At 36.3% G+C, this 118,232-nt stretch overlaps 2 protein-coding genes across 8 annotated transcripts; one reads left to right on the forward strand and one right to left on the reverse strand.

The window, feature by feature from the left end:
* The first annotated feature begins 6,632 nt into the window (after positions 1-6,632).
* LOC128995043 (uncharacterized) lies at positions 6,633-70,021 on the forward strand. Its single transcript, XM_054419916.1, has 5 exons — positions 6,633-6,751; positions 53,790-54,023; positions 65,051-65,153; positions 67,787-67,809; positions 68,571-70,021. Exons 2-5 carry the CDS (start codon positions 53,798-53,800, stop codon positions 68,981-68,983), a joined length of 765 nt encoding a protein of 254 aa, XP_054275891.1. The 5' UTR covers positions 6,633-6,751; positions 53,790-53,797; the 3' UTR covers positions 68,984-70,021.
* A 521-nt stretch (positions 70,022-70,542) lies between these two features.
* On the reverse strand, positions 70,543-115,439 carry LOC128993779 (ubiquitin carboxyl-terminal hydrolase 47). 7 transcript variants are annotated; one of them, XM_054417763.1, is made up of 26 exons: positions 110,537-110,749; positions 107,813-107,875; positions 101,454-101,666; positions 100,561-100,813; positions 99,824-100,002; positions 98,698-98,872; positions 97,358-97,479; positions 95,963-96,156; positions 92,881-93,082; positions 92,143-92,358; positions 90,713-90,877; positions 89,511-89,687; positions 88,872-89,070; positions 85,389-85,633; positions 84,139-84,256; positions 82,808-82,900; positions 81,195-81,369; positions 80,241-80,325; positions 79,656-79,700; positions 77,621-77,714; positions 76,556-76,815; positions 75,367-75,482; positions 74,754-74,862; positions 74,433-74,573; positions 73,776-73,951; positions 70,543-73,255 (listed from the first exon to the last, which is right to left on the reverse strand). In XM_054417763.1, exons 2-26 carry the CDS (start codon positions 107,822-107,824, stop codon positions 73,072-73,074), a joined length of 3,948 nt encoding a protein of 1,315 aa, XP_054273738.1. In that variant the 5' UTR covers positions 107,825-107,875; positions 110,537-110,749; the 3' UTR covers positions 70,543-73,071. The 7 variants fall into 7 exon arrangements, with proteins under 7 accessions (XP_054273738.1, XP_054273737.1, XP_054273740.1 ...); XM_054417762.1 differs by having other exon boundaries at positions 77,621-77,717; positions 110,537-110,748; XM_054417765.1 differs by lacking the exons at positions 107,813-107,875; positions 110,537-110,749 and adding an exon at positions 115,351-115,439 and having other exon boundaries at positions 77,621-77,717.
* Between the last annotated feature and the right edge of the window lie 2,793 nt (positions 115,440-118,232).

Consider the following 118,232-nt stretch of genomic DNA (forward strand, 5'->3'; position numbering starts at 1 on the left):
GCTTCAATGGCGGTTGTGTAAAGTGTAAAGTAAAAAATCACAACTGCAGTGGGTGATTGTAACAGAGGAAGTGCTAAACTCGCTTTTCCAATGTGTCACTTTCTGTTTCTACTCACCGTGTGATGCAATCGCTGGACCATACAGCCAATAGGCCCATAGCTGACAAATAACATATGTTTAATATTCATTTGTTTATGTTGTGTTTGTAAGGAGTAATAGAGAAGAAACTTCAACAACCCAGATCTTATTTAGTTTCTATTAAAGACAAGGGTATAAAGAGAAGAAATAATCTAATATATAAAATTCTCGTGTCACAGTGTTTGTCTGCAAACTCCTCCGGAACGACTTCACCGATCGTTATGAAATTTGGTGTGTAAATTCTGTAGGTATGCGAATAGAAAGTAAACTATTTCCCGTTTCGAAATTCTTAAAAGGGCTCCGCCCCAGTGGCTCTGGAGTTTCCCATGTTAACCTTATGAGAAATGGAATTTATGAATCTTAACAGCTGTTTCAATTAAACAAGTTGGTTCTGTTCTATGATGTTCAATAGCATTAAAGTTACAAGGATTACCAACAGGGTGCAGCACTATTATTTCTTTTACATTTATGACAACAGCTAATTTGCAACCAAAAGGTGAGTGAGCGTAGCGAACGAACTTCAACCTGGAGGCGAGTGAGCGTAGCGAACGAGCTAACCTGAAGGCAAGTGAGGGCAGCGAACGAGCTCCAACCTAAAGGTGAGTGAGCGTAGCGAACGAGCTCCAACCCAAAGTTGAGTGAGCGTAGCGAACGAACTTCAACCAGGACGTGATTGAGCGATGCGAACGAGATCATCTTGAAAATTAAACGTAACGGTACTTTCTTTCCATCGGTCTGTCTTAGGGGAAACCTATAACTTAGGCGATACGAAGTTCGCCGGGTCAGCTAGTAGATTTATAAAAAAAAAGATTAGGACTCCAAGCTCAAGGGGAAGATGACAAATAACATATGTTTAATATTAATTTGTTTATGTTGTGTTTGTAAATATTTACTTTTGGTTTTATAAAGATAGTTAATACCAAACTATGACTTTTAATTTATAATCTTGGGTACGTAAGCCTACATTTATTCATAACAACCTTTTTGACGACGATCCTTGATACCGGTACTTTTCCATAGAATACATGGCCTACCTACTTAAGAAATATAATTACAAATGACCAAAATCCCAACATTGTGTGATTTTCGTCACATTTCCTTCTAATGTTAATAGATATACTAATCATTGTTTAGAGAATGCGTAATCTATTAAATAACAAAAAGTTTTTTGGGTAAGGTTGTTTTTTTTTCAAACTGACACCGATAAGTTTACGCTATAACTTTTTACGAGAAAATCCAAAAGCAAGAGATCAATAACCTCGGGACTAGATATTAATGTATTTAATTGGTCGGATGTACTATAGTTCTTAGGTAGGTTCTTACGTAGGTACTGGTTTTTTCCTTAGAACCGTTGGTAGCTGCTAGAATCATTTTTACGTAGGTACCAACACATCACTGTAGTTTACAAATTAGTTATCGTTGGTGTTGCACCTTATTTATTAGAGCCGTCCGTATTCAATTTAAGTGATGTCTTAACTCTGTATAAGTTTTGCTTTTTCTGTCTGGATTCCAAATCTTAGCTTACCCGGTATGCTAAGAAAATGATAACCTATTTGAGTAAAACATTTGTTGGGCAAACCATCATGAATTGTTTACGCCTTTATATTGTTTATGTATCAATAGTTCGTGGCCTTTTTTGGATTGTTGTGTGTATGTCTGTTGGTAACGCATTAATGTCCTTATTTCTCAGTGTTTCACGGAATGGACAAGAGCACCTTTGATACTGAAAATGTCAACCGGAATAAAGTGTTAAATGGTGAGGTTGAGGTAGTACTTTAAATACGTTTAAGTTAACCGATGTGGAAAGTAACTTTCAATTATAGGCCTACTTTAGGGCTACGCTTCGTGGATCTATAAAACATTTTTTTAGTTTAATCATTGGACATATGGACCATAACGATCCGGGTGACATTTAATTTCGAAGCATTTATTTTGGCTTGAACTGTCAGATACTGTATTTGCGAAGGTTTATATATAATAGTATTGCCAGCATATCTGCAAATGTGCAAACTAACTGCTGTTCTTAATTTTAATATAAGAAGGTTTCAACTGACTACTATAAGATCCCCGTGCGTAGAACGGGCACACAGCTAGTATATATATATAGAACTATATATATGACATATGTTTGGGCATTTAAACATGTAATGAAAAGTTTTCGTTTCATTGTCGGTAAAATTTAGTTTTTAGTTTTTACTTTTTAGTACATTTTTTGTATTACAACGTATATCTAGTAAAACTGAGTACATGAACACCACATTATAATGTAAAGCGCTCCACGAAAGTATGGTGCAATTTGTGTATTCCACACTCCAAACGATATGCAAGCAGTGGATACTGGTCATCATAAAATACGATATGCAAGCTGTGCTTACCACCCACATAATATATAAAACTATATGCAATGAGTGCACTTTGCACATCTCGTTATCAAGGCAATGTGGAATTTGTAAATACGCTGTAAGTGCTCTGAACATGCCTTTTCAGCAAGACTATTTGCATTAGGTTTATAAAACAAGGTATGCACAAAACACGAGTTTACGCAAGACAATATGCAAAGTATTCCTAGGTTTTCACAGTTGCTAGCGATGGATGACACTATAAGACTCCTCAGAATAGGTTATTCAAGATTACCCACAAGTCTTTATCAAGCAGTGCACAACTCTTCTACTCTTCATCATGAGAAGTCGCTGATCTATGCTAATTGCATCCAAGCGTCATGCAAGTTTTGCATACCACTGGCGTCCTCAGCAAAACGATATGCAAGCAGGCACAACTCGTTATCAAGACATTAACGTTGTTAACAAGCACCAATAAGTGAGTGGTAGCCACTTTCCTTGTTAACAAAACGCTATGTAATATGTTCATAAGCCCCACTCCTCATAAAGAGGTTGTACACATTTTCAACAAAACGATATTCGTTGTCAAGTTTTCCACAGTTGTATTGAATGGTTTAGGATGACACTACACTAATATTCAAGCAGTATACTTCTTATCAAGGCAAGTCGTTCGAAAGATTTACGTTTATTGTATTCAAACATCATGCAAGCATACGACAGGCTTTCTCAGTCAATCGATATGTAATCAAGTTGTATCATTCAATTCGTATAAAGACAATATTAACATTGTAACAAGTACTAAGCAATGAGTGCTCACCCTACGCCTTTTGGCCAAGACGATTTGCGATTCCGACTCTATACAGCGAGGACACACCATCCACTTCCTCAAAAAGATTTTGTACATTTTTTCCACAAGTGTTATGCAATGCACACCGAGCAATTCTTCAGCCAGATGATATGCAAGTTAATCGCAAGACTTATGCAAATTGCGTGCAAGCATCATGCAAGCAGTGCACCGCACGCCAGGGTGTCCTCGTGCGAATCTGTGGTAATTTACAGCCTTCAGTGATTTACACCTCATTATTTATTGCCTCGCAATCCTTCTAATAGAAATAATTTGGGATTCAATTAAAATTTGGTGTGAACTCCGCGACTCCGTTAGAGCGCCTGATATTTATGTGTCCGTTCTCTAATTAGGCAGTTGTCCAGGATTAGCCACGTCTCTGATGTAATGATTTACAATTAATTGTCCGATTGTTGTTTAATTGGAATCGTTTTGTACTATGTTGCTTTAGTGATGTCTGCAGTGCAATGCGAGATTGGATAAGATTGTTTAACTAATTTTTAAGATTTTGTGGTACGTAGATCTTTCTGGACGTTATTTTTCGATATTACAACACAACAGACAGGTGACCACGAATGAGATTTGGAAGTTTACATCCAAAATTATATTCAACACATACTGACTACTTGATGCAATGATTTGAAATACATTGTCTGATTTTTTTGTTGGAATCTGCTCGGCGTTTAATATTATGTAGTTTAAGTTATATTAATTTCCGGCGCAACTCCCGAGTTTGGATGGCAATTTTTAACTAATATACTATAAAAACAAACAGTTTGAAGATTTGCTGCTATGTGTGTCTTTCTCGTTTTTCTTTTTCGATGTTAAACCACATCAGGAAAGGGATCCACGAATAAGATTTTAGGCTGAAAATAGTTACTTATTTGATAAGTTTATGATATGCAAACTATTTCCTGTCTTAACCTTTGACGTGAGTACAGTACCCCCACAAAGTAGATATCCCTCATAGTTTCATATCTATAATGACGCCGGCGAGTTAGGAATATTAAGAGGACGGCGGCAGAGATCTGAACTGTGGAAATATCCGATTTCATCGCCGCCCCAAAGGTACGTGGCGCCGTTTTAAACAAACAAAAAAGTTAATTGTTCACTAGACGGTGGTTGGATCTCGATTTCAGAATTCACCCTAGAAATAGGAGAAAGCCAGAGTTAAAACCCCTTCGCAGTCAATAAAGTCAGTGTAAAATTATATGGAATAGCCTATCTACGTGCATCACGGTGTAGACACGTATTTTTGACTACCCATACAGTTTCTAGAAAGATAGTAGGATATATTTAAACAAAATTTAAGCTATACTGTTCTATATTCTCGTATTATGTTTTAAAACGTACATCAGTATTCCATGTCAACATACGTTATATCAATATTATCGACAAAGCTTTGTTATTCAATCTCATTCAATTGTTCTCTCAGTTGCATCGGAATACACCTTGGATACTGCAAGTATATTTCTTGTAACATTTGTAACATCTTGTAACATTTCTTCTAACATCCTAAAATCTAAGACCTGGTGTTAATGTGTGTTCCATCTAAATATTTTTTGTACTTTAAGGTATATCTTACCATTTGACCTTTGCTCTTTGGCTATGATATCTAGGAACAAACGACAGTTCATCAATTTACTATGGCATTAGTATTCAAGCTATTTAACATGAAACGAAACTATCAAAAAATAAAAACGCCCTCCATATAATACAGCCAGTACTAACTAATTAATTGTCTTCAGCTGATCCATAAAGATGACAAATCTACAAGAAAGAACAAGTGTGTTTGATACGAAAGCATTGCCTTGTCAGGATCCTTATTGAGTCCTCAACCGCTGTGGCATTGGAATTAGGTTGAGTGAAGTTGGAGCCAATGAAGTGGTGAGTTGGCGTCACGGTGCTCAGTCAGCTGATCAGCTGACTAGGTGTCCAGCCAATGGCCGTCAGGCACTCACTGATAACCTGGCAGCACATACATCAGCTGTTGTGAGGTCTCCAATAGCTTCTGGGAACTGGGGCGTAGGTGACCACAAATGACTTCACACCTCTACACTTCAGTGCGTCCCAGCGTTAAAGTCACTCATTAACGTGAGCCGCTGCGAGTTTATGGCGTATAGGTGTTTTATTTTTTGTTGTTTTTATTGAATTGGATGGAGATTTTCATACTTTTTTGACACAAAACACACTCTTTAGTTACAACCAATCTTAAGCTTACTATTCCGCTAGTTATTGATTCTAGTTGATGGCTTGAAGTTTGTTAGATGTGTTATTAGTGATTATATGTAATATTCAGTTATGCAGATACAATAGAAATGATTCACTGTCAACCAACGATAAAAGTTAACATTTATGGTTATTAATACTAATTGATAAAGAATTTATCAGATTTATTCCTTATCGGATTGTCGTTAATGGTCCATATTCCATTCCACATATCACCTTGAAATCACCTCCATCCATTTAGTAAGTATATTTTCTCATAATACTTTAAATTCCACCTCCTCATTCCATCCGCCAAACGGTTCCCTGTTACTGAGCGTGCAAACTCTAGAAGAGCGTACATAATACCATAGATTAAAAGAAGTAGACATAATACTGTCATAATACTGTCTATACTCTTTTTATCTATGATAATACCTGACACCTGATAATACAACATTTACCGTATAGTTATAGTTTGTAACACCGTCCGTATTCAACTTTGACAACCATATCTTATTCAATCCACCATATCCCCCCTCGTTATGGACATACGTACACACTCCCAGAAAACACCACACAGTACTTTTAATAGTGATATTACAAAACGCTATGAGACAGTAAACTCAGGATACCTTTGGCAAATTCTACCCACCACATCCGCACTTTTTCCGAACATACACTTAATCACAACAGCTCAAATTCCATCCATTTTCAAACTTTGAAACGCCTTCCAACAACCTTCACAAGTATAACTCCCACACCTTTTCTACAATACACTCCAGAACACCTTCCAACAACCACCTTCACAAGTAGAACTCACTCCCACACCTTTTCTACAATACACTCCAGAACACCTTCCAACAACAACCTTCACAAGTAGAACTCACTCCCACACCTTTTCTACAATACACTCCAGAACACCTTCCAAGAACCCAACGTAAAGCTCCCACGTTCATTAATTAGAATCGTGTATGATGCAGATGCAATTTCCACCTCCCCAGTGGAGGGTGTCGGGCCACAATTATCACCTGGAGATCGGCGCTACAAAGAGCGTCCACGGGCCACCTGGGAGCAGTGACGTCACAAGCTGTCGGTGGTCGGTGGTCGGAGAACTGGTTGTCTAGCCTCACTGCCTCAGTCGCTCAGTGTGGCTACGGCGACGACTCGGACCGCGAGTGTGTGCTAGTGTGTGCCATGGACTTTCCATGAGACATCACATTTGGTAAGTGTTACTTTGTGTTATTGTTGTAGATGTTACGTAGAGTAGTTATTCAAAAGTTGGGAAGGTTTGCAACCACGGTAGTGAGACCACACAGGATGCTCTGGAACTTGTTTTGTACAAAGTGACGAGTTCAGTTTTAGACTGTTATCGTAAGATTTGTATTTTTCTAGGATTGCGTAGTGTGTTTTACCTCATAGTACGTTCGAAATACAAAGTATAAGTTTTCATAAGATTAATAGAACTCAAACTTATTTGATTACTGTTTGGACTTGATTAAGACCGTGAACAAGCGAAGATTTTCTTACAATTTTCGAGTTTTGTCTTCAGATTTGTTTTCTAGTATGGTGACCTATGTTTTATCACGTGTTAAACTTGAAATAAATAGTTAAAATTTCAATTGACTCATTAAAAAGGTCAAACGTAGTAGGTTATTGTTTGAACTAATTTAGGAACCTGGAAAGATGCTATATTTGTGTTTTAGTCTGTTTGTATACGACTTTTTATTTCAAGGATTGTATTTTATGCTATTCCATACGTTACACTTTAAATATAAAGTAGTGTTTTCAATGAGCTAATTTAGTTTAACCTTGTTGGGTTATTGTTCAACATGTTTTGGGCACTGAAAAGTGATGAGTTACTTTGGAGTTTCATTTGTTTTTCGAAAATATATATATTTAGAGGACAGTGACGTATCTTTAAGGGAAAGTTACATGGTAAATACATACTATATTTCAGAGAGATAGACGAGAGAACTTACACCTCAGATAGTTTGAACTTATTTGAGTTACCGTTACATACGTTTTTAGATTCTATTACTATATGTATTTTTCTACCCTATACCCTAGAAATATAAGGTTAAGCCATTTGGCCATACATATTAAGAGACGAACTATCATGCCCCGTAGATTTTGCTTTGATGCAGTTTGATTAAAAATATGATCAGAGTTTATAGTCAATGGCTGTCTGGATAGTGTTAGCAGACCATATTGTATTTTGATGTACTAAAACTTGAAACAAACATTCCTGCAGTTTCGATAGTAGAATATTACGAAAACACCTGGTTAAACTTGTTTTGAATATTGTTGGTGGGTCAATTAAATTGAGTTATAGATTGTGTTAGGCTACCTAAATTATTTCTGAAATTTCTAAATGAAAACCTAAGCAGTGTACGAGATGTAAAAATGTGAAGCATCACACTAGTAGAAATGATCATCCTTTTAAGAAATAATAAAATGCTGTGAAATCAGGTACATTATGTTGTACTTTTAAAATGTATGCATACGTCTATGCATACGCCTGTTTAAGATTAAATCTAATGAATAAGGCGAATACACATATAAGACTCCGAGTTTTAAATAAAAATACAGGGTGGTAAAAAAGTCCCAGGATAGTTAAATATTTTAAAAAATAATGCAGATAGAGCTACAATACTTGGTACAATGTTACAGGGCATAAAACTCTATTTTAACACAAATTCAGTGATCCAATAACTCTTCAGGGGGATGGCCTACAAGGAGTCGGAAGAAAATCTTAAATAGAAGCATAGGTCAATATGCACATCAAATTAAAGGTATTTTTTAGTAGAATACAATGCCGGAAACCGCACTTCAAAAGGTTGATCCTGCGCAAAATGGCAGATGTTCAAAAAATTCTTGAATTATTTTTTAAAATATTTAACTGTCCTGGGACTTTTTTACCACCCTGTATAAGTAAATTTGAGTATAACCATTGACTATTGGATACTGAAGTTGTATTGATAGTCAAACGTATAACCGAGTACTTATTATATGGAACTAACAAATACAATATAAATAATAACTAAAGCAATGCATATATTTAGCACTTACGGTACATCCTCTTAGTTGCTCATTTATTATACATATCCTGCTGTGCGGTCTCTCTTGTTCAATAAACACCGAGACAAATTTAAAATTAAACGATACGGAAAAAGAATGTCGAGAATTCAAAACGCCAAAACCTCACACTTTAAAACCTGAAGAGTAAGGACCTCCCAAAAAACTCTTGGCACTAACGAATAATAAACAAAATATGAAAATGACATTCATTCCTAATTTAAATTCAACTGTGGCTGCTACCTGCTTAATGAGGTTATTATAGAGTCCATATTATCAGGTGCAGTGGTGATAAGAAGTAAAAGGTGACATGTTGTGGTGGTGGTCCCCCGCGGTGCGAAGCGGGTCCTGCGTTCTGTGACCTGGACATAGCAAATTAGATTGTTTAAGGACCCTTTGGAAAACATTGGCAATCCTTATACACGGTTTACTTGACACATTTCAGTAAGGGGTTGGCTTGTTATTGTATCGAGGTTTTTACGACTTACAGTAATTAACAATTAAGATTGAAGTGCAATTGAGCGATTTGAAACTATGAGTGTGGAATGGAGTGAGATGCCGCGTGTATCTTTATTTCTCACTGATTAATTGACATATTTTAGCGTCTTGAATGACCCAGCTTACGAACAATCACTGTACCAAATATATCTATTCCTTGTCCGAATTGAGATGTCGAAAAGCAATAAGTTAGTCATTGTGTAGTACAAGATTCAAGGTTTTGTTATATATTGAAATTTCCTTTCTTACACTAATTATTAAATAATAAACTAAATGGGTATCTTACTTTAAGTATAACCATTATACCCCCATAAAATATTACAGTTTGTAATATGAAAAGAGAAAATAGATTATCAATGTAACAGACTTTAACAGTCAATGTTATGTATATTTTGATTATATTGTTGACGGTAGTACACAGTCAATGTGTATATGTTTCTATAAAAAATCAATAGCATAACTAGACTTGGTATGAATTTGATCTAAATCTTGTTTTGGTTTTCTATATTAATTGAAGTGATCGCCTGGTCCGGTTAGACTTGGGAAAAGTAAGAATCTTTTATGAGCTCGAAACTTGACCCAGCTGTTCTTGATTACCAGGATTTTAATTTATGGTCCTTGGTCCTCACTAAGAAGCATCTGATCCTCCCTATCACCCACTCCCTTCTACACTCATCCTGCACAAGTTTTCATCGCCGTATCAAAGAATTGAGTCACAACAAGGCTCTAATATTTTATTTTGGACAATATTTAATCAATCCAGTAGCTAGGCCCAAAACACAAATTGTACCTACCAGAGTAGGTGGGGGGAGTGACTTGAATAATGATTCAAAACAAATTTACCCACTGCCTAATGTATAATCACAGAGTCAGTGTTCAGTTTCGCCGAGTTTGGTAATTATAGGCAAGTGAAAAACTGGAATCAAGCGATTTCGATTACAATCGGCGGCCGTAATAAGCGGGTCTTCACACCCACACTTCATAGTAACTATATCATCGCTCTTATCAGAAGTGAATCACAGTTTAGGCCAATTTAAACATTAACGCGCCTACCACTTAGGCGAAATTAGGACAGTAATTATCTTAAGATAAACTCGGTTCGTTATCTTACGCCGTATTAGCGCCGCCATTAAGCTAAATGCAGTCGATGCAGTGCGTTGCATATGCATCGTTCATGCTTCTACTTAATGACTCAATTCATTTGTTCCCAGTTACCGGAGCTGTTCGCCTTGGATTTAGACAATAAAGTCCCACCCCCGAGTCCGACGTATCCTGGAGGTCCGCGTGGGAATTATTGGGCATTGTTCCACGCGAATTGTTCTTTCTGGTTATAAAAGTTAGCATGTCGATAGGAATTAGTCATAGATTATTACTACACCGTTATAAGCCGCCTACTCGATGGATAATCTACTTGCCTAGGTTGCGATTATGGACAGAATTTGGAAATCTTGGGCGTATTGGTTGGATACCTTGTACCGTGTGTTATGAAATTTAGGTTTAAAAACATAGACAACTGAATATTCACTGATCTAATTCGTGTACACAACATGTATGGCAGACATGCATTTACAAATATTTGAAACAAAACCGTGCTTACATCAGATAGGCAATCCTTACAAACGACAGAATTAATATTTTGAAAGAGTAGTCACAGTTGTGGGGGTCAATAACGTAAATACACCTACCTTACTGATTTTTAAATGCAACTGGCTAATCACAAGCTGCGAATCATCAACGGAAAACATCTACAACAGAAGAGAAGTATAATTCTACTTGCTTTATCCAAAGTCAATGATTAATTAATCTACCTTCCACTCCCTCCAAATTACCACCCCGTTGTATTTCCCTCTAAAAACGTCTCTGGTAAGATTGATGGGCAAAGCGCCAGTTCTCCTTGTTCTTATTGCATAAATTGAATTCAATTACAATAATTATTCAATTCTGTTAATTAACAAGTTGCATAAAACATATTGCGCCACAAAAACACAGTTGTGATCAGGTTAGCGCAATCAGGTCTGTGATTGGCGAATGCATTACTGAGCAGTCGGGTCGGGTTTTGTATAAGATGAAAAATTAACCACCTACCAGCATTCCGGAGTGAAAAATTAGCTGGATTAATTTATGCATAAGCTTGGTACATAATTGATAACTTTATAAACTGTTTATTGCCATAGGTTGAGATAATTGACTTTAAATAGTACAGGTGAACTGCACATCCTACTGCAAATCCTGAATCATATTCAGATTGGTTCAGATGTTCAGATTCAGTGTGTTGGTAACTTTCGAGTACTGGTGGTAACGTCATCCAGTTTCAAGGTAGATTTGTTTACGGGTGTTAATAATAGTGAAGGAAAAACGATTTTTCAAATCATTGCCGTCTTATTTGGTTAAATAGTTTTTAAGCTGGTAAAATAACAAGAAAAAAAGTAAACTATAGATTCTTCGGAACAAAAACCAAAATTATACCTTCAGCTGATTCAAAAGGGTGATACATCAATGAGAAAGTATTGTAGGCACCTTTGACCATACACATGTTTTATCTATGGTTTAACCTAAGATAAATGGCACTTTTTTATCCCACCACTTTATTAAAGCGTTTTATTGACTAAAACTACTGTAATTAACCTAGATTGTTAGTTTTAAGGTTTTTAGATCTGTATGAATAAAGATTTCGAGACGAATTAATTGAAAAAAATAAACAAAGATTGTATTACCTTTGATTATTCTACCGTTACTCTTTAAACGTTGATATACGTAGTCAATGAACCCAACTGGACTGAACACCTCTCATTATTACAGTCTAACTGTTCATTTGATTTCCTACTTTCCTCATAGCTCGTATGTGTCTCGGGAACAAAAAATACCAAATAAAAAAGCTAGAAATAGAACTCGACCCTGATTCAGCGGTGATAAAACACACTATAAAAATAATGAATCAGGTTCCAGGGTGTTAAAGCTGGGCTTAGAAACGACTGGTTAAAGAATGTGAGATTTATAATTTTGATTAACAACTTTCGGAATGTCTCGCACTAGATTAGAGTACGGATTACTATTGGGCAACTGTTGGATTGAAATACTAAAGGATGTAATTCTAGCTAGGAGTTTTTAAAGAGTCCCTTTTACACTTGTCAAATGTACATTTTAGATTTTAATACGAATTATTCAATAAGCTAAGAGTGAGGTTTGTAACAAGGTTTTCTTAAATTTTTCTTTTGGTCTTTCGATTTTCATATCGATGATTCGGTTAACACTAATTGTGAGTAAATTTATGAAAATTTGGGACTGAGAAAATAAAGCCATTCGTGGTCTGACTTGAGACGCTAAGTGGACAAGACAGATATGGACCAGATGAAGCCATGTTCTCTCTTATTTTAAGGGGATTTTGTGATTTGTGCTTTGACCACTCACTATAATACCAGAGAACGAAATTTGTTTGAAATTAGATAGTTTGATTTACAAACTACAGTAGTTTCAAAATAAATAAAATAACAAGAAACAATTAGTAAACAAACCCCCTCTACAATAACCGGACGGTACTAACTTGAGAGTGTCTTCTGTTGAACTATACTTCGATCACAATATTTCCTTTGTTTAAGGGAAATTTCCCTCGCCAGTTTTTTGTATTTGTATATTGCACGTTGCTTAATCAGCTGTTGAGCTATTTTAAAGGTAAGGGGCAAGAGCAGGGAATAGATTTCTTCTCCTAAAACCGTCCAAATATTGTGATCAAATAAATAATTACAATTCAAAATGGATTATTTTTATTCCAAGCTAAAATTTTATGTTATTAAATCCGTCTCTACGGCTTTTATTGTGGATAGATACTTCTATAATAGTCAAACAGCTGATCTGACCTGAACACATGCTTAAGAATTTTCATCTTACTTCAATGTGTACTGTAAAACAGGTGATATCAGCTGACCGCATGCCTGGGCAGTCTCACCTTACCCGGGGTGGCCGCAATTTTCTGATGCTCCCTGATGAGCGACGGGGTGATCGTGATGAGGCGATGATCGGATTATGAGCCTCATAAAAGGATATCTGATCGACGCCTGATCACGTGTCCGAACATTACCCCTTTAAGAGAGCTACTTCTAAATTACAGGTCATTCCGTGTCTTTTATTAGCGTGGAAAGAATGTGGAACATCTTATAAGGTGCTGGAGTCATCGTATAATAGATCCACCCCTGGTTGATATTTCTTATCTTTGAGGATGCCATGTTTGATTGACAAAGGATCAATACTGGACCCGATTCCCAATTGTAATTAGGTTGGTATCTATTTTAACCTGCTTATTAACAAACGCTTAGCATATTCAAGATTGATTAAGATTAATTATATTTAATGATTAGGCATATTTAAATAAATCGAAGATGGTTACTTGCAGATACGCAAACTATGCTGCTCTCTTACAAAACCAATAATTTCACAGGCATTGACAGATACAAACATTTATCCGTTCCTGTAGCCTATTGGTTATACAGTAATGCTACCTTCAAATATAATATGTGATTCGGTGTACGTTTTTCATTCGGCGTAACGTAGCATTTGTATCTAATTATCATCCAAAGTGGAAATATTTTTCCTTTAAAGCATTTAATAATTAAGTTGATCCTTTTTCAACCACCTATACAACCCTTATACGCCAGTATTTTATAACACTCAGATTCGCCAACGTTTTCGACGTTACAAATGATGTCCAAACAGGATTTCCTCCCTGTGGATTTCTATGGGACGCAGAACTGTTGTAATCCTTTTACAGGACGCTAATCAACTGGAATAAGGACACCCTATCCTCCCTGTCGGGACGCCCAGGTCTATTATACCCTGTAATGCTTCTAATTGAGACAAGCTTCCGTCCAAGACCAGGCAGGTGCTGCCATCGCCCCTGGTCGTTTAAGAACGACGAAACGCTTTTTTACCGAGTAATAATTGTCTGGAAATAACTCGATTTATTTTTTATGACGTGCGTACAGCCATGGGAACGGTTTTGATGCTGTGATTGCTTTTTCGGGTGAATTTAATGACTTCATCTGTAAAGTGTGCTTACATCCTTTAGGCCTGCTACTAGATAATATAAGACTGTTATTCAAAAGAAACTCGATTCCTAATACAAAGTAAGTGTGAGGAATTTTTACATTGTGTTTTGCGAACAATCTTGTTAATTTTATTAAGAGAGTAATGTAAAAAATCAATTGATTTTCTAGATTCACGATTTTTTTACGCCTATCCCATTTCTCCTTTACAACAATTGATGGGTAAAAGTTATGCATAAAGAAGCTAGGTTCACAGATGGAACCGTGTACACTCAACGTTCCTCACAAGTTGTTATTATTGAGTTTTTGATAGTTTGGCAATGATAAAAGTTCAAGTTGGCCAATCATGTCATTCTCTACTTAGGTCCACGTTACCAGATTGATTTCCAGATTGATTAATTGATAATTGCCTCAATGATAAATGCAAGTTGAAGTTGGCCAATCCTAACACAACTCTACTTATCACCCACCGTTTCACTTGTGCAAAACCCACAAGACCAGCTAGTTTGATTAATTGATAATTTCCCAATGATAAATGCAAGTAGAAGTTGGCCAATTATGCGATTACGAATGCATCTAGGGCAAGCGGAGCAGTGAGCTGCAAAGGGCAATCACAAGTGCAGTTGTATATCAGCCAGCCCCAATTAACTGTTTAGTTTGCATCATAGGCGCGAAGCCGGAGCTCTACAGGCCAGACTTTACACTGTAGCCGCCAGACGTTTGAAAGGTCGAACACTCAATCTATCGATTGCATCAGACCCTCTTAAAGAACTAGATTCAATAGGTCGGGTTAGTATAGTGGCAATTTGTAATCAACGCTTTTTGTTGCCCGTACAAAGGGACTTCGTTGTATCCGCATAACGTCCTGATACAGTGTTGCTAAGCAGTTATTGTTGTAATCTTGGGCTAGGGACGTCTTTGACTCTGTAGGCGTCAATAATTCAAACATGTTAATTTGTCGAGTAGAAACCGGTGGGGAGAATATTGATTGCTTGAGAGTAGATAAGTTGTATATATACATGGTTAGGTGCAGTAGTGCATGCGCATTTAGGTTGAAAAGTTTTGAAAAAAGATGATGAAATTTTCCATTTATTGAACGCTGTTTGATGTTAGGGGAAACATTAATTTTAATAGATTCAAAATAAAACTGGCTTATATGAATTAAGAATACCTGACAATATCTCGAGTGGTAACAATTTGGTGTTGCATGTTACGAGAGAGGGCAATTTTCAAATAACTCAGTCCAGGAAGTACTTTAAATTAATACGGTTTAGTCTGTTCTTATTTGTGGACGCGGTAATGTTTTCCGTAATACTGTAACTCGTCAGAGGCGTTAAGTTGTTGCTTGACATGTAAGTCCACGCGAGTTACACGAAATGTTTTAACTTCCTGTGGGAATATCATCAGTGCTTAATGTCATGTCACTCATCCCAATACAGATTTGATCAATCACTGCAAGCTGTTCTGCTCATGATGATCAGCTCAAATGAAATACGTATTGATTAATGAGAGTGCAGCCCAATCAAGGTTAAGTCCTTTAATTCAAAAACCATTTTAACACCAAAAATTACAATTCCAAATTCCTCTTATACACCGTGCTACCGTGCTCCAAAAGCCCCATATTCTAGCGCATCCTGACAAGATCATTCTGAAAATCACACACGGCTTCTTTGATCCCCAGAACATCAATTACAATCCCAACTCCGCCCAGATACATAAAGCGGCAGAGGAACGGAAGGTTGAAGAAAGCAGAAGAAATCTTGACCGTAAAGGTGAACGTGTTGTCGCCTTGTAGCCCTAGCCCACCGACGACACGGTGTCAAAAGGCCCCACAATGGACGAATTCCGTCCCATTCAACTGTCGCTTTTGAGGTGACGACTTTGCCACTGCCGCCGCAAATGAATGGTTTTTGGGGGGTCAAACGCCACCGCGGTGTCGGCGCAATTGTAGGCCTTCCAACGTCAGGTGGATTTACAATGGAACATGGGGAGTCAAAGTCTGTCGTGTAATTTGTTACTTGTAACAGTTTTTCGAAAGGGGGAAGGATATGTATGATTAGCAAATGGTTGTCAGTTTTGGATTAAAAGAAAATTATTCTTTTGATGCCTTGTTTTACGTATAATCTGTCTCATACGCTTCTGGTAGCATTTAGTATGAAGAAAAAGACTTCTTGTAATTCATTTTGTTACTTAGTATAGTTAGTTTTTGGCAGCATATTATGCAATTAAAGTCATATTTAACTTGCTGTGGACAATTGGAGGCAAGGGAGTATCTGAATCATAATTTTCATCCGTTATCAGCTTATACCTCGGGGCATTCACTGGGTATAGTTTAACGAGGTAAAGTGCGTTGCAGTTTATTATCATTTGTGCTATTACCATTTTTCACTTTGACAATGGAGCAGTGTATGGGATTTTATAAATAGAGACGTCAGTAATGTAATTTGGGTGTACACTGGTTTTCAATATTACGGAGACTTCAAAATCTTACGAATCTTTTTTCCCGGCACAAATAGCTAACAATAGGCTTAGAGATTGGCAAACAGTGCTGACACAAATTTCTGGTGGACATATTTACAACGCAAATATCCAACGCTAGCCATGAATAGGCATATTGGTCTCCAATCAGTTCATAACTCAGAATATGCCATGAGATCACTTGAGGCAAGGTTCTTTCTTGTTCATTATCTTCTGATATCACCGCTGTACCTTCTGTGTCATGAAGCCGTAACAGCTCCTTCTGGTTGCCTCATCTGTCTGAGAGATCACATGTTAATAATACCAGCTGATCGAGGTGGCTGCAGAACCTAACATTACGTCATCGAAGGCATTTTAAAGGAACTTATGTGTGACTAAAAACTCTCTATTAAACATTTTTCTATCTCTGTTATTTGGCCCTTAAGCTAAATTAGTGAATTTACCTAATGACTGGGACTAGATTATTTCAACTCTCCCAAGCCGATTTTATTTTTCATAATTTCTAATGTTTCAGTAAACTCAATTTTACAGGGATTACGCACTTGTATGTACAGTATGTATATTGTATACGCGATGTTTCTAGGAAAGAATACAAGGAGCTTACACTTTTTTTATAAGAGGATACCTCGAGAACCTTTCATTGATTCTTCTGATTTACTAACTTATAAATACTAATAGTTGCTTTTAATTGTTGCACAAAGAAATCATAAGCTGTGTAAATAGTCCTTCTAAAAGATCTTATTCAATCAATTATAGCGTTGTCTGTTGAAATCGCCATCTCGTATGTGTTTTGTTTGTTGCACTTATTATTTTATTAGTAAAACTAACAAATAGATTATTTTCCAGAATTGGAACAGGCGAGTGCCTAAACCGAAAGGTAAAATGAATATCTTGATGCAATCCATACCTGTTATCCAACTGTTATAAATTTTTCTGGGATTAAATTAAAATGTATTTTTGGTAAATCATCAAATCTCTCAAAATCTGTTTTCCGTATCCACCAAACCTGGGGAATGGGGAGAAAGTTAAATTTTTCGGCGGCAGCGAGGTCTCTGATCACAAGACTACAAGACTACCCAGGACCACAGGACTCAGGAGATGGGAGAGGAGTGTGGCTCTCATTGAAGAGGAGGAGGTTGGGAGAGAGAGTGAGAGAATGAGAGGAGAGTGAGAGAGAGTACGAGGGGGAATTAAGAGATCAGCGAACGGGCCAGCGCCGAAACCGCTCATTATCACAAACCTATCATGGCTGCCCCTACTGGTTCCCTTGATAGTAGAGGAGGGGAGGTGATTCTGGCACGCCACACGGTGTAAATACTGTAGGTCGTTCAGCTATGAAAACATGCTGAACATGCTGAGCTATTAACATGCACATGTAATGTGAATGTGCTTGTTTACACTTGTACATTTGGAGAAGTAGTGTAGCCCTTGTGACTACCTCCATGTGTTTTCTGTTGTTAATCGTTCATAGTGATAAATTGCACAAGGGAAGAGCTATAGTAGAAGAAACTGACTGCCCTCGCAGATAAACTACTAAACTATTAGACATTTTTGAAACCCCCTGTATCATTCTTCTACCTCACATTTTAAATTAAGGTTACCTGTTCGCAATAAGAATCCTGAGACAACTCAGTGGTTTTTTCATCAAAACTTGACCCAGTTGTGTAATTTGCAGAGCTTTTAACCGATAAAGAGTCCCGGCAAAATAAATAGCTGAGCTTAGTATAAAGCTAGTCTGGTCATTTCTCTCCGTCCTACACCCATTCTGCATTGACATTTCGGCACTCAGAGCAAATTATTCTCATCCCCCTTATATTTTCTGCTATGAATTCCTTCTACAGATAATACCTTACATTCGTCATTCTTAACAAAATTGAAGATGATACATGTTACAAAAGATGATAGATATAGTAAAAGACACTGTCTTTCTCCACAGACAAATTCTAAAACCTAGAATTCTGGTGGATGCACAATGTGCAATTCCGTTACTCCGGTGCATTCGCACTCTCCCACACTCTGACAATGACAATGACAGGCTAGATGATCCAGTTTCTCACTCGCATTCACATCACGCTCCAGTCTAGCTCTAGCCCTCGTTGGTCAACTGGTTTGATGTTCTAGTCCAGACGCGATCACTTGGGAATATTAATTGGATCCGAGGTTAAGTCTGTCATTACACCAGTAGCAGCAGACCTGCGCTGGCTGACTGGTGAGTCTGTTGTGTCCCAGCTGGTGTGGTGAGCTGGGAAGGTTTGAACGAACTAGTTTCAAAAATAATCCAAGTACAGGGAAATGATACATCCGATCTGTACTGGTTAGCACTTGCAATGTGGAAGTTTTATTTTTTTACGACAGAGAATAATTCGAATTCAGGAGGGAGGGGCAGTTTGCAATTAAAGTAGCCAACCATAACTGTAAGAGGTTGCTCTATTTCCTGGTACAACTTTCGTTTTGACACCCTTGATAGTGCTGTTCAAAGGTGAATTAAATTAATTGTGATCCATCTCAACAAAAACATGTCTAGCCATCTGAACATTCAATGTCGTCTTCACAACCTAATATTTAATGTTTTACATAATAGTCAAAAATGTTTCTCATGTTAAATTTTGATATTTTGTGACACGTTAAACAATTACTTAACAACTCATAATGACAAATTGACAACGGTTAATTAAGCATACATTTTTTTTAATAAGACGCCACACGCTCCACCAAACTAAAACTCTTACTCGATACTAACAGTGATTGGACCAACAGTGCATGTTCACTATCAAGAAATGTAGTAACGAACATTCCACAGTGAAGCTCTCTATTCAACAAACATGCAAGTCTAAATCCCCTTATTGATTCGTTTCGTGAGGGCGAGATTAGAGCATAACGTGAGATTGTACACGGAGTACAAATTGTGATGTAGGTGTGAGCGGCTCTGAGCTCCAGGCTAATTATGGGCTAATTGGGACTCTGATCATTACTGCACGTCAGTTATTGAAAAGTTCATCACGGCTGCAGCCTAATTGTGGTCTGGTGTGGAGATAATTAGGGCCTCATCAACGATATGACCTTTGGCAATGACCAACGGTTGGGTAATGTGGCAACAGCAAAAAATGGACCGTGATGATATCCTGCCAAATTAAAGATGCTAATGAAGACGGTTGTGTAAACTGGGTGTGAATTGCTTGCAAGTTTGTTGGTGATAACTCTATTTAGACCAAAGAACCGAAACTCAATAGTCTTGATGCATTTGGGGGGTAAAGTCGTTTTGGCTGGTGAAAACAAAAGACAAATATAGTGTAGAGGTCCAGCTGTACTTGATTGGGTTTTTATGAATGGGTCTGGCTGAAGAACATATGACCGTTTCAGTAACTACACCTCACAGATCATCTCGCTTTGTTTTGCACTCATCTTGCAGTCAGCTAAAAATAAGCACCTAGGCGACCTTGTCTCAAAGGTAATGCTAATGATCTACTTGGAAAAGAAACCAAATAAAAATAGTGTTTATACTATGTAACTGCATGATTTTGAACAGCTTTCGATAGGAATCTTCCCTAAATATTCGATGATTCCAAAGATGGTAGTTTGAACAAAAAAACGCTTCCAACGACTTTAGAAAAAGCCTAAGGCTCATCTTATTAGTGGTTTCGCAGTTGTACTTTCCGCACATATGAACCGTCTCAGAAATGTTGATGACTTACAAGGCTGCAACAAAACAAACAGGTTTTTTGTACGGGCGGGCCAGCCAGACAATGGACACTCAACTTTTACATGCTGTTTATGTGGCTTCACGACGCGGCGCGGGCGTGTCTGTGTCTGTATGCTCCGTGTTGCAGTTCTCCCGCCAGTTTTTCACTCTTCCCGCGCTAATTGTCGGGGAAGCGGTAGTTGTTAGTGGTGTTTAATTGGAGTTCAGAAACCTGCGAGGGAGCGGACGACACATTACCCGAACACAAATGTTCTCTAATAACACCGCGATTTATCTCGAACTATGTTTTTAGGATTTTAATTGTAGGGGTTCATGTAAGCGCATGCTATTTGGGATTTGATAGGTGGTGTTTCTGTATAGCAGAAAAACTCATGCAAGTGCAGGATACGAGTGCAGGAAGTCTAGCATTGGATGTATTTAACGTAAACAAATTAAATGACGTGATTTTCAATATTCGTGATATGAAGATCTATTTTGGGTTTGCAGTAGAAGAATGCATTTACATTAGATTCGACTTTCTCGACATTGGCACACCAGGGTGCGCGTTTTAAGGCGATGATGAGTGATACGTATGTTGAATGAATGAAATTTCAGCTTTGTTACTGGCCAAGATCAGCCTATTCTTTATTCATGCAATTTTATCAATAGCCCAACTATCAAGGCTTCTGGTTCCAATCCATCAAAAAGCAACTGACTTCTCAGGATCTGTGTTGTATATGCAGGGTATGAGAGCCAGCGAATTCATACTGCCAAGACAGATGAATGGAAGGCAGCATAGAGGCAAACTACTGACAACGCGACCCGACAAGAAGACTGTGGACTAATGGTCTGTTGACATATCTGATGGGTCAGCAGATACCAGCTGATGTACCTGGTAGTCCTCTAGCTGATTATCAGCTGATGTCCTTACAGCTGACACACGCTCTGACACAAAACGATGTCCATTAGTATAAACTTGACGCCTTTTTCAAAACTTAATACACACACCTAGTTTTAACAAACTTATATGTCAAAGATGTGACGTGATAAATACGTGAAATTTTATAATGTGATCTTAGTTAACTATTAACAATGGAATCAAATTTAGTACAGTCAACTTTATTATTTTTACTAGTACTAGATGTTTTATTTGTGTTTGACAACCTAATAGACTGGGTTATTGATCATGTCATTGTTATCACCCCTAATTAGATTGATTAGGGAATGCTAGAAAACATTACTCTTAAAATAAATTACCTTGATGTTTTAAAATATTATATCTTTAATTGTAATCGAACCATACTGTAAAAGGAAATTTCATAGATACTTTGGACTTTAAATAATGTTAGGAGAACTTGCGTAGCTAAAGAAACAGAAACAGCTGGTTTTAGTCAGCAACAATACAGTGCACAAACCATCTCACACCATTTTGTTACTTCAGTGCCTCCTCAATCCCCCACGATCTAACAATGACAAGCTAGAGGAGACATCTCAATCCATTCTACACTCACTCTTGGTATCTGGGTTAAAATACGCCCAGTGCATTCCCATTGTAATTGGTAAGGGCAATAGTCAAAAAAGAGAACATGTGCAAACTTCTACCAAACGCTTTGACTTATATATCGACTGCTACCTGCTATCTAAACGTATGGAACGTAAATGTGATATCTGAAGATAATTGGACATACCTGGGTCGAGGCTACTGTCTACCGAGGTCCTGATGATGATACTGGCGGTTATCCACCAGACCTCTTATTATCCGACCGCGGTGGAGGCGCCCCATTAAACCACCATCAAGGCTTTCGATGTCTTCATCCAAACCACAATCGTCTCCAGTAACTGCAGTTGTATATTACGCTTGAAGACTTCCTCAGAGAGGTCGTGACGAGCAAATGCTTAGTTTGATGAAAACGCAGGATTGGTTAAGGTTGTGAGGGGGGCTAACGAGGTGAAGATGTTGCTTTGTATTCCATGCTCGAAGGAATCAGCTTAATTTGAAATAGTCGCAAATGTTTCAGGACATCACTTTGATTCGGTTGGGCGAGGCAATTACGTTGAGGATAGCCCAAACAGCTTCGGATCCATCATTGACCTTTACTCCAATCACAGTCAATTTTACGTCGTTAACGGTGTACATGGGACATTTCCTCTAAATCACCTACCACCTGTAACGATGCTGCAGAGGATGCTGGAGATAGGGTGGATAAAATACATAAATAAGGAGCAGGCTGAGGCTGGCTTATAGCAGCACATAAACAAACCTGTGGGAGGTGGACAATGGTCGAGGAGAAAGTGCAGTCAGCGATCTCTGGCGAGACAACGGACAATTAATTGATAAGCAAGAATGTGAGTAGGCAGCTGATAAACAGGGAGTGAGTGGGAACAAGCAACAGGCTGTGAACTGCCCTCGGTCTCCGCCAGCGCTTCTGGTGCCTGGACCGTTGTTGAATCTCTGGATAACTCTAGTACTGATCTCTATCCAACCAATACCCTGGACTCCTTGTGGTAGAAGGTCTGACTTCCAGAACTCCAAGCACGGAACTCTTTCTACCAGAACATGAGCTTCTATTGTTGTCTCTGATTTGGACTACTCAAGTTCTCCAATCTCAACTCCTGGTCTTAACTTTTGATGTCATGGACTGTTAGGTTTTCTCTACCTACACTTTTGTTCTCTTGCTCTGTGGTATCAGGATTACTGGTCTGTAGTGGTGGGGGGATGCTTTTAGTGGGTATGCTGAGGTCGGATGGATGTGTGAGTCCCACACTCTCCTCAAGGACCGAGGGTGTGCGTAACTGCATTTTACACCTCCCAAAAAAAGGTCTTTAGTATATGGACTCCATTTTCCTGATCATCTCATTTCAAGAGTATTATGGTCACTGTTTTAGGTCCCGTTTACAATTTCGCAACCTACAATTAAAGTCCTCCACTTAGACTCGTGTTGTCTCTCCTAGTAACCAAACTTAGCCTTCAAACCCGTAAGAACATAACAACCTTCCCATGTGGTTTTTTATGTGTCCTTTTCTCTCTACGGTGCCTGTTTGTACATCTGGATACCTGGTCACTTACTCCCGAGATCTTTTAAATAAGAATCACCTAGTTAGGGCACATTTTTAATTGAAATCACACACCTTAATAAATTAGATAATCAAAGAATATTCACCTATTATTGCTGTACTTTCGATGCAATACATGATGGACAGATGATTATGAGGAAAGTCAACAACTCATATCCTTAGGTTATGAGCGACTAGTCTAGGTTCTCATACAAGTATGTATTAGCTGAGACTGTATAAACGATCTAGACGAGTCGATCTGGACATCGGACATGTTACCAGCTCACGATGGAAATGCTAACAACAAACATAGCAGACACATCGTCTTGTCGAGTGATCTATCCTGGGCAGACAGCACAGCTTGACCGGCTCGCGGGCTAGGGAATGTGATGTCTTTACTTTCACCTTGTGAGAATATTTACTAAATTAGTGGTAGACGGCTAGTTTAATCATTCGTGTGGTAATACAATAATGGTTATCAAGTCTGTTTGGCACCATGGTAGTTTAAGACTAGATCCATCGAATAACATTTTTCTTTATACACGTACCATTCTAATGCATCAGCTAATGACAAACAGCTATAGTCAATGATAATATGATAATGATAATATGTCAATGATAATGGTGACGCTTGAGTGCGCTCATGTAATTTGAAAAGCTATTCTCCTGTCCATACAAAGATTCTGTCCACAAATCTGTTAGTCAACTGGAAATATATCGAGTAGAGTCCACGAAGTTTGGTTAGGCAAAATCATAAGAATGATTTAAAAGTACTCCCTTTTAGGTTTACATTTTTTTGGATTAGCTCAAGAAAATTTTATTTTAGGACTATTTTGATCACTTAAATTATTAGGACCCCAAAGAACAAACTATTACTGTACTTGCAAACCACTTCTCGTTCTGTGGTATTGTAGCTAAAGAGTGTAGTGCGGAATGTAACATTTCCCATAGACCAAGAGAAACAAGTTGTCTTGATCGCATTTAAACGTAACCATTTAACCTTTGCACAAGAAACTATTTAGCATTTTTCAAGATCAGTTCTTTCTTTAGCCATGGCCAATTATTAAAAACCCATTAATCATGGGTATCTATGGACCAATTTTTTAACTATAAGCTACTTACTTTCTCAGGATCTAGCTTGCAACCTCACTGTAACCTCTTAGTTACTCATCCAACAATTTCCCATCCCAAACACTCCATCTATCATTTCCCAACAATTCCAGGTTTGTACATTGGGGTGTCTTTAAATTTGGTTCCAAGAATGTATTTTAAAATATGGGCCTATTCTAGTGTATAGCAGCACACAATCATACCGTACTCGATCGAACTGTGTAGGGAATAAGACATCGCAGGAGATGGGAATGGTAAAGAAATAATTGAACAAGGAATATGCCTCCCCTTGCTAAGATAATGAGGGGTCCGGGCACGGTAGCTGGCCTACAGTATTGAATTATCGTAATGACTATGCAGACGGCAGCCACTTTGTCTGGTGTGGGTACAGTAACTGGACCCGAGATAATTAAAACCTTCCGACAATGAATGGTTGAATGGTCTTCGGAAATGCATGATTTTGTATGAGTACTAGTCGCTAAGGTCGGTTTAGGGGGGGTTCCGTTATCCCGGGTATGCCTGGGGGTGGAGGTAAAGGAACGGTTTTTTAAACTTGTAAGTAACTTGTCTCTCAGTTTAAATTGTAAATGGAAAATTAATTTTTATTTAGTCCTATAGTGTGGTTAGTATACTATATCCTACTATATATTATTTATAATTATAGTCATAGGTCGAAATAAATTTCCTCGACAACGACACACCAGACCATGTATGATAAGGGAAAGCTGAGTAAAGTATGAGAGTTTAATGATAGGTCTTAGCTGCTGACTAAGATCAGTTTATTCCTTAGCCTGGACTATTTGAAAAGCCCAAGGACAGCTGGGCCATGTTCGGACCATAAAAGTGTACTGACTTTTCTCAGTAGTCGAATTATATCCACGTCCTTCTTGTACTAACATAAATTACGTAGTTGTTACATAAGTAAATTTACCGTTCCAGCTGCGTTTACTTAGATAACATATTAGCAATACACAGCCGACAAGTAAACATACACTATAAAACTGTCCAAAGGTTTTGCTTGTAAAGTGTGAGTTCGTGGCAATTGATGGCGGATTTTATGACAAAGCAGGCACATAAAACCCACGACATGTAAATATTGCTAGGAACAGTCCATTTACTCGGTTTACGCTGCATATAAAAGTTGCATTGCATTGGTATTGCAAAGAACTTCTGGGTGACAGTAAGGTCGTGGCATTTCTTCAGATCGCTATTTCTGTATTATTGGACATTTTCTGGTTTCCTGTCAATGGGCGAGAACTTCTGGGTCATCATGAGTTTCTTAAGGAAACCGTTTAAGTCACTATAGTCCGTTCATAAAATTAGGCGGCTTGAAGGGAAGTTCCCCCACTACTTTTAGCTTAATGTATATATTGCTGCTGATTGACGTTTTGACAAACATCTCAAAGCTGATGACATTTGGGATTAAGTGGAGGGGATAGATTTCTTCCCCTATAACTGACTAAAATATTTAAAATCCTTTCGATATTCGCGCAAATTGACTTTCCCACTGAGACCGTTAATAAATTACGACAGACTACCGGTACATTGAATGTTAGGTATGTGGCAATAGATTACTGGTTGTCTAAACTGCCTGAATGCATCTAATGCCCTCTACAGAATTACACACCAGCGGCTCAAGATTGGCCCGTCTTAGAATCGCTTACAATTAAATTGCTCTCAGGTATTCTCGTACCTGTCTAAAAGAAACTTTACACAGTGTTTATCCCATTTATCCCATAATTTACATGTCAATAAAATAGGATAGTTTTATATTGTTCAGATAGTTGTATTAAACTTGAAGTATTCGTTCTGATATAATCGTGCATAAAAAACAGTGTGTAAAGATCACAACTGTGTATGGTTTGCTGTGCTGGGAATCAGTTCCTTATATTCATATTAATTTTTTTTGTTACAAATGAATTTATTTTTTCCGATTATAATTTTAGGTTTAATCACAAAATTTAGATAGGGACCTCTTCAAAGCAAACATATCTTAATCGTATTGGTCTCCCTCCCACTTAATTCTGTGGGTTGATGCATTTAGGAAAACTTCACTTTGGGTCAACATTTTAATCACTATACTAACCATCTATCTATCTATCTAACCAGATGAGCTATTTGGAATTTTTTAGATTTCAGGGATTTAAAAAATAAAAATAACTACAAATCGCTTAAAACCACAAATCAATATTTTACCTATTTTGTATGTGTATACAAATTTCAAGTACAATTTCTGTTGAGCTATAAAAAAAATAACCAGAGTTTACAAATAAGTTGGAAATATCTCAAAACCAAATCGATCAACCTGGATGTAACCTTTGCTAACCGCCAGAAGTTCAAAAACTAAAAATAAACACAACAGCTGTCGCCCTCCCCATAAGGGATTCCAAGGTAAATCACAGTAATTAAATTCTCTTCACAGAAGCGACTACAAATGGACCGATCTCGGAATCCGGCATCACGAGCGCGGTCTATCCTACCCGCGGAAAATACTAATAGCCCTAGCCCAACAATGGCAGTGTTAGCCGTAAAGTTAATTGTGAATTGTTTATTGTGTAATTGTGAACAATGGCGATTGAAGGGCGAGCCGGTAACAACCACTGATTTATCCTCAGTCAATTACACCGGCTCTGGTTTATGTTCAACGACTCAACACTGCGATCAACAATGTTTGGATAACATAAATGATGCGCTAACAAACGTCGCTGATCGCATCGCATCGCATTGTGCGTCTGTGCGAGTCGCGGTCGCGAGCTGCGTAGAGACGACGCCGGTTGGAGATTCTGTGTTACACAGTTGAATACCCATATGTTATGTGCTCAGCAGAGGTAATGTGAATATAGGCTTACAACGCAAAACTTTTGAGATAATCGTAGAGAGACTAGTGTCGAAAGTGATATAAACTTCAGAAGGGAGGTGTGTCAATGACCAAAGAGCATGCAAGCGTTGCCAAGTAAACCCCAAATGCGGCACACTGTACAGAGACTCGGACCACTGTACCAATTTACTAAGATAAATATATACTTTATGCTTGTATTAAATTCCAAGCTGAAAATGAATGCAAATGCAAGGTAGATATTAGTATAGATGTGCTGTCATCTAAGTCAAATGCGTTTTTTTACTTGAACTCTTTTTTAAACCCATCTAGGCCATTTTATAGAAAAAATAGATTCACTGGAACTACAATATAAATTAATGTCCTATAAGTTATTTTTGTTGCAAATGTTCTAACATTGCATAGTTGTCAACAGAACGCTGTTGTCCCTTACATGGCGGTGAAAGGCCCTGTTTCTATGCACGGACATGAATAGTTAATTTACGTTATGGTATTGACATGAACATACCTCGTAAGATTTATTCGTTGGATAAGCATATTCTCGAACTGTTATAAATGATAGATTGAATCAACAATACGTTGGTGCTCTTTGATCTATGCAATCACCGCAATATCAGTAAAAATGTCGTATAAAGATCAATGTTACCGCTTTGTAGTATAAAATGGAAATTGTCGAAATCATTGATTGGTACTGCATTTTAAGGTCAATAAATATATAAATCAATTGTATTCTTTTTCATTTTGGTGGAGACTTAAACTCGTGGATATAGCGAAGTCGACCCTGATTTCAAAACCAATGTTTATTTCTATGCTTTCAGTATCGACACAATGTATTTTCGTAGAAATTGCATAACGAGTAAAGGGATAAGAAGTGGTTACGACAGTTGTCAAAGTGTTAAAGGTTTTAATGTTATTAATGTTTACATTAATAAATATATTGATTTACATTGATACATTGATTGAGCATTTACATTGATTCTCTGGACCTTTACCCTTTAACCCTCCTGCATCTAAAGTCGGGACCACGTAAGTTTGCAGTTGGATTCATATTCCATTTTGAGACTGGTAGTTTGAAATGTTAAAATTTCTTTTGGACGATTTTAACTATAAGGGAATATGTTGAACTTTTCGAAATATTTAGGTCAACGCAAGGTTGTAAACTTACCAAGACCTTCACATCCTGCGCCGTCTCCATCCTCGTCGACCATCACATACATTTCCCGACGGGAGGCGACCACAGCTATGAAGTGTTTGACACGGAGTTCTTCGCCGAGATATTCCACTGGTTTTACAACATATGCAAAACATTCCACAGATTTGTACCGGCGTTTCTGTCCCATTAACAGGTAGGAAATTTACAACACGGTGATAATAATTAAAAGAAATGCCGGAACTGTCAAACAATCTAACGTCGAGGGAAGCCATTACATAAACACACGGGCCGGAGTTCGGGTAAATTGTTTTCGCGAGTTATTTGCTTACACTATAAATCCAAAGCCGCCGCAGAATGAAGAGTTTTAACGAGGAAGGTTCGTTTTAATCTGTTAAATTAATTGTTTCGGAGATGCTGTTGCGGACCTAACGAGCGGCCGATATAGACATTAACAATTACCCCTCCTCCCACAAATCAAAGAATCTAATTTAGTGTTGTAGCCGGTCGGTGGTCCGATGTTATCGCATCGTAATTAGAAGTGACCGGCTGTGTGATTTATACGGGGCTTAGCTTAGCCGCGGGCGCGATCCTGCGATAGTCGAGTGTCCAAACCTAAACCTAGACAACACACCCTCTAGTCAACACCGTTGAGCAAATTATTAAATGAACCCTTTTCGGTTCAGGGCTACATATTGTGACTAGATTCGTGGTCTTCGGGCAACGTGACCTTGGATAAATCCACGAAACTCAGACGCGACGTTTCGGTCACAATGTAGAGTGCCATCTTCAGGTTTGCAGGGTAACCTGACTTCCGCCGTTGATACGAGACCGAAACATCGGTGAATCAGTGAGTTTTGATGATTTTTACTAGTTCCCTCCTTGAAGACCACAAATATACAATAAGTGACAGTGAAAGATCCAGGAAGATTATAGACTATGTCTAACATATTCAAAATAATCATCTTCTAATTTGTTGTATGAAAAACTATAGATTGGTACCTCACGAAACAAGCAATGTTTGGAAGACAAATTGAAGGGTCAATAATGCTTCTCGGCTCTTTACATTCTGAAAACCGATCAACAACAAACAACCTACACACTTGTTTTGTTCCACGTCGGTTCCACTATTTGTGAATAACTCAAAATCAATTGAGAATAGAGAATATTTTAAATCCTTCCTTCTCCATGCATTGTGATTAGGAAATTAAATGTTCGTTGGTGGCTCTGGGTGGCTCAGGCTCAGTTAACGCGACGGACTGTGACGCCATGGAATCGATGTCTCGGATTCAGCCCCCCAATGCAACGAAAAAATATTTATATTTTTGATGTTAGTGGCATCAAAAATATAAATAATCTTCTACTGCACCGACTAACCACTTTCTTTGCTTTGTAGCACAGGCCTGACGATTGATGACGTGGGTCACCCATATTCATGGTTGAAATATGACATCAACCTTTTGAAAAATAAAAATGAAAAATAGTCAACAGATTTTGTTGGTACTGTAATAATGGTTGCTACAAAACTATTGATTATTCTTGAGTACTGCCTTTCCAAATTAAAGCCTCCAATCTAAATCATCAACTTCAAGTTAATTTTGGACAATTTAACAGCAGGTGCCTGAACCACGCATTCCTGCAGGCCCGGTTTGAATTACGACGGATGTCCCCGAACGAGTGTTCAGATTTTAACGACAGCGATAGTGATCAGGTGGTTTCCTTTTTAGGCAGTCGGACAGTGGCGGGTGTGAACAATGGATCCTCTGGTAATTTAGTGCTTTGAATACCATTACAGCTCGCAACTATCAATAACCTGCTGGCTTATAACAGGGTCCAGTCCAGACGCATGCTTCAGAATTGACCGCTTGATTGTTAACATCTTGACCTCCTACTTGAACTAAATGGTTTTGATTATGAACATGGTTTTTGTGTTTTAACTGTAAATTGAGACATTTATAGTTGAAGAATTCTGTTTGAAAATTTTTAGACCTAAATGTGAAATAGTAGTTTTGCAAAATAGACTGTGACTGTAAACATCAGGATTAACTAGATTCAAAATCGCCCTTAAACTATATATATTCAGGTTTGTCCCACCCAAACCCTTTAATCTGATTTTAAAATGTGTAATGGTGATATTAAGTGAAAACTCTCCTCTTTAGTCAACGTTCTGATCGAGCCGGCTTCCTTCTGATTGTTTACCATACGGACAACTCAAATCAGAGAACTAAGTCAAATTCCCCCCCTAGATCAATGTTACACAGAAAAGCATTTTTACTGATAACCGACCAGAGCAGTGACACTCAAACTTTAGCGACACACCTCATACTCTTACTACGCTAATAATTTGAAATGTAATTAAATGTAATATATGTTTATTTTCCACATAATGTACAGAATTACAAAATACACTACGAAATGTACGAAACATGTAACCGTGTAATGGAGTTAGACGATTATCTTTGTAGCCTTTTCACTTGTGATCAGCTTTTTCTCGAGTTAGAACCTTAAAGTCCGATGATCATAGATTGCTGCGTCTAGGCCTACTTTCAAACCATCTAAAAAGCCTCGTTCACACGGGGCGAGTTTACAAGCTACTCGCCAGCGTGTAAAGAAGTCGGCGAGTTGGCGAGTGCGCTTGTATTCGTTCACACGGAGCTTGTCCACTCGCCAACTCGCAGACGTGTAGAAAGACGCCGGCGAGTGCGCTTGTAGTCGTTCACACGGTGCTTTTTCCACTCGCTCAGTAGCTAGCTTGAACCAAATCCTCCACCATCTTTGAATAACACGCGCACAAGCACAAGCAACTGTGTTCACACTGGGCTACTTTACACGCCTACTCGCTCAAAAGCTGGCGAGTTGGCGTGTAAAGTAGCGGCAGCGTCAACTTTTTCCAGAGCTTTTTTACATCGTTAGCTTTTGAGCGAGTACGTCGTTCACACTGAGCTTTTTTACTAGCTGCGTGTAAAAAATCCGGCTTGTAGCTTGTAAACTCGCCCCGTGTGAACGGGGCTAAAGCTAGACATTTCTAAGGACCGCAAACTTATTATCATGTCGTGCAGGCTAGAAGAATCTCATACGGAAAAGCATTCATTTACTTATCACCGTCACCAGCAGCACTCTAACTGTAGCGAGACACCTCTTACTCCACTAAATGACACGTAACACAGCATCAGATACCACGTGACATATCCACCCGTCATGTTCGCCGGACAGACGATCTCGTTGCCGACTTCCGAAGCGGACACGTCCTAGCTTGACCGGTCGTTATCAGATCAGCTGATCATCTGGACCTCCCGCGACATTCGGACGTTTTGGCGGGCATCCAGCCACTGCCTTCATCATTTATCTCCCGCGATCTCATCGATCGTTGACGATCGCTTTTATAAACGTTCTCCAGCGGATTCCTTCAGCGTCGTTCATCTCTGTGTATGTCCTGTTGACTGTTGCTTCAAATGTTGTGGTGCGACTTGTGTGATTAATATCGTTAAACTTATCACAGAGATTGAAGATACTGTATAATGAATCAAGTATAGATAAATGGTCATATGCTGAAGCTTTTCTTCAAGGAAAATAACTCGGGGAATGTTTCTGTTTTGATTGAAACGAAATGTTTGCTTCGTTTAGACGAATCATGTAGACGTAAAATTATAGTAATGATGGTATACGATTTCATGATGTTTTAAAACACATGTTGTTCATGGTGTTTTATAGTAAAGTATCACTGAGGAGACACAAAACTTCTTCGAAGTGGGTTAGGTGTTTCAGAATTTTGCGTCTTAGCTTGATGGAGATAATTAAAAATCACCCATGATTATTTTAAGTACTCTTAAACTGACATGATGATCAGAACATAACAATATGTTTAATGCACCACAGTGTTTAATCATTGATATATTAATAGTAGAATATGAAACAAAATACCTTTTCATCTAGAACTTCTGATTATGGTAAAATCGACAAAGATTAAGTGTTGCCCTAGAACTAAAACATGCCTACCATACAACGTTGTCTAAGCCATTACGTCAAGTGTTACTGGTGTACCTGGAACAATTAGTGTAAACTAATAGACGTATCTACAATACTAATTTCAGAAACACTCAACCACTTGGTGCCATTCCGAGCCGTTCTCTATGGTGCTAGGTGGTCTTGCGGGCATTATCATATTTATCGTCGCATTTCCAATCTGGCACGGAAGACAGTAACGATGTAATGCACGATCGGAGGACCGGTAAGGGACGGCGGAATGTGAACCAATCTGCGGAACTGAGGAACAAGACGACGCGCCGTGGCGGGAATGCCGCTAAATGCCGCTTTTATAGACCGACATCCCGGACACTGTAACATGAAGCTGCAAAACATTGCTTCTGGAGGGAATCTGTGTAAAAAATGTGTCCTTCATTCCAATCTCAGATCCTATGTTTGTCGTGTAAGATTGAGATGACTTACATTTCTCATGCTACCAAGGTGGAAATCGTTGAGCTTCATATTAAAAAACTACTTTATAAGTTTGTAATGTTTAAATTTAATTTATTTTTTAGGCTTACATTAGGCATATGTCGGAAAACTCCAAACTTGTATAAACAACTTGTAATAAATGTGTAGGTCCTATGGATGAAAGGTATGTACATACAATCCGTTTTATTAGGGTTCAGTACCATTGACTTTGAAGATCGCTAATCAAAGCCTATTGTTCGCAACCTATTGTAAATCTTTTTAGTGTGCTTTGTTGGTAGCGTTGAAGTGTGCTAATGTCGACTACATTTATGTCTGTTAATCAAGGGAGTATCTATGATCTGTCCTTCTAGGTCGTTGTGAGTTTTTGAGGATTTCTCGCACTCACATTTTACAATTCTCACGGTTGAAGAAAATAATGCCGTTAAAGAGCTCTCGGTGACATAAAAACCTCAGGGTGACACGTTAATGGAACTTTAAATTCAGCCTATAATTGAGGCTGATAAATTTATCAGAAAACAGACTTCTCAATAATTTGGGAAAATGCAACAACTAGGAAATAGTTTAGAATTACAAATCCCAATAACCGAGTTACAGGAGCTATTTGCTCGGCCCACACGGTACACTTCTTGTTTATTCATTACGTGTCGGTCGGATCCATCCAGACCCGACTGTGGGGACTAACTTATTGTCTAATGCCAGAGGAATTACCATTTTGATTCGCCCGTAGTTGCGCCGCTGCACCAGCCCACACTCCCCGCCACGGCTTGCAGCGCGCTGTCCCGTTTATTTATTGCACCTTTTATTTTATCTCGTGCCAAGGTAGACGTCGACTTGTCCTGTAAATTTATCGATGAATTGCGCTGCATTGTTGGCACCGCGTTTTGCCCCGCTGTTTACCATCCCTGTATAATTGGACTAAATGTTTGCGTTGATTTATTTATGACGTTTAGTTTATCGTTGCTGAGTTTGAGCGATTTCGTGGTATGCTTGGTTAGCGTTGTGAGTTGCATTATTTATTACTTTGTATACAGTGGCGCAAGAAGACTCATCAGTATGTAAAATATGAAACTTGTTTAATGTGTGTTCCATATTGGTGATGAGAGAAGAGCACTAATTTTAACTAACCGTGTTTCCCCTTTTTGTGTAGATTTTACAACTTGTGCTTTACTATATAGCTAAATTTTGATAATAGATATTGCACTAAAGCTGTAGAAACTGTTCAAACTACAAGTAATTATCAGTACACCAACAAAAGAAGAACACTCTCTAAAAATGGAATGGAACTAATTAAAAAAAAAACTGTCTTCAGCTGATTGATAAGGAGGCCATGGAGCAACCAATTTATTTTAGTCACTTTAAAAATAAATTATAACAGTTAATAAAATAAAAATATGCAGCTGTCCATGAAGCTGGTGATATTTAAATATGTTTTATACTAGAGTGGTTGTATACAAGGTTTTTATTTACCTTGTTAACAGGTGCGAACTATCAGAAGAACAGCGAGTTTGTGTATTTTAATTGAAAAGTAGTAAAATGTTCAATGTTCAATGTTTAGTCAATTGTATGCGTTTGATCTTTTAAAATTGTGTATATATGCGAAAACTCTTTTGTGTACATTTTTGTTTGGCCTGGGACTATTATTTTGGGTGTTTATCCCATGGGCCTACTTAACTAATAAATTTAATGAAATGCCATTAATATTTGAAGAACACAACTATATTTACACCAATTGTTATCTATTGCCAGTAAAAAACTCTCTGATCTGGCGTTGAAAAGTAAGTACAAAAGATTTCTTCTTACAGAAATTAAAAAAAAATCATTCAAGCCAATATAAGTTAAAAAATACTTATGGTTAGCTAATAGAAGGGGCCACGAATACTACTCGTAGAACACATAAACAATTATTATGTTACTGGCCCGGAAGTAAACATTATTTAACATTGCTTGAATAGAACTGTCTAAAACATAATATGTTATGTTATTAGTTTAGGATTGAGGCAAGTTACGTCATAATGTTTATATTTATAATCAATACCGGTTTCTGTTCTAGTATGGACTAAAAAATTACACAAAAAGTTAGACGAGTTTTAGGATTTCTTTTGTAATTAATAAATCTGTATACCTGAGAATCAGCTGATTATAAATCAGTCGATAGTCGATAACACTCCTCCATCGCATCAATTTAAGGATCATTTATCCTCTGTCCACCTTAAAATGCCCACGGGTGAGTCGGCGTATTTGATCCTCTGCGCCAGTTACGTGGATTTATTTATCATTCCAATCAAGCAAGTTTCAACGTTTCATTATCGAAGTACTAAATGAAAAGTTGAACAAATATGTTTGGAATGTTTTAAAGATTTGTAATTTGGTTACATTTTTAGAAGGAGATTGTCTAATGGACAGTGGGTAATGTTTTATTTGGTTGAAACTGTTTTGAAACTTGATATCAACATTTTATAAATAGTACAACGCATTTTCACAAACCAAACAGTTTTCGAATTTGATAACCTTTAAACTATGTTCAATTCTGCACTACTGTATATATTTTTTGTTACCCTTTTAGTGGCTATGCTTTAAACAATTTTTAATGTTATAATTTCGTTCTTTTAATGTTGTTGTTGTGTCTGGTAATTTTTACTTTGTTACTTACTTTTATATTGAGTTTGCAGGTTTTTCCAAGTCAACTGTATAATTTAAATTTTTATTTACACATGCATGAAATATTATTGTAACTGGAGTTACCCGTTGGATATAAAGAACACGTTTTTTTTATACCGGACAGATCTTTAAAAGAGGGTTCGGCAAGTTTTTTTAGTCTATGATCATTGTCATAGACTGTACTCTAGTTCCTTTTAAATATGAATACTCATAGGAATAACATGGAAACTTTGAACCCCCGTGAGGCACAGCCCAGTAGGATTTTCACAACTTTAATATGCCTATGTGTTTCTCACCTCTCTGCAAAATGTCTGCTCAATTGGTCCACATGATGGAACTTCAGAGTTACACACATTCATTCTTTCACATTTATAATATTAGTAGGATCTTCCTTATAATTCAGCTGAAGACAAGCTACGATTATTTCTGTTACGTCTATGTAGAGATTGTTTTGACGTTTGCTATGTGTTTCTTGTTATGTAACCGATTTCAAAACTATTTGAACCAATTAAAACGTTAAATAAACCCTTGCTCATCATATGATACCTAAACCAATAACTAGTCAGGAGAGCGTGATTCAACCTCCCTTAAGAAGAGAAACGATTTAACTGACATAATTCCTCTTAAACGTCAACTACATCCACAAAATCGTTTCAGGTTTTGCAACAGGGCAAGCCTATTCAAAGTCAATAGTTTGACCTGGTGGTACTATAGTAGAGAAATTTGCTAACATACTACAGACAACATCATCTCCCCCAACACAGCAGACCTGCGTGCAGCTACCGTGCACCAAGCCACCATCCAGGAGGCTGTGAGGGGAGCGAGTGGGCAGCGCCGCCGGATGCGGTCAGGTTTATTACGGCAGGATTAGAGGCTAGTAAAAAACAAAGGGGTCCATAAAGAGAACGATCCGCGGGGATTATTGGAGAGTAACTTCATTAGAAGCGACGGCTACGGGAGGTGGCCAGCTCCGCCCAGGTGGCTGGTTATCAAGTGCCTAGTTACACAGGCTTGTTAGTTGGCTAGGTGAAGTGTTACCGAGTGACACTTCACCTAGTTTAGTATTCCACGTTATGACTTAATTACTAAGAATTTAGTTATAAACAAAGTAATAAATTGATAGTTATGTTTTGACGGACTTGTTTAGGTTGAATCTGGATTGAGCCTTGACACAACGACAGTTTTCCTGATATATTTTGGTGAACATGATTGGAGTTAAAAACCTATATGAGTTTCAATGCCATATAGGTTTACTGAACAAATGTTTGAAGAGAAAGCCATCCACACTCTTCAAATGTTTGTGGATATGACGTGGATCGAACCCGTCACAGTCACATCAAAGTCCGATACGCAAAACAATATGCTAGCAATCATATTAGTAAACATTCCGCTAGGGGGTTTAGGAAATCGTTAAACCTGGCTGAAGCAAACTTGTATCCACGTACATCTCTATGATCCGATGAGGCTACCCAGAAGTCGAGAAATAACTGAAATAAGGATCTCTTTATACAGGGTATATAGGTCTATAGAACTTTTACTCTACGACCAAGGATGACTCAAGTATCCGGAATTAAATCTTGTATAACGGATTATAACATAATATTTGTATAACGTTGTTTAGCTTAACATAACAAATTTAACTGTGGTTCACTATAAATCTTATAAAGCACGGCACGATGTGGCCAGTATTTGTAGGTACTTGTGAAATGGAGTTTTAACACTTCAACCATAAACTAATTCAGTAACCAAGATCAAATCTTGCATACAACTTATAAACTTGGTCACTACAATCAGTGTACAGTATTTCACTACAAGTTAAAAATATAGAAATTCTCGAAAATAAGTAAACGGTGAAATGGGACGATAATTAGCGAGACTGGTACGGATACCTGCGCAGTAATTATCCACTGCGCTGCTTGCTGCGTGCTGCATCGGCGCCTCGTGTAATGAGATCGCGCATCTCAAGACTACAGACCAACAGCTGCGCCGCGCATGCGCGTTCATCACACTGTCCACGGCGCAGGCGCACTCCTTATGTGGACAGTGCCCGTGTAACTCGAGAGGAATACCTATATATCGTCGTCGTGAATGCCTACAGTAAATATAGAACTTTGGAATCATTTATTCTGCATTTGTTTATGCGCTGCATTTTGTCGTCCTCTCAACACTCAACGCGGCTGTTTTGTAAAAATACTCCCTCACGTTGCTGTTGCGGATGTATTGAAAGAGGATGTATTCGTATTGTTTCCATCGGAATCGCTTTAGGGGTTTACAATGTTTACAAGTATTGTAGACCTAATAAATTGAATTGTTAGTTATTACTACAAATGGAATTTTGCCAATAAAAAGATAACAATTCTAGCTTTCCTTGATATTCAGCTAATATACTGTAGTGGCGAAAGAAGCAGATTAACGTAGTCAGTAAAAAGCTACACGTATCACCTCAATTTGCTATACACTTATCTTGCATTCATACCTAGCTTAAAATACGCACCTGGGAATTTTGTTGCTGTTTCCAAGAGAAATTGCAATGCTAATAATAATGCTAGTGATTTATTTGTTACTGCAAAATTAAAATAATTTGTTTGCGATTGCTATAGCTTATGGTTATTGTTACATTAATTGCACTACACACCAATAATTAACTCCACGGCCAATCAATCGTCAGGTCTAGTTTTGTAAAAGTACAATTTAATACACTTTTATACAAAACAATGCAAATAGGTAAGTTTCGAAAAAATTCAACAGTATTACACTTATCTGCATCATCATCGTCGGCCTTAGTCTAGTAAAATATTATATGTCATAACACCACCATGTATAACAAAACGTGATGCGAATCATCGCTTCACACTTTATATAGTGCTGTAAACTAATTGTAGTTCGCTTTGCGCGGTTGGCACTCCTGCGCGCGGGCCGACTCAGCTGACTGTCAGTCCAGATGTTATCAAGTCTCCAGTTTAAACAATCTAATCCGACCACTGACACGCTGACACGAGGATTACAAAGCTACGTTTGACGGTAACACCGCTGCCTCAAGCTCCCGGCGAATCGATTTAGAACCGTCAACATGGCATCTTAACTTGCTTAGGTGCGGACATCATGACGTGTTGGAAATGATAATCTTCTGAGAAATATAATTATGATTTCATCAGTGAGGAGTGTTTCCTGAGATTTGGTGGATTGGATGTATAAGAGATTAGTACAAACTTATGGAAATTCTGTAAAACCTTTATGTAGTGGTAACAGATAGCGGGGTTTATACCTGCAATTTTATAATTGAACGGACAAACATTTTTGCTATAGTTTCTAGCAAATGTACTTTTCTCCAATAATGTTGAAAGAAACTACTCCCAAACCCACTACAAACACCGTGGTGTATTCAAAGACAAAAACAATCTTAACGCTTAGTATTTTTTTTACTCGGTTGCTGTTATTGTTTTGAGTTCGTTTTCGATCAGTACTGAAAAGTTATTTGCCTGTTTAATCGTGAATATATACAATTAGGAATTTATAAATACGTCTTCTACTATAGCCTTTCTTTCCTTCCTTTTTAGCTTGATTTGTTGAAGGCTTTTAAACAGTTTACACCCATAATAGTATGCATAAAAGTATGTCGAAGACAAGAATGATAAATTATACTTACAATAGTTGGATTACATAGAAAAACATTCTTGTATCCACCGAAAACCCATTATTCTGTAAATATTATAATTTTACATTCGTTTGTTGTTAAAGTTTTAGAAGAATTATTTTGTTTCATTGTGCTGTTTGTAGCACAAACACGCCATCTAAATTGAAAATCCAATAGTTTTAATGACAAAAACTGTAGTACAAAACAGCAGAATTGCTAAAATTACAGTCACAACGGTACCGACCACAAACAACAAGATCAGCAAAGACAGAGCCGTGCGTAATAAAGAGATAGGATTGAGCATCGGGTAGGACGGCCCAGGGCTTATAGGATTACAGAAGGAATGCAGGTAGGATTAGGTGGGGGGTGAGCTGGTATAATTAGTGGCTATAATTACGGCAGTCGAGCCGCGAACGCAGGATTAGCGGCGCGAGGACCGCCGTGGTGAGACAGAGTGGCGGAGAGGGATATGGACGAAAAATAGTGCGACCACCGCCAAACTGTCGACCATGATCCAACGCGAAGCTTGTGAAGAGGGACATTGCTGAAGAGGATACTGTGACAACTGTCAAACTGTCGACCATGATCCAACGCGAAGCTTGTGGAGAGGGACATTGCTGAAGAGGATACTGTGACTACCGTCAAACTGTCGACCATGATCCAACGCGAAGCTTGTGGAGAGGGACATTGCTGAAGAGGATACTGTGACAACTGTCAAACTGTCGACCATGATCCAACGTGAAACTTGTGAAGAGGGACATGGCTGAAGAGGATACTGTGACAACTGTCAAACTGTCGACCATGATCCAACGCGAAGCTTGTGGAGAGGGACATTGCTGAAGAGGATACTGTGACTACCGTCAAACTGTCGACCATGATCCAACGTGAAACTTGTGAAGAGGGACATGGCTGAAGAGGATACTGTGACAACTGTCAAACTGTCGACCATGATCCAACGCGAAGCTTGTGGAGAGGGACATTGCTGAAGAGGATACTGTGACTACCGTCAAACTGTCGACCATGATCCAACGCGAAGCTTGTGGAGAGGGACATTGCTGAAGAGGATACTGTGACAACTGTCAAACTGTCGACCATGATCCAACGTGAAACTTGTGAAGAGGGACATGGCTGAAGAGGATACTGTGACAACTGTCAAACTGTCGACCATGATCCAACGTGAAACTTGTGAAGAGGGACATGGCTGAAGAGGATACTGTGACTAACTGTCGACCAATACCTTAGAGATGAATTAGGTGGATGCTACATGGATGAGGTAGATGATGTGACCATAGTCAAACACAGTTTTGACCAAAATCCATCATGCAACTGTGTGAAGAGGAGATAAATATGACTGACGAGGATACTGCGAGAATGTTTGGCCAAAGATAATACTGCGACCACCGTCAAACTGTCGAAGTATCTATAGTGTGTACTAACTGTGTAGTAAGGAAACATGTTTGAGGAAGATATAGTGACGAGACTGTGAACAGTATCTCATGTGTGGATGTGTAATAGTGCGACATACGTGTCGAAATCGTTTCCTCCTCTGCACTTTTTGTTCTGTATCTACCGTCGAACTATCGTGAAACAACCAGTATGTGAAATCCTCTTCTCCTTATCAGAGTTTCCTCCACATTTCCAACCTTCTCGCCTACCCTTACAATATTCACCATTTCCTTTTAGGCGATCCATCTTCATTATGTCAAGTAGCGTCGTGCTCATCTCTGATGAAGAATCGCTGATGCTTTTATAAATGCAATTAAAGAGCCCCGTCATGTCCAGATCCCATAGAGTTTTTCTCACAGTTTTTGCCCCGGCTCGTGTTATAATTGTAAGTAATTTAATCCGCGCACGCAGGCGCAGCCGCTATCTCACGTCGGCTGTCAGTCGACTGAGTTGCTGAGTTTGTAGCTCTGAGTTTCGAGCTGAGCTCGTGTGTGCTGAAGCTCGCGTGAGCTCCCACATTAGGGTCTTGTCCCCGCTCACACGCCACTCGCCAAATGCGACTTTATGGAGTTTCTAGTCTTACACTTTATGACGCAAAGTATCTTCATAACCGTTGTCACGATCTCTTTGTTGTGGATCAGTGTTTGCAGTCGGGATTGCGGCTGCATGTAATTTTCACACACGCTTAAGCTTATTTCAAAATCTGTGTATGCAGTGCATTATGGTTCCAAACCCCAATTACTTTTGTGACAAGACGTTTTATTGTTACAAGATATACTCTGATAATAAAATGCTATCTTATGTATAGGTACACCTAAAACTGGTGACGTCAAGGTCACCATTTTGGTTGCATACGTTCACAGAATAGTTATCAGAAGAAACATTTAATTCTAGACTCGAAATTCTTTATTCGGCTTCCTATTAAGCGTCTTAAATACAGGTTTAATTTTCAACAGTGCTTTTTAGTGCGTACTCTCAACAATAATATGATTAATAAACGTGATAAGAAATTACATATTTCTGCAAATGAAAAATCTGAAAATATATTTTTACACCTACAGTCTTGTACCTTTTGCTTTCAGGCGTTACTACGATTCATAAAGGATTGTTAATTTGTTCACCCCTACCATCTTGTATATTTAGATGATATACAGTAGATGTATTTACCCTCAGATTTGAGCAACATGTGACGAAGGGAAGTTCGGTCCTAGGATGAGCCGCAGGACCTCTGCCAGGACCAGTACGTGGCTCAGGTTACCCCGGATGTGAACCTGCCTCCTAATCCGTTTATTCCACAAACTGTCATCACCAATTAGCTCGGCCACCTCCTGGTCACTTGGTCGCAGGTCCAACGGGGAAAAACAACTACCTTCTGGGCAACTTCATTCTTGATTTTCCACTCCAAGTGATGTCATTTTTCAGGAGGATATATCCTACTAAAATTACGTTTTAGTCAATATGCGATAGATATAATGTCTTTTACACTGTACTTGCTTTATTGGCATAAAATAGCCTCTAGGAAATAGTTGTGGTCGGTCAACAGAAAAGGCTATAAATGGCATGAACAGCTTTTTCAATGATGCAGTAATCGAAAAATGGGTAATTTCGGCTGGTGAATATTGGAACAATCTTTTACGCATAAAAATCATGCAATTCTCAACTTCAATACGAAATCGCCTATGCGTGGATAGGATAAAAGGTTATACGAGACTCAAACAAACTAGCGTTGGCTTAGCTCGTATCTAGCTTGCACCCTTGAGGCAAATTGGGAGAAATATAAGTTTCACGTTGCAATACTATTATTATTACCAATTATATGGGAAATCTAATGAGCGTATTACCTACAACCCAAAATATTAAGGATGAATTTAGGAATGAAGTGAGATGCTGTAAATGGCAACTGACCAATGTGTGTCTTTGGCTGAGAACAAAATAAACAACTGAAGATAGCTGACTCTATTTCCATCCATCAAAAAGCTTATGACCTTTCTTAGGATCTTGTGGTTTGCTCGGAAAGCACTCATTTGCCAACAAACCTTTTTAGTTAAAAGCTTACTCATCTATTTAAATAACGCAGCTTCTAGCAGTCTGACAAACCAACATTCTCAGGATCGAACCTCAATCGATCACCCTCTGTGCTTTGCCATTATCTCATTCCTTCAGCTTTTTACTGTACTGTAATGAATCTCGTTAAACATTTGTCTCTGTAAAAGCTCTGTGACTTCCATTGGCGGTAATTACGAAGACGCACAATCAGTCGATAAATAGCAATCAGTCGGCAAATAGCAATCAGTCGGCAAATAGCTATCAGCCCCCTACCGATTGGCTGGTAGTTGAAGAGAATAAGATGGACTGATTATTTTAGTTGAACACTATTACCCAAATAAGTAGACTTTCAATAACGGCGTTGTATGAATGTATTTACTTGGTGATCATAGTTTGATCAAACTATACACAAAACAATCATTAAATGTCAAATTTATATATTTTTATTGAAGGTTTTGACAAATCTGGGAGACTATAGTGAACTTGGGAAGTATAGTCAATCCATACGGCTATATGTTTTCCTATCAGCTGAGCTGTTGCCAATTATAAGAGTTCGAATCCCATAAGTATACTTGAACGAATTACTCGTATAGTTTGCTAATGACATAATCTCTCCCCTTAGTTTTCGAAGTCAGATTACCGCGAGAAAATCTTACTCAACGTAAATATTACTACAAGAATACCTCATAGATCCTTCGGTAAACAGACGCTAACAGTTTACAAACGTATATCACTACGCGGACGACCACCTGTAAATCATTAGGAAGATAATCGAATTCTACAAGTTCTGTAGACATTTAGCCGAAATGCAAATTGACACATGTTTAGCATATAGGGGTGATAGAAATCGGCTTCTAGGAAGTAGGCTTGGCCTGTAATGGGACGATATCGTGGCGTGACAACCTCAGATGTATCGCTCTCTGTTCCAATTTGTATGTAACCTCGGAACCTGATCCTTCCTAGTGCAGGTGCGTTTACCCAGTCAAGATACACCGCTGAATACTATGGCTTTGACTATGGATGAAGTACCAGTTAATGATGCAATTTTAAAATAAAAACTAACAATGTTGTCGAAGTTGAATATGATTCCGAAAGACTGTTTGCTGCCAGTTACTTATACCTTCCACACAAACTCTTTAAGAAATGCAAACTAAAAAATACAACTTACTGCAAACAACAGAATTTTTAACAACAGCATTTACTGTATCATATCATAAATTTGCCACATTGAAACTAATTGAGAAAATGTAATTTTGACAGTAGCTTACTCTGTTTTAAAGCTGTTTTAAATCAGAGGTCCATTATCCAAGAATTTGATTTAAAAAATTTGGCTTCAGCCGATTCTTGCAGATTGATTCTCCTTATACTGTAATAAGAGTTTGATACTAAAAGGCCAACAAAAAGATTTACATGATATATTTGTAAGATTTTGCCTGTCCCCTGGTTTTATAAGCAAAGAGTTTGTGCACGTTATAAAATTAACCCAAAAACTAAAAAGAAGCATCCAGTAAACATAATTTGATCTCGAGCGTAACCAAACAAGAAACACATTCAAACAGGCTCCAGATTCTTTGATAATACAATAAATCTACTTTCACTATTCATAGTCTAGTGCACTCTAATACCTGATTAAATACTAAACTCCTAGGAACATAGATTATATAAGATTACTGGCTTACATTCATCGCTTGTATCCAGAGCCACAGATGAAGTGATTGTGCTGTACTTGGTAGTCTGACCTCCGTAACGTCACGAGAAGGCTACGTTACGTTGCGTTACGTTATGGGAGGCGGAGCGGCTTAACCGATTATTCTCGCATAATTCACACGTCAGCCTGGAGGTGGAGGGTCATAACACTGTCACTAGCCTCCACCATCTGATGTCTCACTCCTTCCTGCACTATTCCTCAATTCTTCTTACTCGGCGTCTTTCTCAAATTCCTTCTTACTCTGTGTCTTTTTACAGATGCCATTCTGCTGATTATTCTCTCGTAGCTTACAATTCTGGATGTGGAGGGTCTTTACCCTTGCTGCCTCAATTCTGCCTTCACTTACTATTATAATTTCTTCTCCCTCTTTGTCTTTTCCAGATGATTTTCTACTGATTATTCTAGTATAATTCAGTGAGTCTGGAGGTCGAGTGACATTTAACACAGTCACCAGCAAATTTGATGTGTCCCTCCTTCGCAGTTACATATTTCTTCTTATAGCACACTTGGCAACTCTCGCGTAAGTGCAGCGTAATGCGGTATGGCAGAAGATCGTCCAATACTCTAGTAAAAGAGATTACATTCCGTTGAATATTCTTTAATATCCTCCTTCTTGAATTAACGAATCATCTTATACATTTTACTTTTAATGTGTAGACTACAATGTCTCTCTTCATGCTCTTGATTGTAATGACGCTTTGCTCTCTTGACTCTATCCTTCATCTCACATTATACGACTTGAATGTGTTTCAAAATGCCTTTTAACAGGTTTGTTTCATTTCTTACTTTCTTAGCTTAATAATCCATTGTGTTTATGAAAACAATACCTTACACTAGATCACACATTTTTCCCGCAACCAAAAAACACTGCCTTACCAGTCAATAAGAGATGTAATCACAGCTCTAACACATTCCAATTCCTCCCTTCCCTCCAATTATCCACCCATTAGTTTCTCCTACAACAAAGCCAGCCACGTTCGGGTTTGGGAATGAAACTCCAGATTTATGATGCGAGGTGACGAGGGGCTTTTAAAATTTCCGAAACGCAGCCCTAACGACCGTTTAACAGGCTCCTTATCAAAATTCCGACCCTGTTCTCTCCCTAGCCGTGCGCCGCGCGCCACCTAGGTGTTATAATTAGTCAGCTAACAAGAAGAGGGAGCGGTAGGGGTTTGAATAGGTAGAGGGAGAGGTGGGAGGAGGGAGGCGCATTCCCGTCAGACCATCAATCACCTCAGGTATTGAGTGAGTGGTTAAATAATTAGTGACGGAGGTGATGAAGACGTCTCGGCGGCTCGAGGCGCACTCTGACAACATCTATCGCATGTGAAAACTACACACATTTCAATCACTTCACACTTGAGCTTTTATGGAGGCTTTAGTTGTTTCTCTTAAAACATTGCATGTTACGAAATAGCGCATTTCTACGACAAGGGTACCTGTCGTACAGAGATGGGACTTTTCAACTATAAAACGCAGCCTCTATCAATGACAAGAGATACGAATGGTTTTAATTATTGTTGGTGGTAAGAAACTCGGATTTTCAATTGGCAAGATTTATTTGTAATTAATTGTACTCGTAGTATTAGTATTCCTTTTTGGTTCGTTTGATGCACATATTGGTGTTGTGGAAGTTCCTGAAGACCCTTCTTACCCTCACCCCACATCAATTTGTTCGTTCTGCATTTCTTATCATTATATAAAGCTCATAAGGATCAACCAATATCTCACACCTTTGACAATGGAGAGTAGTAGCATTGACTATTGGGTAGTAGGTATTCTATTCCCATCACAAAGTTGTAGCCACTTTTCGAATGGAAATGAACGTCGTTGAATTTATCCACCTAAACAGTCAGTAACTAATTTCTGTCGAATAAACCAACTTAACCTAGCAAAAAGGACAACTCACAGTTGGCCAACCCAGCTTTCATATCATATGAATCACTGTATCAGAAAGAAAGTAAGAGAAAATGTAGAATTTTGACGCTAGCACGATGGGTCACAGGAGTGGATCGTGAATTTGGATGACAGATTGGATACAGCTGGTCAAATATATAGGAAACGTATTCCCCAAAGTACATAAAAGTCAATGCTCAAACGTACGGAATACAACTTGCATATTCTTATTTCAGGATATCCCCTCCGGTGCAAAATCCTCCACGGCCATCAGAAGACAAAGTGTTGCAGTGTTATGCAGCGTCGACGCGCGCCTGGGGGTCAAGGCAGGGACTAGCCAAGTCAAGCTTTATAAAGTTGTCTGTACCGCAGGGCTCGGCTATTTACATCATATTATTTTTATACCGCATCGCCATAAATTTTGGAAACAATAAAGAAGACCAGCGACAGGCTAACGAGGCGACCCACTATTTATGGCCCGGCTTTATCATTTTAATTGGACAAAACCGTTGGCGAGTTTGTCTATAAATTATTGGAAATATTTATCTGACTCAAATTCTCGCCGACTTGACAATCCGTGAATGAATGGGTTAATCATCGCCCGACGACTGGCTGTAGGCTAGGCTGGGAAGATGGAAGACGTGTGGTAGTTGATGTATCTACATTGGTTGAAGGTATGAGAAGTTTGTGGGACATCCTGTGTGTTCCTCATTGGAATATGGACACTATCGAATATAGTTTGCTTTTGTCTTTAAATATCATGGATTAACAATACGAGGTATAATATCTTGCTGAAACTTAATTAGGCTAGGTACTTTGAGAATATTCAACAATATATCATTTTAGTTTATGGAATATCAAAGGTGCCAAAGAAAAGTTTAGTTACCCAAAGAGCAGGGTAGCAGAGTGCTCGCCTGATAATCAGAAGGCCGCGGGTTCGATACTGAGAAAAGTCAGAAGCTCTTTGATGGTTCTAAACTGTACTTGGCAGTTATTGATCATCAGTGACAACACTGACATCCCATCAATCAATACTAGTCCTTCACTCATCTTCACCTTAAACTACGTAACCTGGAGTGTCGACGTCGTATAAATATAATGTATATTAATGTTGAGTGATAGTAGCTGTAGCAGATTCTAATAACTTTTAAGTTTGCTCACACTTGATTGTATAATTGTTCTCTACAAGTATAAAGTCTGCCCGATTCATTTTCAAGCCCCCATTTAGGAGAAATCAAGGATTGGATGTATGGAAAAACACTGGAAAACTGGAATTCCTTATTATAGGTAACTAAATTCAAAGTTATAGTCAAAAACAGCCCTTGTCGAATTTACAAATGTTTGTTGACAGGGATTTCAAAAGCTTTGTTTAACACTAAAATTTGGTCAATCGAATTCAAATTAGTACTTCCATTTTGTGTAATGTAGTTATTGCGAGCCAGTAGCACAGGGTAGCAATCTATTCTAGCGGTTACCTACCGGATGACTTTCGAAAATATCAGATTGTAAAGAAAACACTTGACCTTCTGAAACGAGGGCTGAAATGAGATGGGACGATGAGGATCAAGAATATGAGGTCGAGGGGATAGAACCGCCCAACTCTGAACGCGGGGGCTGGACCATCAGGTTGTATCATCAGCCATATACTCGGTATCATCACATATCATCAGACCAGCTTGCCAAAAATGACGGTGATCTCTGCGGAAGGCAGGACTTCCAGTGGTTTATGAGTTCTTTGCACTGGTGACTTGTTGGCTCCTTGAGGTCAAATTGGAAACAGGTCACTGGCAAATCATTATGCTCTTGAACGTGATGGCCTCCTGAAAAAGTTAAGTAGTTAATCATATAAGACCATTATTTAACTCGTCAAACGTTATGTTTCATTATGTCATCACATGAAAAGGAAATTACATTAAATGAAAGAACACTCTTAAAAAGAATGTGCATGATGCTGTAAAAAGAAGAAGAAGAAAAATAGCGAACTGAGAATTGACAATGGTTCCTTGTCGAATTGATTAACAAACCACCAATCTCAATTCTCACCCAGTATATTGATTTAGTCTTTTGAACTAACAGCACTAATATTTTTTCAGCCATTATATTAGTTTCGTGTTTCAAAAAATCGTTATTGTACGTAATTTTTTTAAGTGCTATAAGATCTAAAATATTTAAGATTGAATCAGATTGCATCCTAAAATATCACATGTTATAGACAAAATTGGGATTTCATAATAATCGAGCACTGTTGTTGCAGCACTGATTATGAAAATATTCATGCAAAGTTTCATACATAGTAGACACATACACAAAGTTTCACAATACTTGGTGGAAAAACTACACTAAACAAAGTTTCCCACTACTTGTAGTCAAATAGTTGAACAGTCGGTGTCGATTTCGCTCCCCACAACCACACATCAACATTATGTAATGAGATGATGAATGGTGTCGGTGTCGGCTACCGTGAATTGGCGCAATGCTTGGCATGTATGCTAATTCTAACCTTACCGTGATTAATATATCTCAGGCTGTCAGAAAGCGGTTGCCTTCTAACTGTCAAACACCTCACAAGGCTACGGCGTATGTACACATGGGTGTAACCTTTGACTGTAGATACAACCAGGCATTCCATTCCCTGAACGTTGTTTAGCAGTTAAAGAATAAAATGAACGTTATTGAATTAAACCACCAATTCGCTGATGAAAATTACAGATTTTTCAATAAATTCAAACGGAAATCACAGCTTCAGGAACATTTCAACAAATAAAGTATTTTACTATGCTAGCGTGCCAGAATAAAGCTCTTGCATGATAAGTGTAAAAAGGTTTATGAATAAAAATAACTTAATAAACTTAAAACTTATCCTATCCTATACTCTAATATGAGCAATGTTTGCTTGTATGTATGTATGCTTGCACATAGATATCGAAAACGGCTTTGACGATTTCCTTCAAATGTTGTTAATAGTAATTTCTTGCCTAAAAACGTGTTAAATGCAGTTAAAACTGCCAAAAAATTCTAATTACGTAAAAAAATTAAATTGGAAGTAAAAACTTTTTAACATTGGGCTTATGTGTTGCTAAGTAACCATGTTGGTTGAACAAAATAACAAGGAAAAAGTAAACAAAAGACTTGTAAGTTGTAACATGTGTTCATAATAAGCCATCTACCAACAGTGTACTAGCAAATTACAAAACACAGTACAAAAGGAAAAATGTCAGTAGTTACTATTGAGCAAAGATTCCACTGAATATAACTCAATATAGGTGAAAATAGTTCCAAGTTCCGACCAAATACTGATTATTTAACTTGGCTCTCCTACTAAAACTTAATCCCCAAAGTAATCAGCTGTTTAAATTTAAACAAAATGTCAAAACAATGTTTATGCAAGTATAGGCTATTATAAACGAGTGACCTTTCATCGACTTTAAAATAAATTAATGCCTTGAGGATTACCAGGTTAAAACTTCCAGCATAATAAATTATTTAAACCCACTGAAACTTAAATAATAAAAGCCAAAATTAGTGTATTATATTGCTTTTACAATCGAAATAAACTACAACGAGCCATGGTCCCCAGGTACTAGTACAAAGCCAGCAAACATTTTATTTACACATTTTTTAACCCTAGAGTAATAATTCCCTCAAAACAAATCATTATACATTTCAAGTCTAAAGTACTTAAACTCATTTTACTTTGTTCCACATAGTATTTACAAATTCTATCCCACGTGACCATAAAACCAAAACGATTTTCACTCTCTTTCTCAGAACAGACATAACAACACAACACGTTCATTCCATGAAAGTGTGTAAAATTGAAATATGTAGACAGATAAAAAGGGAGAAAAAGTTGAGAACTCACTCTAGTGGAAAACAGCAACTAATTACTGGTTGGGCTTGGTTTACATTTAAATTGGCTGTTAAAGAGTAGCAGAAGAAACAAACAATAAAGTCCGTTTCACTTGGGCAAGCCAACATCATTGCGGTTCCCAGGTATGTGTGTTTAGTGCAGTTTTTGTTTCAATATAGTTAGTTTCCCATGAGTTTGCTTTATCCCTAGTTAGCTAGAGAATCTTTGCCGAATGCAATTTTATTTTTTATGTTTTATTTCATTGGATTTTACATTTTTTTAAGAGACGTTTTTGTGTTTGACGTCGTCCTTTTATTAAATAGCACCAATTATAGATTATAGATAAGCTAATATAGATAAGCATAATTATAGATAGCTCAATGACAAATGGTAAGTGAGTCCAGAAGTTTACCCGATTGGGATCAAACTAGCGAACCTCTGATTTTAAGGTAATCACTTATCACTCCACTATCCAGACAATTATTGTGAACTGTAACTGTTGTGAAATGTTTGTTGCCTAGAACTTTATTTTACATAGGTGTTTTCTATAAGAGGTATGTTCAAAGAATTTATTACGTTCACCTTTTTATCAGTTCATGTGACTGCTTAGTAATAATTGTGAAACATTGATTGGGAATCATATGGCAATTTGGCATTTGGCTTGTGATTTCTTTTTTTTTAAGAAATATTGCAATATCGTTTTATAAACGTTAGAGTTATTAGAGTTAAATAAAGATCAAAAAGACACGAAGAGCAATATTTGTTAACAAATGAATTAATATCTGTAAGTTGCAAAACCACGATATCTAAAAAATTTAAGACTAAAACATTAATGGGTTCACGAAGTCATAAAATACAATATATTCACGGACAATTTAATTCAAAGCTGGGTATAAATCAACGATTGCACGTAACAATAAATCACACCCGTCAGAAGAAGGAATCATCTGTATTCACCTACCATATTGTTCAACGCCCTAACACAGCGATTCCAGACGTAATTTTTAATTTACAACGGTTAAAATGGCTTTCGGAAATGTTTTCTTGTTATTTATAATGATATTCGCGGCGGTTTGCATGAAGACACATGCACGTGGGAAGTTTTAAGACAAGAATGATTTACAAACGACGACAAATCTTGTCCTCTAGTTTTGGCAACACTGCTTGTAAGTGATTGAATATTGAACAGCTGTTTTTGTACATTGTTGTTTTGCCTGCTTTGCGTTATGTGAACAACGCATTTTTGTCGATGTGGCGAGTTTTTACTTGACGCCAGCTAATGGTATTGATTGTATAGACAATGGTTTATGTTTCTCGTGCCCGATGTCGGTTACGGAATAAGAGGAATTAATAAAATAATCATATTAAACCCTAAATTTAATATCTGAAAAGGAACCAAATAAATTCTTTGACTACTACACTTTCCATCTCCATATTGTTACATAGATTACATTTATTCGCTTACGGATCAGCTAAAGATCAAATCAAGGTTAGTTCCAGCCGAGTTTATTAAAGGTGTTTTGTTGTTAATTACTTTGTCCTTGTCGTTTTTGATAACATAAGCTAATTGTGCATAGGCTACGTTGTTACTGCAAACCCGTGAAACAATAAGGTTCTGGCAACATCAACCATTTATTAACTTAACTTGTGCATACGTATTATAAGAGAAATACTGTAGACCTGTATGAATTTTAATATGCCTTATATTATGCTTTGTTACTAAATAAAACCAGATGTTCCTGCCTGAAATTTAGTTTTTGAACTCGTATGCATATTTCCCCAAACTCTTTCTCTTTAGTCTTTCGGACTTCAAACACTGCTGGTATTGATTAAACGCTATTTTGAACCTCGTAGGCTTATTAAAAAACTTTAGAAACATGCCTGCATTGCTTTAAGGATAGGCCTATATTACGCTGGCAATAACTTCTTCGTAGTTTGACAAGAAGTATTAAATATTAACCGTCCTATGTGAGATTTAGGACAATTATAACGTCGAAGACAGAATCGTTCTTCACCAGGTTCACCTAGTCATCCTGTCGTAAACATTCGTCACCCGCGGAAAACAACGCGTAGAAAATCGCGGGAGTTGTCACGCGCGCCGAAAGCGTTTACAGCGACGACGACGGCCGCAAAAACGGTTTATTACTTCGAGATTGAATCGTCCAGAAGGGCAGAGTGCGGCGGCGCAAATGATAGATATTGAGGCACGGTTGATGTAGACATTAGCTGTGTAATGGCGACCGGTGCCGAAAATCGACATCATTGACATGAAACTGGACTGGGAAATTATCGCTGACGTCCTGCCGCGCTTGGAACATACATCTCGGAGGAAATTGACTGGAATGTTTTGGAAGTGATTTTATACTATAATTATTTGTGTTTACGAAATGAGTTGGAATTAGAGGGTTTGGAGAGGTTTAGCACTTATGGTAAGTGATTGTGATTATTATTTGTCGAATCTTCGTAAACTGTTGAAAATGCCAAGGTTTTGTATGCGTTGCAGCAATTTATATTCTGGTCAAGCGACACACTTTAACATTACAATCAAACGTCTCACCAACTCGCCGTTACTTTAGAGATGTGTAGTAACTCGAAACCCCCAAAAGTATCCCTTTCTCTTTTCTAATACCTTCTAAACCCAACTGTATCGTAAAACACCGAGTGTATTTTGAAAACCAGGACGAAGTAGCAAAGTGTACTAACGATTTTCAATTCCCCCTTAAAACGCGCTTCACTGTGCAGTTTTTAGTCATTTTTCTGTAAATTTCGTCACATACACTCCCTTTCCAAAGATTGAAGTGGATTTTGTAAGAGAACGTATCTAACGTGATGTAATGGTTGTGGATCAAGCCGATGTCGTGTAGTAACTCAAAGTCCAACGTTCATCAGCGGACTAATAACTCACGATCTCCCAAGGACGATCCTGGAATTTGGGCGACTCCGACGGTCGATGCTTGGAACTAGACCCACCACGACTGTCGAGTCATACACCGATAGTCAAGCCATGGGAATGCCGAGGTGAAAAATACACACAACCTCAGAGACATTGACACCATCATAATCAAATTGGTGTGATAAAAATTAGTTGTTAAACAACACCTTTCTCAAGGCGGGTTTGCAATATGTTGCTGTGAGCGTCTGTAACCTAGTTGAAAACTCGTGAGTTTCAGCAAGTAGAAATTACAATACATTATGAGTAAATCTTCATTCATTTGGACTTAAGGACCCATGTTGTCCGCAATAATGAGTCGAATAAACCAAATAAACTTAATATGATGAAATTGATGAAATTGAAAATCAGGGGTAGGCCCCTATACCAAGGTCGTGTTCTTTGTATATAAAACCAGTTGATGTAAAGTGAGTGATATAACAAAATAATATTTTTATAGAAAACCAATGAAAAATTGCTTCAAGTGCGTATAAACCAACCAGGTTTTCAATTCATAGCGGATAATCTGACCCTATTTTTGCTAGTACAGAGGCGATCAATGCGAGCGGCGGTACTACCGTTAATAAGGATGGAGCGAGTATACTTTATATTGGTTTGTGATCTTTAAGTACATTTGATACCTTTGAGGTTGTGTAATGAATTTAGTAATATGCTTTCCTATCTTATGTATGACTTTTTTTTTACCAATTATCTTCTTGCAGGTGTTGGCATGACCGCGGAGACAGACGCGGAGTGGTGGGAGGGCGCCCTAGAGGAAGACACCACGTGGTACTTGCCTTTGGAGGGCGACGGAGGTCTCTGGGCTGGAGGGTTCCCTCCTCCACCTCCCAGACCTGACTTTCTTGACGAAGGCATCAGCCCCGACGGCCTCACTACCTGCGACCTCTGTACCTGGGCCCGCGCCGCGGCCGACCCCAACTCAGATAGTTCCTCAGGTATGACAACCGTATACTACACTATGGTAGTTGATAAGTGTATGAATATGGCTGCAATTTCTCCATAAATTAACCTAACCAGAAATAGCGTTCTCTTCGTTTACTATTTCTCTCATTCGCCCATCTTCACAAAACACCAATGTGCCAACTGCTAACCAACAACGTTGGATTCTGATAAGCAGAATATACACCTCTAGCGCCCACACACATATACATCATCCGACATATCTCTGAGAGACTTTATACTCTGTGTCTCGGGGTCACGATCCACAGAGTAGCAGGTGGTTGTAATGTAGTTGTCGACGCCCACACGCTCTACAGGCGTCCCTACCAATTACATTCTCGTCCTGTCCCCGACTTATCAACGGGGCGCAGAATAACTGGCATTCGGCCAAATCCACTTTTGTTGCGTTCCATGTTAGTTTTAATTAAGTTGTTGATGTTTAGCCAATTTGTTCGCGCATTAGGTGGAGTAGATTTTCGAAATTCGCGTTACCTGTGGTCCCGTGCCTGTAGACGATCTTTTTGTTTGAAATCATAGTTAACAGCCAACTGAGTTGAACAAAGTACTGTATTATGATAACGAGTAGCTATTCGCTGTCATCTGCACTGACTGTCTTGGTGAAATTTTCTTTTATTGCATTATTGACTCTGTTACACAGAGTCGTATACACGTAGACTTTGTGATAACAACATGACTCAAGACGATCTAGTTGGGTCACGTAGTAAGGGACACAGAGAAGTCACATGGTATGAATTTTCCTTAGTGGAAGTCACTTGGTACTTTATTTCACAATGAGAGTAATTTAGTTCCAATACGCTACTGTAAGAGTCACATTTACTACACCAGAGATTACGTGATATAGATTTGTCACTGATAGAGTCACGTGGCCAATATATAACAGTGAGAGTTATGCGGTATCAATATGGCACTGTAGGTGTCATGTGGTAAAATTTGCACTGCAAGAGGGACGTGGAGAGTCACGTGGTTTGACGGTGACCCAATTGTAACGCGTGATGCATAATCAACACAGACCACACAACCTGACGACGCCAATTAATACAGCGCGGCACGGGTGAACATAAATTGCGCGCTTTTTGCCTCCCGAGTCTTCTCTAATTGACCGTTTTAAATTTACCGTGAGAGGGCCCGGACACGTCGGTTAAAAGAAATATAAATTATGCCCTTATTGTAATAATTGCGAGACGAGAAAGGCTAGGAACTGGTTTGGAAGATGATTAACTTCCTGTGATCGGTCGAACCACCTTGGGTTTTCTATTTTCCATTAAGTTTTTGTATCAAGCATCTTTACCTAAAACCACCTTTTTTATACAAAAAAATATTATAGATGTATCGTAATTGATGTTTTGTTTGGGTGGTGAAGCGCACTCCTTTATATCAGAAAGTTGCTTGTTGGACTTTATTTAGGGTCCATTCTTAGATAACATATGTCATTAGTCTATCCATTAATGCTCAAAAGGTTGACAATAGAAGACTTTCAATACTGTATTTTTATACTTTACACTGAAATGGCGACCATACGATGGTAGGTAGGACAAAGGATTTGAGCGTTACCATCCAAAAAGCTTTTTTAAAAAATAATTAAAACCGCTTTTAAATACACAAAATAAAATTTAAAAAAATATTGTTACTAAACATAGTTTGCTAAGATTGTAATTTAATTGAACATTCTACATGATAAGATAGTAATAACTTCAGTTTTTATTTTTAATGACGAGTAGTAATTATTGAAAACAAATTTAAAGTGTTTAAAAAATACAATCATGAGAAAATGTATATATCTGACTTTTAATACTTGATGCTGAAGTTTAGTAATCAAAATCAGAAAAATAGCAGCAACTGTAAGCGATTTGTTAGGCACGCTTCTAACGTGTAACTTAGCTATAAAATTAAGTTATTTTGAGTTAAAATGGTGATTGAACCATCTTATTAACCAACTCACCATCAAATTATCAGACCATCCAAACTTCCTAAGAATTAATAAAGGAGCGAAGCGGAAGTTTTAAATAGTTATGCTACGAACGAGTTTTGGACTTGTGTCAAAACGATTTTCGCTCAAAACATCCCGCCATTATACGGTAATGGGACAAGGCACGCATCAAAGAGAACACATGCATGCATGGAGTATTAGATACAACGGTAGTCATCTCATCTACACGGACCAGTTGTGGCCAATTCATATCAGATTTTTGAATATAACGTAGTTGACTCTGTCACAGAGTGGTCGGATACTGTCAAAATTATATTCCCTTAGGTTTTGGCATTAGTTGATATAAAAGACGCTGTAGTTTACAAAAGTCGTACTTCCAAGTCTGTATGGTTAGAAAGTTAATGTTTTCAATCATACACAAAAGAATACTCTCTGACGTACAACAGAAATTAGTAATTGACAGCAGCTCAGTCTGAGGCTAAATTCAAGTATGACAGTCTTAATTCTAAAACTGACAATAACTTCTTATTCCATTGTATATATAAAAACAAAACAAAAATGCTTCTTTCTTACTTTGATTTAGATTTCCAATAGATATACGTAAAATTCAGTTTAAAACGTCCTTAAGTTGGTAGAATGATAAGATATAGATTCATAGCATTTGCAAATGCCCCCTAAACCAGACGTAAAACCTTAAAACTGACTTAAGCTAATCCATAAGAACGATAAATGTAAATGAAAGTATGTTTAATGCTATGCCACACCATTGATATGGTAATATATTTAATGCATACTACACGATAGTATACCCGTGTAGAGCCAAAACTCTTTTTCAAATTCAAGACCTTAATTTTCCAAGAACATTCCAATCATTTGCGAAAAGAAAAGGTTAACATATTTTCAAAAAAAGAATATTAAATTCTTGTATGTTCTGTACGTAAGAGTCATGTATGGTTATCAGATGTTCAAAGTCATATCAAAGCACAACGGTGCTCGACTTTGTCTTACACGCGGAATTCCACGGAAATTGCCACAATTACATCTTAATTACTATATATTTCAAGTTTGTCGTTTGTAAATACAGGCAATTAAACGTATTTCTTTTCATAGGGCGTTAAAATTACGTGTCAAAATGAGCGGACAGCGGACGCGTCCTGTTATTACCAGGACAATTATACAGGACAAAACTGTCTCTAGGATTCTGAGAGGAAGAAAAGTAGCGTGAGCGTTAATAGCCACCTCGGCATCACTTCCGTCGCCTTTGTCATACTGTATTAATGTGATCGTAATTAGCCGTGCATCTGTTATGTCGTAATGAATATTAATTGTAGTTTTTCTACTCATTAGGAACCACCAAGACGCCATGTTTTCACCTGAACGAAAAGTAGACTTTCCATTCCCAACAACTAATGATCATGGTATCAAAAAGTATGGAAGAAAATATAACTTGGACTCAACAGTACGACCTACAATTAATTTTTGGATACTGAAGTAGAAATCCCATCTATAAAGACCAGTAGCCACAATTTTTGTATCAAAAAGAACATAGTTCTGTGAGTCATTCATAGATTGCACTAGTGTATAAAATTTTATTTACGTTCTTATTCTTCGTTACCGAGATAGTTGAGGGGGCGTAGCAGATGACAAAGCTTGCAATAAGAGATCCTGTCAGGTTTTTACTTGGTTGAAAACCCCTCATATTCGTCAGAAGTGACTTTTTTCAGCGCAATCTGTCGGTGGCTTACGTCATCTACATCCTGAAATTTGTGACAGACCTTTATGAACACCCTGTAGATGAGATATCTAGTCTACATTGGTATCTACCAGTCAATCGCTACATGAAACAGCTGTAGTTACCCATAGACTAGAACAACAAGCTTTGATAGTAATACAAGCACTTAATTATTACTAGCAGCCAGCGTAAGTCGCGTCGTGACTTCAAAAAATCCGTGATATATTCGAATTAATTTACAATTTTCTACTGGTCTGAGTTAAGTTGAAAATTATATATTTTTTACGTTATACATTAATCATTGACTTATCACCGACTCGAATTATTTCAAGCAAACCCTGAACATAGCTTTGTAATTAGATTTTCCGATTTCCATTGAAATCATGCATAAAAAAATTAAAAAAAAAATTAATTGAAAAAATATTCTTTAGATAAGTACGTTATTTCAGTCAAAGTCCTTAATTTCCACAAAACCTAACGTAAGTCATTATCTTCTTTACATACGTACAAATACCATTACAATATTTTACTTTAATTCAATAAAACATAACACTAAAACATAAAATCTATCGTAAGCAATTTTCTCCTTTACACTTTACAGTATACAAATGACATATTTAACATAAACACAAGGTGTTTTTGGTTTGTGACATATTTTACTTGAATTCACTAAAACATCACCAACTGTAAATGTAAGCTTGAAAAGGTTAAATGATTGACAGCAGCATTCATTCAGCACAAACTCTGAAATTTTAAAAGCCTATAGGATAAAGGGCTTTCACGGGATATCATCCAAACCCGCAAAAGGCACTAGAGGATGAGAGCTTTAAATTGATACCCAATATGGCTATAAAATATTTAGGGGTCGATTCGCTGAATACAAAAATCCAACATATTCTTTTAAATATAAAGATGTTGCATTCATGAAATCCAAATCTACTGAAATATTTCAAGTACCGTTTTTTTTATACAAATATAAATTATACAAGTTAATAATTTGTTCCTTTGCACGCCGTACCTAATTTACAAATTGAATAAGGTAATATTTTAAATCCATCCGCTATAAATTGTTAATTTAGAAAGCCTCGGCTGGAATTTTAATTGATTCCGTTTTTAACTGACGGTTAACGACAATTATATTTATGACGACTGCCAGCTGGTGGTAACATTAAATGTTACTATAACATTTATTGCTTCTCTCCTTGTTCCGTGCGACACGTGGTAATAAAGTAACTGGTTCCCATTCAAAGTCTAATTTTCATTACCGTAACATCTAGCTATTAATTTCTCGTTACATTTTCATTGCCTGTGCGGACTTCACGGTTGGAATGCCTGGAATCAGATAGTAAATACTACGTAATTGGGTACATTCCAATTGGAAAACACGAATGGTTGAAAATATTACGTTATTGCACTGATTTTTTAAAATAATTTATTTATTATTTGGTTGTTTGTTCCAAATGTATTTTAGTTTCTAGTGTTTGTTTCTGTCTTGTTAAAAATGTCCGCACATTTGTTTATGACAGTATCACATAGGACCCACTGTTACTGGGTGCGTTAGAATCCCTTGACAACGGGTTTCCGAGTTCTTGGATCAATCGAATTTTCGAAATTGGTATAATATATTTATTTTATTTTATATTTGAAAATAGTATAGATGTGTAATGTGTACACTATTGTATATTTTATGTGTGTGTATTTAGGATACAGTGCATATTCGTCAACGTGTGTTCTGTATAAGTGTGTTGGATTTTGTGCATTGCGAATCGTACAAGATGTATGACGCAATCCCCACGTAACATGCAGTGCAATCTGATTCAAAGGATATCGCAAGGCAATTAAAATACTTTATACCAACACGAATCAATATATTACTGAGAAAAAAGGAATCTGGTACTATGCTATCTAAAAGTCAATGGCATTACTACATATTATTATCCACCTAAACAACTGTGTAATGTTAACTTTAAATGTTTTCAATCGACCGATTTATACTAAAACAATACTTACCAATTGGTAAGTTTCCAGTGTGATTTGTCTCTAATAATCAGATTCCAACCCACTTCACTTTTGCAAGCAGTACAACATGTAGAAATATTGTATTACACTCCAATAAAACTCTTTAACTCTATCGTCCACAGTCCGGACTGTGAACTAAGAAACACAAAGAACTTACCAACAACAAAGCTTAAAACAAAGAGTTGTCCACACGTGTCGGTTATCAGTTTTATCAGGTTTACTTTTCCACCATCATTACACGGACGTATCTTTATTGGCGATCACTCCGCGAGTTGCATTTTTATCCGCCCCCGTTATCATCGTATCGAGTTGCACAAGTAAGACATTACTATTCATACGTCCCACCTCCAATCGATGCCTAGATAGGCTGACGTCGAGATGATATGCGAGTTAGACATTGTTGAAAGGGAAGATTGATTTGTTCTGTAGTTGGGTAATTTTCACTGAGACGTTTTAACAATGCTTACCTTAAATAGTAGGTATTTTCACTTATGTATTCTTCTTGTGAAGTTTCGTTGCGTGATGACATTGACTATACACCTCTACAGTAGAGGTGTATAGTCAATGGTGATGAGCCTACTGGGGCTGTTCTAGGGGCGTTTGATCGGACCTTTGTCAAGTTCTTGAAATGTGTGAGTTATGAGAAATAATTTACTAGGTTAAGAAACTCCCATTTTGAATTTTCGGGTCTTTTCCACCATCAATATCGCCCGTGATTTTTTTTTCACTGACAAATCGGACTTGGTCCAATTTTAACATTTTATTGATAATTTTGTTACTATCGTTCATTCAGTTTTTTTTTTTGTCCTAGGACGCTAGGCACGAGCCTGGGATTGTTTTTCACATTACTTCAGGCTAGACCTAGGGGTTGCGGCATTATCACTTAGATAGAATCCATTGGTGACTTGGCGGGGATCGAACCCGGGACCTCAGGGACTGAAGTCCCGCGCTCTAACCACTACACCAGCTCGCTTCCCATCGTTCATTCAGTACGATCATCATAGATAATCTAAATTGTAAATATACAATGTACTTGTGTTGTTGTACAATGTACTACAATGTACAATGTACTTGTGTGTTGTTGTTGATCTGTTAAGAGTCTTTCTTAGTGGAAGCCATGTTGGATTTCTTCCCCATAAGAACAATGTTAACTTTGGGTCCAAATATCTCATCAGCAAATTGTCATATAATTATGGATAAGGAGTTAAATTTAAGGAATTGCGGTCCTCTAGAGGTTGACGTTTTTTATTTCACAATTTTTAATTTTTATAATGAATAATTGATTATTAATTAGCTTAAAATTAAGCTAATTATTGAAAGGAAATGAAAATGGATTTTCGAAATTCAAAAACCTCAGTCACGAGTCTATTATGTTAAAAATACAAATTATAAATTTCAAAGCTATATCTTAACAAATAACGCCGTTACGTGTCCACAAATGATGTAATGTTTAACATTGTTCTTATGGGGAAGAAATCCAACATGGCTTCCACTAAGGAAGACTCTTAAGAAAATACTGTATCTCCCCTTTACCACTGTTTATTCTTTACCTTTATTTCGGTAAATCCAAGGCGCCGAAGTCTAGTGAGTGAGTGAGTGAGTGATCGCCAACCCGACACTGAGTGATCGTCGCTACGGTCTCTTTACCCATAATTCAACATTATTTATCACGAGCAGCATAATTCGGCCATCACCACGGTCACGACTCACCGATCACGCCAAACGTCATTTTTGGCATTTTCTTTTAATCTGGCACGCTCCACGGTGTCGGGCATCCACGATCTTTCTTCATTAGCTGGTCTGTGTTCCCACAGGGCTGCATCTCCGAACCAATCTTCTGAGTTCATAGTTTGCTGGGAGAATTTGTACTTCCAATCGCAATTGCATTTTCAGAAAACATCATTGAGTTTGGTTAAACCATTTTAATCTGTGTTTTCCCACGCTTATTTTTACAGTGCGAAGGAACGGTCCAATCCTCGCTCCTGTTATAGTTACTGTTACTCTGGTACTGTCCAGTCAGAAGAGGTACAGCATAACTGTATTCCTTTCGATAGGGCAAGATGGGCCTTTAGCTTGATAACCAAGAAAGACATTAAACTCACTTGTTCTATTACATGGTTGTTATGCCTCTTGGTATCTTGGTAATCTATCATTACTTCACTTCGTATGTTCAATCCTTGCCTTTTTGACGGTGTCTAAGGCAGTTTGGTGGATATGTTTATCTGTGAAAATGCTTTGAGGTTCTTTTTGTATCCAGCTTTCCTTTTATTAATAAAAAGGTTAAATACCTGTAGTACTTGTCCGTGATCCTGGATTTAGGTCAGCGGCCCAGGTTTCCTTTTATGTTTGTCTCTATACTTACAGGAATGTATATTATGCCTAAACGACGCTGACACACGAGGTGCATATTTTAAGGCAAAGATGAGTGGAGGGTTAAGGGTTAAACAAATTAGACGACCAGATTTGTCTGACTACGATCCGCTACTTCTAAAGTTAGGGTAATTTATAATGTTCAACGTTTAATGTAATCCGGGATCAGTTGTAAACCATCAAATAGCTTCTGATTGTTCACAGGATATAACCGGCAACTTTATGATTGCCAGAAGAGCGCCCAATGACTAAATCATCATACAATTAATTTTAATGAGCTGAAGAAAGGTATGCGTCTTTTCTAATAATTTACCAATATTTAAATCTATTATCTTCATTAATTGCATACCTCCTAGCCAGACTCTCCTCTGTGCAGAAATGAAGAAGTCAATTTCTATCTGAGCTGAAGATGGCACTGAAGATTCCACGACGGCTGATGACAGTCCTTGGACTCTTTCTGTTTCTACAGTCTCATATAAACTGTCGATTGTACAATCCCTAGTTAGCCATCCTGCAGTGTGTAGTGTGTGGCTACTGTGCGATACTGTGATATGTCCAAGAGATAGTCTCACACCCCGGGCATTGGTTGACGGCTCTCTCACGACCAAGATAAGTCGAGCGTGAGTCGGCAATAAGCTTACAACTCTATCGGCTATCTGCCCAGTGCCCCTCCACCTTTCAGGGATTTCCTCACTTGCATTAATCCGCCTTTGTGTGAAGTTTTTGCTGTTATCGATTTGATATTAGCTTTGAATATGACGCTTGAAACCACGCTCTCATTGTTGATCTTAAGAAAATATATAGTTTTTAAAGAAGTAATTTGAAACAGGTAATGTCAGAAATTTTCATGAAGATGTACGTACTTTCGTGTATGTCAGAACAAATAATAATGACGCTGTAGTAATGCTTGTCCCACAACAGTTAACTAAAATAAATATTCATTGCAGATATTTTGACGCTGTCAAAAAATGCTTTGAATGTAGTCATCTTCAGCTAACTTTGCGAACATGGCTTCTACGGCTGTGTTACTGGCAAGAAGTATTATCTACTCCTCTATGACTGTTAACCGATTCAACAGTGGTGTATTCTGCCATTACAGAAGAGTTAGTGACACAAAAAACTTTGGCATTGTATGGGTGACAGATTCAATTCAATTGAGATCACTTCCTTCAATTGTATATTTTATTCACGACAGGCGCGGTTTTTAAAACCAACTTTCGCCGATCTTGTAGTTTGGCTACTACAGTAATCCGTTTCCATAAGTTTTACTTAAATCAAAACATTTTAGACCTATGTAAACTTTTTTACTGCTGCTCATACATCTCTAAATTATTCACAGCATTCTCTACACGAGTTACTCGTCCAATTGCAAACTATTCCGTGTTCCTTTGTTAACTCCCGACAATAACAGTATTCAGTTTTGACACGATATACTTTCCCGCCCAGACGTAGTTTATTTAATTAATGAAGTTGTGAGGGCAAGGCAGGAAGCCGGTCGTAAAAAGGTGTAACAGAGGTAGGCGTGAAAGCAAATGCTTGTTGGTGAACGGTTCACCGCGTTGTGGGAGGCCGCAGACAAAGGAGAGGGTAGACGTGTATTTGTTATGACGCACTTAAAAACTACTGAAATTTATAATTCAGTCTTTAGGCCCTTCGCCAAAAGTACTGGTATGTATATGCATTAAAGTACATCGATGATAGCATGTCTTCAACGTGTCTTTGAGTCTAAAGAATGGATAACAGTGCTACAAGAGAGGTGTACAATTTTATTTGTATAGCCTGTGCAAGGGCCCAAAGTTCCTTTTTCGTTACGGTACGCAAATGACGTAACTCCCTAAATATGCATTACTGAAAAGACGAAAAAAGGTGCACTTTGATTAAGACTTCTTGCAATCCTCGCGTTAGTCTTTTAACCCGGTGAATCCTAAAACTTTCGGCTTGAATTACGATAGTGACCTTTCATTCAATCTTTCCAAAACGTATGGCCTCATGGTAAAACGTATGATTTTACCATGGAGTGTCTAAGTGGAGAAATGTCGTAATTTTGGCACAATTCGTTGCGCACCTAAAGGTTTGGGTTTGATCCACTTAAAAAAGGGTGCATGGCATGTGCCTGAAAATACCTCTAAGCTGTTTTCATTATTGGTATTTCTTGCAAGATTGTTATACAGTATTACTATAGACATTTATTTAGGTGGTTCACAATAATTGCAAGTAAGGATTTCGCACTACCAGCATCAACCGCACTAGATTTACTTTACTCGTATTTTATTTCCCGCCAGTTTGCCTCAGCAGGTACACAATCAGCTGATACATCAGGCCACATCCTCCCACCCAACTGTTAACCAGCCTCTTTACTCTAGCCTCCGCCACCGCCCGCCGCCGTTAGCTTCGATCTTGATGCCACAAAGCCGGGTCTCTTTACGAGCTGCGCTGCCGGTGTCGTTTTGACTTTTACGATTACATCCAAATCCGCAGATAATGAGCGGGGGGGGCGGGGGCCTCCTGATGGGTGGCAAAAACAATGCTATCGAAGATCTGGCGATGTCGTCGAGTTTATGGGCCGAACCGGCGCCTCGACATTCCAGGCAGCGTCAACACTGCGTGGAACCTACTGGGAGTCTTGCGTACACAAATATTCTGTACCTACTGGGAGTTTTGTGTACACAAATATTCCATACATACTGGGAGTCTTGTGTACACGAATATTCTGTACATACTGTGAGTCTTGTGTATAGAAATATTCTGTACCTACTGGGAGTCTTGTGTACACAAATATTCTGTACCTACTGGGAGTCTTGTGTACACAAATATTCTGTACATACTGGGAGTCTTGTTAATCGTACACTTGTATAGTAAGTTTATAAATATCTGTAGAATTTGCTATTGTCTTATAACTGTAAGTGTTCGACCAATGTAACTCTGATCTGTTAACATTATCCTGTCTGTTACAGACTTGCCTGGTACCCTCACCTGGACCGTGTCCTTGGTGATTGTGTCTATCCTGTCCGCCATCTTGGGAGCAGCCCTCATGGTGTCCCTCATGCACTGTAGAAGGTAAGCATTTGATTCTTCGCTGTACATTTCGTTTTACAGTTCGAAATGAACATTTTTTCATGTATCATTAAGTGTTTTTAGGACATAGATATTTATTGTGAATTTATCTCAAGCTGCCACCTCTGTTAGAGAATGTGTTATTTAGCTTTTTTTGTCACTATTATCAGTGTATGAAACATAGAAAGTACTTTAACCTACTCTTAGGGATAGTAGTCCTCTGGGAGTTTCAACCCAGGACATCTGAGGGGTTATAGTGGTCAGTCAGTAGCTTTATGATAGTTCGAAAGGAATACTGTTTATCCAGATTCAATTAAAGACGTCGAGAGGACGTCGAGAGGGGAATGTATGGGATCTGGGATCTGCCGATTTTATTCTTCAAACCAAACAATACCCAACCATTAAAAACATACGAAATTCCAATTCGGAGCACACTGTGGGAGCTTTTACTAAAGATTGTGTTTTAATCAGATTTGTATTTTAGAGCAGACTGTAGGTTGTCTACAGGTTGTTCTATACGATTTGTAGGGGTCTAAACAATGTCCAAGTTCGGAGCTCACTAAAGGAAATTGATCTAGGCCTGAATTGTTTCGTCTTTCAGTTAACAGACTGAGCCAATCACATACATGTTGCCAAACTACAACACACGCAGCTGGAGAGTTGCAGTTGTAGTTGCCCAAGTGTTGGGGCGGATTAAGACGTCAAGGAGGGGAGGTCGGTATCACGACAGCGCACCGCTTGCGTCACCCGCCCAGCGCCCACCACGCAACAGCGCCTTGCGCCTACAAATATAAATATCATTGAATATATGCGGTTTTGCAACGCACAAGGAACGATCACGTTATGTAGGTGTCGATTACGTGTCTGCCGAGATTAACGCGATTTTTCGGTACGATCTTATTGCCGGCGAATAAAATTTGCGTGGAAATGTTGGGCCAGGTGGTGTAGGTGGTATGTGGTCAAATCCTTTGAAATTGTGGTCGTTAAAAACGTTAGTTGTGGAACTAGTTCTGATTTTCCTTGTTGGTATTTTGCCTCTTTGAAGTTTCGTGGTTTTATTTCTGAATGTTGTAGTAGGAGAACTGAATTGAATATGCTGTATCATCCTGCCTGGGGCAGAGTCATTTACTGTATATGCATAAAACACACAAAATGTAACTATAATTTATTTCTTGATATCGAATCCCTAGAATATGTATAGGTTGAAACCAAATTTGATATTAAAGTAGTACTGTTAGTTTTATTTTTTGGAAGGAAAATCTATATGTTTTTACCAAAGCATCACTTCAGAATTTTATAGTAGCGTGTGGAGCAGAATCCTAGGACAATTACATAACGGAAATAGGCCTACAGTAGTGCTAGATACACAAATTCTTTGTTTAATATTTCAGCTAATTCGGTCAAGTGGGTTTTGCGCACTGGGAAGACATAGATACACATGTTTAGTACAAACATGTTTAGTTCTATATTTATTTAGTACTGTATAGATGAGAATATAAGTCAATTTTAAGAATTGGGTCCAGAGGACGGATGATGTAGAGTTGCTCACAAGACAGGTTGACGTATCAACCATCAGACATCTTATCAAGCCGCGGTCGGTCCCGTGGTCCTGGCTATCAGACGGTCCATCTACAATACGTCTTGGTCAGGAGCATGTCAAATGACTCACAGCGGTTAATTTGTTTAATGCCTGCTTCGTCTTCCGAGATGACAAAACATGTTTAATATACAACCACTGCCTTTAGTAATTTGTTACGAGTTAATTCATAATTTACCATCCCAAGGGTTAAAACTGAACCATCATTATAGTTAAGGGCTGTATGGCGAGTGCTGACAATAGGTAATTGAATTTGAACAGTGCAAGTAGACCGTTGGCTTCTCATCGTTTTGCATATCTGAAGGGTTTCATGTTTGTTTCGACCGAGTGCGCGCTGATGTTGACACAATTTGTTTCGCCATATTGCAGCAAAAACAACCGCTTTTAAAAACATGCTGCGTTTGGGGTCTAGAGCAGTTTTTTTCTTCATGGGTGAAAAAAAGCCTTTTTAATCCCTATAAAGTTAAATTATTCACCTATTGTAAACTTCGTTTGAATGTAAGCAATCACCACGCAATCACATGTATCAATTATTCAACTAATTATCAATTGATTTCATTGCTTGTAACTTATTGTTACATTCTTGTCAATATTTTGGCATTCGATAGTACAGGGCGTTTTTTTTTAACGTAACCCAAATTGAAAGAAATGACAAAAGATCCTAAATTATGCATATAGTAAATTGGAAACATAATCGAATATATGTATTGAGAGTTGGTTTTCTACAAGATTAAAATGATAATCTGCACTTAAAAACATGGGCTCTCAAATCCGCCTAAATATACAACCAGATTAGGTAGGATTTTAAACATAATTTTTGACACTTGGAGTTGGAGGTCATCCAAATTATTAAAACTCGAAGGAAAGTGGAGAGTTGGTACTCATTTTCACTATTGTTTTCGGTTCATTACTTCTCACTTGTCATTCCTCAAGCAGTGTTGAGGGGACACATCCAATCACCAATCTGCTTTGTTATTTATTTAATAAAAAAATTCAAACCCATATTTGTACACAATGTAATGTTTTCTTTTTGTTTCAGATCTCAAGATGAAGATTCCAGATGTAAGTGCAAAAAAAACTTTCTTACTACCTAATATTTATATCTTTAGATAACACAATAGATTCTAAAACTTAAAAATTCCTTAGTAGGTATTCTACAGACCATGGTGGGGGTAAAGGTTGAGATGTTACTGCTTAACATTGGGTGTACTAATATTGTTGTAATAGCAACATTTTAGGTCTGATTAATGGAGGTTTTAGGTATTTTAAAAACTTTGGACCACTATGGATCAAATGATTCAAGTGGTCAGGTCTACTGCTGGTGAAGAGCTGTATATGAGAGAGCTTTTTGGAAGAGATCACCTAAAATAAACAGTGAATAGCTCCGGTGAAAGTTGACAGGGTTATAGTAGATTTCATTGCACACGAAAACCACACATGTTAGTGGCTTGCGTGTCCACCATACATATAAATTATTTATAAATAAAAATACTTTTCAAAAATGCCACGTTTTTAAACACACTAAAAAGTAGAAAATAATTTAAAAGTATGTTAAGAGAATAAATACTTGTAAGATTTAAAACGAAAAACGTGGGGCGCATGTTAATTTACAATTATCTTCACCTATGAAGTTTCAGTTCTGAAGTTTTAAAGATAAAATATCTTGGACTTATTAATTCAAGTTACATTACAAGTTACACTTTTATGGTTTGAAATCAAATGTATGAAATAAGTTGATACAGGAATTTTAAAGGATTCCTTATTATATTTTTTTTTAAATTTACCAATTAAGTAAAAATTCCTAACTAAAACTTTGATTGCAGGGTTCAGCTGCTTCAGGCGGAGGAGAAGGGTAGATCCCACGAGTCCCCAATCCCCCCAGCTAGAGGACAAGGAGATGGTCCCTCTAGGGGGTCCGGGGGGCAGACAGGGGGCCTGGGGATGGCTGACAAGACGAGCCCCGTACACGCCTCCCCTGCATCCTCCCACGGTGCCAGCAGTCAACCACTACACATTGGACGAGGCTTTGTACGCAGAACTCGACCGACCGGCGTACCAGAACACTGGATACGTCAGTGAGTCCTCGGCACCCAGCAGTGCGTACTACAGTGACCTTAGTAACAGTGATAGGACTTACGAGGCGGTGGGGAGCCAGACGGGGCACTGGGACCCCCGTCCTCCCGCCACTCTAGCTGCCATCACCGAGTCTTTACCTGTGCCATCTGACTATGTATAATGTGTGAGTGATAGAATATTATGTCTCTATTGTTGTGTTACATTTTCTATTTCTACTACCTACAGTAGTCTCGATTATACAATTTGAAAATAGAAAAGATTAAATTTATTCAATAGAAAATAAATTTAAAGCCTAAATCAGGTTGAAATGAAAAACTTTTGATCATGATTTCAATGATTCTAGTTGTTTTTTGTATTACCTGATCGCAACTGATTCAGGTTGGATAAGCGAGATCTACAGTGTTTGTAATCAGGTTTACAAAATGAATATGTTAACTTTGCTGCTGCAAAGTTATGAAAAACCACACAGACTAAACGTTTATTTTGTAATACATTCAATCTAGAAATTTATAAATAAATAGCAATCTTTTTATAAAAAAAGACCAATTTGAAGGGTGCTAGTTGTTAAACACAAATTAATTATTTATTGATTGATTTTTAAATAGTGATTTAATGTATTAAATAGGTCAGTTTTAAAGTGGTTTGAAACCCGTTAGGACCTAGGAAAAATATCAATATATAAATAAAACTAAATAACAACATCCTGAACCAGTTTATTTGTTTGGATTTCAAAGAAATTTAAATTACATCTTGCTCCAATTAATCAAATGGATTTGGCCAAGTTAGTTGATTTTGGGTATTTTTGTAAAACTTTTATGTACAAAAAAGTTGTTTTAATAATTGCCAATGTATTACCCTAACCAATTCGTGGCTTATATTTGTTCCTCAGTTTATTTATATAATTCAAAACCGAAATAGATAGGTACCTGTTGTACCTATACAAAATTATCTTTTTATTTATTTATTCATGTTGAAGCCCTACAGAATTGGTAATCAATTATAACAGGTTACATACCTTGACGTCCACAATTCCTCAGTATTGTTGAAAATCCTCCTTAGGAATTGTGGACGTCAAGGTAACCTGTTATAATTTTATTTATTGTTAACTCTTACAAATATTTTAAGCTAAATGTAATATGAAAGTTTATACTTCCTTTATTTTAATTTATTGTTACTGTTAATATGTATATAATAGTTGTACACTTCAAGTTTGTAAATAATGTTGCATTTTTGTAAATTATATTTGTATAGTTTATTATTTTGTTGTAAAGATTTTGTAACTAAATAAATAATAAGATATAAAATATGCAATTTTTGATCCTACAAATCCAAAAAGTAGGTATTACGGTTCATGCTATTTATAAAAAAGGCAGTTAAGAAAGGGAAAAAGTATTATAATAATTTTGATATTCAGGTTAATAATGTTCTACACCTTGACACACTAGCATGGCAAATACAAAAGCAGCATCAGAAAGAAATTTGCCGAGCTGCAACTCGCTCAATCGTGAGGTTGTTTGGATGATTATTTTTGAACTCGGCTAGCAGCTAATATAATGTTCTCTACTTATTTTAATTCTTTGAGCTCCAAATCTTTGATGTAAGTTTATCGGAGATTAAAATAGCAAAACTTCCACTTACTACTTTTATTTCTGTTATGTTACCTCAGTATCCCAAGGCTAATAGGTAATTAATTACACAAGGGAAAATGTAAAACAAGAATACTGAATAGCATGTTTATTTGCAGAAAACCACAATAAACAGGTTAACGAGGCATTAACGTTAACATTGCATCTTACGCCACTGGAACTTAGCCGTACGTACACGACATGACAAGATAAACTTAGTTGGGAATGAAGAAAATCAGTTTTTACAAAAATTATAAAAACTGAAAACAGTTTATAAATGCTGCAGCATTCAATAATGTCAGATTTATTCGCTATTTGAATACCTAACATTAGATACCTATTAGAGAGAGTACTTAGGTTGGCTGCTAAAAGGAAGAAAATAAAGTGTGTATTTTCAGTAAAAGGTTAATAATAACTTAGTATAAAATAATTTAATTTGACAAATTTAGTAACAATTTCTCTATATAATTCAAGCATACTACAATAATTTAATTTTTTAAACAACAACAATAAGCTTACAATAGCTTATTTCCTGGGAAATTCGGTAAAACAAAAGCAAATGACTCTTACAAATATATTTGAATGGCCAAGACAGACTTAAAGTGAAAACATGCGTATTAACCAGTTTTACTAACTAATACACTATGAATGTTGCAAGGTTATGAAAAATTAATATATAATAATAATATTTTTTTTATTGAAACTGCAAAAAGTTTTTCAAAATGCATTACTATTTTACATGTTGTAGTTGCAGTATCAGAATCAGTTTTAAATTAAATTTTACAATTGATACAAACTCAACAACAATCATCTTGCCATGTCGTTTTGATCAACTTACCGATATTTACAATAACACTAATTTGTATATAAAATATAAATATTTTAATCCTTTGCCTCGGACAAAGGGCATGCGGTAGTCACCGCCCGCTCAGATATGTTACAAAATGTTCATATTAGAAAATACCTTGAGACGTATTTACCATAAAGCACCACGACCGCAACAGAACGTAAATATAATCCGTAAGGCATACAACACTGCTTTTGTACGATTGATTATATACATATGATAAGTGTATGATACACGGTGAGAGCAGTTTGGTAACTAGGGCGGATACCACAACCTACTAACTCAAAACAAAATAACAGCACACTCACGGGTAGTATTGTCACTTTAGGAAATCGATAATATATCACCTAACATAAATGGAAGTTCAAGTTGAAAGCTAGTTTAAGTCAAGAAATGGTCCATTATCAATATGGCAGAATAATATTACCACAGGTCTCTAAAACCTAATACATTTTAACATTTTAAACCAATAAAATCTGCACCGTTTTAAATAATATTTTTATATTGCTAGCCTGAAACTCATTACATCACCTCTCTTTAGTGCAATCATCAAACATTTCGGAGGAATGTGAAAGAAACATATTTAACTTTTTAATTTGGAGATTTTTTCAATTGTCTCTATTAGTCAAACATGTACCACAATGGGTTTGATATTGAAGTATCTAAACTCCAAAAATACATGATTAAAAACTATATGGATTATTATAAATTTTGATAAATTATTTTTCAATAACATTTTGAAATATTCCGCCTTCTATAAAAAGAAACCTATGACAATTAATCAATAAAAATTTAAAGAAGGTAAAATGTGTAAAATTTTATGGATAATGAAGTAATGATAAATAGTGTGGTATCTTAGCCCCTTGGACATACTATAGGAAATGTAAACTACAAAATACTGTTGATTATTTACGATGCTGTGAAATGTACAATGGATGATTCACCTATAAAACTGACTCGCACACAACAAACATTTCTTCAACAACCAATGTAATTACAAAACAAAATAAACATTGACTAAAACTCGTCTGGCATCACAAAAGCATTTTAGAATTTAATCAAACATCTAAGAATCATAGAAAAACAAAGCCTTATGATTTTTGAAGTAAATTATCTTACTGAAATGCACCAAAAATCGACTGTAAAAACAAAATGCTTGATCTGTAAAGAAAAGTATGGTTACATAATTTAACCTAAAAACAACCACTTGCGATGTAATTGCACACAGGAGATTATTTTTGTTGAGGAACACGATAAACTTAATAATATTATTTTGTATTAAACAATGTGTTTTTGTAAAAAGTCTTTCTACAACACAAACACTCAACAAGGAACAGTTGAGGTATAAATAGTAGAGTTTTTGAAACTCATAAATAATTTTAAGTACACAGAACTGTCAACTAAGAAAGTTAAAATTACATCGTAAGTTAACTTGTATATAATATAATAGTAGTAAAACAATGAAACCATTTAAAAAATCTTAACAGTTTGGTTTCCGGTTCCAGTCTGAATCACTCATTAAATATCGAATAACATAAATATTTACAAATAAATAAAATAATTACTGGCTCATACTACAACAAACGATGTTACAGTATATAAAAGTAGAAAATCCTGATTTACAACAGAAGATAAACGGAAGCGTCAAACTGAATAGGCCGTTCACACTCACATTCGATATAGGCCTGCGGTTACACTCGGACGATATATGGTATGGAGATGAGTGAAATCAAGCAAAAGGAGTAAAAATACGATTTAGTAAAGTAGCCTATTCGCTCAGTCCACATCAGCTTCGACAACAAACTGCGGCCGCCGCTCTAGGTAGATTTTGAGTGGCCGCTCCTTGCGCGGGCTGTACGAGGAGACGGTTGAGTTGGAGCCACTTAGTCGCTGTGTCTCCTTAGTCGTCAATTCACTTCGCTCCTCAGGCGTCAGGGCTTTCAGCTCCTCCGTGCTGTCCCTGTAACCAGACACAAACTTCAGTATAGGAGTATATTTACCTTAATTTTTAGTAAAACATTAGTGTATTTAGCTGCATTTATGCTATCCAAGATGTTGCTAAAGTAATGTTTTCCCTATTCTCTTTTACTGGCATGCCTAATAAATTAGAGGATTCTGACATAAAGTTGGAGATCTCCGACATGGAAATACTCGTACTAATAACATCACCACATACCACCCCAATGGCCTCTGAGTACTACAGTTTGGGAAAATAGTTTTGACTAATCAAAGTAGTCATCCTGTCCTGAGGCTCAGTAGTCTAAGACAATAAAGAATAGCAAAAACAGAATTTTCACAAGTTTCCTTGACCTTTTTGTTTGAAATCATCACATTGCTGTTGCAAACAATTTTGCATTATGTGTATGAATGTTGTGTACTTGAAAATTTGTGATTGATATGCACCTAGTGGCATAATACCTAAGTGTTCCTTACTTTCTGAATCCCCTCATAGTTTAATTAATTCAGGGTCATGACATTACCTGTAGAAGATAACTCCACCGTCATCACTGATCTGCAAGGGCCATCCCTCCAGTGATGTGACCTTGGGGTTCCAGTCAATGTCTTGAATACTCAACACTGACATGTCGCAAGGGAAGAACCCAGACGGCTTAGCAAACTCCACCTGCTCCAACGGGATATTGCTCCTCTGTGACAACTAGAGAGAGAACATGAGTATTCTGTCATGACAATTGTACAACAATTGATGAGAAGAGAGGACTACCTAGGGAATTGGAAACAAAGACAAAACTCTTCTATTACAAACTACAACGTTCTGAAGTGTAACATAAAAAAAAGTGTAAGTGATTAGAAAAAATAAAGACACTTTGGCCGACTTTGGGACATGTAACTATTCTCCAATGATTTTAACATTATGTGACAGGAAAGATGGTCTCAACTATTTCAGAATCAATTGGAAAAAGATTCTTATGGCATCTTATGTGTCACTTTACTGCCAAGCCAATTGAGATTTACTCTTCTGCAAGGAAAGCACTCTCATTTTAGAGTGACAAAAAAAAAAGTATTTTGCCAGACAAGACCTCATTATAAAGTGAAGCACTTATAATCTCGTATATTAAAACCAGGAAATAGTCCAGAAAGATTAGTAGCATTAAACTTAAAACTATATAACAAACTACCTTCTCTTTAAGCTCTTCAACGGAGAAGCTGTTCAGTACTATTTCCTCGAAGGGGTCGAGTGTGAGCGTGGACGGATGCCAATGTCGCACAAACAGACACACCTGCGAATCCGCAGTCACTACCTCGTCTTCATCTAGCTTCTGTACAAAATAAGGATCATGTACAGTGATAAACATTTGTTTAAACATCGAGAGATATTTTTGTAAAGGAATCATATAAAAAATGAAAGAATTTGATTTATCCACACACTGTAGTAAGGAGCTTTGAATTTGTTGGGGTTTAACTTGCTATCTGTGCTATCCTTTATGACATAGACTTACTTGTAGAATGATGTCTCCGTTGCTGTACAAAGTTATGTCATCCACCCAGATCTGGCTGTCCTGGTACACTCTCCCAACACACTTCCAGTTCTTTTTCCTCAGTCGACACCTGAAAAGTAATAACAAATTCGGATTTATAAATGTGAATTATTGAACAGTTAAGAATACGTCTCTATCAAAGAGAATGTGAGCGGTGTAATGTATACCAGTTATTTTAAACAAAATAATTAAGGCCTAATGCCAAGTTTTTTGTTTAAAAAGATAAGTTGGGTATTTTAACATTTAACATTTCAAAAATCCATTTTTCTTTCAAAACATACTTATATTTTGAAAAAAAAGCCATTAACAACAATAAAAAATAATTAGATTAATCCTGGTCGGTTTTTATGAGCTTAGGGCAAATTAAAACCCTGGTTCCAAGAAATAATAAATAACTTACAAGGTTATATCATATGCATACAAGATTAATTTACTGGATTTATAATTTGAATGACACTACAGTTATTGCAAAACTAAGTGATATAATTCAACTAATTTATGAGTTAGTGAATACAAATGTAATTGTAGGCTGCTTACATGACTAACTAAAAGTTTACTATTCTCAATAACTAACCTGTTATATTCCAGATTGAGATTTTGAACTTTGTTCAGGTATTCGATAAGTTCTTTCTTGGACTGGCCGACAGTTCCACCTTTGGCTACGATCCACTCACACAGGTACTTAACAGGCTGCAACATCCAACCTACCAATCACTCTATCACAACAATCTAACAGTAGTAGTTTACTTTGACTGGCTAACACATAGTTAATGTTGCAAAAACTCCTTCTGAAATAATTTAAATTAAAATCAAATGAGCTTTTACTTAGGCCAAATTTTAACAAATGACTTTTTCTGTAATTTCAGGATTGAAAAAATATGAATCACATGACTTTAACGGTGATTCTGGGAACCAAGTAAATTAAATTTTAATTTTAGTTTTAATTATAAATAGAATGATAGAATCGCTTTTCTCATGTTGTGACCTAATCATTTATTTGATGGTCCATAGAAAAAGGACCTACTATAGCTCTACTTGAGGTAGAAAAAGTGTCATTCAAATTGCCTGCAACAATATAGCATACAAATTTTGTCCAAACAATTTGGTACGTAAAACAACAGGGTGTATACAGCGCCTGGAAGACAATTTTTGGGAAAATAAATTTGAGGATATTTACCTATGTACAGGAAAGTTTAATGAAATATTTCCACATCACTACAAACACACTGTTCTCATCTGACAAAAGATATAGGTTCATTGACTTGAATATAAAGGTTGCTTTCACAGTTAATAGTGAATAAGATTAGTTGAAAGCACCACTCCACTTTAATTTTTACAGTAACCTCTTTATCATACTCAAGCTGTAAAAAACCGTACACAGATCATCATACAATTGTCTAGTGATTGAGACAACTTATTCCTGGGTAAAAAATTAAAAGATACAATGTGTTACCAATAAACATTGAGGACACTTTATACAATTTTGTGGGCTTTGAGGAACATTTGAGACTCAACTGAAATGTTAGAGTCTTAAATAGGAGATTGGGAATGTCAGAGAGCTGTGGACACCCTAAATATAACTGAAATATAAAAAGCCCGTAAAATCATTTAGCGTCATAAGCGGGACGTTCATGTGCATTAGAATCATTCTCCCACAAAAATTACTTTGTTATTTTCAATGTACATCTGAAAAATCACCTTTTAATTTAATATACACATTCAGAATATGGGAATTGTGGTAGGAGAAGTTTTGACTTGTTTACCTGAGGAGTGTTGAGCGTGAGCAGGTAGACCTGCACTTTGTGTTCGTCACTAGACAGTTGCCGGCCAAGCTGCACGCGCAGCTGGTCCTTGTTGTGCAGACTACTGAGAGAGTCACACTGTCGCACACGCGGTGTCTCATACTCTGAGTTGCCTGTGTTGCGGTAAAGTTTGAAACACGTTGCCGACACTCCCAAGAACGGCTCCAGTCGGGTCTTGAGGGAATCAATGGACATCCGCTTGTCGACTGACACCTTCAAAACTGCAGAAGAATAACTGTTAGTAAATGTTAAAAACAGTATTTCTAATGTCATTTGTCAATATGTATTACTTTTCTATAAATAACGCCAAAGAACACAAACAATACAGTAATATGCAGTGTGGATGTAAAGAGTGAATGTTACTTCAAATCTAGAAATACATTGGTTTTTGTATACAGTAGAGTCCCCAAAATTTGGCAATATCTGGAGTTTAGAAGTTTTCTGGTTATCAGGAAATATAATTTAAAAAATAAAATTTTGACATAATGTACAGCGGTTCTTTGTCTATAAATGCTACATCCACCAACTTAGCATTAAAGTAAGATTAAAATACATAAGTTGTAAAAAAAATTATAGGCCTATGACTTTATTTTTAATATAAATTTAATTTAATAAGTTAGTGCTGGCTAACAAACCCAATGGCTATGTTAAATTTTTGTTTCTACACCTTTGACACAACTCTTCGGGCAAGATTACTTCGTATATGAATCTGACAATCGTGTTCGCGCCTAAATGCAAAGTTTGAGTACAAAGTTAGACGTCAATGCGATAACAGATATTTTAACCTTTTTATTTGTCAAATAATTGGTCCGGAAACACCACGACAAGATGCGAAGTGGCTATGTTACTTGCTAGCTAGTGCTCCAAACATAGCGTATGAGTGATAACAAGATCCTAATCTCAATATCAATATACATTGCTGTGTTTGGTTGTGTTAGTCTTAAATCTGTTATATCTGTTGGAACTCAAATAATTGATAGAATCATGCTTAGTTTAGGCTACCAAACCAGATTTTGCTGAACTTACTTTTTTTGCCTCGACTTTTGTACGACACAGCCCTGAAGTATGTGTACTGCTTGGGCCGCGGCTGACTAGATACATCTTCATCCCAATTTTCCTCCTGCTAACATAAAATATCATTTTAGTTTTGATCCTAAGAGAAATTTTGATTCTACATCACACATTGTATTGGTTCCCACAACCCTATTGGAAGAACAAGTAAACCAAACTTCAGAATGGTAAGTTTTTGGGTTATCAATTTGACCTTGAGTTGGAGTAGAAAATTAAAATGTTCAAAGATTTAATCGGAAGTACAAATTAAGTTTTAAATCACCCTTTTCAAAAAACAGCTATCCAATGTAGTGGAAGGTATGATCTTGAAAATTGCAAAATGAATTGGCCCGGCACATTTAGTTGCATCTTTGTTTTTAGCTTTTGTCATATGTTTTTTCCAAACCTTTGACATAAGTGTTAACATGTTTCTAATAGTATATATTTTACATCTCAGGCAACTTTTTGAGAATTTTCAACAAACACAGAAAACAAAAGAATATAATATCTGTTGATGATTAAATATTAACTATTCCAAATAAAAAAAAAAAATATTTAATACTAATTATTGAATACCATATTACCATTATTTTTACCAATTTAAAAATTTGTTTAATAAACAAATCAGTGATTTGTATGAGGATCTATTATAATTTAACACAATGAAACTCAGAAACTGAGGAAACTAATTTTATTCATAGACAAAATATTACAAAAATATATCTCTTTTAACATACATCAACACTAATAGAAATAGCAAAACTACACGTAAAAGAATAGACAAATTTAAATTGGAATTTTAGAATCTGCTCAAACACTGACAAAATTTAATCAGACAAAACAATTTAAGTTTGAATGAAAAAGTCAATATCAACTATGTATGGAAAATAATGTTCACACGCAAAGAAACCCAATCACGTTTTGTGTCTGAAAACATATTTATTTGAACAGAATTACTAAACCTTGATGGGGGGAGGGGATCATAACTCAAGTTAGGTTGCTTCATTCCTTGTTTTGGGGCAGATGTTACCAAGTTACACAAACAAATTAAACTGGAACAAAACCTTAATAATTTATTTTCTTGTACCGCTAACTTTTGGATGTTAGTGAGTACACATCTCATCTATATGGACAAGCTGTAGCCAATTTTTATTCAAGTAATAGAACACAATTGAATGAGCCATTCGCACACTGTGTTACTGTAAAAATGATTTTTTCTCCCTTAGTTTTGATATAGCTACGGCAGTAAGTAGGCCCTAAGTAAGTTTTGATACATAGCTAGAAGATGTGATGTAAAAGAAGCTAAAGTTTACAATAAGTTGTGCAATCAGTTTGGACTGGTTAACCATTTAAGCCTATTGTCTGGGTAGCCGAGTGCTTGCCTTCAAATTAGAAGGTTGCTGATTTGACCAAGAGGGAAAATTCTGAACATTGATGCTATTTATCATTGGGCTATAAATCTTGCTAACCAAAAGGGTTAAGTTACAACAAGACTAGGCTTTGGTCGGTTCCCTTACAAAAAAATAAGAAAAATGCATACAGCATGGACTGTAGAAGATAGAAGAAATTAAACAAAAAAAGGTTTGTGTATTTTATATGAATCACAAGTAGAAGGCTCAATTCAACAATGGTAATTTTTACTCCGAAACTAGCTTTAAAATGGCAATTCGATGACTACTTCAATCAATAGTCAATCAAAGTCAGTAGGCCTACCTAAAATTACAAAATTTTAACAACAAAAATTTAAATAAAAACCTGAAATAACAAGTATTTATATTAAGACGACATTCACATCATCATGCCGTTAGAGGAAAGAAGGCATGCCATTCAAACCACCAACGGATGCTCGGTAAATGACATCACTAATATTGTGTTTGGCTGTGGCCAGAGTTAGTGGGTCAGTTATTTTACGCAGTTCGGCCGCAACGTAAAGACCGAAGGCTGTAAACTCGTCCAACGCAGGACAGCAAGAGGAATGGTGACTACACACTAGACTACACTCGGAGCTTACATATCCTGCATCCTGCCCCCCTCCCCCACCACTCCCTGGAGACTCCTGTAAGAGATTACGGATTATCAACTAGTCTAGAGGTGTGGGGGATTAGTTAAATCATCAAAGCCATATTGATAACAGCAACTGTTGAAATAGATTTATAATTTGTCAGGATTGTGTGACAACAGTTCATCAAGGACAACTTGGTTTGAAAACTAAACAAACATAACTATAATGACTGACAATGAGACAACAATGTCTGATATAGACCATATGCAGACCAGGATGTGTTTCCAAAATTCCTTTTTATACTTCAGGAAAAAATACTTAGTTTTTTTTCTGAAACAAAATACAGAGGGGAAAGTAGGTGTCGGAAGGTCAAAAATAATATTATAAATGATAACCTGGGTCAAAAGTCAGTTGTGTCTGAATTAAAGTCAGTAGCAAGAGCATAATTTGCATAATTTGTAGGCTACAATGGCAAATTAAACCTGACACAGGAGACCAAAGAAGCTGTAAACAGTTCATTATGTTTTTTTTATATCAAACCGTAGCAAGGTTTTAGTTAAAAAAAAAACATGAAAACTATAACAATATTCTTACCGGAGCCGGCAGGGGGTTTGCCATTTCATCTGGAGGAGAAACTCCATCACTTAAACACTCGTCTTGGACGTCACCGATTAGAGTTCTGTTTAACAGTAAAGGTTAAAAACATAAATATGAGAAAACGAAAAACATATGCACAATAGAACAATAGTCAATAATACTTAAATGAGTGTTACAGAGAGATGAATGAAGACGAAACAATGTTAAGATGAATCGTAAGCCGTAATTTCAAGATACCTCAATGTAAAATTTCATATTTTCCCTGTTAAACACTTGCAATTGTCTCACCATGAACACATACAATTAGTGATGTGTCGGTTCCATCCATTTTTAAACAGTTCGGTTCTTGGCCAAAAACAAGTTCTCGGTTCCCGGTTGCAGTAAAAAAAAAAAAAAAAAATACTAAGAACGCCTTTGCAAAGGAAACACAACAACAACACACTCCTGGACTCCTGTATTGCGGGTATTGCAGAGACTTTCTAATGGCGTTTTTTTTATGTACATCTCAAACATCGGTAAAATCGGTTCATCCGGTAATTCATTTATCCGTTATGACCCTGTTCCTATCTATATAGGATATACTAGGTTTTACTGTATATGATATCATTAACACTTATATCAGGAGTAACACCGTACAAGCTACTACAATTTTCTTTCGTCTCTTACTGACTGTTTTTGTTGTGATACAGTTAGTTGTAGTGGGCAGTTTACAGTTTTACATTAAAGATGTTTGATTTATAACAATATACAACTAATCTTTTTAAGGACAAAAAAATGTTAAGTAGTTGAGGGAACCGTCGGACTGAAGAACCAACAATTTCCAACTGTTCTCTCTCCTGGTTATTTCCCCAAGAATCGTTGGAACCGAGGACCATCTTTTGGAACCAACACATCACTACATACAATACAGGACAGAAATAAAATACAAGTAATTACTAGTGTTTGAGTTACCTGTCGCTGTCTGTAAGACTGCTGTCCTCACTGGTGCTCTGGTCACTGTGAGTGGCGGCTGCTGTCGTAGGGTCCTCATCCCCAGACGCCCCGCCACCCCCCACTACCAATGGCAGAGACAAGCTGCTCTTGGAGCCCCCCCCTGGCCCCGCCACTGTCACTCCAGCTCCACTCACTGACAACATAACAAACTTAGTTTTAAACACACTACACAGTAAGTGGTTTCTGTTCTGTACTCTTTGCAAACCAAAAAGTCATTTTTAACCGAATGGGATCCGTAAAACCCTAATCAGCTTTAGTGCGGTAAATTTACTGACCAATCTCAGGGAACACTTTTTTCAAAGAGACAATATGAGTTAAATCAATAAGCTCTCAACAAAGCTACACAGAAAATATTAGAGGTTTGGACAGGCACATTGCACTTTCATATAATATTCTTATGGTTTAAGAATTTTACATTTTATAAACAATGTTCAACATTTTGTGAAATTGTTAGAATTTTCAATTCTAATTAATTCAAACATCTGAGAAAACTAATTCTTTTAGAAAATACCGCTCTTTGCAGAAGAAAGAATAAGTTATAAACTGCTTCAGCTAGCAAAAAGAACATTACTAAAGGCAAACAAAAGTGTATGGAATGTTGACAAACTCAACGAACAGTTAGAAAGGGTCAAACAAATTCATACACGCCAAATAAACGTATTTAACAGTGATCAGAACCCACCGACAAAACGGTCGACAGAAGTCATGGCCGCTACACTGAACTACGCTAGCAGATGCCACACGTTGTCACCGTGCCAATCACTTCACAAGAAGGTTCAACTTGTGGCACCTCGCCAAGTCAGTGGCATGGCTGTTTGTTACAATTCTGTCTTTTGCTTCTTTTAATAAGTGAAAGCCACTTGGCAAATAATTCTGCATAAAACATTACTAAAGTTTGATCTAGAGGGGTTTTCGAGTTGAGTATACATTATAATTTTAATGAAAATAAAAAGGATGACATATTTCATTATTCACTATTCTATTCTATTCATGGTAAACAACATTTTGACCCCTACATTCATTTTGTAAAAACAATACATTTTTTGAATAGATATTATACAAACTGTTTCTACCTAAATTATTGACATTATAACATTATTTATGATGTTCTCTTAATCCTCCAGTACATGTGCAGCTAATAGTAACACCAGAATACGCACACGAATTTAAACTTAAAATCACTTGTGGCGCACAGATATGAATTCCCATGCTGAAGACACACAAAGAACCCACATCCCCTGCACTGAAATCGGGTAGGCACGATCACAGAGGTGACATCGCCCTCTTTCTTCTTCGTTGCTTGGAGCAGGTGCTGGAGCTACTATCATGGACAACTTTACACGCACCTTACTTTACATCCTCTTAGCTCAGGGCCAACTGACGCTAAGACGGTCAAAACACCGCCATTGTTCTTGGAAAGATATTGGGGGAAGGTATAAGGCGAGTCATGTCATTTGCTTGCGATTCACTTATTTTGGCACGCTTTTTCAAATACGCTGACTCTGAGTCCTCGATGCGTGTACTGGAGGGTTAACACAACAGAATATGGGCTTGCACAGCATAGTGGTTACCTTTGTCTTGTGAGTTGACTGCATCCCCTCCTTGTTTGTTGCTGGAATCCTGATTTGAACTGAGGGGAGGTATTGATAACCTGGCCAGAGTTTCTGTAATCAATGGTTAATCATAAGTTAACAATAAAAAAAAAACAGTTGCAAAATCTACTTTATTGCATGTGTTAATGACGTTTTAAGGCCAAATCTAAAATCAACAAAATCTCATGTTGAGTTACACTGTTCTTCCGTGTTTACAAATATCGTGTGTTTGAGATACTAAAATTATGGATCCAGCAAGAAATGTCTTGGCTCTTTATCCGATGTCATACTTTAAAGAGCTAGGAACTAACTTTAAACTCATTTTGCAAGGTCTGGATAAATTCATATCCCCAAAATTTCAATATTTTTGAGGGATCTTTCTTTACATACCATAACTAAAATGGTTGTCCAATGTTACTGTTATCTGTATTAAGGTTCACCACAAAAGTTTTTTACAGTGTAATAAAAAGACACTTAGACTGAATTTTTAGCAATAAATTATACAAAACCTAAATAATTCTTCAGGTTAACAGTTTACATCTAAAATAAACACTAAAACATTCAACTAGGCTATAATTAATCTTCAAAACTATTAGCATTCAAATTGCAAACATAACTGTTTTTACTTTCTCCACAATTTTGATGAAATTTGGTATGTAGATACTAATTCATGGTAACTCCATGAGGTTTTTTTTTATTTTTTGAAATTTGAATTTTTAAAAGGGATTTTCCCATAGCAGAAAAATTGAGTTTTTTCTAAAATGGCACAAACGATTTAAAAAAAGATTATTATATTAGCCCTTTTAAGCCTGAATAAAATGGTATAGCTCCCATTGCTGTAAAAATTACGGTTCAAAAGTTATTTTTCCTTTAAAACCATTTAAAAAAAAGGAAAATCGGATTATTGAAAAAAAAACTGGGTTTGATAAAAATCAGTATGTTATGGACCTTAAAATTCTAAACAAAATAGTGCAACCACCCATTGCTGTAAACATTACGGTTCCAATGTTATTGCAACTTTTGTGATTTTCCACTGCTTGTTACTCCCACTGCTTACTTATGATAAAGGTTGTTGACAAGCTAATGGGAGAAAGTATGTGTCATTTGCTGATACCGTTTTCTTGTTTGTTTTTTTTTTCATTGTCGTCTTAGCATAATGAAATGAAAAACAGATGGCCGTTAGTGATGAAAAATCAGTAAAAACATGGAACGCACCCATCTTTCAATAATGATTCAGGGTATAAGTATAAGACATACGTTTTTAAGTGTTTTTATAAAAAAGTGAGGTAGTAAGTGATATATTGTCTAACCTGGGTCGGTGGCCGGCAGTGCGATGTGCAGTGTGATGACATGTTCAAACCTATCAATCAGACTGTACAACCGTGAGGAGAGAAACGGCTTCTCTACTGGACCTCGGCTCACGTACATCTGCAAAGTTACAACTCTAGAACTAACGGAACTATTACATAGACACCTCTCCTCAGAATATCCAACCGTTGACTTTTGCATACCATCTAGGTAAAAGGCTGAAGAGTTCAATGAGTCATATCACAAACTGTGCTACAAAATTCTGTGTCTAAAATTCTATTTTCATTTTCTCTCTAAGTTTCTACTACTGAGATGGTTGATTCGATGTACATTGCAATACTGTCTTCAGATGAGAAAGTGCATGACTTGTTGTAATAAGGTTTGATTTAAGACCAATTTAGAAGAGTTAACACCCAGTGACGTACTTTATTTGCTTCGTAAACTTTCATGAAACTCCGTTTGCACAAAGAAAACGTGTCTTCCCTAAAAAAAAAACACTTTTTCATTTGCTCCTTGGGTCTCAGGAGGGAGAGACCTCCCCCCCTCCATATAAATCTGACCCTGAGCGGCAATACATTTAATTCTGGATTTTCTCAGGACTATGTTCTATTGAGTGATCCTGTTTTTCCATTATGAATCTGCGGTCTTGACTTACACATGTTCATTTCCTAAATACCAAATTTTTTATAAAGACACCTCCTCACAACAGGGATGAAGACGACTTAGTATTTAGCTTGAAAATGAATTTTCAGGATAAAAACTGAGGTCGGTTATTGTAAAACAGGGCCTTAAAAAACTTACATTTTAAGACGTTTTAGACCCATAATTTGTGTGTAAAATCCAGGGAGGCCACAGACCGGGGATTCCCGAAAAACAGGGGACTATGAGTTAATTTAGAATTTTTTGGGGAAAACCTGATTTTAGCACCATTTTGTTGTAATAAGGTTTGATTTAAGACCAATTTAGAAGAGTTAAAACTCCCAACGACGTACCTTATTTGCTTCGTAAACATTCATGAAACTCCGTTTGCACAAAGAAAACGTGTCTTCCCTAAAAAAAAACACTTTTTCATTTGCCCCTTGGGTCTCAGGAGGGGCAGACCTCCCCCCCCCCCCACTTATAATCCGTCCTTGGGTGGTAATACATTTAGTTCTGGATTTTCTCAGGACTATATCCTGTCAACTAATCCTGTTTTTCCATTGAGCGACCGCTATAACAAAACTGTATTCTAGAGACTTTTTTTTGTCCTCACCCTATTACAAGAAGACAAGCCAGCGTCCTGAAGAGTTTGCGTGTCGTCCTCCAGCAGCAGATGGTAGTTAGTGTAGCGTTCGACCACCAACACTATGTCCTCTGGCTTGATGTCAACTGAGTCACACGTAGCAATCAGATTCTTCAACTCTCCCACCGTGCTCGTCAGAGAACTGCGGAACGGAATTGAGCCCTCCGGAACATCTTCTTTTTCCAAATCGATAATGTGCATTTTCACAGTTACACCTGGAAATGAAATATGTTGTAAAATACAGTTACTTAACTAGCTTAACTAGTTTTTTTTTTTTTTTTTTTTTTTTTTTTTTTAAGGAAGAGTCCAACTACTTATTAGAGAAAAATTAGAGTCAGACTAAAAAAAAATTGAAATGTGAGAGTAATAAGTTCACTCAACATAACTCGCCTTCAAATCTGAAGGTAGCTGGTCTGAATCCAGAGATTGGTTCCAAACCCCAGATGCCATTATTTGTCATTGGGCTATGAATTAATTATGCTATCTAACAAAAAGGTCAACATTAGATAGTAACAAGACCAGGGGTTGGACCATTCCCTTTCAAAAAGAAAAAAATTCCACTGGCGTAAAAACACACAAAATAGATAACACAGATATTAGACGAATCAGTGTTGTGTTTTACGGTGTGTATTTGTTGGCTCCTGGACTCTTTGTTTTTTCAGGTTACCTACATGGAAATTAAATTAATAAAATTGCTAACCTAAAATATTGGATACTTTCCTGTTAAAGGGAACATTCATTATTATTGATGATTTTTTTCTCAATGTATCGATTATCGATATTAACAAATTGAAACATAGCAGCTGACAACTACGATAAATATTGTTCAGTATCTACAAACAATAATGAAATGAAACGGTTCTAAAAAATAACCTAACATAACTAACCAAACTTGCTGCAACATTTAAAAATTTCGAGTTTAACTTGCCTTTTCTATTATCAAACCCAAACGGAATTTTTAAATGGTACAGCAAGTATGGTTTGTTATGTTAGGTTAGCTTTGAACAGTTTCATTTCTTAATCCATATAATAGACTATTTTAGCCTAAACAAGATCAGTTAGTTGTTGTTAATTTGTAATGGATTGAAAAACAAAAATATCGATATATCAAAAAAATTATCGATAATAATGAATGTTCCCTTTAACAGGAAATACCCAAATATTGTGATGAGAATAGTAGTGTACAAGTCTCTTTCATAGGTATGTTAAAAGACACTAGAGCAAAAGAAGCTGTTTGTAACTATGGGAAAATAAAATGAAATTGGGCTTGGCACACCGAAACTTAAATAAAACAATAAATGATGTGTAACTTAAGGGTTATATGTTTGATTTTGAATCCAAGTAATCAGCCATTCCATTGTTTCGGACGGGACATCCTGAAGGCTTTACTACTAAATATCAAGAAACTCTGTAAATATTTTGCTCAAATTGTGCTTGTATACTAGCAGGCAGTGTCTACTAAAAACCTATAATAGCCTGTATACCATATACTTTTGTTTAAACCTGTCAAGAACTTTGAAAGGCCCGTTACAGACAGGATAAAAAAGAGACAGAGGATCAAGTGCATGAACTCCATGTTTAATTTTCTGTGAATCATACTGAAATTAAATTTTAAAGAATATGCAATTGACACTTTTTTACTTTTATCTACTAACTTAGACTATTGGTTTGAGCCTTGGCATCATTATAATGATGGAAAAAAATCAAATTAACAATAATAAATTAAATTATATTTAATTAATAAAATATTAATATTCTTTAGACCTGTATTAAGAAATTTTGTGTATTCATAATCCATGAAAAACAAATTTGCACAGCACTTTACCGGCGCATTTGCTGTGCATGGCATGAACTATCTGGACCTAAATCAGCTTTATGGATATTTAAAACTAGGTTGCTACAATGAATTCCCAACAACTGATTCTATTATATTTTAAAATACAATTTCATTATGATTGAAATACCTGAAGATATTAAGCTTTTCTTCCTCCGACGGAAACCTCTATTGAATAGGCTACCAAACAAAGGGAACCAGGAACAAAGGTTGGAAAGGAAGGGATTAACTGAAACAGGAAAAAGGAAAAGGATAAGTGGACCTAAATGGAATGGGAAAATGCAAATAAATGAATTCAAAGCAAAGGTAATGATGATTTACAAGGAAATAGCTATTTGTACATTAAGATGACAAAGTCTGTAATTGTGGCTCAAGAACTGTAGATGGCCGTAAGAAGCTTTCGCTGTGTGCGGCCGTACATGTAGAGAGCGGCAATAGTGGCTTGTGCATGTAATATACACAAGATCTTTACCACAACCATAATTAACTTATCATAACACACAGATTAACTTTTAGTTGTATAAAAGTATCATTTAGGTTGTTTGCTTTTTTCAGGTTATGTTATTTGCTTACAGGATGTTAATGTTTTATTGAAACACCAACAGTGAAATCAGCTGGTTTAGTAAGAAAAAATAATAAAGCAGAATAATTGATAATTAATAATTTTCATGCAGTGGTAGGAAAAAGTTATTTTAGTCAAAATATACGTGTCTTTAAGGAAAATTGAAGAGTTTATCAAACAAGATTTTTGAGCTTGAAAGATTTGAATTTAACTTTCTGTCCTTCTTTTATTAGAACTCTTTGCACGGAACAGTACATAAGTAATAGTGAAGGCTGCATGACAAAGATTAGTTCTCTCTGCTTAAAGTAACGTTTCAAACGTTAATATAATATGATTTATAAACAAAATAGGTACTTTACTTATTAAAATAAATATTATGTATGTTATAGTATGCTATGCATAGTTATATATATATATATGTTTGCGATCTAATTTCAGTTATGTCACAGAAAACATACTACTATTTAACCCAGAATGGTGGCGCTGCCAACGAAATGACAGGCAAAGCTCTCTCAAAGTAGGTACTTAACGCTTTTTACCATGCCGTTGGCATTCTGGGTTATAGTAGTATGTTTTCTGTGGTTATGTCCAAGATTATGTAGTTTCATGTTGTGCATATCACAACTATTAAAATTGTTGAAAGTATATTGTGTAAATGAATTATAGGCTACTCAATATTTATATTTTATGTTATTTAGACAACACGAAAGTAGGCCTATATATATTCTGTATGGAGCCTGGTAATGGTGGAGAATATATACTCACGATCGCTGAATCATTTAAGCACAGTTTTCATTCCAAAGGAATTTCAAGCACACAGATTTCCTCAATAGGATTGTCTAGAGAATGTATGAAAAACCACTTTACCAAAATATTTGACTTACACAAAAAATGTGTTTCTACTATATAAAATTGTGCGATATTATTTTCAAACATTCTGAATACAATGTCATTTTTTAACTTACGATAACTATTGAAAATGTATGTGTGAATGTATATATGTACATGAACGTATATGCACATGAATCACTAAGATAAATGCTCTGACAAAACTTACAACCAGGATGGTAGACTTCAAACTCCTCGTCATCATCTTTGATTTCCAAAAGCAAATCTTCTATTTTCTGTGTGGCCATTATCTCCGCTAGAGTCTCTTTCTCTCTTTCGTCGAAACTGACGTCAATCGTGTCTTGTATCGGGTTGTAACACACCAAGCGACAGTTTGCTCTGTCTACTTGTCCACTCAGCTTCAAAACCTATTGAAATAAAAAACAGTCAGCTAGACTTGTCTTCACGCAATTTTGTGGTTTAACATTTGGTTTGAATTTTAAATAATAATTTATATAATTAATTAGTTTCTTTGATATTCAAAGGCAAAACGCAGAAAAAATTTTGTTTTAAGGAAAAGAAGTATCTGGGATTTTAGTTTAGCTTTGACCATACAACCAGGATATAAACATAGACAAAACCAGTCCTGCAAGCCATGAAAATAAAAAAAATTAGGACAATATGAGGTTTGCTGAGTTAACAATTCATAATTTCCACGTAAAACCCGATTGATAAACATTTTAGAGACAACAAAAGAGTTTTAAGAACCTAAACTAACTTAAATAAATCAAGCATCAACCGTCATAATCTCTCACGAGCATCTAATGCGGTTTCAGCATATAATAACGAATATGTAACTGAGTCTTACATTGTAGGCCTCGGTGGTGATTTCGTAGAGCGAGGTGTCATTGTGAACATACACCTTGGCATCTGTGAGTCCCTTGGTAGGATGATGACAATGAACTTTCAGCGTAGACATCTCAGAGTGTCTCTCCTTCAATCTTCGGTCCATGTCATACTTGTCCTGCAGCTCTCTGTGAAGATCCTGTCATCATATGAACCAGTTTTAACATAAAAATCTTATTAGGCCTACACGTTAAAATCTTAAATGTCCTCTGCGGTGACGGCAATATTGGAACATCTTCCGCAGTTACAGTGAAATCGGAAACAGCTTCCGTAGCCACAGCGACATCATCATCGTCTGTCACGATTGCAGAAAATCCTTACATCACCCAGGATAGCGACAAAAACCAATCCAATTTTTATCCATTAGCATCTCTGCATCCACTCTCTGCAATCCCAAAAATAAAAGTTTGGCTCGGCTCGACTCGCTCAGAGTTTGGTTCTCTGGCCCGACCCAACCCTAAAATATCTGGGACCCAAAGATCGCAACAAAGATTTGAATAATCTAAAATAGAAATCGAATCATGCTTATTTTCATGTGTAGCTGCAAAATTTACAGTTCAAACAAGCTTTTTCCATGGTTGACAAAATTAACAGCTTTATCAGAGTTTAAAAGTTGAGAAGGTAAGGGTGAGAAGGCCCTGACTTGTGCAGCCACTGAAAATAAAGTTTGTGGAAATAAAGAGGAAATCCGCAGCCTTAAAGTGTCTACTTCAAAATTTAAGCTCCGGCTATAATTTGGTGACATAACTGGTTGATGGTTTCAAGACAAACATAAAGGCTTCACCAATCCTTTCAGGAGTTAATTTTATCCAAGTAATACGGGTTACATTCCCCAAGAAGACAAGGTATAACAGTGTGTCAGGAAAGGTTTTTTTACTGGAAAGTCACAGATCTTACCTATACTGTCACAGTTTCTTATAGTGAAAAATCACACCATTGTAAAATTTCAAATTCTAAGTCTTCTTGAGCTCAACACAATAGAGGATTTTAAGGAGTTTGTGACCAAGATCAACATCCACTACAGTCAACAGTAGTTGGTTTTGTTTTGGATTAAAAATTACTGTATCGAACATAGGAAATATAACAAGACATAAATTACAAGAACAATTTTAACAACTATCCCATCTCGTTAGTACTTCTACATCAATATATGCAAGGGCCTACCTTTATGTGTTCAGGGAAATCCTCAACTCTGACAGCATTACAGTTGTCAGAAGAGATCTGTCTATACATGAGCATGTAGGCATTGGTACTGGAGCTGTAGGCACCACTGTAGTAACCCCTCAGAGCACCACCTCCAAACGTCTTGGCTATGTCATCATTGGTTATCTGCCAGACAGAGGGGTAATGTTAAATTAAGCTCTAACTGGTGTATAACTTTACTTTTCCTTCTAAATAAGTAACTAGTGTAGATTTAACATTAGCTTTGAATTATTATATAATATCATATAGGAGGAGAAGAATTTTTTTTTTCGCCTAGCACCATCGGTCCCCAAAATAGATTTACTATATATAATGTTTGGTAGTAATGTCAGCTCAAAAATGTTTCAGTAAAAAGTTTTGGGAAGAAAACATGGCCTAGGAGGATAGAAAAGCTTTACTTAAGTGAATGAGTTGTTAGAAGATAGTGTAGTTAATGAAAATTTACACAATCTTATATTATTAACACTTCCCGAGCGGCAACTACGCAAAGAATAATTTGGTGGGGTTAAAAAAAATTATTTTGAAATTTTGATGTTTTTCCACATAAATTCATGAAAATCTCACACGGTCACAAAAAAGTGATCTCGTCTAGCGCGATCGTGGCAAAATTCTGTTTATCTCCTGCTGCCGCATAGACATCATCGTCATCCCCCGAGGTAATGAAAATGTGTTCACTTTCTAGCGCGATCGTGGAAAAATCATGAACATCTTCCGCAGGTGTGTAGACATCAACATCGTCTCCTGTGGCCACGGAAACGTGATTGTCGCGGCAAAAAGACTAAATTCCGAGTTATCATGACCATTTTGAAATTTAATACTAATTCCCGACTTTTTTGTTTTTCCCAACTACTAGACACCATGTGTATAACTCTTTCTTTTTATTGCTAATGTAAATTAAATGCTTGAATTTATACTTGACGTAATAAGAGTCCTCTTTTTATTGTTTGTACTGTATATTTTATTCATCTATTTTATCATCATTTTATTTTCATCTATTGGCTTCAAATGAGTAGGGTTTTGATAGTAAGTAGGTCTACACTTTTAAATAAGTGATTGTTTTCCAAATTATTCATAGAGGTTAAGTATTTTTTAAGTCTCGTCTGCACCACTTAAACACTGTAATAGTTGCCTTGGCAATTTAAACACTTTATCTAAGTTTAAAAAAATAATTTTACCACACTAAGTAGAACAATTAAGTTTTGTTTCTAAAATGAATAATTGATGTGTGAATATTTCCTACAGCAGATCTAAAGAACAGCATTTTTCCCCTTTTATGGCCTCTTCCCGTTACAAAGCACGGGTATAGCTTGTACTTTACTAAATGGAAGGTTTATTAATATTGACATAGGCAAGTATTCATATGGCCAGTTTTGTTTTAGTACAGTTCTTACCCTAGTAACACTGGTGTCGTTGAAGCAGAACCAGTCGCCGTTGGAGAAGTCCTTGATGTAGGCATAGTAGTGTCCACCGCTAGCACTGCCGCTATGTATCATGATGCTGAACAGCTGATACACGTACGGTCCGTTGGGCAGTCCGTGACGTCTGTTCTTCTCATTCTCCACGTGATTAGAACTGCCGCCACTCACATCGATGCCTTCATCATCGTCCTACAACAATGCAGTCAAGTATTAAGACAAGTGAGTCTGAACTAAATGCATTTAAATAACAAATTATACCAACATTTCGAGAATCAGACATTGCCAGAAGTAGGAATAATATTTTAAAAAATTCCTAGCAGTCACCAATGTAACACCAATGTAAAAAGGGTTATTAATAACTACAGGAGTTTTCTGTTAATAAAGTTTTCCAATGACGTCCGGTCTTTGCCAAGTGAGCAGGGGGGTTAAATCCTGACACTCGAATTCAGTTCTTTACTTTCACCATCGCTAATTCTAGCCGGTTCCCTTCCCTAATGATTAGTCTTGTCATAAAGGACAGCCTTGATTTGAGGGAAAATTGACACTCCTGCCACTTCACGGGGGCCAACACCAACACAATCTGTTGTCAGTTGGTGAATGTTAACGTAGGAAGATGTTTGGACATAAAAAAATTGTGTGCAGGGTGAAGGAAGTCGGAGATATTTGTAAAAAGTAGCATAAAGTTGACAATGTTTGCATTCCTGTACAGACCTGGTTGATATCTGCTGTGTTTGTCATCTCCTGATTGGGCTGACAACTCTCGTCGTCCAGTGCAGAGCCACTGTCCGTGGTGCTGCTGTCGTCACAGCGGCTGACAGTCAGCTCTTCAGGCAACCCCTCACTGTTGCTAACCTCTTCTCCCCCTCCCTGCTCTATGAAGCTGTTCAAGTCTAGCAATTCTGGGAAGGTAACTCTGTAACATCAGATAATGCTCAATTGATTTGGTATTATATGAGCCCATTGAGCTCCGAGCTCCATGTTTGATGACACTAGACTAACGTAGGTCTAGCAAAACCTCCATTTGAAACTCTCTAGGGGAATAAAAATCCACAAATGGTTGAAAGCTATATGTGACGTGTGCTGCAACCTAAGAGTCAAGTTTAGAACTACAATACTTAAGATTTTGGTTAACCAATGCTGTTTGTGCGGTAAATTTATGATCAAAGGCATTTTCTCTCCGCCCAAGAGACAGCACCATAGATTAAGAGATTAAGTCCTTGGAGCCTCGACGTTCTAACTCATAAAACACTTTAAGAACTACAAAGAAAAATTATAATCCCACAGTATACTAGATATTTTAAGTACAATCACTCTAGTGTTTGAAAAAATATTTTTGGACAGTAAATAATTCTTTATTAACTGTTTGAAATCAATATGGATGGACGAGATTGGATTTTTAGTTCGAGACGAGACGAGACGAGACGAGATTTTTTATTTCTCATAAAATTTCGAGACGAGATCGAGACGGGATTTCCCTTCTCATACACAACGGGAAATGCACGTTCAAAATTTTTACCTGATTTTGTAACATTGTTAGATGACTGTTTAAATACAAAAATAATGATAATAGGCAAGAATATTTACAATCTTTTATTAAAAAACATCAGCATAACATTTTTTTATTAATAACGCCTAACTTATTAAAAATGCCTACGATTAGAAAACATAGTGATATCAGTTAGGATAGATTTCAACTTATCCTAAAATAAAATAAATCATAAAATAAAAGCAATATTAATTTTTATAAAATAGTTACTTGTTTTGACTTTTTATAGTACAGTAATAAAACATTCCTCACACTGCTTACACTTAACAAAACTTCTCAAATGTTATTAAAGTAATATTATTAAAATAATTAAAGTAATATTTACATTTAAAGAATTAATTAAATAAGAACGCCTTCGCAAAGGAAACGCAACTACAACACGCTCCTGTATTGCGGGTATTGCATTAACTTTCTGCAGGCGTTTTTAATTTTTTTTTTTTTAATTCTCGTCTTGATAAAAATCTCGGCCAAAAAGAAATCTCGTCTCGTGTAACAAAATTTAAAATTTCCCGAAAATTTCCCGAAATTTTGAGACTTGACCATCCCTAGAAATCAACGAAATTAACATTGCTCTTATGGCGGGCAAATCAAAGATGGCCGCTAGCTTCTATGGACTCCCTTGGAGAACAATTCAAATCAAATCAAATCTTTATTCATCATTAAATAACATGAGTTACAATAGATTTCGTCAAAAATGTATAATGTAAAAACCTTTGACACCTCAAAAATATGACTAGGCCTACAGCATGAAAGACAATTGGTTTAGGCCTAAAGGTTTCCAGACAATAAAATAAATTCAAAACTACAAAGAATATTTCTAATGTCACAGTATACTAGCATAGACTAACCAACACAAGTAGACTTGTCATCCCATTGTAAATTTTGAAGCACGTTTTTCGTGTCTAGTTCATGTACGGTGACACTGGGCGCTAGTGTCGACAAAATTTTGTTTCTATTGTTTTAGGGTTAATTTCTTGATTTGTGCTTTACTGTTTGGTTATATAACTAGGAGACAAGTTATTGTTTATGATTAGATCGTATTATTTGGTTAAACGAGGTTTTAAATGACTGCAATAACTTTAAACAAATTGTAAACAAAACACGACCTCTACATAAACTAGGGATGGACGAGATTGGATTTTTAGTTCGAGACGAGACGAGACGAGATTTTTTATTTCTCATAAAATTTCGAGACGAGATCGAGACGGGATTTCCCTTCTCATACACAACGGGAAATGCACGTTCAGAATTTTTACCTGATTTTGTAACATTGTTAGATGACTGTTTAAATACAAAAATAATGATAATAAGCAAGAATATTTACAATCTTTTATTAAAAAACATCAGCATAACATTTTTTTATTAATCACGCCTAACTTATTAAAAATGCCTACGATTAGGACACATGAGGGTTTAGGAAACATAGTGATATCAGTTAGGATAGAGTTCAACTTATCCTAAAATAAAATAAATCATAAAATAAAATATTAATTTTTATAAAATAGTTACTTGTTTTGACTTTTTTATAGTAATAAAACATTCCTCAAACTGCTAACACTTAACAAAACTTCTCAAATGTTATTAAAATAATTAAAGTAATATTTACATTTGAAGAATTAATTAAATAAGAACGCCTTCGCAAAGAAAACGCAACTACAACACGCTCCTGTATTGCGGGTATTGCATTGACTTTCTGCAGGCGTTTTTAATTTTTTTTTTTTTTTTTTTTTTTTTTTTTAATTCTCGTCTCGATAAAAATCTCGGCCAAAAAGAAATCTCGTCTCGTGTAACGAGATTTAAAATTTCCCGAAAATTTCCCGAAATTTCGAGACTTGACCATCCCTAACATAAACCGTACAGAACTAACAATAAAATTGTCTTCAGTTGTTGCATAAGGATGAGAAATCTACTTGGGGGAGTATGTTTTATCTATGATACTAGGTATTTAAATTATTATCACTGGTGTTTGGAAAATTATTTTTGACAATAAATAACTCTTCAGCAGCTGTTTGAAATGATCCAATATGGCCGCTAGCCTCCAAGGACTCTCAAGTGAATGCCGTCTAAAGTCAGTTCTAGTCCTAACTCATAGGAGTTCCACCTATCTGTGGAAGAGCTTGGTAAAAGATGTCTACTTAAACCGTAAACAGCTTGGGTGGAAGTTGACAAGAAGAATCAATTAAACTTAATAATATTTATATATTCAAAACCTTAGGCAGACAACACAAATTAAAATTACTAACTTACTTGTCATTCAGCTTAATTCGATGCATGGTGTTGTAGTCAAAGTCAAATCTCTTCAGGTGAAGAGTGAGAAGGTAAGGAAACTTTGTGAACTTCAACCCCTTGTGTGCATCACATTTTTTGTTGCAGTTCTCACAGAAGTACTGGTTGGCTCCGTCAAGGGTTTCGGGCTGGACAAATGCTCGGAGGGCTTCCACCTGAGACCAAATAATGCAATTTCAATAATATTTTCTGCCCAGAGTGGTTTCCATTCTAAGGGTATTATAAATTTTTCAAAAGTTCTTCTAGGCTTGGTACTCTTTAATCGACCGCTTAGAGTATGAATACTTGAATAGGGTATTTATTATAACCAAGCAAAAATCATCACTGTTAATGAATCGTTGTTTGAAATAACATATTACATCTCCAAGATGACTTACCAAATGTTTAGAATGAACATTTGGCTTAAACTATATTTACAACTCTTCAACTTATCAAAAACTATTAGAAATTAAAGTCTAGTGTTTCATAGACGTGTTAAGGCCAGATTTCAAATGCGGCAAATCTTAAGAAAAAAATTAATATACAAGACATAAGTCTCACATTTTAAATTCCTGTGTAGAGTTACAAATTTGCTTGTGTTTCCATAACTTGTGCTGTGTGCAAGGCAGTAAACATCTAAGGTACTCAACTCCTGAATATTTGGGAGATTTTCAGGAAATTATTCCAAAATTGAAAAAAAAGTTATTTCAGAATGTTGAATCTGGTTTGGCATAGCACACTAAATTATTTTTGTGACACCATATTCTATAAAAAACTGTACTTTTTATATTAGGACTTTATTGTTTGCGAATTGGGTTCAAGATTGAAATTTCATGGATTTGACTGTCACTAACATTGGTCAAAATCCGTTATGTGCCCACAACTCCAAAACTTGTTAATATGAACATTTAAGTGTACAAAACGTAGTTTTTCAATGACAGAGTACTTTGTCGCAACAATTAGATAACGATTAATTTTAGTTCAGTTACTAAAAAAAAAACTAATTTTAAGCTGCTCGAGAAGTTCTCTTACTTTCTTACAGCTTAAAAACTTAAAACTTCTCTAACAGCTACAGTTGTTGTTATTCTACTATTTTGTGTGCTTTCTCCAAATGTATAAAGCATGTGAAAAAAACCTTTTCTAAATATCACATTTTTCATTATTTATTACCTATAAAATGTTTCAATAAGTTATAGAACTGTAATTGGAAAAAAATAGAGTTGTGGGCATGTAAAGGTTTTTGACCCTAATATTTAATAAATGAACAGTAAACAAGAGCTCCCTGATAGTTGTGAGAAATAAATTTCTGAAATCTTTAAAGGAGTTAGAATGAACTATATATTATTTAAGTCAAGGCATAACAATAAAAGAACTAACCACACTTCCGTAGGCGACGGTGCTACCAAAGGGACGTACAGGCAGCGGAATATCTAAAAATGTGTCTTCTCTTGATTTCTCCTTACCACATTCCAGACATTTCACATAGTCTGTCATTTTACCTTTAACAAAAAAAGGCAGTTAACAAATTTTACCTCATAGGAAGTTTCATTCTTTATTTTTACTATTGGGTATAGGCTAACAAATGGCTAGCATTCTCCTACAACAAAGTATGACGCCAACAAAGTATGGCTTGGTTTTAATAGTAACTAGCATCCAACAAAGCTATTTGTATATTCTTTTTGAATTTTGACAGTATGGAGTGATCCATGTATTGCTTATATAATTTTTTATTGTGGTGTTTTTACTCTTTCCTTATTTTTATATTCTTTGTAAAGATGACGACAGAACAACAAGAATTTATATTGGTTTTAATTGAAGACTTCCTTCATATTTTTGACCACAGAGAAACATCGTGAACACAGGATTCTTTTTATTGTGTTTTTAGCGAATTTCCCATATAGGGAATAAGCTATTACTGTAGGTCTCATGGTAAGACCTGGACCGATTTACATTTCCTTTTGGAGTCCAAAAACACCATCCGTTCAAATTCATGTGTCCGTTAGCACGACAACTCGAGCAAAAATGATCTGATTTTGATGAAATTTGGTATAAACGTGTAAACCTACATTTATTCGAACGAGTTTGCGAACCAGCATGATCGGACCATGGGAACGGGGGTTTATGGGGTAAAAATAGGGTTTTCCCATTTTTGACCCTAAAAACATAAAATTTTGGAATATCTTGCCCAACCATTTTGTAGAGCTTAAAAAAAGAAATAATTTAGTATATTGAAGCATTGTTGTATGCCTAATGGTTACAAAGAAAATTCAAAAAGTGTACATTTAAAACTCCCATGTTATTCTTATGGAGAAAATGAAAACTGTTGTAGTTTACTTGTTTATGGATATTAAAAATTTGGCAAATTTATTTATTTCATCCCATACTATTGACGTTTGGTCAAAACACACTTCTTACCTTCCCCGTAGCAGCAAACCTAAGCACTCGTTAAATCTAATGCCATTTAAATTGTGAATAAATACGACTTATTAATGAAAATATTTTAGTAAAAATGTAATCAGACATGTGGAAATTCGCTTAGTCTGCAGATTTGCTGCGGCGGGGGTATTTATATTACTTCTTGTTATCGGACCTTTTTAGCTACTTTGACCCCACCTCAGCCAAGTTAGTCGATGATCGTGACTACTGTATCTAACAGGCCATTGGCACAATACATATGAACCTTTGAACAACATATTTTCTTAAGAGTAAGCACTCACCTTGGTAAAGCCTATCAATCAGATCAGCTTGATTTGTGTCTTTGAACACTTGCTCCAGGGCGTCAAACATAACCCTACACAACTCCTGGATGTCGTGTTGCTGCCAGGCCTCACTCGAGTCCCAGCCAAAACTGCGTGTCAACTCTGTCGTCTCCACTGCAGTTTTGATGGATGTCTGAAATCAATTATTATATTACCCACATCATACATTATAAAGAGAAAGGTTTAACAGGCAATAACTACTTTCAGTTCATATTATTGAAGCACAATGTTATTTCTTGAGATGTCTACTTTAGTCATATTCTGTATTGAGTCTTATTTTGTTAGTTTGTTTTTGTTCAAGAACATAGTTAATTTCTTTGTTTTTGGCTTTTACATAATGTCCAAGGGTTTGTGTACAAATATTAAGAATAAGAATAAGAAATGATTAAGATGTGGATACAGTTTAACTTACGGATGGCCGGAAGCATTTTGAAAACTTGCTTTTCATGATTTAAATCTGATGAATAATGTAGGCCTACAAGAAGGTCCTTTATTTTGTTTTATGAAATTCAACATGGTCTAATAAAACAACCTTTTAAGTTACCCAAAAGATAAAGACTAGATTGTCCCAAAATCTTCTGTTTTGTATTGGAGCTTTTAAATTATTTGGATTAACACTTATATGTCTTTGCCAACTGATTTCGGTAACTTTTGATATGTTTAACATTGTAGTTACAGCCAAATTCCCAAAAATGTAAAGCCAAAGAGTAAGGAGTAATCTTAAATTTTATTTTATTTTGTATATTTAACAAACAAAATATATTTATTTATTTATTTTGTTTTTTTGTATATTTATTTTTTGCTGAGGGCATTTTAGTTTTCAAGTCCAGAGTTAGCCTAGAGTTAAAAACTGTCCAAGCATTGAAATAATAATCCTAATAAAATTTAAAGCACAACTATCACTATAAACATAATTTATGAGTAACATGTTCATAGAAAGGGTGTATTAATCTAACCAGATGGGATACATTTTTACAAGGAACACTAACTTAGTTCCACGGTCAAGATCCTACTACATAAAAAACACACAACAAATTATACTGTAGTGTCTTTTAAACGACTACTTGCTACATTTTTGCCTTACCTGTAAGTTGACAAACAGTTTCTGCAGCTGATATGGAATACACTTAGCCTGGTGACCGTTGATGGTTGAGTCATACTGCCAGTTGTACAGGGCGTTACGGAACTCTGGGGTCATGTACAGTGCCTGCAGTAGACTGTTGAGATAGCATGTCATCGCTTGGTTCACCAGACCGACATAGCCTGTGACAAAATAAACATGTCAAGTATACTCTTACATACTTGTTGAACACCAAGAAATTATAGTTATCATGCTAACTACTTATCAAATAAAAATACATAACATCATCGTCATCATCATTATTATAGCGATGTACTTAAAACAAATGACTCTTAAGTCTTAGTACAATATTGTTTTTTGTTTTCAATTAAGTTTTGAGAGAACTGTATTTATGTTTTGTTTCGGTCACAAAACATACAACAATTTTCAGACTTTTACTATTAGGAACATAAGTTTATTTAGCCTCTCCGATTGTGTCATACTTTCAACATTCTATTTTCTCACTTACAATGCTTTTATAACTTACATTACATTATACAGTATGCTATAGTTTACATTGAATGTCGCTTCAGTTTGGCCTAGTTAACTCAGTGCACACAACAAAAATCAATAAACAACATCAGAACACTGTGTCAGTGCCACAATTGAACTAAGTTAATTTCTATTCTAAGACTGGCCACAGCTTGAACAGGGTGTTGTCAACTACTCTTCATAATCAAAGTGTGTGGCCTATCACTCACCGACGTCATGTTTGATTAGGCCAGCACTGTAAGATTCCTGGCTGGCCGTTGTCACAGTGTTGGTCGTGTTAGTGGTGGAGGTGGAGTAATCAAAGGTAGTGGGGGAAGCCGATGCTCCAACTCGCAACTCTTCATCATTACTCCGAGGCTCTGGTGTGGTCAGAGTTTGCAGCACAAAAGTGTTGCGCACAGAACCATCTGCTCGTACACCACTGGATTCCAGTGTATCCTCAGACGACTCCTTCAGTACAATCTGCAAGTTGAACAATAAGATTACTGTTCGGTGGACTGGTGTTGACATTGCAACTTACAGTAGAAGAAGGAGGATACCACAGGCTGTGGTATTAGTCTACCAATTGTACAAGAGTGTTTAAATAAACTACCTTGCTTACCAAGCAATTACAAGGGATAGGACCTACTAGATATGTTGAAAACTAGTATATTATACAGCATTTATGCTACAGCTGCAAATTCAGCAGTTTTTACTTGACACAGTCAAGTAATGAGATATTGACATTGCCTATTTGCCTATTTACAACAGGACATACAGTTGTCAGCTGACTAAAGCCGAAGGTTTGGTGACGATAAATATCACAGTTCACATTAAAATATAATGAATTGATATCCATAAATCCCACTTACCCCAAAACTCTCATGCTTAAATTCTCAGTGAAAAATCCTTTCACGGATCAACATAAAAATACCATTTGATTCAGACATGTATTGATTCATGGTAAAGATTTTAACATTGCAATCAGAGTTTTCAGAGTTACTCAGAGTTTACCTAACTAAAATATCTTGAGACCAGGGATATCCAGGAGCTGTAGACACCCTGGTTGATAAAGCCTGCAAGCCAGGCAACAAGGTTTGCAAGAGTGTTTAGTTTATCTTACCTCACCGCCCGTAGGGAGGGAGAGAATGAGTTCCACCGACGGGGGCTCATGGTTGAAGCGGTTTGCTACCTGTTGTACAAACTCTCGCACCGAGGTCGACGCAGGCACTCGCAGTGTAATGGGTTGCAATGAGCCTTCGCTTCTTTGCGACAAGTCGCGCACCACACACATGCACAACGACTCATTGTTCTCCTTCACTACGCACACCATGCCCTACGGACATAAGAAGAATACATTAAACTTGCACATAGTATGCTTGTTTTTTTGTGTTGGTGAAGTTGTAAGAAGGTCTAGTCTTGTGATCCTCGTCCCTGCAAATCAGTATTGCTAACAACACCAATCAGAATAGAAGCCTTGGGAAATACAGTGAAACCTCGATAACGAAAACCTCTTTAATAGTTGAAATTTTAATACCTTTGATTTTATATTACAGTAACCCTAATCACATGCCAGAGCAAACCTCTACAAAAAGTAATAAGGATAATCATTTCTGTTGTTTTTTGCCTCCTGATCACAAATATAAATTAATCTAGAGGTTAAAATACCTTTAATCTTTTATTTTATGATCACATTGACGGATTAAAGGTATTTTAACCTCTAGATTACGGTAATTTAAGGATAATCAATAATACAGTGGAGCGCATTGAATAATCATCATTGATCTACAGACAAGTATGTTTTGATAATTACCATGAGAAACTTGTTATTAAGATTCTAATGTAGTGTTTGGTCTGTATTGGTCTAATGTGTGGTTTGGGCGAGTATAAAATAAATAACTTGAAAATTGTGTTTTCAAACTAGAAAGCTAAGTTATACTTTTATCAAAGTAGCAAACACATTTCAAAGTATTTAGAGTTAATACAGTAGAAATTTGTTTACACGATCCTTAATGACACAGCAACCTCAATAATAGTTGTAATATAGAAGTCAATTTACTATTGAGTCTTATGGCTTTTCAAATCCCCTTAAAGCCATAAGAGTCAATGGTAAATTGACCTCTATATTACAACTATTTCGATTAAAACAACCTCAACAAGACGCCTTTTTTCCAAATCCCGAGGCAACTCGGAACCTCTATGACGAAGCTGATGTAGGCAGTGTTGATCTACCGGGTCTGTCGTGCAAAGACACGTGTTTAACCCCATAAAAGTATTGAAGCGTTTCTTTCCAAAAGAGGAACCATGTGTGAAAGTGTTGTTAAATCGATAACTGTAATTGATAGTGCCTTGTAAGCCACGTAAGTAAGGCCAAGCAAACAAAAATAAATTACTTTTTTGTCTAGTAGCCTAATCAAATCAAATCATGTTTAAAGCACATAAACGTACAGAGATTACAGATAAATGCACAGGTGCTTCGTCATTCTTCAAAAACTAAACTGTAGTGTTTTTGATTATAATTACTTATTTAATAACCTATTTCAATTTGTCACACAATATTAACAGTTCTGCACTATTGGGTATTATTATAATTTGAATGCAATTTTGGGTTTGCCTAACTTCTGAAATGCACTCATTATAGATGCTCAGTGCTTTTATTAACCTTGATGACACGACTGCTGGCCGAAATGATAACACAACCCTCAACAAGACAAGCACCTCGATAACACAACTATTTTCCTATCCCCCTTGAGGAAAACTTCAAAAAAAAAAATTGAGATTCTTCTGTAATAATTTTATTAGGTGTTTTTTAACAATATGTATTCAGTTAAAAAAAAAACTGTATGTATTCTTTTCACAACGGACACTTAAGAATAGGGCTAGTATTTTAACCTGTTTATAATGGCAATAAAGTTTTAAAGACGTTAGGTATTCAGAGCAAATATGACATGGAAATATAAAACAAAGTCTGACAGTTCAATGCATTTGAAAAAAGAAATACATGAATAATTCATATGTTTTCATATGAAATTTTCTACGTACTTGGATGACAAAGAGACTAGTAGCTTTGACAAACAACTTTCTAGAAATGAAACCTTCAAAATGAAAAAAAAAATACTCCTTATCATTGCCAAGTACAACTATAACAAATTTTGAAATCTCTAAACTTAAATAACTATCATTAGTATAATATTTTATACTAGCACAAAATATACAAATTTGATGGTGTACCCTCTCATAAAATCGTCCATTTATAAAAAATATTTTGTTAAGGCTAAGTACCTCCTGGTGCTTTGTATCTTCAAGTCACTTAAAATAAGTATTTTTAATTTAACTTCATTGCTTATTTTTATTACTTTTAAAAATCTATAATATGAGTTAGACTGTAGATTACTCAATTAATCAACACAATGATTTAAGTTATCTGAATTTTTGAGTGGTCCACGATTAGTACAACTGAACTACTATAGTTTCAAGAATTCTATATACCATCATAAATAATTGCCATATAGCCGATCTGTCAAAACATTGTTTAAGTTAGGCTACACGTACGAATATAAACAAACATATTTATGATAACCCAACCTAGCTTAACCGCTGCAGCAAGCTGTAAAATAAGTAGCCTCCGTATAATACAAAAGTACCGTAATTATTTTACAAGTACAATTCAAATCAATTTAAAGAGTTTTTTTTTTTTTTTTTTTATAATGGTCACTATACAGCTACAATTAGTTAATTATTTACAAACTTCTACTACCACCCTCAATAGATGCTGTTTTAGAATATTTTCTGTCAGAAGCTACATTTCAGTTTAGTTGACGCAGAAGTTAATTTAGGTAAGTTACCTAGAAGTGTACAATTATTACGTGGTTTCAAGTCTACAGTATCAACAATTAACAAACTATTTACACTCTACAGCCACAGGAAGCTATATATTAAAAGAATCAGAACATTTAACATTGTAGATAGAGTAAAACTGATTTATTAAAATGTTACAAGCGTAGAGAATAAGAAACTTGGACTGCAAGAATTTCTGTTCAAACAATGATAAAAAAATTTAAATTTAATAAGATTATTAGAAGAGCTGATCCTAAGAAAGTTAATTAAAAGACATAGAAACTAATGTTGATCGGCCACCAGTGCTATTTGATAGCACCAAAGTATCTAGTAAGTACCAAAATTTGAATACCGGCTCTGACTCATCTTTGAAGTCCAGGATGACCTGGGTTTTGGCTTCTATGAAGCAGGGCCGGATTTAGCATTTTTGCGCCCCTAGGCCCAAAACATTTTTCCGCCCCTAGTCTGGTCACAGTTACTTTCTTTCAAACCTTTATTAAAAACTATCTCACGACCATAGGCTTAAGTTAATTGCTTGAATATCACTCTTCGTCGGAATCGTTGCATTGCAAGTTTTTTTTTTTTAGAATTGACTTGTTTAGCATTAACAAAATGCCGTCTTGAACACTTTTAGCAAATTTATGCCTTTACTAAATGCTCACGTTTGTGGCCGTGGCCGCCGTAGGACTGAACTGAAACAAAACAACTCAACTCACCGAGCATTCATGAAAAAAAAACATGGCCATTGATTCCAATTCAGGGTCAAAAACATGAACTCCATACAGTACGTGATACCATAGATTAAACATACTCCTTTAGGCTCTTATTAGACGAGGCAGCCAAGTTGCGCAACCAGCCGGGCAGCCAGTCACCTGTCTGGCTGCCTAGCGTAGCAACCAGTAGAGCAGCCAGTAGAGCAGCCACAAAATTACCAACTAGGCCAGTCTCTTGTTGACAGTGGAACAGTGTTGGTGGAACTGTTCTGTTGGGGAGAGACGCTGTCAGAATGCGAGATGAATATTTGCTTCTTCTGCTACTCATGAAAAAGAGAAGACGAAGGAAGAGGAGAATGCAAATACATCCTATTCTTTCATCAAGAACAGAAAAAGGATTATATTACATCCTTTTTGACGAACTTTGCGCAGATGATAATGAGATGAACGCACTTCCACGAGTGATTATCTACTACTGATGTGTGTGGCAGCGGGCGACTGGCTGCCCAGTGTAATAAGATCCGTAAGCTACACAGGAGCGCGACCAGACCGAGCAGCCAGTGGTTGCCTGTGCGGTCGCCGGGCTCGGCAACCAGCCGGCAGCCAAACAGTGGCTGCGCAACTGGCTGCCCTCGTGTAATAAGCTCCATAAGAACCAATGCCCAGTGACTGGCTGCCCGGCTGGCTGCGCAACTTGGCTGCCTCGTCTAATAAGGGCCTTAGTAGATTTGTCAACGTTTTGGATTAGCCTAGCTGAAAACAATTCTTTTTATTTAAGGAGTATGTTTTATCTATACTGTATTTAAACCTAGTTTATCCAAAATAAAACAATCTAATCATTAAAAATAGGTCGTCTCCTGTTTATATTAAAAGAAATTAAAACCCACATCATAGAACTAACCCTAAAATAATAGAAAAAAATTACGTGATAACTAACATCAAGTGTCACCAACATAAACTAGACATTGACAAATTTTGAATTAACAATGTCATAAGAAGTCGACTTGAGTGAGTTACACTTAACCTATGGTTGTACTGCATCTAGGCTTTGACTATTCAATGATCTAGGTTATATTCCCAAAGCAAAACAGAGCAATATTCCGGCCAACAATACCGATCCTTAGGTCTGAGGAGAAAATTACAGCATTAATGGTGCTTTGAAGGGAATTGCATTTTTCTAAAATCTAATGCAAACTGATATTAATATTTTTTCGTAAATTTTAAAGTTAAATTCATCGTTGTTTTGATATTCAACACAACGTATTATATATTTGTATTAGTTAATAACTTTTGTTTTGTGAAGTGAGGGTGGTAACAATGTCTACCACGCATGCGCCCCTAATCACTCTGATCAGATAGTATCGAGCCTGAGCCAGCATAGTGGCAGTGCAGTGGCAATACGATGCGTACCGCTAGGGCGCTCGTCGACGTCAACATCCCTACAGCCTACTCCCGTATAACCGGTGTTCGCTACCAATTTTGTAACGAAATTGATGCGTAGTTCTGAAAAATAGTTTAAGTTTCCTAACAATTATTTCTTCTTATGAACCTCAGAATCACAACGCTTAAACAGGTAGTTTTTTTTATCAACTAAGACTATTTATTTTCATTTTTAGATATAAAAAAATACTCTCGGTCATGCGCCCTCTGGGACCTTGCGCCCATAGGCCCGGGCCTACCGGGCCTATTGGGAAATCCGGCCCTGCTATGAAGCCATTATCTTATTTTATCTGGATCGTTATCCATAATAATAATAATCTTAGTAGTCTGTGCAGCTCAGTGGTTAAAGGGCTCGCCTAGTAATCAAAAACTCTGCTCAATCCTGAGAAAAGTCAGAAGCTTATTGATTCGAAACTGGAACCAGCTGTCCTTGATCATTGGGCTTTTAATGGTCCTGACTAATGAAACAGCTGGTCTTAGTAAGAAACAAAGCTACAATACCCCCGCTGCAGCAAACCTGCAGACTAAGCGAATTTCCATTAGCCTGATACTAAAATGTCTCTTCAAATATATCACATTATTCCCTATGGAACTAGTTTAAAGAGTAGGCCTACTTAGGTTTGCTGCAACAGGGATGGTAAAAATGTTTTTTTTAAAGTTTAGTAAGAAATAAATGCATTCCCCAAATTTGATCAAAATATGTCCATAAACAAGCAAACGACAACAGTTTACTTATTCTCCATGAAAATAACATGGGAGTTTTAAATTTACAATTTTTTGCAATTTTCCTTATAACAATTAGGCGCATAACAACACTTCAATATACTAAATTATTTGTTTTTTAAGCTCTGCATAATGGTTTAAAGGAAAATGCAAAATGGTTTTTTTATGGGAAAAACCAATGTTTACCCCATAAACCCCTGTTCCCATAGTCCGTTCATGCTGGTTTGCGAGCTCGTTTGAATAAATAAGGTTTACATGTTTATACCAAATTTCGTCAAAATTGGATCACTTTTGCTCGAGTTATCGTGCTAACGGACATATATATATACATATACATATATGAATTTGAACGGATTGTGTTTTTGGCCTCTAGAGACCTCAAAACAAAAAAGTAAATCGGTCCCGGGTCCAGGTCTATGATTATGATAATGATAGTAAATTCAGGCCTAGTTTATTGTTAATGTTTTATACCAAGTTTTGTGTAGAATGATGTGTTCTTTGTGTGCAAATCGCTTGAAGACATCACAAGATGGATCATTTAAGGCCCTGAATGATATAGTTATGGCTTGATAGAAGGTAAAACACAGATCATCCACAACATGAACGAGTCGGAGTTGTGGCAGAAACAGCCGTTGAAAAAGTGTACAAAGGAACTCGACTTTTGAACCGCTAAAAATAGGTTTAATTTACAAAATAAAAACTGTATGTAATCTACACGTCTAGTGACTGACTAACATGAACTGTTCCATGCACTAACTCTAGCCAGTACCTGAAAACACATAGACGTGTGACACAACTGCGACTAGACCCTGGGACTGACAGACCCACGGACCTAGATACAGGAAATATCACTCAGCAACGCTAAACTAACACTAAGGCCACACTTGGTTTGAAAACACTGTGGTCGGAAAGGGTTTTAAGAGATACTGTATTTATTTATGAACTATACAGCAGATACTTGTTTCAAATCTATTGTAACGATGCCAATAATTACATTTTCTACAAATCTACACTCTATCCGTACATTACTGCTTGTCTGTTGAGTTTAAGTGTGGCCTAGGCCTAGGGAACAGTGTTGAGGGTGGTTGGTTAACGAAATCTCATTGAATAAGTATTTTCCAAACCGATAAGCATAAAACTCACTAAAAACTTCTTCATATTCAATCCAAACAAGGATTTAGTAAACAAATAAAACCAGAAAGAAGAAAGCACAATATACTTGTGCGATTGTTATATTACCTAATTGTAAACATATTTTAAATTTAAAAAAATTCATAATGAAAAATTGAAAGGTACTAAACACTATTTAGTCAATATTAGTGATATAAGCTTAACAATTTAATGTTAGAGTCTTCAATTAATTATTTTCTTTTCTAAACAAATTTAGAAATAGATTCAACTAAAATATAGGCCATTTTAAACAATTAATTGGTTAGCCTACATAGTCTATTGACTTAGTTGGATTAGTTTTAAAGTTTAACAACATCACTAGAATTACTTTAACTCGTAATAAATAAAAAAAATGTTGGTCTTAATCAGGTAAAAACAAAAAATATTCAGGTACAAACTTTTAAACTTGCGAGCCCTACATTCTTAGAAACTATTTTGATTTATAGTTGATTTAAAAATAATAAAACATAAAGTAATGTAGCAAAATGATAGATTTTAGCTGGAAACGTTGAAGCTATAAATACACCCATATGTTTGTATTCTTCACCATACTGTGACTCCCTAACAATGCCAGGAATGCACAGAGGCCAGACTATGTATGCTTCTACAGGATATCAATCTGTCAATGTCAACTAACTTCACAATGTTAACTTCTTTACATTATATTTCACTAGTTAGATGTTCCACATACTTTAAAACATCATTTAAACATTTTTTTTTAGACAACATAATAAAGATAACCCTAAACATGGACGTTCTCGAGGAAAATGTTACCATTTTGTTTATCAAAGCAAAGAACTAACCAAGGTAAAGATAATAAACGAGGAAAAATAATTTAGAATTTAGAAAATAAAAATCTGCAGGTAGTTCATGTTATTATTTCTACTAGTGTCTCTGTTGCTCGAAATCGAGCAATTGCTAAATATTACAGGCGTTATTTTAAAACAAATAACAGTCATAATTTTTGATGACTTTAAAAGATTTGACTCAAAGATTATGGAATACTCAGATGTTCATAACAGATCGATATAATCAACATTTCTTGTGTATATCTTATCATTTTTCAAAAGCTGATTTTGTTTTTTAGTGTTTTCTACAAATAGCTCATAGCCGCATTAGGTGGTCCATAATAACAATTATAAAAAAAAAAAAAAACACACACACACACACACACATTATTTCTATTTCTTCCCCTTTCTATGACTTTCCTATGTTTCCATAGTTTGCAAATCGTCTCTTTCAATGATTACTAAGAAATGCAGCAGTGTGTTAATTCAGTTTTCTTTTTAGTATATCAATTTATCCAGGCTCTCTCGTTTTTTTCCATTGTAATATTTACGCCAACCCAAATTCAAATAGTATCTATTTCATTTCAACCAAGTAAGTAAATGTTTGTAGCAAACTAACTGTTAAATTAGCAAACTCATTGGCTGTTTACAATTAACATATGTTCTTCTTCTCACTTTTTATTTCTGACAACAGCTGGAGTTTCATAACAATATTTGTTTCCCACGTTAATCTTATGGAGAAATACGAAACTTTAAAGGGCCTCAGAGCCTCACCCTCTAAATATTTACCTAAAAAGAAAGTTTCCTGCACAACTTCACGTTACGCTCTTTCCAATGACACCAAGAACATTTAAATCGGTTCAGTAGTTTCGGAGGAGTAATTGTCACAAAAAACCTGCTTGCATATTAAATAAGTATAGATTCTTAAAACATAACATGAAGGTAGTGTCTTCAACCTATATTTTACCCCAGCAGTAATAATTATTGATAGAATCAACACAAATTGTTAGCAAACAACAAAATGAAATTTCGTTACTAATACATTATTTTGAACATAAAAAATTACAGTTCTTTATCAAAATTGCAAAACTGAATGTTTAAATAGGCCCTAATGCTGAAAAAAAGTGACAAAAACCCCTACTAAATAAACTAGAACTTTTTGTTAATGTAGAAAAAGACTTTTTGTTAATTTAGACATATATGAGTTTGAAATGTTGTCAAACAATTTCAAATCAAATTTACAATTGACCAAATAACAATAACTGGAGTTGGTATAATCATGTACAACAGTCTGAACAATTCCTGTAAAACATAAAACATGGAGCAAAAAACAATGATTAGTGGCACAATATATGCTTAAGAAGGGAAGGAGGTTGATGTTAAAATGTATATACCAAAACAACAGTTTTCACTTTTAAGGAGGGGAAGCTAGTAATGAATATTGCATATAGAAATGGTTTAAAACAAATTCAAAATTGTTCAAGAAAAAGCTTAGGCTGAGCCAAAAAAATTTCCATCAAACATGAAACCCTTACCGAGATCCGATTTCCAAAGTTTTCAACTCTCAAAACTAACGCAAACACTCAGTACACTAAATACATATTTAACTCAGACTTTAAATAAAACCACCTACGTCTGTCACTAAAATACCACATAAACACATTGAAAAGCACAGTTTCCAAGGTTGTCGGTTGAATTTTAAAAAGTACACGTAATATCCGCTTACAGTATAGAATTCAAACAGTTGTTAATCGTAGTACGTAATGGATACCTGCTATCAATGACTAGTGGCGTATGAGTGATAACTCACTTTGAGGTGCGTGCGGCAGGGTGGGCAAATGAAAAAGAGAGAGGAATAGTGGGTTAGATTTGGCCACGACCCAGGCTCAGTCTATATTTAGGCTACTGCAGGACACAACTTCATGACAAACTTCGCTACCACTTTGTATACAAAGCATCAATCCTGTGCAAATAGACTAGAGTTTGCCAGCTGATTTGATGCAGATATCAAAACATTTTTGGAATGGAGATTAAAAATTTAAGATCAAATAGGCTATTTTGTTCCCAAGTATGAAATAAGTCAATAAACTGTAATGAGGATAAAATATTTTTTGCCACAAATTAACCAAGAATGAAAATCAGATAGGTACAATTTTTAAAGTACTATATAAAAAAGGCATTTGACAAATAGGTGTAATTAATCAAGGAATTGAGTTTGGAAAATATTCTGATATGAACTATTTTTCTAGTTTATTGAAGGTTATCAATCAACATTTTGAAACAATTTGTAAAAATTGCCAGAAGGGGAAGGGGAAACAATATGTCACTGGTTAAATACCATAAGCAGTAAGTTATGCTGTGAAACAAGCTGAACTGTTTTTAAGCACAAAAAGCATTATCATTGTTTATAAGATTAAAGTAATCTTAATGGAATACTTAATGGAATTCAAAGTATTTTTGTCAGAACTGTAGGTACACTGTAGTCAAAACTGTTTATTTATTAAGATATAGAAAACTTTTAATATTTTATTAGGTTACATTCTGAAAGTATCCCAATACGTGTTGCTTTTACACATAAGTCAAATTTTTGAACAATAATTAAATCCTGTTGAGGGACAAAACTTAGTTTTTAACAAAAGTTTAACATTTTCATGTTTTCAGGTGATTTTCATCTGTTAATAAAAATCCAGCAATTACATTAGCCAGGGTCATTTATTAAGAGCCCAGGATCAGGAACAGCCAGATCCAGTATCAAACCATCAAAAAGTACGGTATCCAACTTATATCAGGATCGATGCCCGGCAACCTTTTGATTGTTAGACAAGCATAATAATAAAAATACATAACAGGTACCCGTAAAAATATGGAAGAATAAAATTACTACATTTAGTATTTTGAATGCATCCAGTAATAAATTGGTTTAGTCAATATATAGGCCCTATTTTAAATTCATTATATAAATTCAATAATCAATAACATTATTGCAGCATCCAAACAGACTATTTTAGACTAGGCCTACATTAGAAATATACCCTACCTCAAAATCTCTAGTTCAATTAGTGAAATACATATGTCACTTCATGATCCTCCTTTGAAATAGTGTTTTAATTGGGAAAATAAAAAAATATGGCAAGTCCATTATGGACTCACTAGCGTAATAAAATTACGTTGTACCTAATCAAATTAGGTAGGCAATAAAAATACACTTTTACATAGTAGGAACCCCACAAGTTTGAAAGTCTGAGTTAGGTAATCCAAACCACCTAATAGGGAGAAAAGGTTTGCTGTACCGGTAGCCTAATTGAATTAAATACTCCTGCCGCTGCAAGCTTTAAAGCAAATTTCAATCAGTCTCCTAGGTTTTCTACTAAAATATTTCCATAATCAAATCAGATTGATTCCCTATTTAAATAACAATTGATTTAACAAGCACATCATTCCTACTGCTACAGGAAAGGGATTCAAGTGTTATAAATAAACTAGGTGAAACCCGTCGAAATCGACGGTTACTTTGAAGGCTTAGGCCTACGTTAAGTCATCCAACTGCGATAAATTGGGTGAAATATACATATTTTGAGGATTTAGCATTGTTTAAAGAGTAATAAGTGTAAGGACAATAATGATATTAATTGCGTTGAATGAAATTAAATTGAATGAAATTACTTTCTGTGATTTCATCAGTGTAATATGATTTTATTTCAAAAGGAAATATTTTTGGGAAGACATATTCTAACTTCAAAGGAGGGTATATCCGTTACAGTGTAAGTTTGATTTTTCCTTTGTCACGTTGCGTGTCGCGTCAGTTCATATCGTACTTATGTGCCAATGAATAACCCTCTAGCACAGTTTTGAGAAATTGATTGTGGGGTTACTGTAAAAAGCTGGAATTCCTTGACATGAGGGATGTCAGTTAGTTGTCTCAGCCTTATCAATAACATAAAGTTCTCAAAATAATCTTTCTACGGAGTGTTAGGTGTGTAGTAAAATACTTGAAGTGAAGTTGGCTTTTATTCTTGAACTGTTAGGGGCCTCCTGGTTCATTTGGTCTTGCAGCTTCATTGGCAACAAATAATGCAAATGACATAGCAATGGGACATTTCCAAAAAGCAAAAATACTGTAAATTGGCTGTTACGTATATATTGACATTAGGGCCTACATATTGTTAATCAATGTATCTTATAAAGGATTATGTGATCTAGTTTAAAAAGAATACAGTATGACCTTTCTGTCATGACAGTAGCTGCTTAAATAGTATTTTCTCTTTGTACCATATTTTACAGCAAAAATGTCGTGTTATTTTCAATAATGTTACCAACCCAGTGCGCCAAAGTCCTTAATATAGGCAGGTGCAAATAATTTGTCAAGATGGGTACAGTACCATATTAGGCAAGGTTTCTATGTTTGAATTTTATTAGACACGATAAGAACAGATATTTCTACATAAATACATATTTGATATGTGTAGAATAATATGATAAAATGTAGGAAAAAGTAGTGAAAAAGGCAGACACCAACCCGTACAATAGATATAAGATAGTTCAATGAGAAATGATTTAAGAATTGCTGATAAAAGGATTTTCCACTGATTTCGTAATGGAACGTTATATTGCAAAACATGACATGATAAAGAAGAAAATCAATTTTAAAATCAGAAAATAAATACTTATTTGGTAGAATTCAGTAGGCCTAACTCCAAATAAATGTGTGTCGTTTGAAATACAATTTAAACAGCTTATTCCCTATGGGAAATTCCCTAATAAAAATGAACAGCTGTTTCATTAAAATGTATTATTCACATGACCAAAATGTAAACAACTCTGTGAAGGGATCTTTAAAGGCTTCTGGGGCAGAGTCCTAAGGAATTTTGCTTAGTTTTTCTTTTTGTAACTCATCTACAGACAAAGACCTTTCTTTGGACACCTCTACCAAGTTTCTACACCCAGCCGTTCTCTCAAATTAGTGGGGACAAAGTTTCCAATTTAATATTTAGATTACCCCATGTTAAACTTATGGAAGAAACTCCAACTTTGAAAGGGGGCGTCTACACAAAAAATACTTTATTTTGACACGTTGTTTGTAAAAATCCGTCCATTATTAACGGAGGAGTAGTGTTTCGTAGAAATCGCCTTCACGTTACCATATAAGGATGGTACAGTTTTATAAAATTTTCTCAGTAACCTTTACAGCAACGATAAGTTATTTGTTTTTTATGCTCTACACAATGGTTGTAATAAAGATTGGGTATTTTCAAGTTTGAGGGGTAAGTTCAAAGCTTGGTTTCTATTAACTTCTTGCTGGTTTACGAACTCAATCACTTGTTGTGCCCAATTTCATAAAAACTTAACCGATTCATCGTGTTCACGGACAAACACATAGGTTAAGTTATATCAATTGGAATTTTTGACCTCTGGTGACATAAAAATGACTAAGTTAATTTTTTCCCGGGTCTAGGTTGTACCGTGCCACCTATGATTCTTCCCTTTAAGAAAATTTGCTAAAACAAAGTTATTTATATTCTGAAATACTAACCAGAGTGTACAGCCCACAGTTAAATTGAGATAGGTACTTAACAGGAAATTGTATGGCAATTTCAATGGTCGGTAAAAAGTCTGTGGATAGAATCGGGAAATTCAAAATTATTGCTAATACCTGATGGTCCCGCATTCTTTAACAGAGTTTCTTTGGTTTTATTTTTAAGGACATAGTAAGAAATTAAAATGTTATTGTGAGATGATCAAGTCATAAAATCCCAGTGTAAATAGGGTAAATAATTACAAATTAAACTACAGTACCATAACCTAACCTAACCAACCAAACTTGCTGATGGTGAAAAAATCGTATGAAGGTTTACTAATCGGATCGATAGTTTCAATCAATATTAGTGTAGCCCAGTTAAGAAACTGTACCCGTTTTTTTAACTGTCAAAACAGGTGGAACTAGGTTCAAATTACTGCTAACACGACGCCTAGGTCTGCTTCTGGAAGAGGGGTGCACTCCTATCTCTAGGGTTGGGGTTGACTAAACAAATAAATTAATGACATTAAATTGGAATGAGTATACAAAGATTAACTATTAATAGCCTATACGTTTAACTCAATGTCTAAAATAATAATTGAAGTAAAAACCGAAAAGTAACATAACTTTAAAGGAAATGTACCATACGACTTATTTTTATACCCTGTGTGCAAGTTAATTCGGGACCATGTCAGAACCAAGTAGTAGGCTATCAAAAATGTCAGTTCTATTACGATGTAGTTAAGGCTGATTATTCAACAATACAAACGCAAATAAATGTCGAGTATTGTAAAATGTTGACTTATTTCTCAGAGTATTAAAGAATTCACTCACCAAGTTTACAATTGAACAATCCCGGTTGGAATATAGCACTAGGCAGAGCAGAGCAATAACAAAATTTTACGCCATGACAAGGATGACGGGATGACACATTTATTTACTGTGACGACACTGGTGCAGAGTGGCCAACATAAACTCACTTTCAAAATAGCTAAAGATTTAACAAAACTATTAATACTACCATTGACTAGACTATATATACCTGTAGGTATATATAGTCAAGCATATGTAATCTTTGATACTACCACTTTGATACTACTAACAGACGTTGCTTAAATAGGTTGCTAAAATCAAAATCGTTTGTTTACACCATTTTAGGCTATCTATCTAGGTTTATCTAGGTCTATTTATTTGTATTTTTCCAGTCTGTGATAAGTTATGGCCTAATTCTCTGGGGGCCCTTATCTCCGCTACTGCTTTTTGGCTGTTGGAGGTGTTGAATATAGTGAGAGTGCGCTTATAGGACTAGCGTGTCAGCCACTACTAACGATAGGCATAAATTTGGATAAACTACTTTTGCAGCTTATTGGTGATGACATACGTTTTATCTATGACTGAACTCAAAGAAATAAGTTCATTTTCATCGATTCTTCACTATACCCCAACTAAGTGTAGAATAAAAAAAATCAACTGTACAAGGAAACATTCTCAAAGAGAAGTCTAAAAGAATCCTTTAGTAACGTTATTGCCATGTTTTTATCTATGGTTATTGTAAGTTGAATTGTTCCAACATTAAACAATAATTTTAAACAGATTATTTTATGAATAACTAGCAGAGTACCCGTCCTTCGTACGGGGTTGGCATATAAGTATCAAATGCTTATAGCAGTTATGAGTGAGGACATGGTTTAAGAAATTTCGGTTCTTTTTGAAGTTCGTTCGCTACGCTCACTCACCTTTAGGTTGGAGCTCGTTCGCTGCGCTCACTTTCCTTCAGGTTAGCTCGTTCGCTACGCTCACTTGCCTTCAGGTTAGCTCGTTCGCTACGCTCACTCGCCTCCAGGTTGAAGTTCGTTCGCTACGCTCACTCACCTTTTGGTTGCAAATTAGCTGTTGTCATAAATGTAAAAGAAATAATGCTAGTGCTGCACCCTGTTGGTAATCCTTGTAACTTGAATGCTATTGAAAATCATAGAACAGAACCAACTTGTTTAATTGAAACAGCTGTTCAGATTCATTAATTCCATTTCTCATAAGGTTAACATGGGAACCTTTGCTCCAGAGCCACTGGGGCGGAGCCCGGAAGGATTTTTAGGATAAAAATATGCCTATATGTTAATCGGGAATATGAGCTATCATCATGCCGAATTTCAGCCCGATCCGACCAGTAGTTTTCGCGTTTACTTTTCCCATACACACAGACACCACCTCTTTTAGCGAATTTCCCATATAGGGAATAAGCTATTACCGTAGTACTCATGGTAAGACCTGGGGCCCATTTCATAATAAACTACAAGTTACAAGTTACAACTTGTAACTTGTAATTTCCATAAGATTTGCATTGGGCGATCAGCTGATTTACTAATAATATTAGTTTGTACTTTATTATGAAATGGGCCCCAGGACGCGGGACCGATTTTTTTTTCGTTTTGAGGTCCCTAGAGGCCAAAAACACCATCCGTTCAAATTCATATATATATATATATATATATATTTATATATATATATATATTTATATATATATATTTATATATATATATATTTATATATATATGTGTCCGTTAGCACGATAACTCGAGCAAAAATGATCCGATTTTGATGAAATTTGGTATAATCGTGTAAACCTACGTTTATTCGAACGAGTTCGCGATCCAGCATGATCGGACCATGGGAACAGGGGTTTACGGGGGGTTTTATGGGGTAAAAATAGGTTTTTCCCATTTTTGACCCAAAAAACATAAAATTTAGCAATTTCTTTCCAAACCATTTTGTAGAGCTTAAAAAAAACAAATAATTTAGTATGTTGAAGCGTTATTATGCGCCTAATGGTTACGGAGAAAATTAAAAAAAATTGTAAATTTAAAATTCCCATGTTATTCTTATGGAGAATAAGTAAACTGTTGTAGTTTGCTTGTTTATGAACATATTTTGATCAAATTTGGAAAATGTTTTTATTTCTTACTAACTATTAACATTTTACAAAAAAAAAAAACAGTTTTACCCTCCCTGATGCAGCAAACCTAAGTACTTGTTAAACTAATTCTATTGAAATCGGGAATAAATGTTATATTTGTAAGTAGACATTTCAGTGTAAATCAAATCAGTCAAATGGAAATTCGCTTAGTCTGCAGGATTGCTGCGGCGGGGGTATATATATATATATATATATATATATATATTTATATATATATATATGTGTCCGTTAGCGCGATAACTCGAGCAAAAATGATCCGATTTTGATGAAATTTGGTACAAACGTGTAAACCTACGTTTATTCGAACGAGTTCGCGAACCAGCATGATCGGACCATGGGAACGGGGGTTTATGGGGGCTGTTATGGGGTAAAAATGGGTTTTTCCCATTTTTGACCCAAAAAACATAAAATTTTGCAATTTCTTTCGAAACTATTTTGTAGAGCTTAAAAAAACAAATAATTTAGTATATTGAAGCGTTATAATGCGCCTAATGGTTACGGAGAAAATTCCAAAAAATTGTAAATTTAAAATTCCCATGTTATTCTTATGGAGAATAAGTAAACTGTTGTAGTTTGCTTGTTTATAAACATATTTTGCCCAAATTTGGAAAATGTTTTTATTTCTTACTAACTATTAACATTTTACATAAAAAAACACTTTTACCCTCCCTGTTGCAGCAAACCTTAGTATGTTTTAAACTGATTCTATTTAAATAGGGAATAAATGTGAAATTTTAAGGAG

Source organism: Macrosteles quadrilineatus, unplaced genomic scaffold (genome assembly GCF_028750875.1).
Source record: "Macrosteles quadrilineatus isolate MER2022 unplaced genomic scaffold, UCM_ALF_1.0 Scaffold_5__1_contigs__length_97177068, whole genome shotgun sequence".
NCBI lineage: Eukaryota > Metazoa > Arthropoda > Insecta > Hemiptera > Cicadellidae > Macrosteles > Macrosteles quadrilineatus.

What these genes read in the sequence shown, in the direction of transcription:
- LOC128995043 (XM_054419916.1), top strand. Translation starts at nt 53,798, where the DNA reads ATGACCGCGGAGACAGACGCGGAGTGGTGGGAGGGCGCCCTAGAGGAA. An exon ending in CAACTCAGATAGTTCCTCAG is followed by an intron (nt 54,024 to 65,050) that starts GTATGACAACCG and finishes TGTCTGTTACAG; the next exon opens with ACTTGCCTGGTACCCTCACC. An exon ending in TCCCTCATGCACTGTAGAAG is followed by an intron (nt 65,154 to 67,786) that starts GTAAGCATTTGA and finishes TTTTTGTTTCAG; the next exon opens with ATCTCAAGATGAAGATTCCA.
- LOC128993779 (XM_054417762.1), bottom strand. An exon ending in TCACCACCGAGGCCTACAAT is followed by an intron (nt 89,071 to 89,510) that starts GTAAGACTCAGT and finishes TTATTTCAATAG; the next exon opens with GTTTTGAAGCTGAGTGGACA. An exon ending in CAAACCCCCTGCCGGCTCCG is followed by an intron (nt 79,701 to 80,240) that starts GTAAGAATATTG and finishes AATCTCTTACAG; the next exon opens with GAGTCTCCAGGGAGTGGTGG.